This window comes from Balaenoptera musculus, chromosome 9 (genome assembly GCF_009873245.2).
Source record: "Balaenoptera musculus isolate JJ_BM4_2016_0621 chromosome 9, mBalMus1.pri.v3, whole genome shotgun sequence".
Lineage (NCBI taxonomy): Eukaryota > Metazoa > Chordata > Mammalia > Artiodactyla > Balaenopteridae > Balaenoptera > Balaenoptera musculus.
In genome coordinates, this window is record NC_045793.1 from 106,517,123 (window position 1) to 106,661,301 (window position 144,179).

A 144,179-nucleotide genomic window follows, 5' to 3' on the forward strand; every position below is an offset into this window, starting at 1 on the left:
CATTGATTTACATGCAGCTGTCCAGCTTTCTCAACACCACTTGCTGAAGAGACTGTCTTTTCTCTATTGTATTTTCTTACCTCCTTTGTCAAAAATTAATTGACCATAGGTTTGTGGGTTTATTTCTGCACTCTCTATTCCATCCCATTGATCCATATGTCTGATTTTGTGCCAATATCACACCGTTTTTTCACTGTAGCTTTGTAGTATTGTCAAGTCCAGGAGAGTTATGCCTCCTCCTTTGTTCTTTTTCCACAGGATTGCTTTGGCAATTCTGGGTCTTTTCTGTTTTTATAAATTTTAGGATTATTTATTCTAGTTCTGTGAAAAATGTCATGAGTAATTTGATAAGGACCAGATTAAATCTGTAGATTGCCTTAGGTAGTATGGCCATTTTAACTATATTCATTCTTACAATCCAAGAGTATGGTATGTCTTTCCATTTCTGTAAATCATCTTCAATTTCCTTTATCAACGTTTTATAGTTCTCAGTGTATAAGTCTTTCACCTCCTTGGTCAGGTTTATTCCTAGGTATTTTATTTTTTGGACACAATTTTAAAAGGAATTTTTTAAACTTTCACTTTCTGATATTTCATTGTTAGAATAAAGAATGCAACAGATTTCTATATGTTAATCTTCTATCCTGCTACCTTGTTGAATTTGTGTATCAGTTATAATAGTTTTTGTGTGGAATGTCTAGGGTTTTCTATCATGTCATCTACATATAATAATAGTTTTACGTCTTCCCTTTCTATTTGGATATCTTTTCTTTCTTTTTCTTGTCTGATTGCTGTGGCTAGGACTTCTAATACTATGTTGAATAGGAGAAATGAGGGTAGTCATACTTGTCTTTTTCCAGATTTTAGTGAGAATGCTTTCAGCTTTTCACCATTGAGTACTACATTGGCTGTGATTTTCTCATAAATTGTTTTTATTATGTTGAGATATGTTCCCTCTATACCCACTTTGGTGAGAGTTTTTATAAAGAATGGATGTTGTATTTTATCAAATGCTTTTTCTGCATCTATTGAGATGACCATGTAGTTTTGTCTTTTCTTTTGTTGATGTGGTGTATCGCATTGATTGATTTGCCTATGTTGAACCATCCTTGTGACCCTGGGATGAATCCAACTTGATCATTGTGTGTGATCCTTTTTATGTGTTGTTGGATTTGGTTTGCTAATATTTTGTTGAGGATTTTTGCATCTATATTTGGCAGAGATATTGGCCTGTAATCTAACTTTACACTTAAAGGTACTAGAAAAAGCAAAGACCACAGTTAGTAGAAAGAAGGAAATAATAAAGATCACAGCAGAAATAAATGAAATTTAATTGAGATTAAAGAGACAATAGAAAGATAAATGAAACTAACATCTGTTTTTTTTAAAAGATAAATGAAATTGATAAAACCTTTATCTAGATTTGCCAAGAAACAAAAACAGAATGCTCAAATAAATAAAATCGGAAATGAAAGAGAGAACAATTAAATGTCAACAAATTGGACAGCCAATTGTTAACCAATTTAACCAAAAGGATAAATTCCTAGGAATATAAAATGTTTCAAGACTGAATCATGAAGAAATAGAAAATCTTAATAGACTGATTACTAAATAGTAAGGAGATTGAATCAGTAATCAAAACATTCCAACAAACCAAAGTCCAGGACCAAACAGCTTTATTGGAGAAATCTACCAAACATTCAAAGAAGATTTAATATGTATCCTTTTCAAACTCTTCCAAAAATTTGAAGAGGAGGGAATGGTTTCAAACTCCTCTTATGAGGCCAGCATTACTTTGCTACCAAAACCAGACAAAGACATCATAAAAAAGAAAATTACAAGCCAATATTCCTAATGAACATAGATGCAAAATTCTCAACAAAATATTATCAAGCTGAATTTAACAATAGCTTAAAAGTATCATACACCATAAACAAGTGGTATTTCTTCCAGGGATGCAAGGATAGTTCAACATCCACAGGTTAATCAACATGATACATCATATTAACAAAATGAAAGATAAAAATCATATGATCACCTCAATAGATGCAGAAAAATCACTTGGCATCCATTTACAATAAAAACTCTCAACAAAATAGGAATAGAGGCAATGTACCTCAACATAATCAAGGCCTTATATGACAAACCCGCATCTAATATTATACTCAACAGTAAAATTCTGATACTTTTCCTCTAAGATCAGGAACAAGACAAGTTTGCCCACTCTCCCCACTTTTATTCAACTGAAAGTCCTATCCACAGCAGTTATGCAACAACAATAAATAAAAGACAACCAAATTGGAAAGAAAATTTAAACTGTCACTGTTAAGTACTTTTTTATTATAAAAATTTTAAATACCTTTCCCTTGGTTGAGTCTAAACAATTCGCCAACCTGTCTAGTGTGGGTGGAGAAGACATGTCCAGAACAGTGTATAGGGCAACACCCCTGGGATAAAGGGTGCCAGGTGCTTGTCTTGGGCTGTGGAAATAGCTCTGGTGGCCAAGAGATTATGCACGGGGACAATAAGTATATAAGTAAATATATCATATAATGGGAGCCGGGTTACAAAAGGCAGTTAAAAGTATAAAAATGAATAAGGCTAGGATTAACCATGGGGCAGTGGATTAGAATCCCAAGGTCAAAGTGTGATCTCAAGGTTGTTAACATTTATATAGAAGACAAATTTGGAAATATAGATAGTGTGGGTACATGAATTTTTTTCCAGCTCTGTCTCATGAGAGGAACCAGAAGCAGTACCACCCCAAGAGCCAAGAATCAATGATCCTTGACACCAGAGCAGGAACAGAAAAGTACAAGATGAACCTGGAACATTTTGCTGTGCCAGAATGTGAGGAAGTATTTTAAAAATAATGAAAATTGTCAAAAGGGCATAGGAGCTAGCTTGAAGGATTTCCTACTGGCCAAGTCTGGAAAATACTGAGCTTCAAAATAATGATAATAATGAATTGTGACATATTGAGTTAAATAGGAATCTATGAGTCCACATTGATATAAATCAATACATAAGGAAGAGAGGTGAGCTCTGTCTTACAGTAGAGTACCTACTAATAAATATAAATGGGATGACAGAAATAGAAAACCATCATTTGGTTACTATCATATGGATAATGGATTCAGACAAAGATTTGGCATCAACTGCTAAAATTAGTGGATCAACATTTGATGTGCAATAGGATATTTATATAGTGTCAAAATATCTTCTATTTAATTTTATTTAATTATTAATAAGTAAAATGTAATTATTAATTAACTTATCAATGCAGAAAAGCCCAGAATCACTGTAACAAAGTGGAAAATTGAATATCACTGGTAACAGAACAATTCAACATCATGTTCTCCTGATGCAATGAGAACAAACTGTTATTTATATGGAACTTCTGCCCAAAACTGCCATAGTTACCAAAATATCCAGGTAACGAAAAACAAAGAGTAAAAGGACTGAGGAATTATTTCAGATTGAAGAAAATTAAAGAGATATAACAGCTAAATAAAATATATGATCACACATGGGATTGTGAATCTATAAAAAAAAAAGCAGTTTGTGAAATTTAAATAATGGGGCCTGTGGATTAGATAGTAATGTTAATTTCTTAATTTTAATTTTGTACTGTAGTTATGTAGGAGAGTGTTGATTTAGGAAATAAATGTAAGCATTAAGGATGAAGTGGCAACATATTTTCATCTTACTGTCAAATTGTTCAGAAAAGAAAAATGTGTGTGTGTTTCTGTAAAGAGAGAAACAGAGAGAGGGAATTTGAAAACATACACAAAATTAGAAGGAATAATATAATAAGCCAGTGCCTTTCACCCAGATTCAATGAAAGTAATATTTTGCCACATATGTTCATTGCTTCATTGATCCATTCTATATTTCTGAATTTTTTTTACAGAAATTCTCAGGCATTTCATCATTTCATATAGGGATACACACATGCATAGAGTCTTATAAGATGAATATAGAAAAGTTCCATTACCCTAAATATCTCCCTTGAGCTATGTCTTTGCAGACACAGCCCCCTCCCCATCCCAATTCCTCTGCCTGTGCAAGACTGTCTCATTACTGTGGCTCAATAGTAAGCCTTAACATTGGGACGGATGATTCCTCCCACTTTGTTGTCCTTTTTTCAAAATTGTTTTGGCTATTCTAAGGATTTTCCTGTGCATTTAAATTTTAGAAAGAACTTGTATGTCTATAAGAAAGTTTGTTCAGATTTTTTCAGGAATTGCATTCAATTTAAGGAGCATTGGCATCTTTCCAATGTGTATCTTCAAATTCATGAACACAGTATGTCTTTCCATATATGTAGGTCTTCTTTCTTTTCTTTTTCATTTTATAATTTTTAGCATGCAGATCTCGGACATGCTTTCTTAAATTTAAACCTAAGTATTTCATTTTTGTTAAAGCAATTGTAAATGGTATTGTGTTTTTTAAATTTCTGCTGATGCTTGTTCATTGTTAGCATATAGAAATGCAATTGATTTTTGTGTTGAATGTTCATCTCATGACCTTCCTGAACTCATTTCTTAGTTCCAGGAGTTTTGTTTTGTTAATTATTTGGGATATTCTATGTAGACATTCTGACCATCACCTTCAACTAGAGACAATTTTATTTCTTCTCTTCCAGACTATATGGCATTTATTTTTCTTGGCTTATTGCAGTGGCTAGTATTTCAGTACTATATTGAATGGGGCAGAGAGAGCATATATAACTGCCTTGTTTCTGATCTTTGAATGGAGGTGTTCAGTCTTAACCAGAAAGTAGGATGTTATCTATAAGATTATTGAAATAGATTTTTTTCATGAGATTGAGGACGTTTCCCTCTATTCCTAATTGTTAATCAAACAAGAAGCCATTGGACTGATGTGGCTTGAGTACCTTGATAAGCAAACTCAAACTTATGCTACAGTCATTTCTTATAAAAGTCTCAAGATGAAGGCATTTGAATCTAAGAACAAATCACACATGGCCTACTAGGCTGTTCCAAATAAGGTAACCATTTCAGCTCTAGCTATTCAAATAGTTTCCTTATGTAGCTTATGAATCCAATGTATAAATCCTCTTCCCATCTTCCTGTAGGTGGAGTGCTCTTAACCACTTTTGGTTTGGTGCTGCCTGATTCAAATAAACTCTTGAAGAATTTAATGTGCCTCAGTTTATCTTTTAACATAGTAACAAAAAGTTTTTAACATGAATGAATGGATTTTGTTAAATGCTTTCTTTGCTTCATTTTACATAATAATGTGATTTTTCTTCTTTATGCCATTGATATGGTGTAACACAGTGATTGATTTTTGAATATAGAAACAACCCTGCATACCTGAAATAAATTCCAGTCATGTGGTATTATTCTTTTTATACATGGTTGGGTTTAGTTTGCTAAAATTGCATAGAACACTTTTGCATGTAAGTTCATGAGAGATATTGGTTTGTATTTTTTTGTATGTGGATGTACTATCCTTTTCATATCAGGGTTTGATATCAAAGTCATACTGGTCTCTTAAAATGAGTTGGGAAGTGTTACCTCCTCTTGTATTTTTTTGAAGAAATTGTGTAAAATTGTAATTCTACTCTGAGTGGTAAAATTTTCCAGTGAATTCCAGCCTGGAAATTTCTTTTTTGTATTTTTTTAAAGTTATGAATTCAGCTTCATTAATAGTTATGGGCTAAGCAAATAATCTGTTTCCTATTTCGTGAGTTGTGGTAGTTTCTGCTTTTAGAGGAATTGGTCCATTTGTTATAAAATGTATGTGTGCATGGTTGTTCATAGCCTTTCCTCGATATCATTTTGATATCTGCAGGGTTTGTAGTGTTATCCTTTGTTTCACTCCTGTTATTAGTAATTTGGGTCTCTTTTAAAATGCCAGTCTCACTACAGCCTTGATCATTTTATTGCTTAAGAACCAACTTTTTGTTTCATTGTTTTTCTTTCTCTTGTATTTGTTTTCAATTTTAATGATTTCTGCTCATCTCTTTATTATGTCCTTCCTTTTGCTCACTTTGCATTTACTTTGTGCTGCTTTTTCTAGTTTCTTAAGTGGGAGTTTATGGTACTGATTTGGGACTTTTCTTCTTTTTCAGTGTATGCATTACTGCTATAAAATTCTCCCTCTGCACTGATTTAGCTGCAGTCTACAAATTTTAGTTAAATATTGCGGGAAGGTTGAGAAAAGCTCTAGTCTTGCTTTGGGAGAAGCCGCTGCTGTTTCTGTCTTCAGTGACTGAATGAGTGAAGACAACACCAGGCTACTCCTTCACCAACTGCCAGTCATCTGAGGGAGCCTGTTGGGAGGGTGGGGGGCCCACCTGGGACAAGTAAGAACTTGTTAATGAAAGGAAAACATTAAAATGTTCGCATAGTTTAAATAAGTTTATATTAAACAAACTTCCTGGTGAGAAAACAAAGATACTTTAAAAAATGTCTGCCCAGAAATTTAATAAAACTGCTTCACTACCTATTTAATCTGATTACAATATTTCACATTTGAAATAATGCCATCTGGCATTTAGGCCATATTCAGTTACCTTCTATTAAAGGGTTTAACATTTGGTTGATCCCAGTCTTGCAAGGAAGGTTTGACTTGATTTTCCATTTTCTTTTCTTCAATGGGTTTCAGCATATATTCTTGAATATCTTTCAATGATCTGTGAGCTTAAGTCATTTTTTTATTAAAGTGAATGTGTGAAGATCCTTTATTTAAAACATGAATAAATTAATACATATTGATGATTCTTAACACAGCTTTAATAGTTTATTTGTGTTTTCTTCTCAAGCAGACACAACATTTTGTAATTCATGATAAAGAGTTTGTCGACAGCAGAAAAGGTTATTTTTGTTTTTATCTTAGCATTATGACAGGGACCTAATATGGAATGAGCAAGAATTTATCACAAAAAAACTTTTTTCAGAGACAACTGATAAAAGAGTTAATATTACTCTAATGAAATAAGCCTCCAAATGCCTATTTCCAGTGACTGGAAGTATTTCCAGTTGAAGTTCAGCTTAAATGGATACAAAGAGTAGATGGTGTTACACCTGGGCACCAAAGATGTTACCTGCCAGATGTTGAGCAGTAATGGATATTTCACTCCAAGCCTAAAAGTTTTGCTTTATTTTCACATTAGATATATACCTTCCTGTTTTCTTGCTAGAGACTGACAGGTACAAAACCGGTTGCTTTCTGAAGAGAAACCGTCTTTGCAGCAGCTGAAGGGATGTGAACGGTCATTTCCTAAAGTAGGTGCCTGGTCTGGTGGCTGCCACCCTCCTGGAACACATTACCTTTTGCTCTCAGAGAATTCAGCCCACCAGACAAAAGGGGTGGTGGCTGTGCTCCCAACAGAGAAACTGATTCTGGTGGTGGTAGCCTGAGTTACACCAGGAAAGAGCTGATTTTGAATTGGAAAAGAGAAGGTAAGCCAAGTTGCCATTAGGCTTGGAGGCGCCCTGCTCACAGGAGTGTCCTCAGGATGCTGCCTGTGGACCAAAGGCCCAGGAAGGGACCCAGAAACAAGGAGACACTAGGTGCTGGGTCCTTTCCCCAAGGGGTATGTAATTGTCACATTATAGTGCCTCTTCTGGGTTGCTTTTCAGTACTTTGAAAAACTGCACAGAACATCTAAACTTCTCTATTTTAAGCTTAGGGATGTATACACATGGCATTCACTTAAAATAAAATATCTAATATATTTAGAGAAAAATCACAAAACTCTAATGAAGAGCCTTACCTGGACTAATGGTTGTAATAAATGAGGGGAATACTTCCTCAGCAGGTCAGAGTTTCCTTAGATGTTTCTTTTGGTGTGTTTGCTCTTGTTAGCTTTTGGGGGAGTTGAGATAGTTACTGATGTTAAAGCTGGTTTATTTGAAGTTAATCATTTATTTATGGTTTTGATTTTTAATTATCTAAAAACACAATCATTATAGAGATATTACATTATACACAAAAGCAAATATAGGAAAATAGAACCGAAACCAATACCCCAGAAAAAAACCTGTGTAAAATTGCAGAAGTCTCATCATGAATGCATAAATAAATGTGTGTGTATGTGTGTAAGTTATTATAGCTATTTAACTAAAGTGAGATCTCCTGCTCTACTGCACATAATTGGAACATACTTTATAATTTGTTTTCATTTATGGAGCATTCTTCTGTTTTGAGAGACATAGATGTAGACAAAATCTATGAATGGCTACAAAATATTTTTCTTTAACTCTTATGGAAAATTTTTTTTTTAATTTTCAGGATTATAAAATAATGTAATAAGCAATCAAGAATTACATTCAACTATTGCTGGAAATTCTATTTTGGGGTCCAATGTTTAGAATTACTTAGAGAAATTCCTTAGAATTATTTATATGTATGGTAAAATTTAAATGGCTAAAATTTATATTTAAATATGCCATTTAATCTTAGCCAATCTACTGGTTGATCTAGGGTATAAAATTGTAGTTCGAATTTATAATAAATATAATTATATTGATAGTATCAATATATTGATATCAGATATAATTGAACAATGCTAGATATTTACTTAAGTTAAAAGTTAATATATTGTTATATAATACTTATATTTCAAATATAATTTTTTTTTGAATTGATTGTTCATGTCTTTTCCAGATGTCTTTCTACTGATCTGTTGTCTTCCAGATTCATGGGAATTCACCATAATCAGGATTACAGCATTCTGTTTGTCATATATTTGTTTTGTTTCTATTTGCCATTTTATCCTTTGTAAAGGTGGTTTTGTTGTTGCTTGTTGTCATGTTCTATAGAGAGGTTTAAAATATATATCTAGTCCAATCTAACAATTTTGTCAGTTTGAAGTTCAGTTTTGGTAACATGTTTCAAAAAGCTTGCTTGTGTCCAGTGGTCATGTATCTCCAACTGTAGTGAGATCAGTCAGTCTTGAGATTCACCCAGTGCTGTCTGTGCTGAACTGTGTGATGAGTTTCATTTTCCAATTGTTCCTATGGTATTTCAGAATAACACATTGTCCTCTCCTCTTTTTAGAATGTAATGATGATTATATGGGTCTTCTTCACATACACAGCTTTATGTCTTCTCCTGGAGTAACTATTTGATTTCATCCATTTGTCTGACTAGTTTGGAAGCAACACAAGTTATTTTGGTGACTGGATTTTGATCATGTCTAATACCAGTTAAAACAGGTTCTTCTTTGGAAAACGTTTACTTCTGAGGCTTCCAGGGTATCTTTCACATTTATTCATCCAGTTAAACCAAAGAATCATTTTGTTTGGTTTTATTAAACATATTTTGAAGATAGCGCTCACGTGGTTTTAGATTGAGAACCAGAATGTATTGCTCCTCTGCCGTTTGCTATCTTTAAGTAGGAACAGCAATAAGAAAGATAAGAATAATGCCTTAGAGATGCTGGATAATCAAATAATATTTATAGAAATGTTAATAAAATCTTTGACAAATGCTGGATAAATTCAATAACAAAATTACAGTAATGTGCCTTAAATTAATAGATTTTGAATCCTCTGATACAAGAAAATGACATATCTCAACACAATGGTCTTAATTCAGGTATCTGATTATGTATTGTAACCACCATGTATTTTAAAATGTAATTTTAATTAACATATATTTGTATATCTATGAAACATTGAGTCTTTTTCTCATTACACTTTTGAAGTAGTTATTTAATATAAGAAGAGTATAATATTTTATTTAAATGGGCCAAAATATTAACTCTCTTATTATTTCTGATTTTCTTTTAATTATTTCCTGGAGATTATTAGATACACTATTACATTTTCAACTGTTGATATTAAGATTTCTTCCTCATTTTTACATTTATTTTTAAAATTTTTCTGCTTAAACTCAATAACAATTTCAGAAAAATGAAATAATAATGGTATAAATCACAGAAATATGGATACAAATGAGTTATAGGATTTGGTCAACCAGAAGGAAAAATTATAGAACAATCTAATAGCTACTTTTGGTGAGCTTAGGAAAAACAGGACTGGTCATGCACAAATGATGGTAATGTAAATTTATAGAGTATTTTGGTAATAATCTGTCTTTTCTGCCAATTTTATAATGCACATTTTTTCACATTATACATTTCTGAAGTGAAGATTATCTAAGAATTGAAGACATTGTTAAAAAAAATTTTTTCCATTTATTTAAATTAAAATAAATTTCTTACTATTTCAATCAATAAGGGGTCAATTGTAACCTATAGAACTTATAAATATCTTCCTTTGTCACTGTCTGATAAGATCAGGAATAGTCCAGTCACAAAGCATCTTTGACTTGATAAAATGCAGTATACAACAATTTTCCCCATAATATGTCTATTAGGTATTTAATATTTGTATTGTATATATTTTCACGTGCATACAAATAAATATGGTATATAACTTAGCATTGCTTACAATTCAAAATAACAAAAATTCATCAGATAAACTGGTTGTGTGTGCCTGTGTGCATACATATGTGAGTAGCCTTGATAAAATGGGAATTTCTCACTCCACCATTTAGGCTCATTTCAATTCAGTATCGCATTGAATAGAGTCACAAAATTGAACTGATGTTAGGCAACTGGATATCCATTTCCAAAAGAATGATTTTGAACCCCTACCTCATACCATATACAAAAATTAACTTAAAATATATAAAGTCCTAAAATGTAAGAGCTAATACTATAAAATGACTAGAAAAAAACATAGGCATAAACCTCTGTTGCCCTGGACTAGGCGATAGATTCCAGATTCTTAGCTATGACACAAAAGCACAAGCAACTAAAGGAAACCAAATAGATAATAGGACTTCATCAACATTTAAGACTTTCGTGCATTGAAAGACACTGTAAAGAAAGTGAAAAGTCAGTCTATAGAATGGGAAGAAATATTTGCAAGTCATATATTAAAATTGTCTAGTATCCAGAATATATTATAAAATTCTTACAAATCAACAAACAACCCAATGTGAAAACAAAAGGTCAAATAATTTGAAAAGACATTTCTCCAAAGAAGATACACAAATGACCACTAAGCACAAGAAAATGTGCACAACATCTTTAGTCATTAGAGAAATGCAAATCAAAATTATGATGAAATAGCCCTTCACACACCCTGGATGACTAGAATAAAAATAATAGGAAATAACAAGTATTGCTGAGGATGTGGAAAAGTTGGACCCCTCATTCATTGCCGGTGAGTATTTAAAATGTTGTAGCATTTTTGGAAAACTTTTGACAGAACTCAAAAAGAAAAACATAGAGTTATCCAGAAATAGAACCCAGACATTTTATTCCTAGCTGTATACCCTAAATAAATGTAAACATATTCTTATATAAAGACTTGTACATTGCTGTTCGTATCAAAATTACTCATCATAGTTAAAAGGCAGAAATATTCATTCTCTGATGAAATGGATAAACAAATGTGGTATATGCAACAATGGAATATTACTCAGCCATGAAAAGGAATAAAGTACAGATAAAAACATGAAATTACCATAGGTAAGACTTGGGCTATAATGTTGTATCATGAGTGTGAGCTTTGACAAAGTGCTCTTGAATGAATTTGAATATTGACCTAAAAATGTGGCCCAATACCTGACTTACCTGAAACATTCAAGTTACTCTGTATATCTGAAATCATGACATGATTGAAAGGTGGAAATTAATAGATTGCTAAGCTAATGGTTTGGAGGTTTGGGAAAGAGATATCTAGGCTTCAAAATTCTCAAATGTCTCTGTCCTTCTGGTCTCCAGAGTAATTAGAAACCCCAATAGATTCCTCTCTTTGATTGACAGATTACATGTAAATTAGCTAGGAAACTTTCATCATTTTTTCCAGACTTGTGAGGATCCTAGTTTACAGAGGCTTTTATAATTGGGCCTCTTGGCATACCCTAGCTAAAACATATCATGTTTATGCATCTTTTTGTCTTCCATGACACTTTCAGACCTCAGAAATATTTCAAAGAGCTTATGTTTCAGTGTCTCCTGTTCGGAGGAGCCATTTGGTTTTTGTTAGTGATGGTAGTTTTGTTTGTTTGGTAAATGTTAACTTATCCCCATCCTTATCAAAGCAGTTCTGATTCTTTAAGAATGAGGATTAGTGTGGTAAGATTGTTCTGTTCCCGAATGCATATCTGAGATTCATAGTTAAGCCATTCATGAAATATACAATTGGTCAATAGATCATATTAATTTCATTCAAGAAATAATTTTAGTCTAGTCAAAGGAATGTGTTTAAATTATATGCTTCCTGTCAGATAAATCTCAAAGTTTATCTCAGGTAAGTTGTAAGGATGCTTTATGGTACTACAATAATAATATTTCCTTCTAAACTTGAGCTCTTTCAGTTCTTCAACTATAGAAGAAAATCACTGGAAACATAAATGAAATACACGAGTATGTGATTCATAACATGAATAGAACAAATTATTTCTATCAGTAATGCCCAAAGTTAACATGATAATAATGTTTTTATTGGATTGTAACATTATATGTCTCATATGCACAACATATTTCTACTTCATCTACACTATAGCGTGCTCACCACCAAAGGCTGGGTTTCTTTTTTTTTTTTTTTTTAATATTATTTATTTATTTATTTTTATTTTTGGCTGTGTTGGGTCTTCGTTTCTGTGAGAGGGCTTTCTCTAGTTGTGGCAAGCGGGGGCCACTATTCATCACGGTGCACGGGCCTCTCACTATCGTGGCCTCTCTTGTTGTGGAGCACAGGCTCCAGACGCGCAGGCTCAGTAGTTGTGGCTCACGGGCCTAGTTGCTCCGCGGCATGTGGGATCTTCCCAGACCAGGGCTTGAACCCATGTCCCCTGCATTGGCAGGCAGATTCTCAACCACTGTGCCACCAGGGAAGCTCAAAGGCTGGGTTTCTATCCATCAGTGTACAGTTGACCCCTGTACCCATTTCACCCTCCTCCATCCCCTTTCCCCTCCGGTGACCACTACTCTGTTCTCTTTATCTATGTGTTTGTTTTGGATTGGTTTGTTATTTTATTTATGTATGTTGGTATGTATGGATGTGTGTATTTATTTATTTTTTATATTCTTAACTACATGAATTTTCAAGTGAAAATGATGCCAATATTTCATTAAGAATTATCTGACATACCTAGAATATTGTTTTTAATTATGCTAACCTAACAGGCTCCTTTTGATATACCCTGTATCCTGTTAGATTCTAATAAATTATTTTCCTTTATGATACTACCTTCTCATCTTTAAAATTGACCACTAAAGCCATTTGAACTCTAAGGTTAAATCAAAAACAGAAAAAGCAAGCCCTTCCCCCAAAGAAAATCTTACTGGTATATATAAAATTATATTTGACACATGGAATACTACTTTTGCATGTGAAATGTTACTAACCATCTCCAAACACACGGTCTCCTCTTATGTTTGAAATACCTTTAGAAAAAAATTATTATTCATTATAACTATAAGGAGACCAGGAGAGGAATGCTCAGTATTTGATATATTTACAAATGAATAATAAATCTTAGATTCAGGAGATTCTCAAAGTCTATATGATCTTCTCCTTGGTCCTTTATTTTTTAACATCAGAATCTGGTTCTTCATATGATAATCTGATGTTCTTTATGGATCAAACTATGGAAGTAGATAGAATTTTCATCTCTAATTCTCTTTTACAGGTCATTTGAGATTTTTGATTTGCCCAGGCTACTCTTCCATTAACAGTTCATGTCAAGCTTCTGAATTCTTATAAACACATTTATAATACTAATTATGTTAGAGTAGGCTGGCTTTAAAAAAAAAAAAAAACACGTGCTTTTGGAAATCTGATCCTGCTTTTCTGTGCAGCTTTAAGAATGAGGACACAGGGACATTCATTCCCATTCTTCCTCCTTTTTCTCCCTCCTAGACCCAGCAACACTGAACCATCCACTTAACATCTCTATATATGATTGACATGAAGTTTACACTATGAGTTTTGGTCTACAAGATTTTTGTTCCTTTTTAAATAATGAATTACTTAAGTTTCACTTAGAGTCTGGCTTGGCTGTGGTTTCAGTCCTTACCGATGGTCCCTTCCTTTTCTTACAGACACATAAGAATCTCCCATAACAGAAGAAAGAATTCTGATCTTGAGTACATTATGGGCCTCACTAACACCCAACTCAAAATTTTGTTTGGATGTAAAGACTGATCCCACCACCCAAACATTGGGAGGGTATGAATAAGACCTTTTTCTGTTTTCCACTCTGGGAAACAAGATGACAGTTTTTTTTGTTTTTTTTTTTTGTTTTTTTTTTTCTGTAGAGCTAAGCATACTCTTACCAGATAACCCAGCTATTGCACTTTGGGGCATTTATCCCAGCAAAATGAAAAGCAATATTTTGTACACAAATGTTAACAGTAGCTTTAATCATAATAGGCAAAAACTGCAGCAACACAAATGTCTTTCAATGGGTGAGTGGTTAAACAAATTGTGGAACACCCAGGCCTTGGGATACTACTCAGCACTGAAAAGGAGCAAACCAGTGATCCATGCAGCAGCTTGGATGGATATGAAAAGGATTATTCTGAGAGAAAAGAGTCAGTCTCAAAGGCTATCTGTTGCATGATTCCATTTACATAATGCTCTTGAATGACAGGATTAGAGAGCTGGGATCTGATTAGTGGTTGCCAGGGCTTAGCAGTGGAGGTGGCAGGAAGAGCGAGTGTGGTGACTAATGAACACCTTGAGAGGGACTTGTGGTGACAGGACAGCTCTGCATGCTGACTGGCTAGACTAACCGATGCACATGATAAAACCGGATAGAACTACACACACCACACACACATACACACACACATGCACGTGGGTACATGTAAAACAAATAAAGCCTGAATAAGGTCTATGAACTGAGAATGTTATTTACTCACCTGTTGAGAATTTCTGGAGAAAGCAAGGCAGGCTTTCTAAGCAGGTCCAAGCATGATTTAAAAGAGTGGGGAAAAGGGACTGGCTTTGGGGTTTCACGGAGATGGGGATGGGACTGGGGTGAGTGATCCCGCACATGAACCAAAGCTTGAGCAGCAGGGGAAGGTACCTCTGGACTTCCCATCAGTTTGCTTAGGTGTCAAGCAGAAGGGGGAAGTGGAGTGGTGAGCGGTCAGTGGTCAACCATCAAAATTGGATTCAGAGTCTTTACTTGGATTTCAGATCCTCGTTGTCAGAAGCTGCTAAAGTGGCGTTCCACAGGACTGCTTCTCTTGGTGTCTATAATAGCAGTTCTCGTGGGTTCTTTCTGTACACGATTTCTCAGGGAAGAAGTTCACTAATTAATTCTCCTTTCACTTATGTATTTAATGAAGGGCAAGTGATCACTTGAATCACTCGGTATTTTTTCTGGGCTCTAAAGATAGAATTTAACTAAAGAAGCCAACAGGGGGAAGAATATCAAAAAGAAAAGAGAGAGAGAGAGAGAGACCAAACAAAAGAAAAAGAAAGGAAGGAGGGAAAGAAGGAAGGAAGGAAGGAAGGAAGGAAGGAAGGAAAGAAGGAGGGAGGGAGAAGCTAGCTGCTCCCTTTGCTGCAGGTAAGCACCTGTGTCTCTTCTCCACAAAGTTTACAGGCTGCTCTGAGCTCCTCAGACATCTCCTGTAGATAGCTTGACCTCCACCCTCCTGCTGGCTCTGAAAATCTATGATAAATGCATAGGAAACAGCCGCCACACTGAAAGTATTTTTAAAAATCGTTCTCCAAATAGAAAGTTTTACTTTGTTCTCCTACTTCACGCCTGTCACTTTTGAGTATGTTATTTTAAAATTGTTAATAGTGTCCACAGCTGCAAAATAATCGAGAAAAAAGCCTCCATAAATTACAGCAGTCAGAAAACACCACAAAGAGACACCTTTTTTGCTGATAGTTGAAAAATTCCCTAAGTGCTATCTAATGCATTTGAAAAGACATACCACCCTCCCTACTTCCCCACAAATATTCTGAAATCATGACCTCCAACTTTCCAGCCTGCTACTTCATATCTGTCTATTGGACCCTCTTTCACTAGATTATTGTGTTCCCCGAGAATGCTGAGAACAGTTAGCTATAAAAGGGCACAGGTAAAGAAACAAGAAACAAAAAAGAAGAAGAAAAAAAAATTAAAGAATGTAAATAAAAGAGCATAGGTAAAGAATAGAAAATGTGCTTGATTTTTGAAAATGGATCAATTTACTTTGAAAAGAAACACTCACATACAAATCCTGGCATTGACCAGACTTAGATTTAGAGAAATGTGATGTCGTTGCCAAGTTTAGAAGTAAAAACTCACATTTGTTCCTGCTTCGAGGTTAAGGAGACCCCCTCTGTGGTTAAACTCTTTAGGGGGTGAGGCATCGCACAATTCTACCAAGAGAAATACCCGACCATCCATTTTCTTTCCTAGTGTCACCTTGCCTTCATGCTGGGAATGGAATTCACACCTCTAGAAGGCTGGATAAGAAGATACCCTTCAAATATTTCAAATTGTTTCTGTTACTGAAATAGGACTTCAGCCAGAAGAGACACAATTTGATGGGTCGTTCGCTGCATGTTTACACTAGTCAAAGAATTTGAGGTTCTGAACACGATTCCTCATCACCCGTTCACAGAGAAATGCCTATTAAAATAAGGAGCAGAGCAAGCTTTTAATAGCACAACTGACAGTCAGCTGGAGGAAGGTCTACCAACCAAGACTCACTGATGCTTTTAACTAAAAAGGGAGGTCCAGTGAGTGAAGACAGAACTAGGCACTGGCATCTCCTGCAGGGTGGGGCGTTTCCCCAGCCCGGTGTGTTTGTGGACAGCCCTTCAGCACCGGCTCAGGTACTTCAGTTCCAAGAAGTGGGGGGATGGGCTGCTGAACCAGGATGAGGGGGGAGCTTTGCTGGATCCCTGGGTTAAGAGATATAAGGGAATGGCAGAGCTTGGAAAGGTAAAGTAGGTGGTGTGATTTGGAATTTGGTGTGTGTGTGTGTGTGTGTGTGTGTGTGTGTGTGTGTGTGTGTAACCCACTGTTTTTGGTAAGAGATGAAATAACTTGCATACCGCTTTAAATTATGCAGTAATAATTACCAGACAGTAAGATGGAGGGATCCTTCCTCAGGTAGATGGAATTGCACACAATAAAAGGTTGCAAAACAGCAGAAACTGAAAACAGGTACACCATCTAACTCTTCACATTAAGATCTGAGAATATAAACAAGTATTAGATAAACTACAGGATGGGATCCGCAATGCTTACCAACCATTATGAAATAGGCGCCGTCCTTCTAGAACGGGTCTCATGGCCCAGAAAACAGACAGTAACAAACGGTAATTTACTGACTGCTTGGAGGAAGGTCCTGGGTTCCCTCCGCCCCCTCATCCCCACCATCAGCCCTGAATGGACCGTCCACCTGCCTGTTTACAGTAGATTCTGAGGCTCTCAGACTCCTCCTAAGTAGTGAATAAAGAAAAAACAAAAAAAAGATCATATATGTTAAAGAAGACTGGTCTAAACTCAGAATGTGCAGAAGAACATATTCTGGAGGGTAAAATAATACTGACATGAATAAACTACTACAAGAAAGAGAAGAAAGCAAAATTCCTTGTTAGCCCAGCATTGACTAGCATAGTATGGAGCAGTTGATTTTTAGCCAAGAATAAATAGAAGGTGGGGGGGGGTGCCATTTTAGGTGGGATTAAGTTTAATTATCTTTAAAATGCCATCTAATCCAGTCATTTAAATTCAATGACTTTTCTCAGTGCTTTCACCCCAACACACAGGGAACTTCAGCACTTTTATTCTCAGCCTCTATTTTGTTCCAGAAAGTCTGGCTTTCATAACTCGTGCAGTTCTGCACTCATGGGGCTTCCCTTTTCCCACTGGTACCACCTTGCCTCTGCCCCCTATGCTGGTTTCTTCTCTTCCTTCAGTTCCAAAGTGTCAAGGCCTGGTTCACAAATCAACACTTCTATGAGGTCTTTTTTTTAATTGAGGTATAGTTGATGTACAATGTTATATAAGTTGTACAATATGCTGATTCACAATTTTTAATGGCTATACTCCATTTATAGTTATTATAATGTATTGACTGTATTCCCTGTGTTGTATAATATATCCTTTTAGCTTATTTTATAAACAACAGATTGTACCTCTTAATCCCCTACTTCTGTCTTGCCCCTCCTCCCTCCCCACTGGTAACCACTAGTTTAGTTTGTTCTCTATACCTATGAGTCTGTTTCTGTTTTGTTATATTCACTATTTTGTTGTATTTTTTATATCCCACATGTAAGTGACATGATACAGTATTTGTCTTTCTCTGTCTGACTTATTTCACTTAGCATAAAGCCCTCCAAATCCATCCATGTTGTTGAAAATGGCAAAATTTCATTATTTTTTATGACTGAATTATATTCCATTGTATACATGTACCACATCTTCTTTAGCCATTCATTGGTTGATGGACATATAAGTTTCTTCCATATCTTGGCTATTGTAAATAATGCTGCTACAAACACTGGGTGCATGTATCTTTTCCAATTAGTGTTTCTGTTTCTTTCAGATATATACTCAGGAGTGGAATTGCTGGGTCATATGGTTGTTCTATTTTTAGTTTTTTGAGAAACCTCCATACTGTTTTCCTCAGTGGCTGCACCAATTTACATTCCCTTTTCTCCACACCTTCACTAATATTTGTTATTTGTGTTCTTTTTGATGATAGCCATTCTGACAGGTATGAAGTGATGGTTTTGATTTGCATTTCCCTGATGATTAGTGACATTGAGCACCTTTTCAGGTGCTGTTGGCCATCTGTATGTCTTCTTTGGAAAAATATCTATTCATATCATTTTCCCATTTTTTAATCAGGTTGTTTGTTTTTTTGATATTGAGGTGTATGAGCTGTTTATATATTTTAGACATTAACCCCTTATCAGTCAGGTCATATCATTTGCAAATATTTTCTCCCATTCAGTCTTCATTTTGTTGATGGTTTCCTTTGTTATGCAAAAGCTTTTAAGTTTAATTAAGTCCCATTTGTTTATTTTTGCTTTTATTTCCTTTGCTCCAGTAGACGGATCCAAGAATTTCCCAGAGGAAAATATAGGCAGAACACTTTTTGACATGAAATCCTTCCTGATTTCTACAAGCAGATGACCTGACTCCACTCTGTACCATTGTTGCACTCAGTTTCTTACATTTTCCCAGAAAATAAAACATTTTGCTTTGTAATGCAGTGATTTTTGCCTTTGTTATTTCATTGACTAGAGAGTAGTCACTTAATGTCAAGAATTTTCTCATATTCAGAAATTTTTCCTCATATCCTTGAATAAGCATGATCATACATTAGTGAATATAGCAATAACATATTAGTCCTATATGTAATATATTAGGGTAAGACCTGCAAAATTGAATTAGGAAAAACTGAAAATACAGGTTCAGCATCTCAATTGCTCATGCATCATATGGTGCTCAAGTACTAATCTTTGGGGTAACTGTCTTCTCCCATTTTTTTCTTTTTTTCTTACTCTCCCCCCTGAAATCTGCATTGCATACATTTGTTTCAACAAGATGTTGCTAAATTATACAGTGTTTGCTAGATTTTCTTGTTTTCATAGTTAACTTCTTCATACTGTTGAGACTAACCACTTCTTTGAAAGCAGTACTATAAACTTAATTTAGAAGTACTTATAAACTTAATTTCTTGTCCTGTAATTATTACTTTAAAATCAGAAAGTGATATTAATTGTAATTTTTAAAAATCTTAGATCATTTGACAAAGTAAAGTAGTTTCTCTTATTGGCTACCTGTAATGATAAATGATGTATAATTTAAATATCATTGAATTTAAAATCATTTTCCCAGTTTGTGAGGATTTCTAAAATTATAAATTAGAAACATTATTAACAGTATAGATATTCATTTAATATAATATTTTATTATGACTTGTACACATTACATTTTAAATTGTTTTATCATTACAAAGAAACATGAGAAAGATTGAACTTTGCATCAATTGTTCAAGGTAAACAGCAACACATCACATGTTTTCTTTGCCAGCTAATAAGTTCTCCTGTGCAAGGGAATTAATTTTGCAGCCTGACAATTTTACATGAAACTGTCATAGTTTTGGGGAAAAAGAAATTTTATAAAAATAAAATAGAAATTTTGTAACAATTGGAACAACTAAATAATAACATTAATTTATCAATATTCAGGAAACCCAAGAAGATCCCACAAGTTTAGCAATGTTTGGATTTTACTGTACAGGAATTAAAATGTAGAATAAGACTACGTATTTGTATAATCTCAAGCACAGTTAATCTCTAAGATGTGTTTCCAGGTAGTTAAATCATTACTAACTAGTAAGTAAAGGATTGATAATGTTCCCTGTTTCTCCAAGATGCAACCTCGGGGACACTGACATTTCCTATACACCTGAGAATTGTGTTTGCATGAATGGGTGGGGAATGGGGAGGTATTCTTGATGAAACTACACCACCAACAAATTTTGTTTTCTTTTGAGGGTCTCAGCTAAAAGTAAGCCACACACACATACACACAGTTATCAATAGGCAGACATAAAATAAATATGGCTTTATAAGCAGTGTAGATGGTGCTAGATTTGGAACCCTCACTGAAGAGACAACGGCTATGTCTCTGGTTTCTTTTATCATATGGTCGCTGGGAGAAGCAGGCTGCCCTCTAGCACCAAGGAGACTCCTCACTGCCCAAGGAACATGGAAGAGAGGAAGGAACGTGATCAGGCAGCCTAGACAGACTGCAGACCAGGAGTGGCATGAGCGTTCTACACCTGGGAAAGTAGGGCCCCACGGTCTCCAGGTTCTGGGCAGTGGAGCCAGGAAGGTGGGCCTGGGAATGTGTAGCATCCCAGCAAATAGTGTCCTGCACAGGTGAAGGGGGAAGCCCCTCCTTCCAGGGAAGGACTTACTGGGCAGCCAATGAAGCTAAGGCTTCAGCCTCCTCCTTTCACTTGCTTTTTTCAAGGCCTTGGGGTGACCACAGCAATTGCACACAAGTTTGCACATACATTTGCACAAGGAAGATATTTTAACTGCAATTCCTTAAGATCACTGCCCTTACATTCCTGTAGGAGTAAAACGGTGTTAGAGTGGGTTTGGGCATTTAGAGGTCCACTAAGGGACACAAACGGGATGCATTCAGCTTAGGTTTATAGGTTCTGTGGTTCACTGTTACATTCTTGAATACGTAGGTCTTTGCCAGATGGGTTGGAAGAGGAACGAATTCCAAGAAGGTCTCCTCACCTCTCTGTGGATATCTCTGGCATTGTCGTCGGTGGGGCAGGGCCATTCATACCCAGAGCCCAGCACTGCAACTGAGTGTTAAAGGATGGGAAATAAGTTTTACAAGATACAGATATAGATTCTGATGCATAATAATTTTTTCCATGTCTTAGAGGTTGTATAAAGAAGAAACATGGGGAGACCATCAAGATGGTGGAGGAGTAACACAAGGAGATCACCATCCTCCCCACAAATACATCAGAAACACATCTACATGTCGAACAATGCCTACAGAACACCTACTGAATGCTGGCAGAAGACCTCAGACTTCCCAAAAGGCAAGAAATGCCCCAAGTACCTGCGTAGGACAAAAGAAAAAAGAAAAAACAGAGACAAAAGAATAGGGATGGGACCTGTACCACTGGGAGGGAGCTGTGAAGGAGGAAAAATTTGCACACACTAGGAAGCCCCTTCACTGGCAGAGACAGGGGATGGTGGGGGGAAGCTTCAGAGCCATGGAGGAGAGTGCATGCCGTTGTCTCTTCAGTGAGGGTTCCAAATCTAGCCATGGAGGAGAGTGCAACAGGGGTGTAGAGGGCAAAGTGGAGAGATTCCTGCACAGAGGATCGGTGCTGACCAGGACTCACCAGCCTGAGAGGCTTGTCTGCTCATCCCCTGGTACAGGTGGGGACTGGGAGCTGAGGCTCGGGCTTCTGAGGTCAGATCCCAGGAAGAGGACTGGGGTTGGCTGCATGAACACAGCCTGAAGGGAACTAGTGTGCCACAGCTAGCTGGGAGGGAGTCTGGGAAAAAGTCTGGAACTGCCTAACAGGCAAGAGACAATTGTTTTGGGGTACACAAGGAGAGGGGATTCAGAGCGCCACCTAAACAATTTCCAGAGAAGCTCACAAGCTGTGACTATCAGTACAGACCAGAGACAGGCATGAAACACTAAGGCTACTTCTGCAGCCACCAAGAAGCTGGTGTGCAAGCATAGGTCCATATCCACACCTCCCCTCCTGAGAGCCTGTGAAGCCCCCCACTTTCAGTGTCCCATGATCCATGGACAACCTCTCCGGGAGAACACACGGCATGCCTCAGACTGTTGCAACATCACGTCAGCCTGTGCCACCACAGGCTCACCCCACATTCTTTACCCCTTCCTCCCTCCCAGCCTGAGTGAGCCAGAGACCCCTAATCAGCTGCTACTTTAACCCCATCCTGTCTGAGTGAAGAACAGACACCCTCAGATGACCTACACACAGAAGCGGGGCCAAATCCAAAGCTGAACCCCAGGAGCTGTGCAAACAAAGAAGAGAAAGGGAAATCTCTCCCAGCAGCCTCAGGAGCAGTGGATTAAATCTCCACAATCAACTTGATGTACCCTGCATGTGTGGAAAATCTGAATAGACAATGAACCATCCCAAAATTGTGGCGAGGGACTTTGTGTGATTTTGTCTGTATAGCTTTGCTTTTAGCATTTGTCCTAGGGTTCTGTCTGTCCGTTTTTTTTTGTTTGTTTGTTTTTTTAGTATAGGTTTTTACTGCTTATCATTGGTGGATTTGTTTTTTTTGGTTTGTTTGCTTTCTTCTTTCTTTCTTTCTTTTTTTTATTACTTTTCAAATTTTTTAATTTTTAATAATTTTTTTATTTTAATAAATATATTCTATTTTTTTCTTTCTTTCATTTCTTCTCCCTTTTCTTCTGAGCTGTGTGGCTGACAGGGTCTTGGTGTTCCAGCCAGCTGGCAGGCCTGTGCCTCTGAGGTGGGAGAGCTGAGTTCAGGACACTGGTCTACCAGAGACCTTCTGGCTCCATGTATTATCAAAAGGTGAAAACTCTCCCAGATATCCCCATCTCAATGCTAAGACCCATCTCCACTCAATGACCAGCAACCTACAGTGCTGGACACCCTATGCCAAACAAATAGCAAGACAGGAACACAAACCCACACAGTAACAGAGAGGCTGACTAGAATCATAATAAGGTCACAGACACCCCAAAACACACCAGTGAATGCAGACCTGCCCACCTGGAGGACAAGATACAGCCTCATCCACCAGAACACAGACACCAGTCCCCTCCACCAGGAAGCTTACACAACACACTGAACCAACCTGAGCCACGGGAGGCAGACACCACAAACAACAGGAACTACAAACCTGCAGCCTGCAAAGAGTAGACCCCAAACACAGTAAGTTAATCAAACTGAGAAGACAGAGAAACACACAGCAGATGAAGGAACAACGTAAAAACCCACCAGACCAAAAAAATGAAGAGGAAATAGGCAGTCCACCTGAAAAAGAATTCAGAGTAATGATGGTAAAGATGATCCAAAATCTTGGAAATAAAATGGAGAAAATACAAGAAACGTTTAATAAGGAACTAGAAGAACGAAAGAGCAAAAAAACAATGATGAGCAACACAATAAATGAAATTAAAAATTCACTAGAAGGAATCAATAACAGAATAACTGAGACAGAAAAACGGATAAGTGACCTGGAAGATAAAATATTGGAAATAACTACTGCAGAGCAGAGTAAAGAAAAAAGAATGAAAAGAATTGATGACAGTCTCAGAGACCTCTGGGACAACATTAAACATATCAACATTTGAATTATAGGGGTCCCAGAGGAAGAAGAGAAAAAGAAGGGGACTGAGACAATATTTGAAGAGATTATAGTTGAAAACTTCCCTAATATGGGAAAGGATATAGTCAATATAGTCAATAAAGTCCAGGAAGCACAGAGAGTCCCATACAGGATAAATCCAAGGAGGAAAACGCCAAGACACATACTAATCAAACTATCAAACATTAAATACAAAGAAAAAATATTAAAGGAGCAAGAGAAAAGCAACAAATAACATACAAGGGAATCCCCATAAGGTTAACAGATGATCCTTCAGCAGAAACTCTGCAAGCCAGAAGGAAATGGCAAGATATATTTAAAGTGATGAAAGGGAAAAACCTACAACCAAGATTACTCTACCAGCAAGGATCTCATTCAGAGTCGACAGAGAAATCAAAACCTTTACAGACAAGCAAAAGCTAAGAGAATTCAGCACCGTCAAACCAGCTTTACAACAATTGCTAAAGGAACTTCTCTAGGCAGGAAACACAGAGAAGGAAAAGACCTACAACAACAAACCCAAAACAATTAAGAAAATGGTAATAGGAACATACATATTGATAACTACCTTAAATGTAAATGGATTAAATGTTCCAACCAAAAGACATAGACTGGCTGAATGTATAAAAAAATAAGACCCATATATAAGTTCTCTACAAGAGACCCACTTCAGACCTAGGGCCACATACTGACTGAAAGTGAGGGGTTGGAAAAAGATATTATATGCAAATTGAACTCAAAAGAAAGCTGAAGTAGCAATTCTCATATCAGAAAAAATAGACTTTAAAATAAAGACTATTGCAGGAGACAAAGAAGGACATTACATAATGATCAAGGGATCAATCCAAGAAGATATAACAATTGTAAATATTTATGCACCCAACATAGGAGCACCTCAATATATAAGGCAAATGCTAACAGCCATAAAAGGGGAACTTGACCTTAACACAATCATAGTAGGGAACTTTAACACCCCACTTTCACCATGGACAGATCATTCAAAATAAAAATAAACGAGGAAACACAAGCTTTAAATTATACATTAAACAAGATGGACTTAATTGACACTATAGGACATTCCATCCAAAACAACAGAATACACTTCTCAAGTGCTCAGGAAACATTCTCCCGGATAGATCATATCTTTGGTCACAAATCAAGCCTTGGTAAATTTAAGAAAATTGAAATCATTTCAAGTATTTTTTCCGACCACAATGCTATGAGATTAGATATCAATTAAAGGGGAAAAAAAACCTGGAAAAAATACAACCACAAGGAAGCTAAACAATACACATCTAAACAACGAAGAGATCAATGAAGAAATCAAAGAGGAAATAAAAAATACTTAGAAACAAATGACAATGAAAACATGACGACCACAAACCTATGGGATGCAGCAAAAGCAGTTCTAAGATGGAAGTTTATAAAAATACAATCGTACATCAAGAAATAAGAAACATCTCAAACAGACAACCTAAACTTACACCTAAAGCAATTAGAGAAAGAAGAACAAGAAAACCCCAAAAGTTAGCAGAAGGAAAGAAATCATAAAGATCAGATCAGAAAAAAAATGAAAAAGGAATGAAGGACACAGTAGCAAAGATCAATACAACTAAAAACTGGTTCTTTGAGAAGATAAACAAAATTGATAAACCATTAACCAGACTCATCAAGAAAAAAAGGGAGAAGACTCAAGTCGAAAGAATTTGAAATGAAAAAGGAGAAGTAATAAGTGACACTGCAGAAATACAAAGGATCATGAGAGGTTACTACAAGCAACTCTATGCCAATAAAATGGACAACCTGGAAGAAATGAACAAATTCTTAAAAAAGCACAACCTTCCAACACTGAACCAGGAAGAAATAGAAAATATAAACAGACCAATCACAAGCACTAAAATTGAGACTGTGATTAAACATCTTCCAACAAACAAAAACCCAGGACAAGATGGCTTCACAGGTGAATTCTATCAAATATTTAGAGAAGAGCTAACACCTATCCTTCTCAAACTATTCCAAAACATAGCAGAGGGAGGAACACTCCCAAACTCATTCTAAGAAACCACCATCACCCTGACACCAAAACCAGAAAAAGATGTCACAGAAGGAGAAAACTACAGGTCGATATCTCTGATGAACACAAATGCGAAAATCCTCAACAAAATACAAGCAAACAGAATCGAGCAGCACATTAAAAGGATCATACACCATGATCAAGTGGGGTTTATCCCAGGGATGCAAGAACTCTTCAGTATATGCAAATCAATATAATACACCATATTAACAAACTGAAGGATAAAAACCATATGATAATCTCAATAAATGCAGAAAAAGCTTTTGACAAAATTCAACACCCGTTTATAATAAAATCCTCCAGAAAGTAGGCATAGAGCAAACTTAACTCAACATAATAAAGGCCATATATGACAAACCCAAAGGCAACAGCCTTCTCAATGTTGAAACACTGAAACCATTTCACTTAAGATCAGGAACAAGATTAGGTTGTCCACTCTCACAACTATTATTCAACATAGTTTTAGAAGTTTAGCCACATCAATAAAAGAAGAAAAAGAAATAAAAAGAATCCAAATCAGAAAAGAAGTAAAGCTGTTACTGTTTGCAGATGACATGATACTATACATACAGAATCCTAAAGATTCTACCAGAAAACTAGTAGAACTAATCAATGAATTTGGAAAGGCAGCAGGATACAAATTAATGCACAGAAATCTCTTGCATTCCTATACACTAATGATGAAAAATCTGAAAGAGAAATTAAGGAAATACTCCCATTTACCACTGCAACAAAAAGAGAAAAATACCTAGTAATAAACCTACCTAAGGAGACAAAAGACCTGTACGCGGAAACCTATAAGACACTGATGAAATAAATTAAAGATGGTACAAACAAATGGAAAGATATACCATGCTCTTGGATTGGAAGAATCAACATTGTGGAAATGATTATACTACCCAGAGCAATCTACAGATTCAATGCAATCCCTGTCAAACTATCAATGACATTTATCACAGAACTAGAGCAAAAAATTTCACAATTTGTATGGAAACACAAGGACCCTGAATAGCCAAAGCAATCTTGAGAGAGAAAAATGGAGCTGGAGGTATCAGACTCTGCCACCTCAGACTATACTACAAAGCTACAGTAATCAAGACAGTATGGTACTGGCACAAAAACAGAAATATAGACCAATGGAACAGGATAGAAAGCCCAGAGATAAACCCATGCACCTTAACCCATGTCACCTTATCTTTGATAAAGGAGGCAAGAATATACAGTGGAGCAGAGACAGTCTCTTTAATAAGTGGTGCTGGGAAAACTGTACAGCTACATGTAAAAGAATGAAATTAGAACACTCCCTAATGCCATACACAAAGATAAACTCAAAATGCATTAAAGACCTAAATGGAAGGCCAGACACCATCAAACTCTTAGAGGAAAACATAGGCAGAACACTCTATGACATAAATCACAGCAAGATCCTTTTTGACCCTCCTCCTAGAGAAATGGAAATAAAAACAAAAATAAACAAATGGGACCTAATGAAACTTAAAAGCTTTTGCACAACAAAGGAAACCATAAACAAGACAAAAAGACAACCCTCAGAATGGAAGAAAATATTTGCAAATGAAGCAACTGACAAAGGATTAATCTCTAAAATATACAAGCAGCACATGCAGCTCAATATCAAAAAAACAAACAATCGAATCCAAAAATGGGCAGAAGACCTATACAGACATTTCTCCAAAGAAGATATACAGATTGCCAACAAACACATGAAATGATGCTCAACATCAGTAATCATTAGACAAATGCAAATCAAAACTACAATGAGGTATCACCTCACATCAGTCAGAATGGCCATCATCAAAAAATTTACAAACAATAAATGCTGGAGAGGGTGTGGAGAAAAGGGAACCCGCCTGCACTGTTGATGGGAATGTAAATTGATACAGCCACTATAGAGAACAGCATGGAGGTTCCCTAAAAAACTAAAAATAGAATTGCCATACGACCCAGCAGTCCCATTACTGGGCATATACCCTGAGAAAACCACAATTCAAAAAGAGCCATGTACCACAATATCCATTACAGCACTATTTATAATAGCCAGGACATGGAAGCAACCTAAGTGTCCATCGATAGTACAATGGATAAAGAAGATGTGACACATATATACAATGGAATATTACTCAGCCATAAAAGAAAAGAAATTGAGTTATTTGTAGTAAGGTGGATGGACCTAGAGTCTGTCATACAGAGTGAAGTAAGTTAGAAAGAGAAAAACAAATACCATATGCTAACACATATATATGGAGTCTTAAAAAAAAATTGTTCTTAAGAAACTAGGGGCAGGACAAGAATAAAGATGCAGACTTAGATAATGGACTTGAGGATACAGGGAGGGGGAAAGGTAAGCTGGGACGAAGTGAGAGAGTGGCATGGACCTATATACACTACCAAAAGTAAAATAGATAGCTAGTGGGAACCAGCCACATAGCACAGGGAGATCAGCTCGGTGCTTTCTGACCACCTAGAGGGGTGGGATAGGGAAGGTGGGAGGGAGATGCAAGAGGGAGGAGATATGGGGATATATGTATATGTATAGCTGATCCACTTTGTTATACAGCAGAAACTAACAAACCATTGTAAGGCAATTATACGCCAATAAAGATGTTTTAAAAAAAAGAAGAAGAAACATGATGGAGGATTTTCCTAACAATACAACACTAAAAGTTTACACGACTGAGGAAATAAAATGACCCTAAACTATCATTAATATTTTTTGATCAACCATACTTGGAGAGGACTCAATAATTTTTTATTCTGTATGAAGAGCAAACAAACAGTCTTCCAAATAACTGCATATGAAGGAAAAAAGAGTATGCAAGTAAAATAAAGAATAATTTTTAAAAATATTTCAAGGAGTTTTATTAATAAAAATATGATAATATTTTTCTGGGTTTTGTGATGTTTGTATGGTTTGTCAACTTCTTAAAATTTGTATTCCCTGTGATATCTTTTCTAATCTAACTTCATATTTATTTTCTAACCTAAGTTTTTAAAAATTTATTTATATTTTTAATTTTATTTTATTATTTTTTATACAGCATGTTCTTATTAGTTATCTATTTTATACACATCAGTGTACATGTCAATCCCAATCTCCCAATTCATCACACCACCAACCCCCCAACCCCGCTTTCCCCCCTGATGTCCATACGTTTGTTCTCTACATCTGTGTCTTTATATCTGCCTTGCAAACCAGTTCATCTGTACCATTTTTCTAGATTCTACATATATGTGTTAATATACGATATCTGTTTTTCTCTTTCTGACTTACTTCACTATGTATGACAGACTCTAGGTCCATCCACGTCTCTACTTCTGACACAATTTCGTTCCTTTTTATGGTTGAGTAATATTCCATTGTATGTATGTACCACCTCTTCCTTAACCATTTGTCTGACAGTGGGCATTTAGGTTGCTTCCATGACCTGGCTCTTGTAAATAGTGCTGCAATGCGCATTGGGGTGCATGTGTCTTTTTGAACTATGGTTTTCTCTGGGTATATGCACAGAAGTGGGGTCCTATGATAATTCTATTTTTAGTTTTTTAAGGAACCTCCATACTGTTCTCCATAATGGCTGTATTAATTTACATTCCCACCAACAGTGTAAGAGAGTTCCCTTTCTCCACACCCTCTCCAGCATTTGTTTGTAGATTTTCTGATGATGCCCATTCTAACTGGTGTGAGGTGATACCTCATTGTAGTTTTGATTTGCATTTCTCTAATAATTAGTGATGTTGAGCAGCTTTTCGTGTAACTCTTGGCCATCTTTATGTCTTCTTTTGAGAAATGTTCATTTAGATCTTTGGCCAATTTTTTGATTGAGTGGTTTGCTCTTTTTATATTGAGCTGCAGGGGCTGTTTATGTATTTTGGAGATTAATCCTTTGACTGTTGATTCATTTGCAAATGTTTTCTCCCATTCTCAGGGTTGTCTTTTCATATTGTTTATGGTTTCCATTGCTGTGCAAAAGCTTTTAAGTTTCACTAGGTCCCATTTGTTTACTTTTGTTTTTATTTCCACATCCCCAGGTTGTGGGTCAAAAAGGATCTTGCTGTGGTTTATGTCATGGAGTGTTCTTCCTATGTTTTCCTCTAAGAGATTTATAGTGTCTGGTCTTCCATTTAGGTCTTTAATTCATTTGATTTTATTTTTGTTTATGGTGTTAGGGAGTGTTCTAATATCATTCTTTTCCATGTAGCTGTCCAGTTTTCCCAGCACCAATTACTGAAGAGACTGTCTTTTGTCCATTGTATATCCTTGACTCCTATGTCATAGATTAGTTGATCATAGGCGTGTGGGTTTATCTCTGGGTTTTCTATCATGTACCATTGATCTATATTTCTGTTTTTGTACTATATTGTCTTGATTACTTGATTACTGTAGCTTTGAAGTATAATCTGAAGTCAGGGAATCTGATACTTCCAGTCCCATTTTTTTCCCTCAAGATTGCTGGGGCTATTCGGGGTCTTTTCTGTCTCCATACAAATTTTAAGATTTTTTGTTCTAGTTCTGTAAAGAATGCCATTGTTAATTTGATAGGGATTGCAGTGAATCTGTAGATTGCTTTGAATAGTATAGTCATTTTCATAGTATTGCTGCTTCCAATCCAAGAACATGGTATGTCTCTCCATCTGTTTCTGTCATCTTTGATTTTTTTCATCAGTGTCTTATATTTTTCTGCATACAGGTCTTTTACCTCCTTAGGTAGGTTTTTTCCTAGGTATTTTATTCTTTTGGTTGCAATGGTGAATGGGATTGTTTCCTTAATTTCTCTTTCTGTTTTTTCATTGTTAGCATATAAGAATGGAAGAGATTTCTGTGTATTAATTTTGTATCCTGCAACTTTACCAAATTCATTGATTAGCTCTAGTAGTTTTCTGGTGGCATCTTTAGGATTATCTATGTAGAGTATCATGTCATCTGCAAACAGTGACAGTTTTACTTCTTCTTTTCCAATTTTCATTCCTTTTATTTCTTTGTCTTCTCTGATTGCCTTGGCTAGGACTTCCAAAACTATGCTGAATAAGACTCGTGAGGGTGGACATCCTTGTCTTTTTCCTGATCTTAGAGGAAATGCTTTCAGATTTTCACCATTGAGAATGATGTTTCCTGTAGGTTTGTCATATATGGCCTTTTTATGTTGAGGTAGGTTCCCTCTATGCCCACTTTTTGGAGAGTTTTTATCATAAATATGTGTTGAATTTTGTCAAAAGCTTTTTCTGCATCTATTGAGATGATCATATGGTTTTTATTCTTCAGTTTGTTAATATAGTGTATCACGCTGATTGATTTGCATATATTGAAGAATCCTTGCATCCCTGGGATAAATCCAACTTGATTGTGGTGTATGATCCTTTTAATGTGTTTTTGGATTCTGTTTGTTAGTATTTTGTTAACAATTTTTACATCTATATTCATCAGTGATATTGGTCTGTGATTTTCTGTTTTTGTAATATCTCTGGTTTTGGTATCAGGGTGATGGTGGTCCCAAAGAATGAGTATGGGAGTGTTCCCTTTTTGCCAATTTTTTGGAAGAGTTTGAGAAGGATGGGTGTTAGCTCTTTTCTAAATGTTTGATAGAATTCACCTGTGAAACCATCTGGTCCTGGACTTTTGTTTTTTGGAAGATTTTTAATCACAGTTTCAATTTCATTACTTGTGATTGGTCTGTTCATATCTTTTATTTCTTCCTGGTTCAGTCTTGGAAGGTTATACCTTTCTAAGAATTTGTCCATTTCTTCCAGGTTGTCCTTTTTATTGGCATAGAGTTGCTTGTAGTAGTCTCTTAGGATGCTTTGTATTTCTGCGGTGTCTGTTGCAACTTCTCCTGTTTCATTTCTAATTTTATTGATTTGAGTCCTCTCCCTCTTTTTCTTGACGAGTTTGGCTAATGGTTTATCAATTTTGTTTATCTTCTCAGAGAACCAGATTGTAGTTTTATTGATCTTTGCTATTGTTTTCTTTGGTTCTATGTAATTTATTTATGCTCTGATCTTTATGATTTCTTTCCTTCTGCTAACTTGGGGTTTTGTTTGTTCTTCTTTCTCTAGTTCCTTTAGGTGAAAGGTTAGATTGTTTGTTTGAGATATTTCTTGTTTCTTGAAGTAGGATTGTATTGCTAGAAACTTTCCTCTTAGAACTGTTTTTGCTGCATCCCATAGGTTTTGGATCATCCTGTTTTCATTGTCATTTGTCTCTAGGTATTTTTTGATTTCCTCTTTGATTTCTTCAGTGATCTCTTGGTTATTAAGTAGTGCATTGTTTAGCCTCCATGTGTTTTTGTTTTTTATGGGGTTTTTTCCCCTGTAATTGGTTTCTAATCTCATAGCATTGTGGTCAGAAAAATGCTTGATATGATTCCAATTCTCTTAAATTTACCGAGGCCTGATTTGTGACCCAAGATGTGATCTATCCTGGAGAATGTTCCATGTGCCCTTGAGAAGAAAGTGTAATCTGCTTTTTTTTGGAGGGAATGTCCTATAAATATCAATTAAATCTATCTGGTTTATTGTTTCATTTAAAGCTCTTTTTTCTTATTAATTTTATGTCTGGATGACCTGTTTATTCTTAAAAGTGAGGTGCTAAAGTCCCCCACTATTATTGTGTTACTGTCAATTTCCTCTTTTATAGCTGTTAGCAGTTGCCTTATGTATTGAGGTGTTCCTATGTTGGGTGCATATATACTTATGATTGTTATATCTTCTTCTTGGATTGATCCCTTGATCATTACGTAGTGTCGTTCCTTGTCTCTTATAACATTTTTTATTTTAAAGTGTATTTTATCTGATATGAGTATTGCTACTCCAGCTTTCTTTTGATTTGTATTTGCATGGAGTATCTTTTCCCATCCCCTCACTTTCTGTCTGTATGTGTCCCTAGGTCTGAAGTCAGTCACTTGTAGACAGCATATATATGGGTCTTGTTTTTGTATCCATTCAGTGAGCCTGTGTCTTTTGGTTGGAGCATTTAATCCATACACATTTAAGGCAATTATCAATATATAGGTTCCTATTACCATTTTCTTAATTGTTTTTGGTTTGTTTTTGTCAGTCCTTTTCTTCTCTTGTGTTTCTGACTTAGAGAAGTTCCTTTAGCATTTGTTGTAGAGCTGTTTTGGTGGTACTGAATTCTCTTAGCTTTTGCATGTCTGTAAAGCTTTTGATTTCTCCATCAAATATGATTGAGTTCCTTGCTGGGTAGAGTAACCTTGGTTGTAGGTTCTTGCCTTCCATCACTTTCAATATATTGTGCCACTCCCTTATGGCTTGTAGAATTTCTACTGAGATGTCAGCTGTTAATCTTATGAGAGTTACCTTGTATGTTATTTGTTGTTTTTCCCTTGTTGCTTTTAATAATTTTTCTTTGTCTTTAATTTTTGTCAGTTTGATTACTGTGTGTTTTGGCATGTTTCTCCTTGGATTTATCCTTCCTGGCATTCTCTGTGCTTCCTGACCTTGGGTGGTTATTTCCTTTCCCATGTTAGACAATTTTTGACTATAGTCTCTTCAAATATTTTCTCGGGTCCTTTCTCTCTCTCTTCTCCTTCTGAGATCCCTATAATACAAATGTTGGTGAATTTAATGTTGTGTCATAGGTCTCTTAGGCTGTCTTCATTTCTTTTCATTCTTTTTTCTTTATTTTGTTCCACAGTAGTGAATTCCACCATTTTGTCTTCCAGGTCACCTATCCGTTCTTCTGCTTCAGTTATTCTGCTGTTGATTCCTTCTAGTGTATTTTTCATTTCAGTTATTGTATTGTTCATCTCTGTTTGTTCTTTAATTCTTCTAGGTGTTTGTTCTTTAATTGTTCTATGTCTCTGTTAAGCATTTCTTGCATCTTCTCTATCTTTGCCTCTGTTCTTTTTCTGAGTTCCTGGATCATCTTCACTATAATTTTTCTGAATTCTTTTTCTGGAAGGTTGCCTATCTTCACATCATTTAGTTCTCTTTGTGGGGTTTTACCTCTTTCCTTCATCTGGTACATAGTCCTCTGCCTTTTCAATTTGTCTGTCTTTCTGTGAATGTGGTTTTTGTTCCACAGGCTGCAGGATTATAGTTCTTCTTGTTTCTGTTGTCTTCTCTCTCGTGGATGAGGCTATATAAGAGGCTTGTGCAAGCTTCCGTATGGAGGGAGGGACTGGTGGTAGGTAGGGCTGTTTACTGCTCTGGTGGGCAGAGGTCAGTAAAGCTTTAATCCATTTGTCTGCTAATGGGTGGGGCTGAGTTCCCTCCCTGTTAGTTGTTTGACCTGAGGTGACACAGCACTGGAGACTGCAGGCTCTTCAGTGGGGCCAATGGCAGAGTCCTGGGTGGACTCACTCCAAGGGGTACTTCCCAGAACTTCTACTGCCAGTGTCTTGCCCCTGCGGTGAGCCACAGCCACTCCCCACCTCTGCAGGAGATCCTCCAAACTAGCAGGTAGGTCTGGTTCAGTCCCCTATGGGGTCACTGCTCCTCCCCCCAGGTCCTGATGCACCCACTACTTTGTCTGTGTCCTCCAAGAGTGGAATCTCTGTTTCCCACAGTCCTGTTGAAGTCCTGCAGTCAAATCCTGCTAGCCTTCAAAGTCTGATTCTCTGAGTATTCTTCCTTCTCTTGCTGGACACCCCAGGTTGGGAAGCTTGACGTGGGGCTCAGAACCTTCATTCCAGAGGGTGGACTTTTGTGGTATAACTGTTCTCCAGTTTGTGATTCACCCACCCAGCAGTTATGGGATTTGATTTTATTGTGATTGCACTCTTCCTACCATCTTATTTTAGCTTCTCCTTTATCTTTGGATGTGACGTACCTTTTTTGGTGAGCTCCAGTGTCTTCCTCTTAATGACTGTTCAACAGTCAGTTGTGATTCTGGTGCTCTCGAAAGAGGGAGTGAGCGCACATCCTTTTACTCCGCCATCTTGAGCCAATCTCATCTAAGGTTTTTGTATGTGTAATTTTGTATTCTTTTTCTTAAGGGAGTCCCCTAAACTTCATAAGTTTCAGTCCCAACAAAAACTAGATTTTCACCTTGACTTTTCAATGATTTGGAGAAAAAAATATGAGACAAATTAATCATTTGTTATTGTTTTTGTTGATGAAGATGAAGGTAAGGTCCATGATCATGCAGATAACAATGACTAGGAATGCAGAGAATTCTGGAAGTTTCTATGACCCCTTTTGAATGACAAGAGGAGTTTTGCAGGAAGTATCTCATAGACAGTAGGAACACTGTCCTCAACCATGATTGCACAAATGCACTGGGGTTGAAAATGCATATTTTTATCAGAATTGGAAATTAATCAGGGACACTGTAAGCTGGGGTGTTTTGGGAAGAATGGGTTGAGGGTGGAGTGCTGCGATTTAGAAGAAGAAATAGCAAGTGATCAGGTTTGGGGCCAGATGTAAGATAGTCTGGAACATTCTGGAAAGAGGAGGCTTTGCAATGTTAGCAACAGGACACTTTCAGACATTTTTATTGAGGGTGTGATATGATTATCTGCATCTCTGGAATAAACTGACTGTGCCCAGAAATGCAAATTATCATATCTCAAAAATATTTGCATTTACCCCTGTGGAGCACATGCATGAATCCTGTAGAAGTTATATCAGTTCAAAAAAAAAGGAAAAACAACTTTCTTTTAAAAATATGAACTTATAAGGAAATCAGATGCATTGAAGATTATTCTACAGATGTTTCCATAAAATCTAGTTTGAAAATGTTCTTAGTTGTAACTAACTAGTCTTCAGACACATTTGATCAGGGTGAATAGAGAATGAACTACTCATTAAGCCATATTTTTACATGACAGAAATTAGCATAACTTATATTTTTCCTCCCCTTTTTTCAGCTTTTGGCCCAAGCTCAATACTTAGTCTATTTCACTCCCATCTGCTTATTTCCTTTGATGTTCTCCATAATAAGTGACAGTCACTTGGGTCTCTCAGCTCTCACTTGCACAAATAAAACCTGACAGAGCTTTCATTAAAAAAAGTCAATACTATATCAAATTTCTCTCAATGTAGTCCCACACAGCTGCAGCAACTGCCAAGAACAAAAACTGCCTTCAACCATAATTTATACAGTCATAGATGGAGTGAAATATTCTCCTTTAAAACAGCCCAGATACCCTATAAACAGGATGATAAATCACCAACGAGTCCTTGTTTACTTCCTTTCCTCCTTTTGCAGTCATTGGAAGAGTTCTGTTGCCTTGTTGTTTGTTTGCTTGCCTTTTGTCCCACTCCTGGTTAGTTTGCTTTTAAATGCGATATGTATTTGTTAAGACACGCTCTTGAAAACTAAGTGACCAGACAGAAATAAATAAGCACTTGGAAAAGTCAACATTATTTGTTTTTCTGTTAATATAACAAAATATTCCATAAATATTTTATTAATATTTTATGGTTGAAAATATCTAATAACAGAATATTCAAAAAAGATTGGAGACCAAATCAGAAATTATGATACTCTGTGTTTGGGAAGGTGAAGAAGAAGGGTGTGAACCACAGTACAAAAATAGACGTTTGACCTGCAGGAAAGAGTAAGAGATGAGAATCATTCCTTTTTTCTCTATTTTTTGTTTGGAAGGAGAATCTGTGTGTCTAGTGTTACTTAACCACCAAAATAAGAAGCTCTGAACTTATCAAATTGGGTAGTTCTTTATATATATATTTTTAAATTTTTTGTCTGTACCACGTGTCATGTGGGATCTTTGTTCTCCAACCAGGTATAGAACCCTCATCCCCTGCATTGGAAGTGCAGAGTCTTAACCACTGGACCGCCAGGGAAGTCTCATAAATGGGGAGCTCTTAATAAACAAAACAGAAGCTACGTCTTCAGGATTTGGAGATCTACAACCTATAACAGGAAGGAGGAGGCAGAATATGCTCTTTGACAAAGTCAGTGCTATTGTTACCTCCACACTCAGGTGGATGTTAAGCTAGGATAGTGAGAAAGACACTAAGGAAGAAGCACTAACCCTACTACAGATGTGATGCAGTTATGGAAAAGAGATACTTGTGTGCAGGTTGACCTTAAAAAGTGAACAAGTTTCTAAGAAGAAATACGAAGGCAGGGGATATAGAGAAGTGGATGTAGAAAAGTTTAAACCTGTTTGGGAATCAGAATTTGCCATAGAATCATAGGAAAGCTCAATAAGTAGCCTAAAAATGTACTTCCTAAATAGTTTATGGAATACTATATTTTATGGAACACTAGTCTACTGCAAAAAAAATTTAGAAAACTTGGTTGGTTTAAACAAGTTAAACATGCTTTTCTTCTATAAGATTTATTAGAATCTTTAATACAGTCACATTGTGATTTTCCTTTATAGCTCTGTTTGACCACAGAGACTTTTTCATAAAGGCCTGTGAAATCTTCCAGAACTATTAGTCCAGTGTATATGATTTGGAAAATCTTCAAATATCATAGGTTCCAATTAATATTTGGCTTAGAAAGCAGTCATTAAAAAAAGGAAGCAAATTGAGCTAGAAACTGTTAAAAACAAATTTAGTAAAATCCCAGTAAGACTCCTAGGCAAAAGGCTCATTACCACTCACCTGCTAGATCTAAATTTTCTTCTCAGGGACATGATCTATTCAAAGAGCAAGAATTCTGTTAAGGAAGAATCACAAACCTTACTCTTGAGAACTAAATTAAAGACAGGAGGATTCTTATCTCCAAGGGTCCTGATAGAGTTGACCAGGGTTCTGGGTTTATTGTAGTCCTGAGGGGGAAGGCTCTTCTCCTCCTTAAATCAAGGGGAGGGCTGGGGGGAGAAGGAATTCTGTGGACAGCATACACACACCTCGGACCTCTCCCAAAGCCATCAGAGACCATGGTTTGCAGCAATGAAATGATTTTTTTTTCCGATTTGGACCACGTTGAAGATTGAGGTCTTGATTCCTGGTCAGGAGTGGCTCTTGGGCTGACTGGTGTGAGCCTCCAGGGGACAGTGAATCAGTTGTTAAGCTCTGGCCAGCTAAGGTCAAAAGAAATGGAAGAAAAAAAAAATGGCAGACTATAGCTTGAAAAGTTAAAGTTCAGGAGAAGAAGCATTTCCTAAGAGCAAAGTTCAGTGATTCCTGGTACAGCACTCCTGCCCTGCCTGGAAGTTGATCTGCCCAGCACGACTGAAACAAAGCTTTTCCTTAAGGCACAAGAGGAGTTCCAAGGTCCCCTGTGGATGCAAATTCAATACTAAGAAGCTATAGTCTTTAGAGTTCATACATGTGTACTCTTCCTTACCTATTTCATAAGGAACATTATGAACATGAAAATAATTTTTATTTTATTTTAGTTCATGTCTCTTGTTAATCCATACACAGTTACTTGTCTTCTAGTTTGTTCACAAGTCAGACCATATTTGCCGTGATAATAGCTGTCAAAGTGGCTGTAAAACTCTGACACCACATTCATCTGAAGGTCACTTCTAGCAAAAAGGACAGATTTTGCCACCCTCACCCTCCTTAGGGTATTTCTGGACAGCCAGACGAATCTTTCTGCAATGCTTATCTCCTCAGGAGTGGGAACACTTCTTCCTGTTCTTAGCGCAACCACAAGGCTCAAACCAAGATGCAGATTGGATGCCTTCGAGTGTCCTGGTCAAAGTATGGCTATCTTCCTGTTGTTTCCAGTGGAGATCAGTCTTTGCTGATGGGGGAATTCCTTTCTCATGCTGAATCTTGGATTCTACCTTTTCTGTTGTATCCAGGGTTCAATCTCAAGAGTGCTGGTCTTCCTGTAGAGTTTATATGAAAATCTGCATCTTGGCAGTGGTTCCACCCAAGGCTGAGGGAAAGGAAGTGATGGGTTAGACCTGAGGACAGAGCAGAGGATGACAGGTGGGTTGCTGGCCAAAGAGCTGGGCAGAATTTTTTATGAAAGTCTCCTTACAAATGATTAAACATTGAAGTCGGAAAGGACAATAGCATTATCTCATTGTTCCTGGAACACTAATGAATGTAAATACTTTGGCACTAATTTGTATGCTGACACACATGGGGTTTAGGATATGTCTCATTCTTTCACTTTTCTCTCATTCTGTGATTTACAATCTCTCCAGTGAACAGCCTCCCCATCCTCCTTGGCAAGACGTGTGCACTCAATCCCACTGTGTGTCCATCCATTAAGGGCCCAAATCTTCTGACAAAATGCCCTGAATGCTGTATGCCAAAGAGCTCTCTCTTTAACTGAGTCTGAAACATAAATAATAGGAGCATCTTTAATTCTGGAAAATGAGGACAATAGGAGAGAATTAATGATAGGAAAAAATAACAGGAAATGGGATTTATTAGCAGAACAATGCCGTTAGATATTTATATAAAGCCCCCTCTGTTGCTGCAGTTGGTTGTTTTGGTTTTTATTCTCAACTCATAGATCTGTCAAAGGAGAAGGATGTGAGAATACATGGGGAAGACCTCTGAAAGTCACCGGGCTCAGTGACTCATCCTGAAAAGTGCAGTTGTAACTGATGTGTGTTTATAAATATGTATGATGTACATATAAAATATTTTACTTTCCCAGGTTGTCCCATCTATATAAGTTGGCAAATTCCTTTAAGTAGAAGCACACACAAACACACGCACGCACGCACACACACAAGTCCAAAACCTTTCTCTGTTAATTCAAATATTTATTATGAATATTTCACTTGGAGAAATTATAAAGGTCAAGTGGGCAGTACTCTCAGGTTGTAGTCTTGGGAGGTTTTGAAATTAGCAACAGTTTTGCAGATAAACTGTCATTAGCCAGAGAGTAACTATACTATATATACCCTTTTACAGGAGGGTTGATAGCGTTGGGACACAGCTGCCTTTGAATATCAAAGACCTAGAACTGGCACCCACTGCATTGCCATGACTGCATCGCCAAAGCAGCAAAGTCTACACCATGAGCAGATGACAGGCCACCTCCCTCTGCTCGACAGAGCCTGGGGCCACAGACGGTACCAGCACTCAAATTCTCAGTAGCTGGAAACGCACTCAGACCCTGAATTCAGATAGGAAAATGAAATGAAAGTGGGACAATCACCAAAATGAACCAAGGAAAGGAAAAAAAAAATTGATATGCCTGTAATTTTCCTCCCAGAAAATAATTAGATGAAATGTTTACACGTCTGCTTTCTTTGATTGAATCAAACATTAAAGTCATTGGTTTACACTCATAATAATGTACCTGAGGGTGTCCCTCTACAGACTGGGGTACAGATACACACCCAGGTCGCTTCTGGAGGACCACACTTTATGGCAAAACAGGAAGTGCAGAAGCCCAATATAAGCCCCGTTCTCCAAATTGGTAAAAAAGGAGGGAAAAACATATATTAGCTGAGGAATGATAAATAACTTGTGGCATATTTATGTAAAGTAATACTGTAAAGCATGAGAATGAAAAAGATATATTTATCAACGCGGGTCAGCCTCCAAAGTGTCAAGAGAAACACAAAAGGTGAACTCTGAGATGGCTCCGTTTACGCAAAGTTCAAAAACAAGCAGAGTTAATTCTTGGGTGAGAATTCACAATCGGGGTTGCCTGAGGGGTGGAGTGCATTTCTGGGGGCCTGAAGTGGGCTTTTCTGTGGTGAGCAAGTTTGTTTCTTGGTCATGTTCGGGGGTTGGTTACATGACTATTTGCATTTATAAAACTTCATCAATACATACACTTCTGATTAATGAACCTCTGTATGTACATACCCTGATGTGTGCCTAACATGCTGGTAGAATTTTCAAAGACAGATGCTTTCCTCTTCATAGATGTTGTACTTCATTAAATTGCATTAAATTTCTTGTTAGAAATTGGATCTACCCTACCCACATACCAAAAGCATATGCCTCACTTACATGAAAATAAACTTTAATGTACATTGTACTTCCCAGAATGCATGCTTTGGAAATTGATATTCGAATGGATTTCTTAGTGTCTTAACTATCCAAATGTTTAAACAAATGATATAGTTTGAGTGTAAAACATCCTGTAAAAATAAAACAATTTTAAATACAGATGGATGGGACCTATCTCTGAGGAAAGATTAAGAGAGTGAAGATGAATATCTTCCTTTTGCTTCCTATATATATTTTTAATTGAAAGGTTTTGTATAAACTCACTCATTCAACCACAACTATTAATAATGTACAATATATGAATGATCATCCTATCATCAAGAGAGATCATTCCTTTGAGGGGAAGACAAAGGAACTGGAAATAAATTTTACGAGCAAAGATTAAGTGATCTGGGCTTTCTGAAAAATAGAAAAGTAAATGAAAGATTTAATAGCTGTCTTCAACTTTAAATGGGTGATTACATGAGCAAAAAGCTGTCAATTTTTCTCTGTTTCTAAAGAAGTGATGAGAGAATTTGATTTAATGTTGCAGCTTAAACACGACTGCAGTACAGGGAGAAACTGGCATTGTATTTGGCAATTTTGAGACAGGGGATAATATAAATAAATCCTAGGATTTCTACATGAATGTCCATCATTGGTCCAAGAGATTGGAAACACTCCTCCATGACCACCACCCCACCCACGGGGTCCACAGGCAAATTTGCATCAGAATGTCTGTAAATTTTCAACTGTTGCTTAGAACTCCATCAAATTGTGTGTCCCATTATATGATATGCCCATTTACTGTAGCATATTTTAAGTAATTAGTTTGAGAGTTTTTTCTTTAGAGATCTTTGAAAAACATAGTAATTTAAAAAAATGTACGATTCTTTTTCCTTTTGGATACCCAGACTCTAAGTTTGAGAAACACTGGCTTGAGTGATCTTCATTTCATGAAGGAAACACTTAGAAAAATAGCTTCTTACAAGGTACTATTTTGTGAACAATAATAGTAATGTAGTTGGAATTTTTTTGCATGTCAATACCAAGAACTTTGTCTCATAAATATCTATAAAAAGATGTGAATTTATAGAAAGTTTTAGGTACAGTGGTAATTAATATAAATTTCAGTTGACTCATACCTGGGTAGCTTTTCCCGGCACAGTCTTCCGGGTGGTGAAATGCTGAGGCTACCTAACCTGTTACCAGTTGTCCACACATTCCCAAATGAACAGGGGCTCAGTCAGAGAAAGCTGGCTATTCGGTGAGTGTAACTCAGTGGAATCATCCAATAGCTTTATTTGTATTTTTTTCCCCACTACTGCCTTTCATAACAGGTTTATTGGTTCTTACTTTTCTGACTCTGGATTACATAACAGACAAATCCCTAGTCCCACTGGACATTTTCAAATATCAATGTCACCTTGAGATAGCAAAAATCCCAGTCCAAGTATAATAACCTCAAACCAGTAAAGGCTCCTCTATTTTATGACTACACCTCTTCCCTTAGCTCAGGTCTCAGCTTTGAAACCTGTGATTTGCAAGAAAATACCGTTTATTCTTCTGATTCCTTAAGGTGTGAGGTGGTTATTACATAGCTCAGAAATAAGAGTTTGAGAACCACAAACTTGGAGGATAGTATGTGTGTATTAACATTCTTACCTTTGGCAATGACTCACCAAAAGTAATCATTGACATATTTGGAAAAAACAAAAAACAAAAAAACACTTGAATCAGGGGCCAATTAGGAACTACACTTACCTCCCCACAGACCTCACTAGTGTGCACCCATCACTGGGTCCTGGAAAAGAGGTCATGTGCAAAACAAGAAGCAGGACATACTTAACATGAAATGTATGTGTTAGATGCAGCAGAACATATTAGAAAATGGCTCCAGTCTATTCTGAAAAAAATAAAAGTAGCATCTATAAGACATGAATACTGTATAACTGCATAAATCTAAAGTGCAAAGTTACAACAAAACAAAGGACAATGAAAAATACAATCAAGGCCAATTGAAGATACATGTGGTAAGTTTACTTGCATGTGGGGGTCATGAAGAAAAGATGAAGACAAAATAAAAAGGCACCAAGAACAAACACTACATATCATTATAGTTAGTTAATTCTAACATATAGTCCTTAAATTGTGATAAGTAGAAGGTGAGAGGTAAAAACAAAGAGTGAAGGTTAAAAACATTAGACAAGATACAAGGTTGAAGGATATTATCCACAGAAAACACTGTCAAAATAAATTCTGTTAAAATAACAAAAATTCAAAGAGCTTGATACTGGAAAATTTTAAGTAGAAAACTTGAATTGTCTTCTTGTTTAAAATTATTTCTCTTTTGAGTTTTGGTGGCTAATCATTTAAACTCCAATTACCCTTAGATAAATAGATAAATACAATTTTACTTTCATAAGCTCCACTTGAACTGTTGTCTGTCAATCATCTGTTGTGAATCATATTTAAATATAAAATGGACTTGCCTTTAAATGGCAAAGGTTTGAAAAAAGCTCAAAGAATTGATTGGAGTCTGAATGAGGAAGCTAGTTTTCCCACTCTGTGTGTGACAGGCTGCAAGTTAATGCATTGCTTATAACCTTGATCCTCTCACCTTTAAGGAAAATACTACAAAGATCATCATAAGAAATAATGTTTATTGCATCTAGAAAGTATCCCTCATCAGACTCACATATAATAGGGAAATGACAAATGATTACTACATTGTTTATTATTATCATTATCATTATTTTTATTTGCATTTCCTCAGAAAGTAGTCCAAGATGCGGTCTTCTTAAACGATTGTATTACATTGATGTTAGCAGTTGGAGGATATATTTTATCTCCTTTAGATCAGGTAGGGCTACGTCTTACTCACTAATGTTACAAATAATTATTAGTTGATTTTGGTATCTGGCATTCTGGTAAGAAATATAATTTGCTTGGGTTTTTTGAAGATAATATTTTTACACTCTCAGTACTTAACCATGAAGAATTTTATCTTAAATGTGTAGATCAGAGATGTTTTCAGAAAACCAGGGTTACAGTCATCAACTTGAAACAGAAGCATAGAAACATCAGAAAGATTAGTTGAAAAACTAATTAAACTAATTAGAATCAGGTATTTCTTGGTGAAAAATCCATAAAGAATCATCATAAGGATATAAATGAAGAAATGTTGAATAATTTAATAGCACTGAAGCAAGCAGATAAGTAAAACACGGATCCCGCTATGTATCAAGAACTGTATCAAATACTAGGTTCCCAATTTGTATAATAGAGAGTCTCAGCTTTTGAGCATAGGAGATGTGTATTTGCCAAGCTTTGAGCAATGTGGTTCTAGTTTGAGATTATTCCTTAAGACGTTGCTCAATATTCTATCACACTAGCAACTTTTGGTTAAGTTCTTGTAACACGGATTTTTTCCTGATACTAACCTGCATAATTTCATTAGCTACCTGTAGCCTTTTTGAGCAAGTCCATCATCCAATAGAATGTTCACAGTCCAAAATCCCACGAAGCACTATTACCTTAAATTATCATTTTGATCATTAGAAACAAAGGTAGCAAGTTTTGATAGTATTACTAACTGCTCTACAACAAATATTTGAGCATTTTCTGTTTGCTGGAGATTGTGCCAATATATCACATTTCATCCTCATTGTATATATTATATTTCATTATTTACTTAAGCCATTTCCAGACTTGTTTATATCACCATGAAGAAAAATGTGGGTTCTAATTTACTTTAGTGTGATTTATCTGACACCTTGTTGATTTCAGTTAGTTATATATGAATATCAACTGTACTTTTCCCATTAAATCTCAACATCCCAGTAACAGTAGTATGGTCATGAGAAACAATTTTGATAAGAATTAATTTTACAATAAGAAAGCTTTGAAGAACAAAGAAGACATATAACCCTTTTGCAATATTAATTACAGGTGCATTGCATTTTCCACGAGTTTTCCTTTGCATTTATTGAGATTCTTTCTGTCACAGCCCTGAGGCATAAGACTGACTCTGTCTCCTTGGGAAAAAAATATGAGAAGGTGTCAAGGATATAGCAGAAATTGAAGGAGACATTTTTTCACATATATGCATGTCTCTCTGAAAAAGAAAAAATAATTCCACAAAACTATTTTAAGATTAAATTGAAGAAAAGCACTTAGAATAATATTGCAGCCATTATAAATGGCATTGTAACCTGCATTTTCAAAGGCAGGCATTTCTACTTAAAGCAGGAATCTTTTTAAAGGGGTCGAATCAGAACCACAATTTGCCATGGACATGCCATTACTAGTTCTATGGCAATCTCAAGCAAGCCCTGCTCTCCCAAGGAATAGGGAAAAGCTTTTATAGACTAAGTAGAAATACTCAGCTCCTTTTAGGGATGACTTTCCATTTGTACTGACTTTTTTTTTTTTTTTAACTGCTGTCGGGGTTTTTGTTGTTTGTATCGGCTGTTTGTTATAAACTATCTGTAAACAAATTATAAGGCCAGGAATGAAGTGTTAGAGGAGATCAAAAGACTGCAGAGAACAGGTTTTACTTACAAATGCATAGCTCTAGCTTGAAATTAAGACACACCGTTATATTGAAATTAAATTTTAAAGTAACAATTAATTTTGGAAATATTGCAGAAGACAAAATTGTTATTGCAAATTTGAAACACTCTTTTGCCTACACTATTACTTTTTCAATAAAATGATTGCTTTTTTACTGTGACTTTTGATTATTTTCAGTTTTTTAGATGTGTAAATATTGCACTATGAATTAGCGTATGGCTTTGGATGAGTGTGTGAAAATCTCAGAATATCAGTCCCTCAATCTATAAATCTGCTTCTTTGCAAAACTGTGTACTGCATGTACTAAATGAAATAGCACTTATACCACCCATCACACAGTAGGTTTTATATAACTGTTGAGTCACTTCTCTGATTATAGAAAGTATATAGTATAGAAAAAAACATTACATACTGATAACTAGGGAAAAATGTTTCTGAGTAATTAATCTACTAGAAAATTGTCCTACAGAACAAAGGTATTTTCCCCCTCTTTAAGAGAAAACATGAATCTATAATCTATGTTTTAAATTAAATTAACATTTAAAATGAATATTTGATATTCTTTTAGTTGCATATTGCTTTTACTTTGCATTTATTTACAAGTTAATTTCTGTCTAAACATATGCATTTATTGTGATGCTTCTCTCACCTGTGTGTGTGTATGTGTGTTACAAGGGAACAAATGGGACAGAAAGAGGGTGGGAAATTTTGTTTGACATTCTAATTTTCCAATATTTGGAAACATTGAAATAGCCACATACCACTCTAAAGCTGTGGTTTTAAAAAATGGTATGAGTTGTTACCAGTGGGGAGAGTGAACAGGGAAGGCAATATGGGGCTTTGGAATGAAGGGATACAAACCACCCTGTATAAAATAGATGGGAACAAGGATGTATTGTACAGCACAGGTAAATATAGCCATTGTATTATAATAACTTTAAATGAAGTATAATCCATAATAATTTTGAATCACTAGGTTGTACACCTGAAACTAATATAATAATGTAAATCAACTATACTTCAGTAAAGAAAATGGTATGTACATGTATTACAAAAAGTACCACAAAACAAAATGTAGCTCTTATCATACAGCAGACACTAAGACAATGGATTTATAAAAAAATCCCACAAGACAGCGTCCCTCTCATAGACATCCTTGCAGTCTCGATGGGGAAGTGGTAGAAATGTTTATAGCAACAGAATAGCACAGGAAAAGCACACACTGGTTCAGAAGCTTAGAAGCTCCAATTCAGATGGTTGATGATTTGTTTCTCTACAGTATGGAGACTCAACATGAATACAAGTCATGAAGAAGAGAAAACTACAAGATGAAAGGCATTCGGTTAAACATGAAAACTTCTACAAGAAACAATAACTCAACCAGTTAGGTTATAGCAGAAGCAAGTTACCTATTCAATTTTACTTTTAATAAAAGCAAAAAAAAAAAAAATCCAAATTTAAAAGTTAGCCTTCATGTTTGTTTTACAGTGCAATAAATTATAATATTCACTATTATGTCAGTAAAAGCTGAATTATGATGTGTTGTCCCCAATACTGAAACATTTCTGAGTATCTGTCAGGACTCTTCACATGCAGAGTGTCAGCAGACTTACTGCCAACATAAAATTAGTGTCACCATGAATCTTAGTGATTCTTGCTCTTTTGATCTTAATGTGAGATTAAAAACCAATTAAAAGCTTGGGGTTGGCAACATTTTCTTAGGACATGAAATGTGCTAACTCTAAAAGAAAAGTGATATGTCGGACTTCATCAAAATTAAAAACATCTGCTATCTAGAACACACCATTAAGAAAATGAGAAGTCCATGAGTTTATTTCTGGGCTTTCTATCCTGTTCCATTGACCTATATTTCTGTTTTTGTGCCAGTATCATGCAGTTTTGATGACTGTAACTTTGTAGTATAGTCTGAAGTCAGAGAGCCTGATTCCTCCAGCTCTGTTTTTCTTTCTCAATTTTGCTTTGGCTATTCAGGGTCTTTTGTGTTTCCATATAAATTAAAAGTTATTTCGTTCTAGTTCTGTGAAAAGTGCCATTGGTAATTTGATAGGGATTGCATTGAATCTGTAGATTGCCTCGGGTAGTATAGTCATTTTGACAATATTGATTCTTCCAATCCAATAACACAATATGTCTTTCCATATGTTTGTGTCATCTTCGATTTCTTTCATCAGAGTCTTATAGTTTTTGGAGATTAGGTCTTTTGCCTCCTTAGGTGGGTTTATTCCTAGGTATTTTATTCGTTTTGGTGTGATGGTAAATGGGATTGTTTCCTTAATTTCTCTTTCTGATCTTTCATTGTTAGTGTATAGAAATACAACAGATTTCTGTGTATTAATTTTGTATCCTATGACTTTCCCAAATTCATTGATGAGCTCTAGTAGTTTTCTGATGGCATCTTTAGGATTTTCTATATATTGTATCATTTTGTCTGCAAACAGTGACAGTTTTACATCTTCTTTTCTAATCTGGATTCCTTATATTTCTTTTTCTTCTCTGATTGCCGTGACTGCCAAAACTATATTGAATAAATGTGGTGAGCATGGACATCCTTGTCTTGTTCCTGAGGAACAAGAGGAAATGCTTTCAGCTTTTCACCATTAAATATGATGTTATGGTAGGTTGTCATATGTTGCCTTTATTATGTTTTAGGTAGGTTCCCTCCATGCTCTTTTTCTGGAAAAGTCCAGATACCAACTGGAAAAGAATATTTGCAAAACATAACATCTGACAAAGGACTTACATCCATAATATATAAACTTACAATGAAATAGCAAGAAGACAAATAATCTAGATAGAAAAGATGGGCAAAAATTTGCAGACACCCTTCAGAAAAGGTGATATAAAGATGGCCAATAAACACATGGAAAAATGCTCAGTATCATTGGGCATGAGATTGAATTAAACCATGTGACCTACCATTGCATACACTAAAAGGAGTAAAATTGAAAAGGCTGGTAATATCAGTTTTAATGAGGATTTGAAGCCAGGAAGACTCTTACATATTACTCTTGGTAGAATAACGTGATACCATCACATGAGGAACTGTTTAGAAATGTCTTACAAAGTTAAACATATCCTTACCAAAAGACCAAGAAATTACAGTCCTAGGTAGTTCCCCCAAATAAATGAAAATATCTGTCCACAAGAAGAATCATACATGAATTTTCATAGAAGCTTTATCCATAATTGCCCAAAACTGGAAACAACTCAAACAACTTCAAAAACTGGGTGTATATAAAAAACAGGCTAAATGGAATAAACCAGATGTGAAAAATTGCCTAATGTATGATTATTTTACATGAAGTTTTAGAACTGGCAAAGTGAGTTTGTAGTGATTGAAATTAGGTTAAAGTTTGCCTGGGACAGGCATGGAGGGGCTGACTAGGAAAAGGCCTGAGGGAAGTTCTTGGGTGATGCAATGTTCTGTAGCTTGGCTGGAGTAGTGGGGACACAAGTACAAACAGCTGTCAAAACCATTAAAATGTACATTTCTTTTTAAAATTAATTTATATTGGAGTATAGTTTATTTACAATGTTGTATTCATTTCTTCTGTACAGCAAAGTGAATCAGTTATACATATATCAACCATTTTTTTTTTAGCTTCTTTCCTTATATAGGTCATTACAGAGTATTGAGTAGAGTTCCCTGTGCTATACAATAGGTCCTTATTGGTTATCTGTTTTATATATAGTAGTGTGTCTGTCAATCTCAATCTCCCAATTTATCCCTCCCCTTTCCCCTTGGTAACCGTATGGTTTTTTGTACATCTGTGACTCTATTTCTACTTTGTAAATAAGTTCATTTGTACCCTTTTCTTACATTCCACATATAAGTGACATTTTATGATATTTGTCTTTCTCTATCTGACTTACTCACTCAGTATGACAATAAAAGTGTCCACTTCTAATGGGCTTGGGAGTTCCAGAAGGTTTGAAACACGTGCAAGGTGTGTTGTGCCAATGAACAGGTAAGTGGGGTTCCATCAACCCCGAGAGGTCATGCTTTCCATTTGAATCAGAACTTTTGAATTCAGAAAAGAGGCAATGGTGTTCAAAGAAACACAAATAACCAAGGACACTATCATATGTTCTCTTCTCACATTACTTTTCCAAGTTAGCTTACTTCCTGTACTGAACATGACGACAGAGAAGGAGAGGGGAAATAGAGCATCCCATAGTGCCTTTTACTTTCAGTCCCGTGGTAGTCATCAATAAGCCACAAATTGACAGTGTTGATAGAAGGCACATATATCAATAAGTGAAATTTTAAAGAAAGTTGAGCTACTTCCATTTAGTGTTCTATGTTTTGATAAGAATGAAATGTATGTGTATGTACAAGTTACAAGACACAAATTTAAAATTTGATGGTTCCAGGTGCATTAAATGTTCTTATATTTTCATTTAAGAGTGTCATTAGACAACATAAAGATGAATGTAGCATAAAATCTATGCTACTAACTGAAAAGTTTCCCTTTACTTATAACCTTAAGTAGCAAATTATAAAAAAAGATATAAGTCAAGTAAGAGACCATGGAAGAAAGAAAAAACTCTTGTATTTTAGTACCTTTAACGTTACTTGTCTCCTGTTTTTGAACAGGGTTCCCCATGATTTGATTTCATGCTGAGCAGTGAAAATTATGTACCCAACCTTGCTTAATAGCTAGTGTCCCTGGGTCCTCTTGTTAAGCACTGTCTGGACTCACTAGAATACACACACACACACACACACACACTCACCCAGGGATTCCTCCCTGTCTTCCCAGCATGATACTTTGTCATCTTATGAACCTCCTTGGTGCCCCCCCACCCCACCTCTCTCCTGTGCATGAGGGCCCTGGTGTGTGGTCCCTCTCCAGACTCTAAGGTGATGCCACAGTCTAGGGCATGAAGTTTCAGCCTTCTTCAGAAGCTGCTAAAGGGCTGGGATAATGCACCTCTACAGTGAGAAGTGCAAACTATGCTCAAGGTGGACTTGAATTGTTGGGAGACAGAGGAAGGGAGAGAGCAGAGGATAAATCCCATGTCCAGTCCTTTATTTCACAGACCTGGCTGAGGTGTAGTTTCTCCTCATAACCTGGACCTCTGAAGATGTCCATGGACCACGTGTATCCTCTTGCCTAGTGGCTGGCTGAGTCATTTCACAGCTCGTCAGGAAACAGAGACCAACTTAGAGATATATGAGCTTGCATTGATTCTCTCCCTTCCCTTCAAAAATTCCTTCGTTCACTGTTTATGCCTGGGATATCTTCTCTCAAGGAAACCTTTGCACATAATCCTTGTTTCAGTGCCATGTCTTAGGTGATCCATCTACTACAGGAGTAGTCTTACAAATCAGACCATCAGGAAGGGATTTGGGAGCTGGACTGCAACTGTGTCTGATAGCAGGCAGGGGCCCTTGGCACATAGTAAGTGGAGTGGTAATAACTCAGACATGCAGCAGCTTGACAATCATTCAAGTTTTAACCTGTGATTAATTGTAATTTGGTGCAAGTGGAAGGCAAGGAGTTGAGGGTTTCACAGTTGTGTTGTTTTTTGGTTAAGGTGCAATGATAAAATAAGCACTGTGAAGGAAAATAGCTGTCATAATAGTGCTGTAATTTTAGACACCTGGAATGATAGGCTCAGATCAAGTAACTAACAACCTAAGCCATGTTCTAAGCACCTAAAGGTGCCTCTGGCAGCTATAATGGGGCTCATTCCTTGCGGCTTTGCTGAAATCAGGCTAAGCATTTAGATCTTGCATGACTACAGGAGGCAAGTGGTTTTCTATCCTGAAGTAAGGGCTGTGATTAGAAATGAGCAGGGCCCTAAGTCTTGCGATGCAGATATTAGGGTGAATGACCCTAAAACTCTGGAATTCTCAAATGTCCTGGACCGCTATAGCCACCAGCAGCAGCCCCTTTCACCTTCCCAAAGAAGCACGGCCCCCCTTGCTGGGAGAGCGACCTCACCTGCAGTAGGTGCTGGTTTTCTACCTGCTGCTTCCTGGGCCATTGCCAGCATCTTGATTCAGCAGAGCTTGAACATGGGGGTAAACATTTCCCCAAGTAGCCTATATGTGCAAAGAATTGCGGGGGTTGGTTAATAGGTGCCAGCAAGAAACAGGGCATTACGTGAAGAAATAGTTCTGGACGGTATTAGATCAGAGGATTGCAAAACACTAGGCGAGATGATAGGAAAAAATTTGACATGGGGGTACTCACATCATTCTTGGCATTTAATGTTTTGAGAAAAACACTTAGAGCTGATTCTAGTCATTTTCTGGGGAGGCTATCTTGGGACTTGGACCCAAAGGTGGACTCTTCTACATGAACTTCCTGGAAACAATACTGAAAATGAGTCAGGAGGCCAGAATAGGTGAGCTGTTAGATTTGGGGGATTTTGTAGACATTACCTGAGATCCAACCAGCTGGCTGTTTCCCCTGGGAGGTTGCAGAGACATTAACAGACCAAAATATTCTTGGGTACAAGGCAGAGGGCAGCTGACTGAGGTCTTGCTCAATTGACATAATCATTAAAATTTAAGAGATAACAGCCAGAAAGACCTCAGCTGCCACAGTAAAAACATTCAGTTCCTCATGCAATTTCCAGATATAAATCAGGTTGCAATATTGATGGAAAAGGAAATTCACTGATTAGAGGGGAGCTCAGACCCTCTTCAGTAAGAGTCCAGCAACATCACCACAAAATTATGCAGTAATTATTCTTCTAATATTTCTACAAAGGGACTTATGACCATTTGTCAACTATGCACTGGGTTCACGGAAACACTCCTGAATTTTCAAAGACTGTTTATTATGAGGTTAAAGCTGAAATTTATATCAGATGTTATGAAATTCCATATTGCTTGTCTTGCTAGATTGGGCGGTAAGAGAGGCCAGTTGATAAATCACTTTTTAGCCTGAATGTGTCACATAATGGGTGCAATAGTTCGGCCTATCTACTGAGTGGTTACATCTCTAATTCATAAATGTTTAACTGAGAGAGACGTCCTTAGCGACAGAGAGAACATTTACTCTGGCCCACGATCTGGGGAGTAAGAGCTTTTGTACACATGAAGAGCAAAGTAGAATCCCTCACAAATCTACACCCACCAAGACAATAAATCAGAGACATTACTGCCTACTGGAGGGATTGCAGAGACTGTACCACCAGGGAAGTTTTTAAAGATGCTTGGTGTCTTATTCAGTTGCAGCTGCTCAAACAGAATACCACGGACTGGGTGGCTTAAACATAAACATTTATTTCTCACAGTTCTGGAGGCTAGGAAGTCCAAGGTCAAGGCAGCAGCAGATTCAGCGCCGAATGAGGGCTTCCTTCCTGCTTTGCCAACAGCAGGTATCTTACATCCTCATACGTCATCACCTCTCTCCTGTCTCTTCTTATAAAGACCCTCATCCCATTCAAGAGGCTCCACTCTCACAACCTAATTACCTCCCAAAAATCCCACTTCCTAATACTGTCGCATCAGGTTTAAGATTTCCACATGTGAATTTTGGGGGAACAAAATCTGTGCATAATCCATGGTGAAGGACCTTACTAAGTTCCCATTCAAGTCACCTGTCTGGACTCTGGGACAATTGGGCTGCCAGAAACTTAATTCGGTGGCAGCACAACTGTGTATCTGATGCCTTTAGTACAGGTGCTATTGCATCGTATGGATTTTTAACAATTTATAAATACTGTCTTGATATCAATCAGCAGGAAGCATCAACAGCAATTTGACCTTTCAAGGCCAGGAGAGAAGTTCATCTCCACAGTTTCGCTCCAGAGTTGTGAAACTCTTGTTATATAGTCAACAAAGTCTTTGCTCTTTTTTATATTTGATAGAATCTCAAATAAGTCCATATCATGATAGACTCTCACTAATTGGAAGTGATAAACAAGAAGTGAGAGATGTACTGCAGAGGGCTTGACACCCACGCCTGTCTGAGGGGGAAGCTAAACCCAAAGATGGATGTGCCTGCGGAATCAGTGAGGTTTTCAGGACCCAGCGAATCTCTCGCATATCAGGAGCCACTGTAAAGTGAAGAACAAGCTGCATTTAGAAAGACACAGTGCTCAGCAGGCCTCCAAAAGCCGTGGAAGCAGCACGACTTTGGAAATACTGAAGCAACCCATTCATTGAAGGATGCTGTCAGTTTCAAGTGGGTTCCAGAGCAAGACAGGGCTCCGCATCCAGTCTCAGCTGTAGCACAAGTTGCCCTGCCCCTCGAGCCTACTGACCAGCAGATCTGCTGATGCTGAAAGTATCTGTTGTGGATAAAGATGATGCAGGGAGTCTCTGACCAGCCTAGCACCCAGTCCTGGAGTTCTAGAGCAAGGTCATGCTCTTTTAAAACTCAGCTCCTTGTGTGTAACTGGGACACATTAGAAATTAAGTTTCTGATCAGTGGAAACCAAGGTCCTTTTACCAGAGCTGCCCATCGTAAGCTATGTGCTTTTGAACCTTCTGAGTCATAACTTTGTGCAGATGCAATAACAACTTATCATAAATAAGATACATAATCAGGGTCCAGGCTTGAGGTGGTTAAAAAGACACAAGTAAATCATATAAGCAGGTACCCCAGACTCTCCTACCTTCTACTTCTGTGGAGACACTGCTCCTTCTTTGTCCACTTCTGTGGCTTTACAGAAACTGAGGACAACAAAAAGACCCAGTACTGGTTCAGAGCTAGGTTGGTTTGATTTTTTGCATTAGTTCAAGGTAGACGACTATCACATTTCAACCTAAGTGGTGAAGTGAGATCTTCCCCAAAGGTAGAGCTAAGAATGATATACTTGGAGCCTCTCTGTCTGGAAGGATGGGGGCTTGAGGTGTGCATACATCAGTTCAGGGCTGTGATGAAATGTTTGGCTAAGTGACCAGAGGCCCAGAAGGGACAAGAGAGGAAGACTGGGGGAAAGAGGTCCAGAGAGGTGTGTGGATAGGCATGTGGCAGGAATGTGTGGCCAGTGGTGGTCTGGTCAAAGCCCCCACAGTGCACATCCAGCAGGGCAGCTGTGCAGTGACCAGGTGAATAGGATGGCCGGCCTTGGGGATATTTTCCAGTCTCTTTCCTCTGCCACTCAGGGCATTTGCAATGGACTCATGAACAGAGCAGCCACAATGACAGGGATGGGATGAGTATAGACCCATGATTTTCTAACAAATACGCCTCTCCAGAAATTTTGATTTGAGCCTAGGACATTCCAAGTCTCAACCTCTGTTAATGTTTTCTGCCTGCTTGGTACTGAAACTCAAAGTATAAGAAAAGACAGTGAAAGCGGCATGCTTTCACAGAGAACCAGGAAGGGTAAAGGGCACTGTCTCCTGTGTTCCTAATGGCTTTTGTTCTCACGTCCGGTTCATCTCTGAGTCTATAGTTAATCCTAGCCCTTGTGAACCATAAGAGTTTCTTATAGTTGTAATAATTCATGTTCTTTCACTTAAGTCAATTCAAGATAGTGTTTGCTTTACAGCAAAATCACAAAAGAGATTATAGATGTTTATCAAAACCTCCGTTCTCGGAATTGGGATGTTTTCCGCAACTGTGGGTGTAGTATTTATTATCATTTTCTGAAAAAGAGAATGGGTGTTTAGAAACAAAATGTAGTGAAACATATCAGGATCACACCTAGTAAAACAATCAGGCAGTAGGTATTAACTTAAAAATCACTTTTCTAAAGATTAAATTATAAAACTGATGTAACACATGAAATGGCATTATTTAAGCTGGAGTGTTGGGTGGGAACTTATAAGTAATTACCTTAGGGAGAGAAATATTCTAAGAAATATTCTGTTAATCGTGTCATTTCCAGTCCCAGGTATTGGCCTTTCTCTGTCCACACAGCTGTGACTTTCCTTTCATGCAGCCTCATCTCACACTGGGACCAGGGGATCCAATCAGCACAGATGCCAGGAACATGGGGTCTAACCCTGGATCAGTGTGACTAATCGCCATCTTCCCATGTCTGTGTGAAGACTTGGTCTCTGAGGGTGTGGATCTCTCTAGCATCTCATCTGTGACGTTGCTGATGCTCATTCCTTATGTGGAGAGCTCCAGCCAGCTTGGAATCCATTTGTAGCTCAACTTGTAGAATTCTGACCCCAGTTCACCAGGCGTTTCTTCTGGGTCTGACATCTCAGTCAGACTCAGTGGATATGCTTATCTCATTTGGTCTTTAAAAGTATTTGTTGAACCCTCTTCTGAGCCAGCAATGTGCTGGGAGTTAATCAAAAAGCACAGGAGTAAAGATATCATATTTTTGAAAATGTGCCTCTCCATCTCCTCCCTCCATCCAGAGATAACCACTTTCTAAAGCTTTTCATTCCCAGGCAATTTTAAAATTCTTCTACATAAGCAAATGCATGAAAAACCAATATTAATTTTGCATGTATTCTAGTGATTAAATGTACGTAACTAACTTTTCACAATCTAATTAGAACCTTACAGCCATATGGGTCCATTTATTCCCTGCTTGTGTTATAGTAGCTGTGTATATGACATTTACATACATTGAAATCTTTACGTTATGTTGTTTGCCTTCAATAGTCATATACAAGAGGAGAATAAATAGGCCAATTTTATTTACCCAGACATTTTCCATCGTTACTGCTCTTCTTTCATTCCTAAATTTCCAAATTTCCCTCTGGTATCATTTCCTTTCAGCTTGAGAACCTTCTTTAGGTATTTCCTTTACAGCAGGTCTGGTGTCAAATAATTCTTTTAGTTTCCCTTCAACTAAAAATGTCTAGCCTTGCTTTTATTCCCAAAATATATTTAACTGAGTAAACATTTTCTTTCATCATTTAAAAAGTATCTTCCACTGACTTTTGGCCTCCATGGGTTCTGATGAGAAATCTGCTGCTCCTCAAAGCATTATTTCTCTATGCTTCTCTTTTTTTTTTTTTTTTTCCGATCTTTGGTTTTCAGCAATTTTATTGTGATGTGTGTTTGTGTGTGCACATTTTTTTATTGTGTATTTCTCCAAATTTGGGAAGCTCTCAACCATTATTTCTTCAATTTTTTTTCTACACCAATCCCATTCTCCTCTCCTTTTGATGCTCCAATGTCATGAATGTTAGATCTTTTGATAAAGACCCACAGATCTCTGAGGCTCTGTTTTATTCTTCAATATTTTTCTCTCTTTTCTCAAATTTGACTCTAACTAATAATCTATTTTCAAGTTCACTAACTCATCTGTCATTTCTATTCTACAACAACCCATCCCATTTTTAAATTTTAGATACTATATTTTTTAGTTCTAAATTTCAGTGTTGTTATATTTGTCTACATTTTTATTACTTTGCTGAGAGTTTCTATTTTTCCATTCACTAAAAGACTGTTCATCTTTACTTAATGGAGCAGTGTAGCAGCTGCATTAAACTCTTTGCCTGATAACCCCAACATCCAGATGATCATGAGCTTGGAATCTGTGTGGGGGGGTTGTCTTTTCTCTTGAGAATTTAACAGATTTTCTTATTTCTTTGTGTGTCAATTAATTTTGGATTGTATCCTGCATGCACCCCTATGTTCACAACAACATTATTTACAATAGCCAAGACATGAAAACAACCTAAATGTCCATCAACAGATGAATGGATAAAGAAGATATGGTACATATATACAATGGAATATTACTCAGCTATAAAAAAGAATGAAATAATGCCATTTGCAGTAACATGGATGAACCTAGAGATGATCATGCTAAGCAAAGTAAGTCAGAACCAGAAAGACAAACACCATACAACATCACTTACATGTGGAATCTAAAATATGACACAAATGAACATATCTACAAAACAGAAAGAGATTCACAGACATAGAGAACAGACTTGTGATTGCCAAGGGGGAGGGGGGTGGGAGAGGGAAGGATTGGGAGTTTGGGATTAGCAGATGAAAACTATTATATCTAGGATGGATAAACAACAAGGTCCTACTGTATAGCACAGGAAACTATATTCAATATCCTATGATAAACTATAATGAAAAACAATATGAAAAAGAATGTATATATATATGTATATGTATAACTGAGTCACTTTGCTGTACAGCAGAAATTCACAGCACATAGTAAATCAATCAAATTCAATAAAATAAAAAAAAATTAAAAAATTTTGGATTGTATCCTGAACATTTTGAATATATATTATGAGACTCTAAATTGACTGTCCCTCAGACAGTCAACCTGGCCGCGTTCAGACTTCAAAGTCTGTCTCACCTCCTGCAGCAATGGTTCCATTGCTTGTTTAGTTTTCAAAGTCTCTGCTTTATTGGTATCTGTTCCATGCATGTGACTCTCAGTGGTTATTCTGGGACTGAGCTGTAGTTTATTTCATCACTCAGGTTCAAAGGCTTTGCTATGCTTCTGTGGATGTTTTCCTCACATGCACAGTTTGGAGGCTTATTTCTTATATTGGTTCATATAAAAAATTAGGGAATCACTTTCCTTTTCTCTCTTCTCTCTGTGCTTTTCCCAATTCTCTCCTAATCCCAGGGCCTCATATCCCCTAGTTAATTTCTACTGTTGCACTTTTCCCCACAGTCAATGCCAGTCCTGGAGGAAAGTGGTGAGAGAGAAGAAAGGGGAAAATTACAGGAATTCCCTACTCTTTGGACCACAGGGCCTCCTCCTGACTCCTCCAGCCTGACAGAATGTTCTGTTTCTTGGGGTTCAGGGTGCCTATGCCAATGTTGCTGCTGCCTTTCCTGCAGCATCAAAGCTTCTGAGGTGACACTGGCTTGAGGGCAGAGCCGCAGAACAAAAAGGAGAAATAACACAGAAGTGTGTCCACACCTGCTGGCTGGCACGAGAAGCTTTTCCAAGTCACTCTAGAAAAAGTGGGTTTCTCTAAGTGTCCTGATACCAACAACTGCTTCACACCTCCCTTCCAGGGCTCAGACTATGCTCCAATCAAAGCCAGGTGATAAAGAAGGGAAAAACCAAAACATTCAGTACGGTTATCAATGTACTGGTTTTTCCTCAAGTTCTGGCTCCCTTCATCACTCTTTCTCCTATTGTTCACTTTTCAGGGTCCTGCACTCTTCATTATCCTCAAATGGGAGTGGACCAGTGTAGGGGACTTTCTTCATCTTACCTGGCTCCAAAATCCTCCAAGGTACTTTAAATAACGTCTGTTCCTATTTTTCTAACTTTTAAGATGTAATGTTCAATGCTTTCGTTTTCGGTATTTTCTCCCCATTTCTGACAAAAGAACCTAAAGTTAAAAAAAGTGCCTTCCATTTTCACTAAAGTACACAGATTTTGAATATATCTTATTCATCATGTTTGTACATGTTTTAAAATGTCCCTTTTATCTTCTTTGATTGGTTATTTTAAAGTTTTGAAGAATGTTTGAATGAGATTTTTATAATTAATTTTCTTCCAACATAATTGCATTTGAGACATATACAGTGTTTTTGGTTTTTTTTTTTTAGGAAAAAGTAACAAACAGTTATTTTATTGGTAAGAATCACAAATATTGAATACACACATGGAAAAATGTTCCATTTCATTAGTAATTGCAGAAATGCAAATTAAGACTACAATGAGATATGAATTTATAACCACTAAATGTACAAAAATACAGGTCTGACATTGCCAAATATCAGTAAGATTTTTTTTTTGATTTTTTTTAATCAGTCATCAATTTTATACACATCAGTGTATACATGTCAATCCCAATCGCCCAATTCAGCACACCACCATCCCCACCCCACCGTGGTTTTCCCACCTTGGTGTCCATACGTTTGTTCTCTACATCTGTGTCTCAACTTCTGCCCTGCAAACTGGTTCATCTGTACCATTTTTCTAGGTTCCACATACATGCGTTAATATAAGATATTTGTTTTTCTCTTTCTGACTTACTTCACTATGTATGACAGTCTCTAGATACATCCACGTCTCAACAAATGACTCAATTTCGTTCCTTTTTATGTCTGAGTAATATTCCATTGTATATATGTACCACATTTCTTTACCAATCGTCTGTCAATGGGCATTTAGGTTGCTTCCATGACCTGGCTATTGTAAATAGTGCTGCAGTGAACATTGGGGTGCATGTGTCTTTTTGAATTACGGTTTTCTCTGGGTATATGCCCAGTAGTGGGATTGCTGGATCATATGGTAATTCTATATTTAGTTTTTTAAGGAACCTCCATATTGTTCTCCATAGTGGCTGTATCAGTTTAAATTCCCACCAACCGTGCAAGAAGGTTCCCTTTTCTCCACACCCTCTCCAGCATTTGTTGTTTGTAGATTTTCTGATGATGCCCATTCTAACTGGTGTTAGGTGATACCTCATTGTAGTTTTGATTTGCATCTCTCTAGTAATTAGTGATGTTGAGCATCTTTTCATGTGCTTCGTGGCCATCTGTATGTCTTCTTTGGAGAAATGTCTATTTAGGTCTTCTGCCCATTTTTGGATTGGGTTGTTTGTTTCTTTAATATTGAGCTGAATGAGCTGTTTATATATTTTGGAGATAAATCCTTTGTCCATTGATTCGTTTGCAAATATTTTCTCCCATTCTGAGGCTTGTCTTTTCATCTTGCTTATGGTTTCCTTAGCTGTGCAAAAGCTTTGAAGTTTCATTAGGTCCCATTTGTTTATTTTTGTTTTTATTTCCATTACTCTAGGAGGTGGATCAAAAAGATCTTGCTGTGATTTAAGTCAAAGAGTGTTCTTCCTATGTTTTCCTCTAAGAGTTTTATAGTGTCTGGTCTTACATTTAGGTCTTGAATCCATTTTGAGTTTATTTTTGTGTATGGTGTTAGGGAGTATTCTAATTTCATTCTTTTACATGTAGCTATCCAGTTTTCCCAGCACCACTTATTGAAGAGACTGTCTTTTCTCCATTGTATATCTTTTCCTCCTTTGTCATAGATTAGTTGACCATAGGTGTGTGGGTTTATCTCTGGGCTTTCTATCTTGTTCCATTCATCTATGTTTCTGTTTTTGTGCCAGTACCATATTGTTTTGATTACTGTAGCTTTGTAGGATAGTCTGAAGTCAGGGAGTCTGATTCCTCCAGCTCCGTTTTTTTCCCTCAAGACTGCTTTGGCTATTCAGGGTCTTTTGTGTTGCCATACAAATTTTAAGATGATTTGTTCTAGTTCTGTAAAAAATGCCGTTGGTAATTTGATAGGGATTGCATTGAATCCGTAGATTGCTTTGGGTAGTTTAGTCATTTTCACAATATTGATTCTTCCAGTCCAAGAACATGGTATATCTCTCCATCTGTTGGTATCATCTTTAATTTCTTTCATCTGTGTCTTATAGTTTTCTACATACAGGTCTTTTGTCTCCCTAGGTAGGTTTATTCCTAGGTATTTTATTCTTTTTGTTGCAATGGTAAATGGGAGTGTTTCCATAATTTCTCTTTCAGATTTTTTTATTGTTAGTGTATAGGAATGCAAAGATTTCTGTGCCTTCATTTTGTATCCTGCAACTTAACCAAATTCATTGATTATCTCTAATAGTTTTCTGGTGGCATTTTTAGGATTCTCTATGTATAGTATCATGTCATCTGCAAACAGTGACAGTTTTATTTCTTATTTTCCAATTTGGATTCCTTTTATTTCTTTTTCTTCTCTGATTGCCATGGCTAGGACTTTCAAAACTATGTTGAATAATAATGGTGAGAGTGGACATCCTTGTCTCTTTCCTGATCCTAGAGGAAATGCTTTCAGTTTTTCACCATTGAGAATGATGTTTACTGTGGGTTTGTCATACATGGCCTTTATTATGTTGAGGTAGGTTCCCTCTATGCCCACTTTCTGGAGAGTTTTTATCAGAAATGGTGTTGAATTTTGTCAAAAGCTTTTTCTGCATCTATTGAGATGATCATATGGTTTTTATTCTTCAATTTGTTAATATAGTGTATCACATTGATTGATTTGCATATATTGAAGAATCCTTGCATCCCTGGGATAAATCCCACTTGATCATGGTGTATGATCCGGTTAATGTGTTGTTGGATTCTGTTTGCTAGTATTTTGTTGAGGATTTTTGCATCTATATTCATCAGTCATATTGGTCTGTAATTTTCTTTTTTTGTCGTATCTTTGTCTGGTTTTGGTATCAGGGTGATGGTGGCCTCGTAGAATGAGTTTGGGAATGTTCCTTCCTCTGCTATATTTTGGAAGAGTTTGAGAAGAATGGGTGTTAGCTCTTCTCTAAATGTTTGATAGAATTCACCTGTGAAGCCGTCTGGTCCTGGACTTTTGTTTGTTGGAAGATTTTAAATCACAGTTTCAATTTCATTACTTATGATTGGTCTGTTCATATTTTCTGTTTCTTCCTGGTTCAGTCTTGGAAGGTTATACCTTTCTAAGAATTTGTCCATTTCTTCCAGGTTGTCCATTTTACTGGCACAGAGTTGCTTGTAGTAGTCTCTTAGGATGCTTTGTATTTCTGCTGTGTCTGTTGTAACTTCTCCTTTTTCGTTTCTAATTTTATTGGTTTGAGTCCTCTCCCTCTTTTTCTTGATGAGTCTGGCTAATGGTTGATCAATTTTGCTTATCTTCTCAAAGAACCAGCTTTTAGTTTTATTGATCTTTATTATCGTTTTCTTTGTTTCTACTTCATTTATTTCCACTCTGATCTTTATGATTTCTTTCCTTCTGCTAACTTTGGGTTTTGTTTGTTCTTCTTTCTCTAGCTCCTTTAGGTGTAAGGTTAGATTGTTTATTTGAGATTTTTCTTGTTTCTTGAGGTAGGCTTGTATAGCTATAAACTTCCCTCTTAGAACTGCTTTTGCTGCATCCCATAGGTTTTGGATCATCGTGTTTTCATTGTCATTTGTCTGTAGGTATTTTTTGATTTCCTCTTTGATTTCTTCAGTGATCTCTTGGTTATTTAGTAACGTATTTTTTAGCCTCCATATGTTTGCGCTTTTCACGTTTTTTCCCCTGTAATTCTTTTCTAATCTCATAGCGTTGTGGTCAGAAAAGATGCTTGATATGATTTCAATTTTCTTAAATTTACTGAGGCTTGATTTGTGACCCAAGATGTGATCTATCCTGGAAAATGTTCCGTGCGCACTTGAGAAGAAAGTGTAATCTGCTGTTTTTGGATGGAATGTCCTATAAATATCAATTAAATCTATCTGATTTGTTGTGTCATTTAAAGCTTCTGTTTCCTTATTTATTTTCATTTGGATGATCTATCCATTGGTGTAAGTGAGGTGTTAAAGTCCCCCACTATTATTGTGTTACTGTCGATTTCCTCTTTTAAAGCTGTTAGCAGTTGCCTTATGTATTGAGGTGCTCCTATGTTGGGTGCATATATATTTATAATTATTATATCTTCTTCTTGGATTGATCCCTTGATCATTAGGTAGTGTCCTTCCTTGTCTCTGGTAACATTCTTTATTTTAAAGTCTATTTTGTCAGATATGAGTATAGCTACTCCAGCTTTCTTTCGATTTCCATTTGCATGGAATATCTTTTTCCATCCCCTCACTTTCAGTCTGTATGTGTCCCTAGGTCTGAAGTGGGTCTCTTGTATACAGCATATATATGGGTCTTTTTTTTTTTGTATCCATTCAGCAAGCCTTTGTCTTTTGGTTGGAGCATTTAATCCATTCACGTTTAAGGTAATTATCAATATGTATGCTCCTATGACCATTTTCTTAATTGTTTTGGGTTTGTTTTTGTAGGTCGTTTTCTTCTCTTGTGTTTCCCACTTAGAGAAGTTCCTTTAGCATTTGTTGTAGAGCTGGTTTGGTGGTGCTGAATTCTCTTAGCTTTTGCTTGTCTGTAAAGATTTTGATTTCTCCATCATCTAAATGAGATCCTTGCCGGGTAGAGTAATCTTGGTTGTAGGTTTCCCTTTCATCACTTTAAGTATATCATGCCACTCCTTTCTGGCTTGTAGAGTTTCTGCTGAGAAATCAGCTGTTAACCTTATGGGAGTTCTCTTGTATGTTATTTGTCATTTTTCCCTTGCTGCTTTCAATTATTTTTCTTTGACTTTAATTTTTGCCAATTTGAATACTATGTGTCTCGGTGTGTTTCTCCTTGGGTTTATCCTGTATGGGACTCTCTTCACTTCCTGGACTTGAGTGGCTATTTCCTTTCCAATGTTAGGAAAGTTTTAGACTATAATCTCTTCAAATATTTCCTCTGGTCCTTTCTCTCTCTCTTCTCCTTCTGGGACCCTTATAATGTGAATGTTGTTGCGTTTAATGTTGTCCCAGAGGTCTCTTAGGCTGTCTTCATTTCTTTTCATTCTTTTTTCTTTATTCTGTTCCGCAGCAGTGAATTCCACCATTCTGTCTTCCAGGTCACTTATCCATTCTTCTGCCTCAGTTATTCTGCTATTGATTCCTTCTAGTGTAGTTTTCATTTCAGTTATTGTATTGTTCATCTCTGTTTGTTTGTTCTTTAATTCTTCTAGGTCTTTGTTAAACATTTCTTGCACCTTCTCGATCTTTGCCTCCATTTTTATTCCTAGGTCCTGTATCATCTTCACTATCATTATTCTGAATTCTTTTTCTGGAAGGTTGCCTATCTCCACTTCATTTAGTTGTTTTTCTGTGGTTTTATCTTGTTCCTTCCTCTGGTGTATAGCCCTCTGCCTTTTCATCTTGTCTATCTTTCTGTGAATGTGGTTTTTCTTGCACAGGCTGCAAGATTGTAGTTTTTCTTGCTTCTGGTGTCTGCCCTCTGGTGGTTGAGGCTATCTAAGAGGCTTGATGTGAGGCTCTGGTCTATACAGTGGTTTTTATAATTTTAAATTTTTAAAGTTTAATTCCTGTGATTTGTTTGCATACATTCTCAATCTGTGCAAATGTAGCACGTATGTTAAAGAAGAATGCATCGTTTTTTTACAATATTTAAGTGCAGGATTTTTTATTGTTCAATGAATAAAACTAGTTAATTCTGTTTTTTGAATGTTGTATATCTTAGCCATTTTTTATGCTTGACCTATCAGTAAGTGAGAGTATTTCAAAATCTCCCAGATGATACTGAACCAACAGTTTCTTCCTGTAGTTCTATTAAATTTACTCTGTTCATTTCAAGGCCACTTTAAAGATATAAATGACATACTCATGATGGTGAATTGAATCCTATATAATATGTAAGGAATCTTTATCTTACATCATGTCAAAAATCTATTCTATCTGCTTCCTACCTTCAACCACTCTTTTCCTGAAAAAAATCACCATCCCTTTACTTTCAACATTTCTATGTCTTGCGTGTTATTCCTCTATGAAGAGCACATTATATTTATTTTCAATCTGACAAGCTCTATTCTTGAATTGGCAAATTTAATTTATTTGAATATGTGGTAATATTTCTTATCTTTGGAATTTCATCATCATCCCTTCGGGCTTTGTGTTTACTCCTCTTTTTATACTCTTGTTTTCTGTCCCGTCATTTTAGAAAACATCCATTGAAATACAACGAATACACAGATAAATGCATTATCTTAAATGTACAGAATAATAAATTGCTACCAGTTCAAGAAAGAGAATTATGGCAGCCTAGTAAATCCTCTGCATGTTGTGTCCCAAATCTAAAATATCTCTCCCTTGCAAAGGTTCTTTTGTCAATATCCTGATTTTCAACAACCATGGGTAAATTTTGCTTGTTGCCTAAAGTTATATAAATATAATGTATGAAATTTTGTCTTTTGTACCTGGTTTTATTCACTCAATATTGTGTTTTAGTATGTGTCCTTTTTGGTACATGTAGCCCTAATTCATTACCTTTTATTTTATAAATACATCATAGTTTATATGCATATTTTACTGCTTATGCATGTGAGTTGTTACTAGTTTGGTCTCTATGAACAATCTGGCTGCAAACATCCTTGTACATGTTTTGGGTTTTACCAATTTATGCTCTCATGTATGTTGACTGAATCGCCTACCCAAACACTTTCAGGCAGGAGGGAAAAACACTCCTTTTCACTACATCTTATATGGAAATGTAAGTTCTCTAGACTCAAGTATGATTGGAACAGTGTTTAGGGCCAGTTTTTAAAATATATATGTGTGTATATATATATATATATATATGTATATATATATATATATATATATGTATATATAATTTTTATTGGAGTATAGTTGATTTACAGCACTGTGTTAATTTCTGCTGTACAGCAAAGTGAATCAGTTATACGTACACATATATCCCCTCTTTTTTAGATTCTTTTCTGATATAGGTCATTACAGCATACTAAGTAGCATTCCCTGTACTATATAGTTGGTCTTTATTAGTTACCTATTTTATATATAGCAGTGCATATGTGTCAGTCCCAATCTCCCAACTTATCCCTCCCTCCCTTCTCCCCCTGGTAACCATAAGTTTGTTTTCTACCTCTGTGACTCTATTTCTGTTTTGTAAATAAGTTCATTTGTACCATTTCACCCAACAATAAGTCATTACATTTCTGTGTACCCCACCTGGTGTTCCTTCAATTATGATAGTTTCTATCCAGTCTGGTTGGAATACAAACTATCTCTGGCCCTGTATGAGCTTAGGATTGTTTGCTCTAACCCCTTGGGGTGATACTTTCCCTGGTCTCAGATAGTTTTCTCCCATGAATGTTCTGAATAATCAAGGGGAATCTAGAAGATCTCAAGTGTAGAAGTCCATGACGTTTAATTTTATTTTTAAACACTTGTTGTTCATCAATAAATTACATTTATAGCCAAAATGTTTGCTGACATCTCTGATTAGATTTTATAGATTGTCTATAGAACCATTTGAATTTTCCTTCAAAAATGATGAAATGCTGGTTTATTTCTTTCACTTTTAAACAGTTTTAAAAAATATTTCTAATATACTGGGTAAGATTTCCAGAATATTACTGAATATTGCAAATAAAAATTTATTAAAGGCCATGCATCCATTTGTCTTTTGTTACTGAATTTTTTGTTTGCTGTAGATTGTTCTGTACCGATTCTATGTCAGGATAAATATATTTTTCTATTCCCAATTTGCTATTAATGTCCTTTTATTGGAATCATTACTGAAACAATTTAACACCTGTAGCATCATCCAGGATACATATGTAGATATATATATGTATTGTCCTCATAGCTGTCAGTTCATAAATTCTTTCTATAACAAAGTTTAATCTGTTGTTTGATCCAGTTATTAAATGTTTAATTCAAGCCATTATATATTTCCTTTCTGGTAGTTCTTTCTTGTTCTATTTTACTTTTGCATGTTTTACATCACAGAATATGCTTTTCCATTTGATTCCTAGTCCTTCTTATATTTCTTCGTTATTTAAGGCAGTTTTATTTTTTGGTATCTTTAATGTTATGGTCTCTTTTTAGATTGACCTATAATCTGATATTCTTTGAATGAGGATATTCCTGTTATTTTGTATCTGCTGAGTTTTTTTATGATGAACCTTTGCTTTGGCATTTTTCTCTTTTATTTTATTTACTTTCAGTGGAGGGTTTTTGGTTTGTTAGTTTGTTTTTGTAATGTGAGACCCCTTGACATGAGTGTGCAAGTTTCTTCTCAGAGAACTTTTGTTTTTGCCTCCTCCCATTACCAACATATATTCCCAAATATATTCACTTTTTCTAGGTCATTCTGGCATCAACTGAGTAGTGCAAATTTAGACTACTGAGTAGTGAAAGAGTTTTTTGGAAAAACCCAAACGAACTTTTTGGCCAACCCAATATTTTGTATAATTTGGAGATTTTAATTTCCATAATGGAAAAACCCAAACAAACTTTTTGTCCAGCCCAATATTTTTTAAAATTTGGGGATTTTAATTTCCCATGTGATTTTTTTTTCTTTTCTATTCATAATCTTGGGCAGAAACATTGTGTGTAGTCACATACCTAAACTAGTGGGAATCCCCCTTCCACTGATGGGATGGCCCCTCTAGCTCCCAACTTGTTGCTCAAGCTTTTTATTTCTCTCCATTCCTGGGGCTTCCTGCTTCATATGTTTACCAAGGTAGCTTTCAATTTCCAATACTTACTGTGGCCTTGGGAATGTCTCATTCTATATCTACTATTTCTGTATCTATATTTTCTCATGTTTTTTCTGAAGGTTAAATAAAATGATAGGAAGAAATGTTAGATCTACAATTCTGTGTTTATGTCTAAACTATACTGCTATCACCTAATGTAGCGAATTGAGAAATATTAACAATATTTTTATAATAACAATTTAGAAGGCAAAGAAATTATTGAAAATCACTGCTTTGCCCATTTTCAAAATATATGAAAAGAATTCAACACTGTATGGACAAGAGGACATAAATTTTTACAAAGCAGTCAAATGCCAGGCATCATCGATTGTATACTACTTGGTTTAATTAAGAATGGCCCTGCTAAACCATATGCCCCTAGTAAAGACTCTGAAACATAGAGAATAGCAATTCCAAGATAAGCTGTATTAGATAACTCACATTACTCTTATTTCAAGAATTCTTTAAACTTGTTCTAAGTAAATGAGGAAACTCTGACAAAAGGAAATAATGAGTGACTTATACTTGAGTTTCCCCAACACCATCATTATGCACTTGAGGACCAGGTATTCTATCATTTTAAGTTATGGAATGACACAGCTGACATACCTGCAGTAACTCACAACTCTTCGTCAAAATAAGCTGTTATGGAAAGTTTCAAAAATTCACCCTGAGAGTGTAGAAGATTTGATTAACTGAGGTTTGGTGTGGCAATAACACAGTCTCACTCATAAATAAAATACAGTTAAAATGAATTCTCTCGACAAAGAAATAAATCAACTCTTAATTACATTGATGTAGTGAATGACACCATCTCATCATTAAAGAAGAAACTCAGTGTATGCAAAAGTGTATTTTCATAATTTATAAGTACATATGTTGCTGAATTTTTTAAAGTTTGTCCTGTTTAGAACTATAAAACAAATCTTTCACTCCTCAGTCTTTAGCCACAGAAGCAAATACCTCACTGAGTCTTCTTTATATCTGGAGACCAGAGGGATCAGGAACTATGCATCAGAAATGCCTTCCCTTGTTCTATATCGATGCTGTTATTCTAGTGACATTGATTCCATGATGCAGTTGTTGAAATTCAGATAATTAGTGTGGAGCCATATGAGCAAACTAATTGTCTCAGACTTTTAAAATGATAGAGAAACATAAATTATATTTTCTCAGTAACAATGAGTAGATGACCTGGCCCCCTGTGTCAAAATGTTGGTTTAGAATTGGTGCTATAAATTATTTCTTCTTCTTTTGACTTAGCCCCTCTAAAATTTGGTCTAAAATGTCTTCCTGACTTCAATCTTCAGTTAGATTTCATTGAGGATTCACACTGGTAATTAGTCCTCTGTTCCTGCCAATAGGAGGCAATAATATGCCCAAGAGTGTAAACAAACCAAGGAAGAGTGTGGTAATCCTTCTTTTATTCTTATTAGAAGGAAACAGAGGAAACTCATTAATGAATACATGATGGCACAAGGGTGTTTATTCATCTTCTGTCACGTAATCCTGCAAATTTGAGACATGTTTTATTTCACCTTTGTTTTATTTAATGAAAAGGAAAGAGACACAGAGACATTAGATAATTAACTCAAGTTTAAACTGACATAGCTGGGGCTTAAGTTCAGTTTTGATTATAAAACCAATTATCTTCTCCTTCTAATGTTATTTCCTTGAGAAAAAATAAATAGAAAGCATGCAAATTTCTCTAAGGTAAAAATGTCCTTCTACCTGCCAAAATAAAATATGCATAAGTCACTCAATAATTTCCCGTTCAAAAATAATCATGTAAAGTGCAAAAATAGAGACAACATGTTTTTGTAATTTGCTTTTTTGGGGGGTTTTAGTTGTCACTATATGCCAGGCATTCTTCAAATTGTTTTGACCTTCTTAATTCATGTACTCTACACTACAGTCCTGTGAGTTAGATACTAATAATAAAATACTCTTTTAAAATATTTGAAAATATTAGACCATTAATAATATTTTAAAATAAATGTTTAAAAATATTATATACTTATGATATTTCAAGTACATATTAAAATATTATACCTTTTTCCAGCACCATTTACTGAAGAGACTGTCTTAAATATTTGCAAACAATGTGACCAACAAAGGATTAGTCTCCAAAATTTACAAAAAGCCCATGTGGCTCAATATCATAAAAACAAGCAACCCAATAAATAAATGAGCAGAAGACCTAAATAGACTTTTCTCCAAAGAAGACATACAGATGGCCAAGAGACACATGAAAAGATGTTCAACGTCACTAATTATTAGAGAAATGCAAATCAAAACTACAATGAGGTAACACCTGACACAAGTCAGAATGGCCATCATCAAAAAATCTACAAACAATACATGCTGTAGAGGGTGTGGAGAAAAGGGAACACTCTTGCACTCTTGGTGGGAATGTAAATTGATACAGCCACTATGGAGAACAGTATGGAGGGTCCTTAAAAAACTAAAAATAGAACTACCATACGACCCAGCAATCCCACTACTGGGAATATACCCTGAGAAAACCATAATTCAAAAAGAGTCATGTACCAAAATGTTCATTGCAGCTCTATTTACAATAGTCAGGACATGGAAGCAACCTAAGTGTCCATCAACAGATGAATGGATAAAGAAGATGTGGCACATATATACAATGGAATATTACTCAGCCATAAAAAGAAACAAAATTGAGTTATTTGTAGTGAGGTGGATGAAACTACAGTCTGTCATATAGAGTGAAGTAAGTCAGAAAGAGAAAAACAAATACTGTATGCTAACACATATATATATGGAATCTAAGAAAAATAAAAAGGTCATGAAGAACCTAGGGGCGAGATAGGAACAAAGACACAGACCTACTAGAGAATGGACTTGAGGATATAGGGAGGGGGAAGGGTAAGCTGTGACAAAGCGAGAGAGTGGCATGGATATATATACACTACCAAAGGTAAAATAGATAGCTAGTGGGAAGAAGCTGCAGAGCACAGGGAGATCAGTCCGGTGCTTTGTGACCACCTAGAGAGGTGGGATAGGGAGGGTGGGAGGGAGGGAGACGCAAGAGGGAAGAGATATGGGAACATATGCATATATATAACTGATTCACTTTGTTATAAAGCAGAAACTAACACACCATTGTAAAGCAATTATACTCCAATAAAGATGTTAAAAAAAAAAAAAAGAAAGAAAGCTACAAATCTGCTTTGAGATTTTTTCATATTACCAAAATTGTTCCAAAAACTCGGAATTAAGAAATTGTTACCTTGCTTTGGAAAAAATATGTTCCAATTTTTTGAACGAGGCAATGGATGCTTTCTAACATTTTCTTTGCCTGGAAAATGTGCTCAGTTACCCTGTCTCTTAGCACAGTGTTATAGTATGATGATTTCTTTTCCTTCCCCACTTATCAAATACACTTTTATTTTGATTCTTATTTAACTATCTCAAACTGCTTTGTAAGAAAACTGAGTATGATCAACTAGTCAGATACATCTTTTAAAATGTCTTTTCAGTATCGGAGAACCAGAGATATTTATTATCATCAACATCATCATCAACACCAACATCGTTATTATAACTACTTTAGCTCAACATAACCCCTATTTCCTTGTCCTTACTGAACTTTTATTATATCCATACCCACCTTGTCTGTATTTCAGTTCTGTATCAATGTTTTCCCAGCCCAAACTATTGTTGTATCCTCAATATCACTTTCTTATTCTAGTAGTCCTTCCCTATGACCTAATGCAGAACCTGGAATATTTATTTTAATAATATCTTCAGGAAGTTTTTATATAACTATTTCTTGTAGGTGTTTGGGGGGATATTTCAAGCACTGGGAGGATCATGAGATTACATTGTTTGTAAAGGCTTTTTTTAAACATTGACATTCTTTGATCCTTGATACATCTTTCACATGTTAAAATAAAATCTGAGTGTATGAGCCTAAATTAATTTTGTTTTAATAAGTTGTACCAGATGACTTTAAGATTTTGAATGAGTTTCAGGTCATTTGTCCCTTATATATTTATGTGTCTTTTAAGGTCTCTTCAATTTGTTTTTATTTATATGAGTTTAAGGTTTCTTCCACTTGTTCTTGTTTATGAATCACTTATGGTAATTTCAAACCCTCAGAGTGAATAGTTCTAGAATGGGCTCTGAAGTGATGAACTGAAGTAATACAACAGTTCTCTCATTCCATTAATTAGTAATCATTCAATGGGAATGCAATCAACTAGGAAGTTTACTAACTTGAAACAGTTGAGGGCATTGCCTTGGCCTCATGCGTCCTTTTAGCGTGGCAAAACACACACTTACTCTCTCACATAAACAATTATACTGACAGCTGTCTAACAAGTGTTTGTTGAATAAAACTTATTTTCTTTTCATTTCCAATTATTTTATCTTAACATGAAAGTTATTTTCATAAAATGAAATTGTGTCCTACATGACCACACTTACTACTAATAAATGTGGGACCTACTTTTTAAATTATATTAAAAAGGAGCTTAAAAGCATCTGAAATCAATTAGATGAGTCTTAACAGTTTCTGCTTAGTTATTCTAATCCAAACTGAGAAGATATGACATAAATCCCAATGAGCAAAGGAATTTTTTTGTCTTCAGACCCAGTCATGGCCTTCCATACTAGCTAATGCTTTCTAATACAGTATTACTATTATAAAAGATGCAAAGAAGTCATTACTTTTCTGTAACAATTTGTATGGATTTATTACTTAATTAGTTTCTTACCTTTATCTGACAAGGGTTATTGAGTGCAGCTTATACCTTTATAAAGCCAGAACAAAATCTAAGTAATCTTTTATAGAGTTCCATATTAAAATGTAATATAACCAGACAGTAAAATGTATTAACACACCTCAGAGAGTCTTCAATTTGTCCTATCTTTCAAGCAGTTGGGAAGACATGTATTGAAGTAGTGATTTATTTCCTGTGAGGAAGCAAAACCACTCAACAAAAAATAAAATTAATATTTCTACCCAAGTGAAGATGGCAACACCTACGCAACACCATGTTAAGTTGTACTGAAACCGAGGCACATTATGGGTAGGCAGAAAAGGACAGCAGATAATAATTATTAGAGGAAATAATATTAACCATAACACAATGAGCATTGAAAATAAGCTACAGAGACAACTAGCCCCAAATCTAATACATAGTATAGTTCAATAATGTAATTAGTGCTGTTGTGATTGTTGGTATCTTCATATTTATCTATATTGTCTAGTAATGGCTAGCAGGACAAAAAAAATGTGGGGGAATCAAAGTAGTCAATGTAGACAGAGAAACAATTGTATCTCAAGAAAACCTAGAATGCTTTAGGCAGATAAGAGCATAAATTTGAATAAGAATATTTACTTACCAAAAATGAATATTATAGATTTTACTGGCTGTCAAAAATTCCTCAGGTCCCTTGAAACTCACTCACAAAATGGAAACTGCAAAATGTTTAATAGTATTTTTAGAATGAATCTAAGTCTTAAGATTTCTAAGAGTCTCTGTTGGTGATTTTGGGGTTCTTTGCCTTTGGGAAAATAGCAATAAATGAAATGGAGGATAAAAAAAATAAAATCAGCACAAGCAAATTTAGTTCTTCAAAATGAACAAATCTTTAGCTGGTTTAACCAGAGAGAGAGAGAGAGAGAGAGAGAGAGAGAGAGAGAGACTCAAATTATGAAAAGCAGGGATGATAGATGGACCATCACAACTAGCCTTAGAGAAATAATAAGGATTATAGGGAAATACTATGAGCAGTTGTATGTCAGCAAATTATATAACTTCTATATTTGTGTCTCCCCAAAATTCACAGGCTGAAACCTAATCCTATTGGATGGCCTTTGGAGGTGGGGCCTTTGGGGGATGATTAGGTCATGAAGGTGGAACCCTCATGAATGGGATTAGTGCCCTCAAAGAAGAGACCCCAGAGAGCTCCCACACCTCCTTCCATCATATGAGGACCCAGAGAAAAAGACAGACATCTATGAACAAGGAAGTGTGTCCTCTCTAGACACTGAGTCTGCCAGCACCATAATACTGGACTTCATAGCTTCCAGAATTGTGAGAAATAAATTTCTGTTGTTTACAAGTTCCCTGGCTTATGGTATTCTGTTATAGCAGACCTGGACTAAGAAAATAACCTGGATGAAATGAACCAATTCCTAGAAAGACACAAATTGCTGAAACTGAATCCAGAAGAAAAAGAAAATCTGAATTCAATTTAAGAGATTACATTACTAATAAAAACACTTCCCACAAAGAAAAGCCCAGGCCCAGATGGCTTCATTAACAAAATTTTCAAAATTTTAAGGCAGAATTGACACCAACCTTTTACAAATTCTTCCAAAAAATAGAAGAGGAAGAATTACATCCTAACCCATTCTATGAGGCCAGCATTGCCTTGATACCAAATCTAAGATAAAAAAAATCATGAGAAAATAAAATTGCACACCAAAATCTCTTATGCATAGAGACAGAAAATCCACAATGAAATGCTAGCAAACTGCATCCCACAACATACAAAGAAGTTTACTCCTGACAACTAAGTAGCATTTATCCCAGGAATGCAAGGTTTGTATAATATGCAAACATCAATCAGTATAATAGACCATATTAATAGAATTAAGAACAAAACTATATGATCTTTTCTAAAGACTTATAGAAAGTTCTTCCCTGGGGAGTTAGCCGCTTGGACCGCACACTGGACTCCGCTCTCAGGACCTTGCGAATGTTGACTTGCTTCGGGGACAGGGTAGAGAGGGTGGATGGAGGGACGCTCCAGTGGCTGCCTTGTTTCCCACAACCGCCCTGGCCTGTGCTCCAGCCTGAGCCACACACATGCTCAAGCCCTGCTCCCTTCACCTTGTATGTAGTTCTGCACTGGGGCGAGGGACGCCATGAACGGGGAGAGAGATGACCATGGCATGCTGGTGCTTCCATGGGCGGCACATTGGGGTGGTCCTGATCTCCAACAGTGACCGGACCACTGCAGCACACACCCCATTACATGCTGACAGCCCAGGTAGGCCTGCTTGCCCTACTGCACACCTCCCCAGCAGGGTGGGGTGGTGGAGGCTGGAGTGAATGGTCTGCTGAGAGGGAAAAGGAGTGTCCGATGCAGCTAGGGCTGCCCTTGATGACGCTTGCAGAGATGGTGAATTGGAGGCAGCTCGGACCTGTGTCCAGTGCACACAGCCCATGGCCCATCCTGAGCTGAGAGCCCCGGTGGGCCCCTTTTGCCCCAGCACTGCTCCCCTCTAGGGCAAGGGCACCAGTGTGGAGAGAGGGGAGAGTTCACACTTAAAGGGAACAGAGCCATCTCGGACCAGACTCTCAGGGCTTCCGCTCCAGCAACTTGGGATCCAACCCCATCCCTGACAGAAGGTGACAGACATCGAGAGAGGAAACTCCACTAATACCTGGCAACAGCCCTAGTCCCTCCATATCCAGCCACACCTCCTACCAAGGTGACAGCTGCCAGCACATTATGAGGAAGGACATAACCTCCATTGGTGCAATATCCAGCTCTCCACCAAAGGCACGGGGCACAGGCAGATTGTGTAGGGACCCTTTCACATAAGGACACTCCTTCAAGACCACAATAAGGAACTGTTTCACCTAAATCCACAGAGAAAGTTAAGCAAAATAGAAAGAGAGGAACTGGTCTCACTGGAGAAAGCAAAAGAAAACCAATGAAAAAATAAATAATGAAACAGAAATAAACAATTTACCAGATAAAGAATTCAAAGCATTAGTGAATACCAGTGGGAGGGGTAGTTAGGGGTATGAGATTAATAGATACAACCTACTATGTATAAGGTAGGCAAGCAACAAGGATCTATTGTACAGCACAGGGAAATATAGTCATTATTTTATAATAACTTTAAATGGAATGCTATTATATAAGTATTCAATCACTATGCTGTACACAAGGAACTAATATAAAATTGTACATAACTATACTTCAATAAAAAAACATTGGTGAAGTAAATTTTTCATGGTGTTTATTGTTTTATTTCTGATTCTACAAATAATGCATCCTCATTATAGAACAATTAGAAAATAGTGTTATGAAGAAAATTAATGTGATATTAACACTGTAATATGTTTGTGTATTTCTGTCCTGTATTATTATTGTGTTAAAGTATACTTAACATAAAATTTACTTTACCATTTTTAAGTGTACATTTCAGTGGTATTAAGTGCAATCACATAGTGTATGTAACATCTTTTAAAGTGAAGAAAAATTATGTATTCAAATCCTGAGTGATAAAACTCAGAAAAACATGTGGAGGCCTTGGGAAGAAAAACAAGAATGGACAATGAAATCAGAGGAGCTTTTATTTGTATACATTTATTGTGTGATATTTGTTTAATAAAGAAACAAACAGTTTTTTTTAAGGAGTCCTACTGCTTTCAAGAAGTCCGGGCATACCTACAGATAAGAAATAAAACAGAACACTCAACCTCAGATTTCCAGGGATTTGAGATAAAATGAGACACAACAGCAAAGGCAGTTCTGCTCCCCAGGTAAGATCTTTGTGGAGACGTGTGCTCCTATGCAGCGCATCTTGGATTCAGAGCTGAGGGCTCACAGTAGTAACTGCATGTGCACATAACATCCTGGGAATAATGAACCGATTGTCCGAAATAAATCCTCCCCTTTCTGACGCATGCACATTCTGACACCATGAAGCAATTTTCTTTAGAAAATTCACATGAGACCAGAGAATTTCTATTTTATACAAAGAAATGGATAAAAGAAGGAGGCCTGAATTAATTTTATAAAACTAATATAGAATTGACTCTAGCACCAAACCAAAGAGTATAAAAAAGTAAAACCAGGACCCATCTCGTTGATTAATATGAGTAAAATTTTTAATAAAATAATTTAAAAATTCTAATCAGCAATGTATACAAATAAATCATTTGTGCATATTTATTCTCACTATCAGAAAATCAATTAATGTACAACTTTTTATTAACAGATTAAAGCATATAAATCATATGTTCAACCAAGTAGATGTAGAAAAATCATACAAGAAAACTAAAACGTATTCATAACAATAGCTATTATTAACAAAGGAATAGGAAAGAATATTTTTTGGTTGAGAAAGGTAACTATCAGAACAATGTGGCAGGTTTGTAAAATGTCTCTGAAAGATGCCCTTTGAGAAGGAAACTAGCCTTGGAATGGAGCTTTTCCTATGAAGGTTTCTGATATCCACCAAATCCACACAGTGGAAGGAAGGGGTCTATTTCCTTCAGTTTCATGGAGACAACACTTCTCCTGCCCCTGATCAATTCTGAATGAATAAGGGCTCTAGGACTTGGTTCTCTTCAACAGTGGGCTTATGGTGATGGGGTGTAGAAAATTCTTGAACAAAACTCCTACAGATGATAGCCTGTCACTGTATAATGCATGTTCTGCTTGCTTCCTACAAGTCTTCTGAGGCTGGAACCTGTAATTCTAAATTCTACTTTTGTTCATTTTCAGAGAAGCCTTCAGTTGTGAATTAGACCACAAAATCCTACTCTTCTGTATTCTGTAGACTTGGTCATCTCTTTGCCATCCAGCAAAAACATCACTCACCATTTTGTGAAGTTCATGCTTGTCTTATTGTTTTGTACATCAGGAAGGACAGAGTCCAGTGGGTGGCCAATTGGTAGTAACCTACAGAAGAATGTTTCAACACACCCCTTGTCTTAATCCTCTATCTTATGCATATTTTTCTTAATACCACTTTAAGTCATTAGTCAAAAATTTCAGTATGAAAACATAAAATATAGGTGAAACCCTATTCAATGCAATTAATGTATATCCAGAATTGAGGTTTTCCCATTTCCATGTGCATTTCTATAGATGACAGTTAGAGTGTCTAGCAGTTTCTTGTTCTTATCTGATAAACTTTTTCTGTTACATGGAAATTATTTATCATCTCTCTTTAAACCAGGGTTACTTCTTCAAGTTTCTGTTCTTTTGATAAGCTCAGATGGTGGAATCTGCCTGGATCCAGTTTACTCTGTGTTTTGAAAGAACTCTCATTTTAGAAAGACTCTCAGTTTCCAGGATTTTATATCAATTATTTTTGGTTTATTTATTTTCTACTAAAGGAGATAGCAGCATGGTGGAGTGAATAGGAAACCGGGTACAGGAAAACTGTTTCTCTACTCACCTCACTTCTGGTGCCAAGTGTCTGTGGAGGTCTCCCCACACCAACCCATTTTCCAACTCTCTGGACACCAACTGGGTGTGATTTCCCCCACCAACAACCCAGATTTACTGTGAGACACCACAGCTTAAGGGCTCAGTCCCACAAAACTGCTCTCACTTCAGATGACAGTCACAAATAATGGTCCTCAGGGCACTCACACTTCTGTCCAACTTGACCACAAACTCCCACCACAGGATTGCTAATTTTCTAGAACTGCTCAGGGAAACACTTTACTTATGCTCACTGGTTTGTTATAAAGGATTCTATAATGGATACAGATGAACAATTAGATGAAGAGGTACATAGGGCAGAAGGCCTGGAAGGGTACCGTGTTCAGGAGCTTCTGACCCTGTGGAGTTGGTTTGCACCACCCTCCTGGCACGTAGGTGCATTCACCTGCCTGAAAACTCTCCAAACTTTGCAGTTTAGGAATTTTTCTGGAGGTTCCATCACGTAAGTTTCCAGCTCCTCTCCTCCCTAGAGTTTGGAGGTAGGGCTGAAAGTTCCAAGCTTCTAATCATGGCTTGGTCTTTCTGGTGGCCAGCCCCTATCATGAAGCTATACAGGAGCCCACCAAAAGTCACCTAATTAGAACAAAACATGACCTTACCGCCCAGGAAATTCCAAGAGATTTTGGTGCTCTGCATAGCATGCTCTCACCACTCAGGAAATTACAAGGATTTTAGGAGCTCTGTGTCAGGAACCAAGGGCAGAGACAAATTATATATTTATTATTATGTCACACTGGGTGACATAGAATCTGTGCTTTCAGCATTTGCTCTCATTCCATGTTTTCTTTTAATAATATATTATTTTTTTACATGTTTCCTTAGTAAATTTACTTATCAAAGTTGATACAGTGAACTGTAATCTAAAATGAAAACATATCTATTGTGTTAGCTAAATTTAAAAAAATGTATAGTACAAAGCATTTTAGAGAATATGGAGAGATTGGAACTTTTACATACTGTCAGTAGAAGGATATCTCTTTACAGCTGCTCTGTAGGACAATTTGCTAATCTCTTTCAAAATTTTTTAAAAAATGTATAAACATATCCCAGAAATTTTGCCTTGAGGAGTTTATTTATGACTCTTCTCTCAAAATATGTGCAAGCAGAAAACTGAGATTGACTAAAATGCTCATCAAGTAGAGATTGGCTAAAAATTAAATTGTATTCATATCATGGAATAATCTATGGCCTACTTAAGGAAATTTATATATTTGATGATGTGGACAAATATATATTTTAAGACACAAAAGAAAAGTTTAGGAAGAAATATGTAGTGATCCCTTATTGTCAATAAATAAATAAATAAATAGGTGTGTGGGGGTATGGAGGAAAATAATACAGATGAATATATTACAAGAATATGAATATATTACAAATACAGTTTGCAATATGAATATGTTACAAATACAGTTTATAACATATCATTTTTATTGCTTTTTAAGAAAGGAATCAAAATAAAATTCAAACAGTAATCAACCTTGGGATAAAAGAGAAAGTGGGAGGGAGAGATTTTTCTTTTTATTTTGTACTTTTCTGTACAATTTATACTTTCTATTTTACATTTTTGCCTGGAATGTACCAACCAAATGACCTGTACTCTGGTATTATGCACTAAATGTTGTGTCTTTTTTCCTCCTTTGTATTAAAAATACTAATATGTTGCTAAACATACACACAAGTAAATATATCTCTCTGGTTATCTGATGTCATGCAGAAATGAATTCTAAAATAGCTGGTGGAGCTGATGACCTGTAAGTCCCGACAGTGAGCTAATGCCTTGAACCTTTGCTCAGCCATCCAGCCTGGGAAGGACCCTTCCTCTTGGCTTCTCTACCGTCCCTCATTGGTCAGGTGTCTCCATCTGTCCATCTCCCCTCTAGGACCTAGGGCCCCAGGACCCTGAGAGCACGACAGCTGCTTGTCACAGGTGCCAGGTTCTTCAGGACCAGCAAGTGCCGGGCACCCACGAACATTCTGTAAAGAGGCATTGGGCAGATTGGCTGAATAAATAAGTCTCCGTGCTTTTGTCATCCCTATCCCCGACACCCACCAGAGAAATCATCTCCTTGAAGATGCTGCCGCCATGAAGTCCCTGTTTTCTGGTGGAGACCCAGGCATCGGCTAGAGAAGATAGGGCGTATTTTGATGTGAACTAAATATCTATTTAAAACCGATCATGCCATTCAGATATTTAATCAGCTGCAGCTTTGGTTTCAGATGGATCACATTCCTTGTGTTCGGTCAGTACACAGGGATTCATTGGTCGGTCAGTTATCTCCAGTTTATGCTCTTACATCAGATCTCTGGGGTCCATTCAAATTACATTTGAGGACAATTCTATCCTGATTTTCACTCCAGAACTTCATAAAGAAATTACACAGGGATGGACTATGTGTTGCAGGAAGTAATTATTTAAATAATTTTTCAGACAATAACTAATTTTTCCCCAGGAGAGAAAAAAAGTAAAGCTGCATGTTTATCCCCATTTGGAGACTTTGTAGGTTCTCCTCAATAGAGAAAACAGAGGTCCACACACCTAGGGATTTCCTTTTCTTCAGGGAGGGTCGCTCCTCATGTTTTCAGATGTTTGATTACATAGCTTTGCTTTTAGAACAGTTCTAGAGTAGAAGCCTTTTCAAATAGTTAAAATATTCTCAGTATTTTTGTGACCCACTGACTCTGTGTGCTCCAAATAGAAAATCTCCCATTATGGCAACACCATTCTTCATCTTACCCTGTGCTCTGAGCCACCCATCTTATTACAGGTGTCACTATTAGGCTGACCAGATAGCATAACTGACATGTGCATGTTTTGATCTACAAAAATGGCAAAGTCACATGGCTCCATAATCTCTGCTAAAATAAGACCATATCATATCTCCCACATTCACTTTTCATCTGGTTAATTCCTGTGCACCATTTGGTTTGTAGTCTGGCCGTGGCATCGTCACAGAAGCCATTACCAAGTCTAGGGCTGTCCCTTTCTCACACACCTTCCTGGTTTCCTCCAGGTCAGCTGATGTGACTGTTTGACGCACATCTCCCTCCTGTAACAGATTGTGAAAGCTCTGACATTGGAAACTGTGTTCATTTGCTCATTCTTCTACACTCAAACCTAAAAATCAAAGTTGGCACGGTAGGTGCTATATGAAAATTTAATGCATGGTTGAAAGTTTAACCCTGTAGTGTCCATCACAGGACTTTATAACTGAAAGAGGCTTTACTGGTTATTTCATGATATCTCCTCATTTTATTGAGAAAAAAATGCTTGAAGAGCATATAGCTGACTTACAAAACTGACCTACATAAAACACTCAGTTCCTGAAATTCAAGCATACAAAATAAGAGTTTAGCACTTTTAATATTTTAACTTATTTTTTTAAATATGTTTTTAATTTTTATTTTATTTAATTTATTTATTTATTTATTTATGGCTGTGTTGGGTCTTCGTTTCTGTGCGAGGGCTTTCTCTAGTTGCGGCAAGTGGGGGCCACTTTTCATCGCGGTGCTCAGGCCTCTCACCATCGCGGCCTCTCTTGTTGCGGGGCACAGGCTCCAGACGCGCAGGCTCAGCAATTGTGGCTCACGGGCCTAGTCGCTCCGCGGCATGTGGGATCTTCCCAGACCGGGGCTCGAACCCTTGTCCCCTGCATTGGCAGGCAGATTCTCAACCACTGTGCCACAAGGGAAGACCTAACTTATTTTTTTTTAATTTCCAGCCTCACACTAAATATCCTATGCATATCAATCTCTCATTGAACTTTGAAATACTACATGGATATTCAATAACTTGCATCTATTTTGTCTGTTATAGCTTATCCTGAGGTGAACCTAAATGTCTTGGTCGTCAAGGAAAAGGACCTAAGTACCAAATATGAAATAAAGAAATCTTATGGCTCCAAAGTGAAATAAATGTAAAGAATTCAGGTAATTGTGGTGACTAAAATTCAGCTGCACAATAGGAGACTTGAAGCTCAGGATGAAAATGTCAAGTTCAGGAATTGTTACTGAAGTCCTTGCCTCGACCCAGAAGCCAGGGACAAGGAAGGGCTGCATCCTGGTACCAGATGTACCTGTGACCAAAGGGCAGGTACTGGGGGCCTTGCCTGTTTGACACTGAGTTCCCATTAGGTGACCTTGGCACAGAGGCTGAGAGGTGGAGAAATTTCCCTGGTCAATTTTTGTCACTTGACATCTGTATCATCAAGAGAGATGTTTGAATATGTAGAATATAGTGATGGCTTTTGTGAATAACAACAACAAAAGTAGTAACAGTTATTATTTATTAAGCAGTTCTTCAATGTCAGGTACCATCTTATTATTCTACCCACAACTCAAGATGATTTAACCTTGATTATCCACACTCTCTAGAGGAGTATATGATGCCTCAAATCTTCTTGATGACTTGACTGTGATATCTCAGTGAACTCAGGAACAAGGGTATTAACCAAGATCTTTGGTCACAGAAAATCTAAGCATGCAATACACTGCGAGGGAAATCATGAAATGTGGTTGGTGAAATGATTATAATGGTGGGAGTGTAAAAACGGGCCATATGCTGCCTCTAGATAAGTAAATAGTGTGGGGATCATGACCTGTTTTCCTGGTCATTATAGGCCATTTTAAAGGTGTTCTTATACCTGTACATATTCCAAACTCTACTTTATACAGAGACCTATGTGGAATTAAAATTTCCAGTCTAAAATGTTTGAGGTACAGGACTTGGAACCAAAGCATGCATGAATCTGAAGTCCAAGGAGCTAACATGACAGAATCTTGCAGATTTCTCAGCAAGCTGTCTGAGGATTTTCCAGGGATAGTTTTCAGAGGAAGAGATGTCTTTTAGGGGCTGCTGAAAAGAAAAGGCAGGTGGGAACAAAGCAGGAGATTCTAGCAATGCCCAAGACAGAAGTTAATTATTAATTAATTATAGGAACAAGGAATCAGAGGGGAGGCTTGAGCTAAAGAGTGGAGTAGAGGATTCTCTTGTCAGAGCAGGATGGATCTCATGAAGATGCTGACGACAGTGGAGAAGATAAAGACGACAGCCTAACCATATTTGAATTCAAATGTGGAAGGGAGTGTAACCTGAGGGTTAAGAACATGGGCTTGGAAGTAGTCATCTGGAACTTTCTGCCTGTGGGAACCTCAGACAATTATTTAACTTCTCCACAACTCAGTCTCCTCATACAGAAAAATGGATTTTCAGGTGGGATGTTATGACTGCTCGAATCAGCTTAATCAACAATAAAATGCTTTCTCTCACATAACACAAAGCCTGGAGGAAGTCATACCCCAAGTAGTGTAATCAGGGCTTTACTTTTCTCTTGCTCTGCCTTCCTCTGTGTTGTCTTCATCCTCAGACCCAGCATCACATCTAGGCCCCTTAGAATCCAGAGTAAGGAAATCGACAACATTGTCCTGCATCTCACAAAGAACAAGGAATCCTTTCTCAGAAGACTACAGCAGCTGCCCCCTCCCTGGGAAATGTGACTTCCCATGGGTCAGGTTTGGAGCATATGCTCTTTCCTAAATCTCTCATGAGCAAGATAATAGGGTGCCCAAGCTGGTTTAGCTAATCAGCCTCCACACCTGTAACTGACATAGGATCGCTTCCCTGAGACATGCAAAGAAGGATTGGAGCAAATCAGATTGTTTGGGGAAGGAAAGAGGGAGAAGATCTTGCTGGAGAGAAACAGCACTCACTACGTGCAGTTGTTGTGAACCTTAAACAGTGTAACACATCTCCAGGGAGACAACAGCTCTGGGTCACCTTTCCTCAGTTAGTGTAGCCATTGTCATTGTCAGGTGCCCGGCACTGAGCCAGCACTTCATACACCATCAGTAACTATCACCATCAGTCTATGAGGTTAGATTATTTTTTCCATTTTGCAAATGAAAAGAACAGAGACTCAAAGAGATGAAAGCATTACTCAGAGTCACAAATGAAGTCAGGAAAAAAGTTGGAAGTTTAATATAGAACTGAGTGCAAAACTCATGACCCACGATGCTTTTGCTCAGTGTTTCCACCAACACGACTCCATGTACTCTGTGGGCTACAACCATGATGCCCCTCCCCATGGGGTATCTGTGCTCAGACTTCCGTCTTTGAGGGAGGAGCATTCAGAGCCACAAAATCTGGGCTCTAAGGCACCCTTGATCAGTAGCACATTTCCTCCACAGATCACTTTTATGTTGTTGAAGAGTATTACAGAGGAGACTCTCATTATCCGCCTGTTTCTAATTAACAAGGCAGGAGGAAATTTGTCTATTATTCTTTCCTTTCCTAATGAAAAAAAAATATCTGTTATCTTGCATTAATCAGTGAAAGAAGATTATGCCATGATACAAACTGATTGACTAATAAAGAAATGTGAATGGTCTAGACTCATGTTAAGATACTTGCTGAAGAAGACCTGAATATCTATAATATCTATTCTCATTCTGTTAAAATTCAGATTTATAAGGTCAATTGCCTATCTGTACACTAGAGTCATTGCAATTATTTTGCAGCCTGTGAAATATTGCAAGTTTTTAAGGTTCACTCTCATTTTGATAAACTGTTATTTTACTCATTCAATAAACAGTGCAAGTAACACATCTGGTAGTACCAATGTGTAAGCTCCAGAGGGAACACACTTGCCTTCATTAAGGACTCCTAATTACAGGCAGTATTCCAATAGAGCCGATTTGTAATTGCAGAGAATTCATTTCTCCATACAAACAACATAACAACAATTGAATAACTTGAATTTTTCAACCTGAGAAGACAATTTTTTAAGGCTATGGTTTCAAATACAACCTGACCCAGTGTCATTTTGAACTATGTAGCAAGTTTTCTCAGCAGGGCAAAAATAATAATAATAATAATAAGCAAGTGGATGCAATCACTTTCAAATAGCTTGGAAAGTTAATTAAGTTGGAAAGTTTTGCATTTTGCCTTGAAATCATCAGGAAGCCAATTATGACTTTTTATGTGTTCAGAATGAGCTTTTTCCAAAGTTGTGAACTAAAAAGAATGATATATGATTCAAATTCATTCTCTCATTTCTTGAGTCCTTCAAATAAAGTGTTTATGACCAGAGCCTATTATTTAATTATGATGATATGGGTAATTATCACAAACACATTATGTATTGACTTGTGCCAGGCATTGTTCTAATCTTTTATATTGATTAACTTATTTAATCCTCACAACAATCTAATGAGGTGGTTACTAATAAGTACCCAATTTACAGATGAGGGAGTAAATGTATAGAAAGATGAGTTTTCCCAAAGTCACCAGGGAAGTAAATGTCAAAGCAGAGATAAGTATGGTGCCAGACATAGATTCTGGCTCATGGTACGTACCCAAATGTATCTGTTAACTAAATGAATGGATAAATAAAAGAATGAGGAGAAGGATGAGGGCACAATTAGAATTTGTTTTCTGCAATAATCCTTGATATTGATGTAACTCTAGAATTCAATGAGTATTTTATTTACATTAAATTGTTTAATATTTAATACAAACCTCCAGTGAGATAATAGGAATATCTTTTTATATACAGGAAAATCAATTATGAAAATTTAGGATTTTTAGCCAGTATTCTTTGCATTAAAGCTGTCAGACAATTAGTTACAACTAAGGTCTAGTACGTTGCCTGGCAAATGGTTGTACAATGAATATATCTTGGGTAATTTCTTGGGGGAAATTATCAAAATCTTACATTATAATGTGATTCTGTATTTGTCTGTGTGACCTCAGATGGCTCAAAATACCACACTACACAAACAGAATTGACAACAGACCCAAATATGAGAAAATGGAAGTTTTTAAGTAGTGAATAAGACACAGTTGTTGTTCTTGGGTTAAGTATAGATACATGTACAAATAACTAAAAGGCAAAGCAATAAAGGGTCCATTAGAGCAGCAAACAGAGGGATGTGAGAGGACAGGAAGAGGACTCAAGCGTTCTTCCAGGGAAACAAGAACTGTTGCTCTGATGAGATGGATCTGAGATGGTTTTTGAAAGAATGAACAGAGCACTAAGTCCTGGAAACAGGAAAGCCATTGTGTGAAGAGCAAGCCCTGCTCTGTGTTTGAAATCTCTCATTGTACGAGCAGTCCTGGCAACCCCATGGACTGGCCCGTCCCACAGCAATGTGCCCCAATGCTGAAGGTCTTCTCCGAGTCCATGCTGTCACCCTCATCCCCAGCACATCATCTCTGTGTGGATTCATTCTGCAGCCTGCAAATCGATTTCTTTGCTTCTTTATTTGCCCACTTGTCGCTTACTCCTCATATAATCACAGTTATTTTTTTAAACATAAAACAAAAGAATCCACTCACCTACTTAAAATGTTTCAGTGAACCCCCATCAAAATGTAACAAAATCCACATTTTTTACAATGGACTCTGATCCCTGTTAGTTTCATAATCTCCCCGCCTGACGTTGGTTCACAATGTTCCAACAAGGTTTGCCATATTTTTGTCTGTTGACCATTTCATGTTTGTTATTCATTTAGTACCTGAGCACTTCTCTCTCTTCTGCTGAAAATGTTCTCCTACTGGACCTTCTTTGATGGATTCCTCATAATAAAGAGGAATAAAGTAATAAAGATCATAATTGCTTCCTAAAAGGGCTGTCTGATGCCCATGTTGAAGTACCACCTTTATCACTCATCAGAATCACTGCCCATAAATCATCTTCCATTATTTATTACTCATATGATATTCTCTCCAAAGAATATCATTATCAACATCACTAACAGGTGAAGGAGATATGAAACAATAGAAGAAAGCTTTATACTTTTACAGAGACCTTGCTCTGAATGACGGGTTAGAGGAACGTGTATAATATGTAGGATGACACCTTCCCCAATTCCTCTCCATCCCACATCTTTACTGTGGCTCAAAATAAGTCCCGAGTAAAATGAGAAATTGAGAGCCATGTGGTCACGTCTAGACATGGATGCCATATGTCAGATGTGACCTCTGATCAGTTCTTCATTGCTGGCTGTCTGCAGCTCACCTGTAGACATGGGCATGGCCCAGACCTGGGTTAATTTTGGTTCTGGGTGGAGGATACATCTGAAGACTTCATTTCAGCATATGGTTTGAGTTGGAATTAGGATGAAGGGGGGAAACATGGTATTGTGATACCTCATATGTGGCTAAGATGCCCGTGATATTCACAAATCATTTTGTTCCTTATCCTCAGCCACTTTGGATCTACTCATAGCCTAGCCTCAGTTTCCATTTTTGGCATTAAAAGCCTCCCTTGCATTGATGCTCTGGTCCAAGACTCTGGCGCTGCTGACTCTTTCCTCCAGGCCAGGCTGACTTCTCAAGATGGCAAATGGGAACTTTCTAAAATTGACAGATTGCTCAGGTGCTTATATCACCCTTCTGCTCTTTGGCCAGTTACATAAGATAAAAATTACAAGTTTAAAATACAATAAGTTTTGACAAAGACACCAATTGATGTGACTATCCCATGTTCAGGATACAGAAGAACTTCATCACCCCAAAAAGTTTCCTCCTGACCTCTTGTATCAGTTGTTATTCTCCTCCTGTTATGCCCTGCCCCTGGTTTTATCATTTCTGCTATATTTTTTCTAGAACTTCATATAAATGGAATTGTACATCCTGTAGTGTTTTCTGTCAGGAATATAGAATAATTAGAAAGCTATCAAAAGGAGAATTATATTTCTTAAGCACTTAAAATTAATCAGTGTCTCATCACTTTCTTGATTAGCTGAAACATGACTATTATCAAGCAGAGGATGCCATAGTAGGCCAATCTAGTTTGGGGATGTTTGGGGGGATAAGAGAAAGGTACACATATCTTAAAGGTTTAAATACAAAGGCATTTAAGTAGCTAAAAGAACATGATTAAATTTTTTTTAATTCACAAAATATTTGAAATATGTGTTCCTTCCAAAAGCTCCTTGTTTCACTCTTACTGGCCTGGAATTGATTTTTCTGGGTAGCATTTGCTTTTGATTTAGTATGATCCAAAAGATCCAAAACCTTTTGGAAGATTTTCCAATGAAGAGAGATGGTGTGAGAATGTTTTCTGTACTCATTTTCAGCCAGTTTTGTCTGGGCATCTATGAGGTGCACCAGGTTACCCATGACTATGGAAACTGTTCTCGCTGAAGCAGTGTCTCTGTAATAAGATTCAGTCTAATGTGACAGAGGAAAATAAGCTTTAACACATGCATTGTTTGTGTTCAGGAATTTCAATAAGTGCAAAGCTACAGAAACCCTCTCTTAAAATAAAATAAAGCAAACTCAGATAGATACCATTAGTAAAGAAAAAATTTTATCGGGAAACTACATAGTTTCAGAGTAGTGTCATCTACATTTAGAAATACAGGTTCACCAATTTGAACTAAAATTTTTATCTTACCAAATAGTTATTTTTTCCATGAAAATCAATTACATTCTTTCTGCTTTCTATCAATCAACTAACTGGTTGGCTTTTTTTTTTTTTTTTTTTTTCTGGTTTGGCCAATTCAGATTTTTCTTCATGCTGAGATGGTGCCTTATTGCAGGTATTTGTTCTTTCCTTTTAGTTTTTAGGTGTATCAGAAGCCAGCATTATATACTCCTAGGGACTATGACCAGATGCACTAGAGTTTAATGAAAAGATTGGGGATTGAAGATGGCAGATGATTCATATCGCTTCTCTGCAAATCGTAAATTTTGCACAAAGAAAATAAGATTTGATCTTTCTGACTATTCATTACAGTCATCCTAATTGTTGTTTAGATTATGAAATAATGCACATAAATACTGTAGGAGACAGAATAATGCCTTCTCCTACAGCGTGCAGGCCCTAATGCCCAAAATCTGTGCATGTTATCTTACATGACAAAAGGGATTTTGTTTGTATGACCCAGTTGAGGACCTTGAGATGAGAGGATCATTTTGGATTCAGGTGTGTGCAGTGTGATCATGGTCTCAGTCTGTGGCTTATTCTTTCCTAGGAACTGTTGCAGTACCCCTTCCCTTCTTATTTTCCATCATACTGTTGCTAAAATCCCAGAAACCCATTTTCCATCAAAATCTTAGACAATGACCACACAGACCTGGGCTGTTATAAGTACAGATATGCATCATGGACATAATCGGTATAAACTACCATCAGCTGTTAAAAGTTGTGAGTACAGTTCCAGAAAATCTTGAGATTCCCTTTTCCTGAGTCATAATTCATTCTTAGAAGAGCCAGTATATGTGTCTACAGAAATAGGTTTCAATCGCTAAAGCTCTTAACCTGGTATTTTCACCCTAATAATATTGGGCTACTTCTGTTTTACCAAATTTACATTTATAGTTACTTTTACACTTATTCTTTCTTTCATTTATTCATTCATCATGGTTCAGCCATTATGGAAAATAGTATGGAGCTTTCTCAAAAAACTAAAAATAGAACTATCACATGATTTTGCAATATGTCTTGTGAGTATTTACCCAAAGGAAATGAAATCTTTACCTCTAAGAGATACGTGCACTCCCATGCTCACTACAGCATTAATCATAGTATCCAACATCTGGAAATGACAGATGGGTGGATGGATGGATGAATAAAGACACTGCAGTATGTATATAAAATGGAATATTATTCCATCTTAAAAAAGGAGATCCTGCCATTTGCAACAACATGAATGAAACCGGAGGACATAACACTAACTGAAAGAAGCCAGACACAGATATAAAAATGTATATGAATTATCTCATTTTTGTGTGCAATCTAAACAGAGTACATGGAAGCAGAAAGTAGAACAGTGGTTACCAGGGTTGGGGAGGTGGAAGACATGGGGAGATGTTGGTAAAAGGCTACAGAGTTGCAATTATTTAAGATGAATAATTCAGGAGATCTAATGTACAGCAATGATGACTATAATTAATAATACTGGAAATTTGCTAAGAGAGTAGACTTCACTTGCTCTTATCACCCCCCAAAAAATATGAGGAGATAGTATGTTAATTAGTTTTACTGTAGTAATCATTTTACAACTTGTATGTATATCAAATCATCATGTTGCACACCCTAAATATATAAAATTTTTACTAACAGAAATAAAATAAGTAAATCTTTGAACTCAACTCATTGGTGTATATGGAACAGTAATATACATATTTTTTCAGCAGATAGTTTGGTTATGTTACAATTTAACCACTTAGTTACTATTTTTTTCTGAACCCTTATATTTTCTGGAATTACTATTTAAGGGTAAAAATCATTCAATCTATACCCTGTCTAAACCAGAGGCAATTTTTATTTTTCAAAGGCACTTTAATCTTCTTACACTTCTGATTTAATTATACTTCTGAAGTGCTTGTCATTTATCCTGTTATCTGAAAATTTATTCTATCTGATGTTATAGTTGGATGTATATTTATATCTATATCTCCAACATATAAATATATCCAATACCATGTGAAAGTTCATCTGTATCAACCTCCCAACTAAAAACACATCTGCTTCCTCATTAATCGTGGTATCAACATTCTCATCATTAACTTCAGTCACCCCCTTCTGCTAACATTTTTCTCTCAGAAAATGTATATCATGGAAACATATGCACTGTAAATAAAATAAACACACAGACAATAAGAAAGCTTTATAAAGTGCCCATATATATTTTTTTTAACAAATTGACATTTACCCTATTTCCATTATAGTCAAGATGATTAAAGATCATTGTGCACATTTTCTATTGGCTGGGTTATCACCCTTCCACTCCATAACGTCATTAATTCATGGAAAATGTTCTTCCCAAGTGCATTTAACAAATCTTAGTTCTTAGCTTACGTTCTTAGCGTCTGCAGCATTTGAGACCCTTGATCTTTGGTCCTTCTTAAAGTTTCCCCCTCCCTGCATTCCCAGAGGCTGTTCTCTCCTAAATTTCATCCCACAGTGATTGCTTTACTCGTATGACCCTGCTCAGTCCTGAGTAAATCCCTAAGGAGGTTGCAATCTACTTCTTTCAACTGGGGAAAGTGAGGCAAGAGAGCATCCAAGGTGAGTGACTAAGGCATCCCAGGTGATGTGGCATCCAGGTGGAAGTAGGGTTTTAACACAAGCACCTCCTTCTCCATCATGTCCATCTCCTTCTTCTTGCTTCTTGAACACATTCCTCGATGTGGTTCTTACCCCAGGTTCTAGTCTGCATCCTCTCTCCTTCGCAGGCACAGCTGCGGTAACCAGCTGTGCAGTTTCCCAAACTTAGGGAACCGGTACAGACCCTGTGCCTCAGGCCATGTGTAAGCAATTATTAGACAAATTCCTGAGATATGTGACTGGCATCTCGAACCCAGCAAGTGCCAGACAGAACTCATTCTTTGTCTCAGAAACCTGCAATTCATCCTGTATTCCTGATCCAGTGTCCCACGCTTACCCAAGCCACACACCTGGAAGAAGCTGATTTACCTCTCTCTCCTCCTCTTCGCATCAGTCTTCAAGTCTGTTGTCTAAGGCTCTTTTCTCAATATCTTAAAAATGCCTCTAATTCTCTCACACTTAGCTTTAGAGACTCACTGTTTCTTACTTTTTCTATTGCAAATAGAATCAAGTCCCTCTTCCTAAGTTAACTTATTGAGTAATTATAGGCATGTTTCCTCCCCTTTGGGGACTGGCATCATCTCATATGTAAAGAGAAAAACACTGATAATTATAGTCAATATTCATAGGTCATTTTCTCTGTGCCTAAGGGCTTTATGTATGTCAACTCATTTGATTCTAAAGTGCAATGGAACATTTCCACAATCCCATTTTATGGGTGAGGAGACTGAAGCCCAATAAGGGACTGTCTTATGGTCCCACAGCTGTTAAAAGTGGCCTGGGATTCCATTCTAGGTAATATGACTTGAACCTCTCCTCTCAACATGAGTCTAGATGGCTCCTAAGGCAGAATTCTACACATTTGTATAGCTTTTTGGAAAGAGTATGAACATTGGAGCAAGACATACACTGGTTTAATTTTAGGTCTACCCCTTATAAGCTGTGTGGCCCTGATGAATAGCTTTTTTTTCTATTTTTCGGGTCCTTTTTCCCATAAAAGGAGGGTAATAATTATATTTCACAGATTTGTAGCAGAAATTACAAGTTATCCTCCAAGATCAATTTCCCCTACCTGCCTTGATAATAGAAATTCTGATTTTTAATAGGCATGAGGCCGCCAAAGTATAATTTCCTCAAAACTAGGTGTGACCGTGGGAATAAGTCTGTCCCAGGAAATTCAGAGTAAGTAGTATATGATAGTTTCTAGAAATGTTCCTTAAAAGATTTCTGATCAATATTTTTTTGGTTTGTCTGCATCTTTTTCCTTCTGAGTAGCAGAATGTGATGGCTAAAGCTGGAGCATTTGTTTTGGATGAAGCACAGTTTGAGCCTTTGAATGAAGGCCATACATGGCAGAGTCACCAGATACAAGGAGTCTGGGGTCTCAGTCATTTGCAGTGGAGCCACTCTACCAGGCTGGTTACCTGTGCATTCTTACATAAGAAAAAAATGCACTTACTTGTTAAGCTAGATTGGCTGGCCTCTCTTCTCTCAATCAGATTTAACAGACTACCCTCTCCCAGGTGGGACCATTTATTTCCAGGCCAGCCTGTGAAAACCTAGCAGTTTTCTTCTATTGGTTAACCAATATGTCTATTCCATTTTTTGTATTTTTGTGGTTGCCAAGACTCATGTCTATGTTTATTTACTAATTGATTTCTTAAAATCAATACTGTCCACATCTCTCATAACACAGCAAATACCTCATGTCTCTTGTCTGCCATCCTCCCCAAACCAGCATCCTAATGATATGAGTGAACAGGTTTGTTCTGGATACTTAGGAATACAATTTCTAGTTATACTTTTTATTTTTTCTTTTGGTTCTAAGCTTAATAATTTTTTAGACAGCCATAAATTTTATGAGATTTGATTAGTCATACTTGGAGCATATTCTGGGATTGTTTTTTCTTCTTCATTTAATAAGAATATTGTGATTATGCCATCATGTTTGAAAGATATATTCTCCAGATTTAAAACTGTAGCCTCATCTTTTTTTTCCTTCAATATTTAAAAAAAATATTACTGCATTGCCTTTTGCTATCTGGTACTGCTATTTGGAAGTTTGCCACCAGTCTAATTCCTATTAATTTTTGTGAGCTCCTCTTTCTGTCAAGAATTTAGAATTTTCATTTCTTTTTGAATGTCTTATATTTCACAATAATTCGCCATGTAATTTTTTGTATTTCTTTGGGTAGATTTTAAATGACCAATACAGCATTCTCATTTTCCTGGGAGTGAGGATGATCAAGGGGTTTAGAGCACAGGTTCTGGTTCCCAGAACTCAATTTGTTAGTTGACCATAGACACATGACCTAAAGTCTTGGTGGCACAGTTTTCTCAGCTTTAAAATGCGGATAATAATTTTGAGCTAGTTAATATCGTGGTAAACAAATGCAATAATATTTTAGAGCCTGACATAGTACTGATCCTTAGTGCTTCTTCCTTCCTCTGCAGAATTCCTTATATCTTGTTTACCATTTTCATCCTGTCATACCATTTCTTAAGCATCAATTCAGAGGGTAAGGACATTAGGGGGAAAAAAACAGGGAAGGGTATAATTGGTTTGAATTGTAAAGAAAAAGAAGGGATGTACAGGAGAAAATAGCACAATGTTGTAAATCAACTATACTTCTATTAAAAAAAAAGAAGAGAAAGGAAGGAAGGAAGGGATATTGATGGGCCTAGTTCCTTATACTGAAAGAGAAGGATTTATAACTTTTAAATAAAAATGTAAAATCTGAAAACATTTTAAAAAATAAATTCAATTTTATGTCTTTCTTGTTTTATTACCATGTACCTCTACAGTTTAATTTGTAGCTTGAGAACAGCATTTATGGGAGCAAATGTAATCATTTTTTAGTCTCTCCACGAACCAACATTCCACCTTCACATGCACAGGGGAATAAGGGAGGTGTTGGCATGCACACTCTGTCCTCAGAGCAATAACCTGTTAAATTTTCAGTATCCATTTTCTGAAGGACTTTTGTAAGGTAGTGTTTTTCATCAACACTCTGGCCCATAACACATTACGTCAGAGATGAAGTACTATTATCAGGATCACAGGTTACTCTGAAGTTTCACAACATTTGAAATGTACATAATTCAAAAGAGAAAAATAATAAGGTATGTTCCTGGCTGATGTTTTCACCATCAATCACATGACTTCATTATCGTACAGTTTATTGAAAGAAAACAAATATGGATGCAAGCCAAGTAAAAGCTAATGCAAATAGACCTGTTCAGTTCAATGGATTCATTGGTGAAGGATCACATTCTGTGGGAACAAAGGAATTTTTTTTAACAGCAATATTTGTTCTAGTAATAATGTAGTTATTGAACGTTTTCAAGTAACCATGTCCACAGTTCATTATGTCATTGTCTAATCAATCTCCTTGGCTTCAAAAGTGCAATAGCCCTCCATCATACTGTTCTGTTCACGGTACCCACTAGAACTTAACTTCTTACTATCTAGACTGATGGTTGTAAAATTTAATGTGTTTTTGAACTACCTGAAGGGCTTCTTAAAAGATAGAGTTTTGGGGCCTCATTTTGAGTTTTAGATTCAGTTGTTCTGAATTTGCATCTTAACAGATTTCCAGTTGGTGCTGGTGTTGTTAGTCCAGGCATCATACTTTTTAATGACCATCTACGACGCATCTGATAGGTTTTTAGCAAGTGTTGAGGTTTCTAACTTTTATTAATTTCACACATGAAACCACTGTGGCTAAAATAACAATGGGAGACCAAAAAAGTTACTCATGTCAGAGTCAAAACTCAGGTCAGCGATGTTGCTTTCACCTTACACTTACTCAGAGTGAACCTATTACAGCCCAGCTACACTCGAACATTTCCTAATGTCCATCTGGTATCTACTTGACTCTTGCCAGACGAATTTTCCTTAAGCCCCGAGGGGCCTTTTCCTTTTAGGTAGTGGTAGCAATCTCTGTCTACAAACTTACTAAAGGAGGTTTAACGTTCAGTTTGTCTAGAGACCACCTTAATTTTCATTTCAATCTCCCAAGCAGCTTAGCTGATAAAACTCAATGTCCTGACACCAAATGGCCACCTATGATGCATCTGAGTTCAAGGTGGCTAGCAGGGTGCCAACACACTGGGCGAGAGATTCTTCTGGATCATTTATCTACACCAGTGCTGTTGAGGTTTGTAAATTTCCACTTGATCCTCAGCTGTTCACACAAGCTGCTGCTCTGCGTGCATTATTCCTACTCCCAAAGGCCTCATTACATCCAATGTTTCTGATCATTGCCTGCAGTGTCACATTGTGGTATAAAACATTATCCCACTGCTCTTGAGCCACAGAAAATTAAGAGGTGTGTTGGGCCCATTTGCCTAAATATGTCCCCATAAAGGACATTTATATTCTGGATTTTGTTCAATCCTGGGTTTTTTTTTTTTTTTGGGTAAGAGGACCCAGCTCTCTCTGATATTGGGTTATTGTCCCATTGTCCCCCCTGGGACAGGACTGGGGCACGGGCAGGACACAGGACCATCTTTCTTAGAGATCACAAGTCTGGGAACGCACATCCAATTCAGGGTGCAGGAAGCATTGGTCGTACTCATTATGCACTATTACTACATTTTTTATGTTTCAAATTCTGCTGCATCTATAAAAGTATTTTTTTATGTTTTACTGCTCTAATATATTTTCCTTAAAGAAAAAGTTTATCTGCCTGAATTGGGGTAAAGGGAAGGAGATTAAGAAAAAGCAATACTAATATCTGAGTACATTACCTGTTAGGCTAGCCATCGAGGCTGGCAAACGTTGACCTGCTCAGACTTATGCACCAACCAAGGAGGCTTGTTAGTTCTCTTTTCAGTCATCTGTGTTTCTCAGTTCCCTCACCAAGTGAGATAGTTTGGTACATTTATTATAAATGCTAAATACAATCAGAAGAAATGTGGATATTTTGTGTTGGGGTAATTTAAGAAGCTTTTTCCAGGGGAGAAGCATATAGTGGTCCTTGTAGGAGCAAAGAGTTTCAGCCTTGGGAGGCGAGAAAGAGATGGTTGTGGTACTGGGATGATGGAACAGGTGGAACAGGCTGTGTGTTTGCACTAAAGGGGGTTGAAAATGACCCATGTCCTTCCCTTCCTGGGTGAAACAGAAGTCCAGGGAGGGGAAGTTACTTTCTCAGTGCCATGCTCCACCAGGAGAGAAGTATGGGGCTCACAATCTCAATTCCCACTGCCCCACACCGCATTTCACTAATCATTACTGAACTGAGCATGAGGTCTGGATTGGAGTAAAGGTACTCAAAGTGGGGTGAGGGCACAAATTTTGGGCTATTCAGAAAAGGAAATGAAGAAGGCAGAATAGGATGGCCTTGGGGATCAACTTGTACTGAAGGGGGAGGAATAGGAGAAACCAGACCCTGAAACTCACATTCTAGTAGATCCAACAATTCTCGAGACCCTAATCAACTCCAGACACTGCACCAGGGGTCTCCACCCCATCATTCCATCCCTTCTGCACCTGATCTCTGAGGAGTGCACTTTGACCCCCTTCACAAATTTAATAGATCCTAAAGATCAAGGTGGAGGGATACGGCAGGGCAAGGCAGGGCTTTCTGATGGTGGGCTTCATGCTCTTTTCTTTGCCCAGTTTTAAAACATAAAGTGTTTATCTTTATCCTCCAGAGGATTTTCATTTCATAAATCATGCAAGAAACCTAAGTGTCCATCGACAGATGAATGGATAAAGAAGATGTGGCACATATATACAATGGAATATTACTCAGCCATAAAACGAAACGAAATTGAGTTATTTGTAGTGAGGTGGTTGGACCTAGAGTCTGTCATACAGAGTGAAGTAAGTCAGAAAGAGAAAAACAAATAACGTATGCTAACACACATATATGGAATCTAAAAAAAAAAAAAAAAGTCATGAAGAACCTAGGGGCAGGATGGGAATAAAGACACAGACCTACTAGATAATGGACTTGAGGACATGGGGAGGGGGAAGGGTAAGCTGGGACAAAGTGAGGGAGTGGCATGGACATATATACACTACCAAATGTAAAACCGCTAGCTAGTGGGAAGAAGCCGCATAGCACAGGGAGATCAGCTCAGTGCTTTGTGACCACCTACAGGGGTGGGATAGGGAGGGTGGGAGGGAGGGAGACACAAAGAGGGAAGAGATATGGGTATCTATGTATATGTATAGTTGATTCACTTTGTTATAGAGCAGAAACTAACACACCATTGTAGAGCAATTATACTACAATAAAGATGTTAAAATACTAAAAAAAGAAAAAGAAGAACATTTTTAGATTGTTTTTTCTGTTTTAGAAAGGAAAAACAATCATCTGTTATTTCTACTTTTACAAACTGGAGATGGTTACTGCTAATATGTTGATGTACATTTTTGCAGACTTCTTCCGATGATGACCCACATTTAGGTGCAGGAATTTTACGTGTGCATGTGGTTGTCTATGTGTGCATATTGTATACAACATATGTAATATATATACAGAGAGAGATTACATATGTATATATTTTTTCCAATCCTTAGCAACTCACATTACACTTTTTATTGCCACCATCAATATATCTAAACCTCAATTTCACATTTTCACCATATTCTGCTCTCTACTGAATTATTACTAGTTTCACTAGGTACATCTTATGGTTATCTTGTTATTTTTATTATCCTTCACCTTTTTATTCTATATCATTTTATCTAGAGCATTTATAGTGTCCCTGTAACAATGCCTATCCACTGATGTTTTATAACCATGAGACCTGATGTCTCATGTTAATTTCTAGATGATCCAAATAATGTTTTATGTTTAAAATAGGAAAACAGTGTTACAGCATCGCTACCTGCCATGGCTCTCCAGGCAACGTTGGCAGCCTCGACCTGTCGCAGAGCATCCTTTTGTTCTGGGTCTCACTCAAAACCACCTGCTTTTGGGGTTACCTGGTAAATGGGCCAGAGCAACACACACAAATGATGACTATGTTGTCTCCAAAGTTCATAGCAGTTTAACTTTTAATGATCAAAAATTTGAAATAGCCCAAATATCTATCAACAGGATAATTTTTTAACTATGGTGTATGAATTCTATGAACTACTATTCAGTAACAAAAGGAAAAAAAAAAACAAAACAATATTGGATGCCAAGGCTGACCTGACTACTGTAATAAGCAGAATTCACAGTGCTTAATAGTCAAAGATATGTAGCAACATCTAATGGATCATGGAAAATGAAGGGGTGATTTAGATGTAAAATGACTACAGTCTTGCTAAATGTGCATTAAAAAGTCATAATACTGTGATCAGAAAGTGTATGTTATGTTTTGCAATAGAAAATCATAACCTCTGTTTCTGTTTTCTGATCTAAGTCAGAGCCTGAGCCCATCAAATTAAAGGATGCCCATGTTTCTTTGACAAAATATCCTACAAAATTACTGCAAGTATTTGAAGTACATATTCTGCCAGTCCTTCTATAAAGGGATGTGGCTCTTTTCCAGGCTAACAATTCCTGGGCAAAGCAGATTATTCAGACTTTTTCAGGACTTTTTCATACTCACCAAGTATGAGTCTGAGCTCACACTAATACAAGGGGACCATCACAATCACATGGCTTGGGTTGGATACCATGAAGGGAAGGTGACCAACTCATAATACCTGTGATCCCACCATACTGTTAAGCATCTTGCCCCTGAGTGTGTAATTAAGATAAATATACTTAACAATGGGAAGAACATCAAATTATGTCCCTGAGTCCTCGAGTAAGAGCAATTAAGGCAGTAGGTGTATTCGTTTTCTAGGGTTGCCCTCACAGATCACAATTAGGGTTGGATTACAACAGAGATGTATTTTCTTGCAGCTCTGGAGGCTAGAAGTTTCAAATCAAAGTGCAGCAAAGTTGGTTTCTTCTGGAGTTTCTGGGCAAAGTCTGTTCCATACTTCTCTCCTTTTCTGGTGCTGCTGGCAGCCCTTGGCATCCTTGGCTTGTGGATGCATCTCTCTGCCTCCACCCTCACCTGGCCTTCTTCTTTCTATGCATCTCTGCCTCTACCTTCTCTTCTTATAGGGACACCAGTCTTGGATTAAGGCCCACCCTAATCCACAAGACGTCACCTTAGCTTTACTAATTAAACCCGCAAAGACCTTATTTCTAAAAAGACACGTTCTGAGTTTTCTGGTGGACATAAATTTTGGAGAGACACTATTCAGCCCACTACCCAACAGTGGAAATTCTGGAACCACCCCTCTTTATCCAGAAAATAAGAAAGAATCAGTAGCAATAGTGTATCCTGGGACTGATCTCAGGATGTGACAAACTATGTTCCACTGGCCAAACTTGGTCGACTGCCTATTTTTGGAAATAACGTTTTTGAAATACAGCCATACTCGTTAGCTTATAGATTATTTATGGCTGCAGAGTTCAGTAACTGTGACAGAGACCCTTAACCTGCAAAGCCTAAATTATTTAATATCTGGTACTCTACAGAAAAAGTTTGCCAACTCCTGATTCAAGGAATTCAAGGTTGGTGATTGGCATAATATCCCATCCAATTTCTGTCTCTTGCTAAAACCAGAAGAACTGTAACAGATGAGGGAGGACTACTGTAAATGTAACCAGGTGGTACTGCTTTTTTCTAATCACAGCTGCTGTGCTGATGGGGTATTTTACGGAAGTGGATCAATACAGCTTCCAGCATTCACTGTACAACCACTGAGGAGGGAAAGTGCAGTTCTTGATCCACATCAGGACCACTGCTAAAATCAGTTTGATTTTCTATGGGAAACTCAGTAATACATGTTCACTATCTACCGCAGGGCAGTATTAACTATCCAGAACTCTGCCACAAAAGAGTCTTTCAGAATCATCTTGCTGGCCCGCCTGGTGCAGCTCTTCTGGCGGCTGAGAGAGGCAGGAAGATGCTCGTGGGCATGCACCTCCAGTAGGTCTTTTAAGGACCATTTTTTTCTCTTTCTTCTTTTCTCCCTTTTCTTCTGAGCCATGTGGTGGACAGGGTCTTGGTGCACCAGCCTGGTGTCAGGTCTGAGCTTCTGAGGTGAGAGAGCCGAGTTCAGGACATTGGACCACCAGAGACTACCTAGAGCCATATAAAATCAATCAGCAAGAGCTCTCCCAGAGATCTCCATCTCAACCCTAAGACCCAGTTCCTCTCAACAACCAGCAACCTCCAGTGCTGGATGCCCCATGCCAAACAACTAGCAAGACAGGAACACAAGCCCACCCATTAGAAGAGAGGTTGCCTAAATCATACTAAATTCACAGACACCTCAAAACAGACCACAAGACACTGTCCTGCCCACCAAAAAGACAACATCCAGCCTCATCCACCAGAACACAAGCACCAGTCCCCTCCAACAGGAAACCTACACAAGCCACTGAACCAACCTTAGCCACTGGGGGCAGACACCAAAAACAATGAGAACTATGAACCTGCAGCCTGCAAAAAGGAGAACCCAAACACAGTGAGTTAAGCAAAATGAGAAGACAGAGAAATACACAGCAGATGATGGAACAAGGTAAAAACCCACCAGACCAAACAAATGAGGAGGAAATAGGCAGTCTACCTGAAAAAGAATTCAGAGTAATGATAGTAAAGATGATCCAAAATCTTGGAAACAGAATAGAGAAAATACAAGAAACGTTTAACAAGGACCTAGAAGAACTAAAAAGCAAACAAACAATGATGAACAACACAATAAATGAAATAAAAAATTCTCTAGAAGGAATCAATAACAGAATAACTGAGGCAGAAGAACGGATAAGTGACCTGGAAGAGAAAATAGTGGAAATAACTACCACAGAGCAGAATAAAGAAAAAAGAATGAAAAGAACTGAGGACAGTCTCAGAGACTTCTGGGACAATGTTAAATGCACCTACATTCGAATTATAGGGTTCCCAGGAGAAGAAGAGTAAAAGAAAGGGTCTGAGAATATATTTGAAGAGATTATAGTTGCAAACTTCCCTAACATGGGAAGGAAATAATCAATCAAGTCCAGGAAGCACAGAAAGTCCCATATAGGATAAATCCAAGGAGAAACACGCCAAGACATACATTAGTCAAACTATCAAAAAAAAAAAAAATACAAAGAAAAAATATTAAAAGCAGCAAGGGAAAAGCAACAAAAAACATACAAGGGAATCCCCATAAGGTTAACAGCTGATCTTTCAGCAGAAACTCTGTAAGCCAGAAGGGAGTGGCATGATATATTTAAAGTAATGAAAGGGAAGAACCTACAACTAAGATTACTCAGCAAGGATCTCATTCAGATTGGACAGAGGAATCAAAAGCTTTACAGACAAGCAAAAACTAAGAGAATTCAGCACCACCAAACCAGCTTTACAACAAATGCTAAAGGAACTTCTCTAGGCAGGAAATATAAGAGAAGAGAAAGACCTACAAAAACAAGCCCAAAACAATTAAGAGAATGGTAATAGGAACATACATATCGATAATTACCTTAAATGTAAATGGATTAAATGCTCTAACCAAAAGGCATAGACTGGCTGAATGGATACAAAATCAAGACCTGTATATATGCTGTCTACAAGAGACCCACTTCAGACCTAGGGACACATACAGACTGAAAGTGAAGGGATGGAAAAAGATATTCCATGCAAATGGAAATCAAAAGAAAGCTGGAGTAGCAATTCTCATATCAGACAAAATAGACTTTAAAATAAAGACTATTACAAGAGACAAAGAGAGACACTACATAAAGATCAAGGGATGAATCCAAGAAGAAGATGTAACAATTGTAAATATTTATTTACCCAACATAGGAGCACCTCAATACATAAGGCAAATACTAACAGCCATAAAAGAGGAAACAGACTGTAACACAATCATAGTAGGGGACTTTAACACCCCACTTTCACCCATTGACATATCATCCCAAATGAAAATAAATAAGGAAACACAAGTTTTAAATGATACATTAAACAAGATGAACTTAATTAATATTTATAAGAGATTCCATCGAAAAACAACAGATTACACTTTCTTCTCAAGTGCTCATGGAACATTCTCCAGGATAGATCATATCTTGGATCACAAATCAAACCTCTGTAAATTTAATAAAATTGAAATCATATCAAGTATCTTTTCTGACCACAACTCTATGAGATTAGATATCAATTACAGGAAAAAAATACTGTAAAAAATACAAGCACATGGAGGCTAAACAATATGCTACTAAATAACCAAGAGATCACTGAAGAAATCAAAGAGGAAACTGAAAATTACCCAGAAACAAATGACAATGGAAACACAATGACCCAAAACCTATGGGATGCAGCAAAATCAGTTCTAAGAAGGAAGTTTATAACAATAAAATCCTACCTCAAGAAACAAGGAAAATCTCAAATAAACAACCTAACTTTAAACCTAAAGCAATTAGAGAAAAAAGAACAAAAAAAACCCAAAGTTAGCAGAGGGAAAGAAATCATAAAGATCAGATCAGAAATAAATGAAAAAGAAATGAAGGAAACAATTGTAAGATCAATAAAACTAAAGGCTGGTTCTTTGAGAAGATAAACAAAATTGATCACCCACTAGCCAGGCTCATCAAGAAAAAAACGGAGAAGACTCAAAGCAACAGAATTAGATATGAAAAAGGAGAAGTAAAACTGACACTGCAGAAATACAAAGAATCATGAGAGATTACTACAAGCACCTATATGCCAATAAAATGGACAACGTGGAAGAAACTGACAAATTCTTAGTAAAGCATAACCTTCCAAGACTAAACCAGGAAAAAGGAGAAAAAATAAACAGAACAATTACAAGCTCTGAAATTGAAACTGTGGTTAAAAGTCTTCCAACAAACAAAAACCTGGGACCAGATGGCTTCACAGGCGAATTCTATCAAACATTTAGAGAAGAGGTAACACCTATCCTTCTCAAACTCTTCCAAAATATAGCAGAGGGAAGAACATTCCCAAACTCATTCTCTGAGGCCACAATCACCCTGATACCAAAACCAGACAAAGATGTCAAAGAAAAGAAAATTACAGACCAATATCACTAATGAAAATATATGCAAAAATCATCAACAAAATACTAGCAAACAGAATCCACCAGTGCATTAAAAGGATCAAACATCACGATCATGTGGGGTTTATCCCAGGAATGCAAGGATTCTTCAATATATGCAAATCAATCAATGTGGTAAACCATATTAACAAATTGAAGGAGAAAAACCATATGATCATCTCAAAAGATGCAGAAAAAGCTTTTGACAAAATTCAACACCCATTTATGGTAAAAAACTCTCCAGAAAGTAGGCATAGAGGGAACTTACCTCAACATAATAAAGGCCATGTATGGCAAACCCACAGCCAACATCATTCTCAATGGTGAAAAACTGAAACCATTTCCTCTGAAATCAGGAACAAGGCAAGGATGCCCACTTTCACCACTATTATTCAACATAAATTGGAAGTTTTAGCCACAGCAATCAGAGAAGGAAAAGAAATAAAAAGAATGCAAATTGGAAAAGAAGAAGTAAAACTGTCACTGTTTGCAGATGATATGATACTATACATAGAGAATCCTAAATATGCTACCAGAAAACTACTAGAGTTAATCAATGAACTTGGTAAAGTAGCAGAATACAAAATTAATGCACAGAAATCTCTTGCATTCTTATACACTAATGATGAAAAATCTGAAAGAGAAATTAAGAGACACTCCCATTTACCATTGCTGCAAAATCAATAAAATACCTAGGAATAAACCTACCTAAGGAGGTAAAAGACCTGTATGCAGAAAACTATGACACTGGTGGAAGAAATTAAAGATGATACAAACAGATGGAAAGATATACCATGTTCTTGGATTAGACAAATCAACATTGTGAAAATGACTATACTACCCAAAGCAATCTACAGATTCAATGCAATCCCTATCAAACTACCAATGTCATTTTTCACAGAACTAGAACAAAAACTTTCACAATTTGTATGGAAACACAAAAGACCCTGAATAGCCAAAACAATCTTGAGAGAGAAAAACGGAGCTGGAGGTATCAGGCTCCCTGACTTCAGACTATACTTACAAAGCTACAGTAATCAAGACAGTATTGTACTAGCACAAAAACTGAAATCTAGATCAATGGAACAAGATAGAAAGCCCAGAGATAAACCCATGCATATATGGTCACCTTATCTTTGATAAAGGAGGCAAGAATATACAATGGAGAAAAGACATCTTCTTCAATAAATGGTGTTGGGAAAATTGGACAGCTACATATAAAAGAATGAAATTAGAACACTCCCTAACACCATACACAAAAATAAACTCAAAATGGATTAAAGACCTAAATGTAAGGCCAGACACTATAAAACTCTTAAAGGAAACATAGGAAGAAAACTCTTTGACATAAATCACAGCAAGATCCTTTTTGACCCACCTCCTAGAGAAATGGAAATAAAAACAAAAATAATCAACTGGTACCTAATGAAACTTAAAAACTTTTTCACAGCAAAGGAAACCATAAACAAGATGAAAAGACAACCCTCACATGAGAGAAAATATTTGCAAATGAAACAACTGACAAAGGATTAATCTCCAAAATATACAAGCAGCCCATGCAGCTCAATATGAAGAAAACAAACAACCCAATCCAAAAATGGGCAGAAGACCTAAATAGACATTTCTCCAAAGAAGATATACAGATTGCCAACAAACACATGAAAGGATGCTCAATATCACTAATCATTAGAGAAATGCAAATCAAAACTACAGTGAAGTATCACCTCACTCCGGTCAGAATGGCCATGATCAAAAAATCTACAAACAATAAATGCTGAAGAGGGTGTGGAGAAAAGGCAACCCTCTTGCACTGTTGGTGGGAATGTAAACTGATACAGTCACTATGGAGAACAGTCTGGAGGTTCCTTAAAAAACTAAAAATAAAACTACCATATGACCCAGCAATCCCACTCCTGGGCATATACCCTGAGAAAACCATTATTCAAAAAGAGTCATGTACCACAATGTTCATTGCAGCACTATTTACAATAGCCAGGACATGGAAACAACCTAATGCCAATTGACAGATAAATGGTTAAAGAAGATGTGGCACATATATACAATGGAATATTACTCAGCCATAAAAAGAAACGAAATTGTGTTATTTGTAGTGAGGTGGATGGACATAGGGTCTGTCATACAGAGTGAAGCAAGTCAGAAAGAGAAAAACAAATACAATATGCTAACACATACGTATGGAATTTTTAAAACATGGTTCTGATGAACCTAGGGGCAGGACAGGAATAAAGATGCAGACATAGATAATGGACTTGAGGACATGGGGAGGGGGAAGGGGAAGCTGGGATGAAGAGAGAGAGTGTCATGGACATATATACACTACCAAACATAAAAAAGATAGCTAGTGGGAATCAGCTGCATAGCACAGGGAGATCAGCTTAGTGCTTTGTGACCACCTAGAGGGGTGGGATAGGGAGGACAGGAGGGAGACGCAAGAGGGAGGGGATATGGGGTTATATGTATGCACGTGGTTGATTCACTTCGTTATACAGCAGAAACTAACACACCATTGTAAAGCAATTATACTCCAAAAAATACGTTAAAAAGAAAAAAAGAATCACCTTGTTTCTTGATCTTGTAAAGCTCCACGTGACTGCACTATAGTAATGACATCACAGTTATCATACATGGTGTGTAAATAGTGGTAAGTACCATTAACAACCTAGTATGACACATGCATCCCAAAGGGTGGGGAAACACCAAAGGATTCACTGATCTGACATATTGGTAAAGTTTTGTGGGTTGCAATGGTCTGAGGCATGCCAGAGTACCCCTCTGTGGAAAAAAAGGAAAGGAAAAAGACAATAAAAAGAGAAAAGAAAAGTTACACCTCATGTAGCAGAGAGAATGTCAATGCAGATCCCTAGATTTCTGAAGAAATGCCATGGCTTCCAGAGCAACAATAAATAACTCTCTGTATAATTAAACCATTACTGCTCTCCTGCTGGGTCCTAGTAGAGAATGAACACTTGACCATGAGATACTGTGTTTATGTTGCTAGAGTTGCTGGATATATTCAAATCCACCCAATCACATATTTAAATATCCTTAAACATAAGCAATACAAAGGATCTATATTCATGTTTAAGCACCAGTGATCCAAACCATGTAATGAAATGATATATTTGCAACTCGGCCTTTGGGTCCACAGAAAACGGAACTGGGTGCCCAGACTCTTGTATCCCCCTATTTATATTTAACCAACAACTCTTTCTTGGGAGTAAGGTCCCTAACACCAACGGACAAAGGAGAAAATAATTAGGATCAGGTCCACAGATGAGTTGACATGACCTTTTAGAGTTAGCACAGAATGGGTTTATTGCCACATTTAGGGGTGTGGAGTACTCAGCAGTACAGTGGTAAAGAAAAGTCCTCCCAGCCTCGAAACGTAGCTGACACATGGTGCTGTATTCCTAGTAGCTGGAAGACACACATAAGCACACACACACATACACACACACCAAGAGAGGAATAGCTATACAGATAACAGAATAGAAATATATGATCTCAGATTTTATATTAAACTATTATGTTTTCTTCCCAAAGAGGATAGACTGGTTTATGAGAAAATTAACAAAATTTTAAACATTTCTCTGTAGTTAGAATACTTGGGAAAAAAATGAATACCTCTCTTGGTAAACTAGAATAAAGAAAAAAAATGTGGTTTAGATTTCTAAGGACAAAAGCAAACTATCATTTAAACTCATGTTAATAAATATTTAAATGCATGAATTGAAATACCCTTAACTCAAAGAGAAGATGATGAGAGAAATTCTTTTTCTTTTTCTTGGGAAATGAGCTAAAATTGTATATTTATTCTTTAATGTTTGCCTCATGATAACCCTGTGGCATAAGTATCACAAATCCCTTTTACAGATAATGAGATTGTAAATGATAAAGGTGAGCTAACTTGGCCAGTCCTGTCCCCAAACGGCAGAGTCAAGCTTTAGATCCAACTGTTTCTGATGCTAAGTCCATGTCCTTATACCCTGGAGCTCATCAGGTCTAACTCAAGGGTGAAATTTCTAGGCCTTGGGTTATGAAAATGGTTCAATCAAATGACTATATGAACTGGCATGAAAAGCCCCATAACCTGAGAGTAAATGTGGGAACTGGGAGATCCTGGTTTAGTCCTCAGGCTTTTCTTAATGAGTTTTGTAACCGTGAGCAATACATACACCAACAAGTCGTGGGTTTCCTCACCTGTGAAGTTAGGTGTTCGACCTAGATTTTCTCTGAGTTGAAAATCTTGTGGCTCTAAAATTATATGATTTTGTGGATAAGAAGCAACACCATCATACAGCTTCTAAATGATATGTGTGCAACAGTTGCAAAAAAAATCACATCGGAATTCATCAGAGGTGTTTCAGATGTGTCTAACGAATCATTTTCTATATTGATAAGGAAAGAAAGTTGAGTCATGCATGTAAGCATGCATAAAGAAATCAGAAAAACACTGAAAATGAAGTACAGTTAAATTGAATGGTGAAATAAGGAGAAAAGTTCTTCTGAGCTTTAGCCAAAATTAAGGGAGATGTGGAAAGAAGAGAGACCTCAGACAAGATAAACTGCTTTGGGCATGTTTCACCACGTAGATTTGATTGTTTCTCTTCCTTAACAACCTTGAACTATTTTTTGCCCTCGCCTACACCTGAAATATGAAACAGAATAAAAATGTTTCTTCAAAATCCCAAGGGAACAGATTAATTTTTTTTTCTTCCCTCTGCCTTTGTACTTTTATGCGATGAGAACTGTTCTTTGATTCTTCCTCAAGCAGCAGCCCTCAGTGGGCGGTATATGTAAATAAACTAGAGAATGGGAGAGTTACAAATACTTTCCAGTGATGACCTAAGGCCAGACTAGAGGCCAGCCTGGCTCCCGTGTGACTGTCTTTGCCACGTTTTACTCTTTGTGTGATTTCCAAGACTTTCATTCCTCGGCATATGTGAGCCTATGAGCCTGCTCCGGAGACTCCAAACTTCAATACAATTTCATGTCTCTTCCCAAGAGTTACTGTGCACATATTTTAAAGAAGGTAGTAAACCTTTGAATAATCATCTTTTTGAAGATGAATTAAGATGATACATTTAATTAATATTGATTTATGTTGCACCATAATAATGACAAAATAAGCACTGATTAATTAATTCAACAGACATGTTGGAATCTACTGTGTGCTAGGGACTGTAAAATTTAACACAGAGAAGAAAAAGCAATTTTCTCATCATCAATCTCTCCTCATTCAAGCAAGAAGAACATACACACAAGGATTAACCACCACAAAATATAATGAGATGCACCTAAAGGGAGGTGTTAATAAGGCACAAAGCTCTATCTAACTGTTTTCAACTTGATGTGATGGAGTTAAATTCTCCAGTATGTTCTATATACACTAACAATGAAAGATCAGAAAGAGAAATTAAGGAAACAATCCCATTTACCATTCCACCAAAGAGAATAAAATACCTAGGAATAAACCTACCTAAGGAGGCAAAAGACCAGTACTCTGCAAACTGTAAGATTTTGATGAAATAAATCAAAAGTGACACAGCAGATGGAAAGATGTACCCTGTTCTTGGATTGGAAGAATCAATATGGTCAAAATAACTATACTACCCAAGAAAATCTACAGATTCAATGTAATTCCTATCAAATTACCAACAACATTCTTCACAGAACTAGAATCAAAAAAATTTTAATTTGTATGGAAACACAAAAGACCCGAAATAGCCAAAGCAATCTTGAGAAAGGAAAATGGAGCTGGAGGAATCAGGCTCCCTGACTTCCAACTATACTACAAAGCTACAGTAATCAAGACAGTATGGTACTGGCACAAAAAGAGACACATAGAACAATGGAACAGGATAGAAAGCCCAGAAATAAACCCACATACCTATGGTCAGTTAATCTATGACAAAGGAGGCAAGAATACACAATGGATAAAAGACAGTCTCTTTAATAAGTGGTCCTGGGAAAACTGGACAGCTACATGTAAAAGAATGAAATTGAACTTTTTGTAAAACCATGCACCAAAATAAACTCAAAACGGATTAAAGACCTAAATGTAAGACCAGATACTATAAAACTCTTAAAGGAAAATACAGGCAGGACACTCTTTGACATAAATCACAGCACAATCTTTTTGGATCCATCTCTTAGAGTAATGAAAATAAAAACAAAAATAAACAAATGGGAACTTATTAATCTCCCACATGCCCTAGAGCAGAAAAGTGTCCCAAGCCACTTGCAAAACACTGTTATGCAAATATTGTTTGCAGAACAGTAAGCAGAACACAGGAAACTGGAGAAGGGGTGGCTTTGGTGTCAAGAGGTCAAGGCTGTCTGGAAAACTGAGCCCTGATTGTCCAAAGGTCTCATTTGTCAAATCAAAGAGTATGGTCTTTTCATCAGAGCTATGGAGCCATTTGAGTTTTCAAGTGGGTGAATAGTTGTAATTTAACATGCCCTTGAAGACGACTTTGCAAACAATGTCAAGGAAGCCTACTATACTTAAAAAAACAAACAAACAGTGGCTTTGGAAACTAGAAAAAAATATTACTCAGCCATAAAAAAGAATGAAATAATGCCATTTGCAGCAACATGGATGGACCTAGAGATTATCATACTAAGTGAATTAAGTCAGATAGAGAAAGACAAGTATCATACAGTATCTCTTATATGTGGAATTTTTAAAAAGGATACAAATGTACTTAGTTACAAAACAGAAATAGACTCACAGACACAGAAAACAAACTTATGGTTATCAAAGAGGAAAGGAATTTGGGATTAACAGATACACACTACTGTATATAAAATAAAGAACAAGGGACCTAATATATAGCACAGAGAACTATATTCAATATCTTGTAATAACCTAAAATGTAAAAAAAATCTGAAAAGGAATATATATATATATATATATATATATATATATATATATATATATATATATATATATATATATATATATATATATATATGAATCACTTTGCTGTAACCTGAAACTAACACAGCATTGTAAATCAACTACACTTCAATTAAAAAACAAAGCAAAACCTGTGTTCAAATTTTGATTCCTGAAATTTCCGGTGGGATTCTAAGCACATAACTCAACCTGTCTGCAAATTAACTTAATAAATCAGTGCCTTAATTTCCCATCTGTAAAAAAGCATAGTATTTTTTTGGTCTGTTGCAATGTGTGTGCATTTTTTAGAGTAAATTATAAAAAGCACAGTGATGTAATGTGCCTTCCCGTGGAACATATTAGATGCTTGGTAAATTGGGTGTGGGTGTGTTTTCTTCTGAAGAAGGTCCAGGGTGGCTCTGGTAGTAGAGAACAGCAAATCGGTCAAAAAAAGTTGCTTCATGAACAGAGCCCTGTCAATAGCCTCTGGCCAGCCCACAGTGGCCATGTGCAATCTTCCTGCTCTACCAGGAACCCAAGCGCTGGGCCCACCTCTGTCCTTGCAACCAGGCTCCCGGCCAGGCACACCAGAGCTGCGAGCCTGCTCCTCTCCTTGAGTGGCTGAGCATGCATCCAGGAGAGGGTGATTGCCCCCTATGGCTCTGCCGCTTCTCATCTCATCACGTTATATAACCTTCTGTGGTCATAAACACTGTCAGGGTCTGGTGTGTGCTTTCCTCTCTCCCAGGCTTCTCTGCCATCCACCAGATGCCTGTAGCCATTATTTAAAGTCTTGTCACTCACTTTCTGATACAGGAAAATATGCTCCCTGGCTTTCAGTTTGCCTGCATGTGGTTAGGAAGTGGTAAAAAGTCCAGCATTTATGAGTGCTGATTGCCAATCAAACTGAGATCAACAAAGGTTATAAGAGACAGAAACACAAGTAGATCATTGAAAAGGGGGACCAGATAGAATTACTGATACAAGAAACAGCATATGTACATTAAGTATTGGCAGTCCCGAGGAGACATATTATTTCTACACTTGAGCCAGACAACGATGGCAAAGTGACGGAAGTGTACCTGTCGGTGAAGGTAGAGTGGAGGCAGGGCGGAGCAAAGACAAAGACTGACACTGAAAAACAAGAGAAAAATGAGAAGCAAGGAATTTGATCTTCCCTGGACTGTGTGCTTAAGACGGCTGGTGCAGGAGTGTGGTTTGGGAGACTGATGCCCACTTGCACAGTAGTTCGCAGCTAAAAAGCGCTAGACCAAGTTTTTTGACTCTCAAGTGCTGTTTCCAGTAACAATATTCAAGCTACTCTACATTGAGTCCCTCCTATGTTTTACTGTTTTACATGTAAATCTCATGAAATCCTAATGGAAACATTATCTGGTGTTGCTGTTGGAGAACCTGAGGAGGAGAGGGTTGGGTGATTTGTCAAAGGTCATAGAGACTGACTTGGCATCAAAAGCAAGGTTGGCTCTGCTTACCTGATAAGGTGTTAGCTCCATTCACCTGAACAAGTCTGGGCTCTCTCCATAGCTGTGGTGCAATGTCCTTCCCATCCCAGCCAGCTGTCCTCTACCTTCGGGAGTTATCCTGAAAAGCTGGATTCTGACAGCAAGGAGCATAATCTCAGTGCACTCAGGCTTATCCCAGGACAAACAACAGAAGGAAGATTAAAACATACTTGGTCCACACCCCTCGAAAAGAATCCTAAGACTTACCTTAATGAACATATCAGGAAAGTTAAGAAAAAAAGAAAAGAAAAAAAAAATCCGAAGTGTTTTAGGAATAAAGCTCTAAACAAGGCAACAGAGTTGATTTACAAGCCAATAAAAATGCTTAATGATGACCTAATGTATATAATTAAGTACTAAGTATTTCCAGTGATCTACTGCTTGAAAGAGTCACATCTCTAGTAACACAAATAAAAGTCTAATCATAAACAATACTTGCCTGTCATGTCTTATATATGAAATCAAGATCAGAACTGTACTTTCTGTGGACGGAGCTTTGGCCTTCGTCTACAGGGTGGAAATGGAGCCCTACTGGCCTGCTAGATATTTATGCCAAAAAGCCTTTATATCTAGCAAAAAAAGTACATAGTACCTTAAATACTTTGACGTTTACTGAGGGGGAGTGATATTACTTGATGGTTAATAAAAAGAATAGATTGAAGACTAGAACAGAAGTAAAGCACTCTCAGGTCTCATTTTTTGGATAAGATTGTGTGTTAGACTCTAGTGATCAATCTGTCTGCTGGAGAAATTAACAAATTTTATTTAGTTGTGGACTTGAAGGCGCAACTTGGAGATTGAATCTTAGTTGTACCACCACTTACTAGTGGTCACTATTTAACAAGTCAATTAAATTTGATTTTGTCATGGAAAAAAAATCTAGATCATAACCATGACCTATAGTGAGAAGTAACTGAGCTATCTGAATTTCCGAAATATGCTACTGGCTCATCCAAGAAGAGGGAAGAGCATATTTATTGAGCATGGTTGAGTCACATACAAATTGCACTTAACTTTATCTATACATCAGAGCAGTACCATAAAACATCTTTATTCTGGTTACCAATCTGTCAACACACAAAGATATTATATTATTATTGGCTATATTCCCCACACTGTACATTTCATCATTTCTTTTGTAGCTGGAAGTTTGTAACTCTTACTGTCCCTCACCTATTTCTCTCCTCTCTCCACTCCCTCCCCTCTGGCAACCATTTGTTCTCTGTATCTATGATTCTGTTTCTCTTTTGTTATGCTTGTCCATTGTTCTGATTTTTAGATTGCACATAAAATTGCACATAAAATATAAATTTCAAGTAAAATCATACAGTGTTTGTCTTTCTCTGTCTGACTTATTTCACTTAATATGATACCCTCTAGGTCCATCCATATTGTCACAAATAGCAATATTTCATTTTTTTTATAGCTAATAGTCCATTGTGTGTATATGTATACATGATGTGTGCATATATATATATATATATATATACACACATATACATATATATATCACATTTCTTTATCCATTCATCTGTTGATGGACATTTAGGTTGCTTCCATATCTTGGCTATTGTAAATAATGCTGCAAAGAACATAGGGATGCATGTTTCTCTTCAAATTAGTGTTTTTGTTATCTTCAGATCAGAGGACAAAAGAGAAATGCTTACAGGGTCCAGTGTCAAGGGTCCCAAAGCAGGGCAAAGAAGGGTAAGTTTACTACGAACCCCAAAACAGGGCAAAGGGTAAGTTTACTACTGACGACTAGATATCCTAAATATTACCTCAGTAAAGTAGTCCTGCTTTTAATTTAATTTGACTTACTTGCTGAATTGTCTGTCACTTCACTATGATATAAGGCCTTTGAGAACAAAACCAATGTTATCTTTTTGTAAATATGCAAACTTGTAACCACAGTGTACTGTATATAGTGAACAATCAATAAATATTTGTAAGTGTGAAATATAATGGAAAACTGATGGTGTTTAATGCATGCTCTTTAATGAGTTTTTAATGTTTTTGTCCTTACCATATAAACCCAAGAAAGTATATACTAATGCAAATGTAATTTCTGGAATGAATTTGTTTTGGAAGATCTTTTTAAATGGTTCAATTTCATCCATTTCAAGCAAAAACTTTAAAACCATTTTTTTGTCTCTCTTACTGTTTTCAAGAATTTTAATGAACCAGAACTTAAGGAGATATTGCCAACACTCCCGCTGAAACAAAGGCACTGAAAATTTGAGTCAAACACTACACTAAAGGTAAAAGTTTATGGTGATCTATGATTTTGCACAACTCCTTGCTCACTTGCCAGAGCCCTAACCCTGCAGCAATGGCTTGATGTCCTCCTTCTGCCCGTCACTCCTTCCTGCTTCCTCCTGAGTGTGCTGGTGGGAGTCTCAGAGGCGGTGCTGCCCCTCTGTGTCCTGCTGTTGTTCTGGGGGTTCACTGCCCTCTCAGGAGACCCCAGTGACTCTATCCATCACTCCATAGATCACTGTCAGTGCTTTATGCACTCAGTGTACTCATGTCTCCTTTCCCTTCTCAACATGTGTTCTCTTGGATGGCAAGGTAACTGGGTTGGATATCACAGAGCTAGAATATGATTTATAAAGTTTATTATAAGTGCAATAGAATAGCAATTCTTCATTAAGAGGCTTAGAGAAATGTGATAGGTGTTCTCTGTAATGATTAATCACAGCATCCTTGATGAATTTTTTGGGCGGCCTCATGAAGGAACGAGATGAACACTGTGTTTTAAGAACCAAACCTGAGTCCATCTGAGGCTCAAATTCTTCGTTTCAAATTGAGAACAAGGTTCATTTCTGCCAACTCCATCAAGGATGTGTGAATATCTGTCTAAGGAGCATGAAGTTTCACTGGTGATACAGGCTGAAAATACAAGAATTTTTAAAAATAATAACATTTTGTACAACTAAGATCATGTTAGCTCTAGAGCACTCGTTTTGTGAGTAGAGGGAAACTTAATCAGGTCAAATCCAGTTCACTTTGATTCTTCATTCAAATTCAAGTATCACTATCTCAATCACTGTCAAATTCAAATTCTACTTCTCCCTGATTTCTTCCTCTTCTCAAGCATTTCCTCCTTCTCCTCTTCCTATAGTTGTGCTTCTACATTATAGGTTTTCTGGGTCTTGCAAGGAGGAACGTGATTGCCCACAAAATTGGCTCCAGAGCAGCTAGGCATGGTGCATCATTGGCCCATATGGCTGCTGCCATAGTTACCAGCTATTCTGACGTTTTTGGTTGGGCAGCCCTTTGTAAGGTTAACAAAAACTGTCAAAGATTCTGTCAAGCAGACTAGACTTTGTCTTATTGAAGTCACTATATATAACTAGGATTTTATTGCAATGTAAGGGGCCTTTCTGATGCCAGTAAAAACCTGTAAACTACTGAACTGTCAGAAAATAACTGAGATAAGGCATTAAGCTGCCTTCAAAATGATTTCTAATCCTTGTTAACCTAAATATGGTAATGATTTTTTTTTAACATCTTTATTGTAGTATAATTGCTTTACAATGTTGTGTTACTTTCTGCTGTATAACAAAGTGAATCAGCTATACCTATACATATATCCCCATATCCCCTCCCTCTTGCGTCTCCCTCCCACCCTCCCTATCCCACCCATCTAGGTGTTCACAAAGCAACGAGCTGATCTCTCTGTGCTATGCAGCTGCTTCCCACTAGCTATCTATTTTACATTTGATAGTGTATATATGTCAATGCTCATTTCTTTTAATAATTTAATTGCATTCCATTCAATTAAGTTTATTTTTTAAACTTAGCATTTACTCTGTGCCATGAATAATGCTAAATGACAATTCTAACATAATAGGTAAATCATTTCTCTTTTCTAATTTTGAATTGTTTTCTATATTTTTATTACTATTATAAATAGCAACTCAGTTAACCTATGCATGCCCAAAACATTTTTCTTTCTTATTTTTAATCATTTTTCTTACAGGATCTTCTTGAAAATTAATGGAGTTTAAAAGTTGTTTTACTATATTCTGATTAATGATTTCACAGTTTTGCTGGTGGTACACTAATCAAACCAGGGTAGGATATTATTATTAAACTTATAACATCTTTTGGAAGAAGTTAACATTTTTCACCCAAAGTTAGATGTCTCAACAACATAAAGCATTGCAATCTCTAAACTTCTTCATAATAGCTGATCAGAGGAGGGTAAAGTTTACTTATGGCCAGAGGAGAGAAGTTCTTCAATGCTGTAAGCTTCTGATCCACGCTAGGAAAAAGTATAATTGAGTATAATGAATGCTTCTGCTTATTGATAGAAAAATGAATTTTTCCTTTATTTGTTAATAAAATTCACTATAATAATTGATTAAATAAAGAAATCATGGATAAGTAGAAGAAAAAGGATGAAGTACGATGAGAGACAAGACAGAGAAACTGACAGGAAAAGCAATAGAAAAGATAAGACAGTAGGAAAAAGGGAGTCATTTTCTGTGATTAAGCAAATGGCGGGGAAGACGGGATGACAAAGAGCAGGGAAAGAAGGAAAACATTACAATTCCCTTACCCCTTACCCAGTGCCCTGGTAGTCATGGTCTGTGTTTAGATCCTGTAAGTCTTTTTTTCTTTTAATTAATTAATAATTAATTTTTTAACATCTTTATTGGAATATAATTGCTTTACAATGGTGTGTTAGTTTCTGCTTTATAACAAAGTGAATCAGCTATACATATACATATATCTCCGTATCTGCTCCCTCTTGTATCTCCCTCCCACCCTCCCTTTCCCACCCCTCTAGTTGGTCACAAAGCACCAAGCTGATCTCCCTGTGCTGGGCGGCTTCTTCCCACTAGCTGTCTATACATTTGGTAGTGTATACATGTCCATGCCACTCTCTCACTTCATCCCAGCTTACCCTTCCTCTTCCCTGTACCCTCAAGTCCATTATCTAAGTTTGCATCTTTATTCCTGTACTGCCCGTAGTTTCTTAAGAACAATTTTTTTTTTTTTTTAGATTCCATATATATGTGTTAACATACGGTATTTGTTCTTCTCTTTCTGACTTACTTCACTCTGTATGACAGACTCTATGTCTGTCCATCTCACTACAAATAACTCAATTTCATTCCTTTTTATGGCTGAGTAATATTCCATTGTATATATGTGCCACATCTTTTTTATCCATTCATCTGCTGATGGACACTTAGGTTGCTTCCATATCCTGGCTATTATAAATAGAGCTGCAATGAACATTATGGTACATGACTCTTTTTGAATTATAGTTTTCTCAGGGTATATGCCCAGGAGTGGGATTGGTGGGTCGTATGGTAGTTCTATTTTTAGTTTTTTAAGGAACCTCCATACTGTTCTCCATAGGGGCTCTATTAATTTACATTCCCACCAACAGTGCAAGAGGGGTCCCTTTTCTCCACACCCTCTCCAACATTTATTGTTTCTAGATTTTTTTATGATGGCCATTCTGACCGGTATGGGGTGATACCTCATTGTAGTTCTGATTTGCATTTCTCTAATGATTAATGATGTTGAGCATTCTTTCATGTGTTTGTTGGCAATCTATATATATTCTTTGGAGAAATGTCTATTTAAGTCTTCTGCTCATTTTTGGATTGAGTTGTTTTTATTTTGTGATATTGAGCTGCACGAGCTGCTTTTATATTTTGGAGATTCATCCTTTGTCAGTTGCTTCATTTGCAAATATTTTCTCCCATTCTGAGGGTTGTCTTTTGGTATTGTTTATGGTTTCCTTTGCTGTGCAAAAGCTTTTAAGTTTCATTAGGTCCCATTTGTTTATTTGTGTTCTTATTTCCATTTCTCTAGGAGGTGAGTCAAAAAGGATTTTGCTGTGATTTATGTCATAGAGTGTTCTGCCTATGTTTTCCTCTAAGAGTTTGATGGTGTCTGGCCTTCCATTTAGGTCTTTAATCCATTTTGAGCTTATTTGTGTGTATGGTGTTAGAGAGTGTTCTAATTTCATTCTTTTACATGTAGCTGTCCAGTTTTCCCAGCACCATTATTAAAGAGGATGTCTCTTCTCCACTGTATATTCTTGCATCCTTTATCAAAGATAAGGTGACCATATGTGCGTGGGTTTACCTCTGGGCTTTCAATCCTGTTCCATTGATCTATATTTCTGTTTTTGAGCTAATACCATACTGTCTTGATTACTGTAGCTTTGTAGTATAGTCTGAAGTCAGGGAACCTGATTCAACCAGCTTCGTTTTTCTTTCTCAAGATTGCTTTGGCGATTCGGGGTCTTTTGTGTTTCCATACAAATTGTGAAATGTTTTGTTCCAGTTCTGTGAAAAATGCCATTGGTAGTTTGATAGGGAATGCATTGTATCTGTAGATGGCTTTGGGTAGTAGAGTCATTTTCACAATGTTGATTCCTCCAATCCAAGAACATGGTATATCTCTCCATCTATTTGTAACATCTTTAATTTCTTTCATCAGTGTCTTATAATTTTCTGCATACAGGTCTTTTGTCTCCTTAGGTAGGTTTATTCCTAGATATTTTATTCTTTTTGTTGCAGTGGTAAATGGGAGTGTTCTCTTAATTTCACATTCAGATTATTCATCATTAGTGTATCAGAATGCAAGACTTTTCTGTGCATTAATTTTGTATCCTGCTACTTGCCCAAATTCATTGATTAGCTCTAGTAGTTTCCTGGTAGCATCTTTAGGATTCTCTATGTATAGTATCATGTCATCTGCAAACAGTGACAGCTTTACTTCCTCTTTTCCAATTTGGATTCTTTTTATTTCTTTTTCTTCTCGGATTGTTGTGGCTAAAACTTCCAGAACTATGTTGGATAATAATGGTGAGAGTGGGCAACCTTGTCTTGTTCCTGATCTTAGTGGAAATGGTTTCAGTTTTTCAACATTGAGGATGATGTTGGCTGTGGGTTTGTCATATATGACCTTTATTATGTTGAAGAAAGTTCCCTCTATGCCTACTTTCTGGACCGTTTTTATCATAGATGGGTGTTGAATTTTGTTGAAAGCTTTGTCTGCATCTATTGAGATTATTGTATGGTTTTTCTCCTTCAATTGTTAATATGGTGTATAACGTTGATTGATTTGAGTCTATTGAAGAATCCATGCATTCCTGGGATATACCCCACTTGATCATAGTGTATGATCCTTTTAATGTGCTGTTGGATTCTGTTTGCTAGTTTTTTGTTGAGGATTTTTGCATCTATGTTCATCAGTGATATCGGCCTGTAATTTTCTTTCTTTGTGACATCTTTGTCTGGTTTTGGTATCAGAGTGATGGTGGCCTCATAGAATGAGTTTGGGAGTGTTCCTCCCTCTGCTATATTTTGGAAGAGTTTGAAAAGGATGGGTGTTAGCTCTTCTCTAAATGTTTGATACAATTCTTCTGTGAAACCATCTGGTCCTGGGTTTTTGTTTGTTGGAAGATTTTTAATCACAGTTTCAATTTCAGTGCTTGTGATTGGTCTGTTCATACTTTCTGTTTCTTCCTTGTTCAGTCTCAGAAAGTTGTGCATTTCTAAAAATTTGTCCACTTCTTCCAGGTTGTCCATTTCATTGGCATATAGTTGCTTGTAGTAATCTCTCATGATCTTTTGTATTTCTGCAGTGTCAGTTGTTACTTCTCCTTTTTCATTTCTAATTCTATTGATTTGAGTCTTCTCCCTTTTTTTCTTGATGAGTCTGCCTAATGGTTTATCAATTTTGTTTATCTTCTCAAAGAACCAGCTTTTAGTTTTATTGACCTTTGTTATTGTTCCCTTTGTTTCTATTTCATTCATTTCTGCTCTGATCTTTATGATTTCTTTCCTTCTACTAACTTCGGATTTCGTTTGTTCTTCTTTCTCTAGTTCCTTTAGGTGTAAGGTTAGATTGTTTATTTGAGATTTTTCTTGTTTCTTGAGGTAAGATTGTATTGCTATAAACTTCCCTCTTAGAATTGCTTCTGCTACATCCCTTAGGTTTTGGATCATTGTGTTTTCATTGTCATTTGTTTCTAGGTATTTTTTGATTTCCCCTTTGATTTCTTCAGTGATCTCTTGGTTATTAAGTAGTGCATTGTTTAGCCTCCATGTGTTTGTGTTTTTAACAGCTCTTTTCATGTCATTGATATCCAGTCTCATAGAGTTGTGGTCAGGAAAGATACTTGATACAATTTCAATTTTCTTAAATTTACCAAGGATTGATTTGTGACCCAAGATATGATCTATCCTGGAGAATGTTCCATGAGCACTTGAGAAAAATGTGTATTCTGTTGTTTATGGATGGAATGTCCTATAAATATCAATTAAGTCCATCTTGTTTAATGTATCATTTAAAGCTTGTGTTTCCTTATTTATTTTCATTTTGGATTATCTGTCCATTGGTGAAAGTGGGGTGTTAAAGTCCCCTACTATGATTGTGTTACTGTCAATTTCCCCTTTTATGGCTGTTAGTATTTTCCTTATGTATTGAGGTGCTCCTATGTTGGGTACATAAATATTTACAGTTGTTATATATTCTTCTTGGATTGATCCCTTGACCATTATGTAGTGTCCTTCTTTGTCTCTTTTAATAGTCTTTGTTTTAAAGTCTATTTTGTCTGATATGAGAATTGCTACTCCAGCTTTCTTTTGGTTTCCATTTGCATGGAATATCGTTTTCCATCCCCTCACCTTCAGTCTGTATGTGTCCCTAGATCTGAAGTGGGTCTCTTGTAGACAGCATATATAAGGGTCTTGTTTTCGTATCCATTCAACCAGTCTATTTCTTTTGGTTGGAGCATTCAATCCATTTACAATTAAGGTAATTATCGACATGTATGTTCCTATTACCATTCTCTTAATTGTTTTTGGTTTATTATTGTAGGACTTTTCCTTCTCTTGTGATTTTGCCTAGAGAAGTTCCTTTAGCATTTGTTGTAAGGCTGGTTTGATGGTGCTGAATTCTCTTAGCTTTTGCTTGTCTCTAAAGCTTTTAATTTCTCCATCAAATTTGAATGAGATCCTTGCTGGGTAGAGTAATCTTTGTTGTAAATTTTTCTCCTTCATCACTTTAAATATGTCCTGCCACTCCCTTCTGGCTTGCAGAGTTTCTGCTGAAAGATCAGCTGTTAACCTTATGGGTATTCCCTTGTATATTTTTTGTTGCTTTTCCCTTGCTGCTTTTAATATTTGTTCTTTTTATTTAATTTTTGATAGTTTGATTAATATGTGTCTTGGCGTGTTTTTACTTTGATTTATCCTGTATGGGACTCGCTGTGCTTCCTGGACTTGATTGACTATTTCCTTTCCCATATTAGGGAAATTTTCAACTATAATCTCTTCAAATATTTTCTCTGTCCCTTTTGTTTTTCTTCTCTTCTTCTTCTGGGACCCCTATAATTCGAATTTTGTTGTGTTTAATGTTGTTCCAGAGGTCTCTGAGACTGTCCTCAATTCTTTCCATTCTTCTTTCTTTATTCTGCTCTGCAGTAGTTATTTCCACTATTTTATCTTCCAGGTCACTTATCCGTTCTTCTGCCTCAGTTATTCTGCTCTTGAAACATTCTAGAGAATTTTTAATTTCATTTATTGTGTTGTTTATCACTGTTTGTTTGCTCTTTTTTTTTGTTTTTTAAACATCTTTATTGAAGTATAATTGCTTCACAATGGTGTGTTAGTTTCTGCTTTATAACAAAGTGAATCAGCTACACATATACACACGTTCCCATATCTCCTCCCTCCCACATCTCCCTCCCTCCAACCCTCCCCATCCCACCCCCCCAGGTGGTCACAAAGCACCGAGCTGATCTCCTTGTGTTATGTGGCTGCTTCCCACTAGCTATCTATTTTACATTTGGTAGTGTATATATTTCCATGACACTCTTTCACAATGTCACGTCTCACCCCTCCCCCTCCCCATATCCTCAAGTCCATTCTTTAGTAGGTCTGTGTCTTTATTCCCATCTTGCCACTAGGTTCTTCATAACCTTTTTTTTTTTCCTTAGATTCCATATATATGTGTTAGCATACTGTATTTGTTTTTCTCTTTCTGACTTACTTCACTCTGTATGACAGACTCTAACTCCATCCACCTCATTACAAATACCTCCATTTCATTTCTTTTTATGGCTGAGTAATATTCCATTGTATATATGTGCCACATCTTCTTTATCCATTCATCCAATGATGGACACTTAGGTTGCTTCCATGTCCTGGCTATTGCAAATAGAGCTGCAATGAACATTTTGGTACATGACTCTTTTTGAACTATGGTTTTCTCAGGGTATATGCCCAGTAGTGGACTTGCTGGGTCGTATGGTAGTTCTATTTTTAGTTTTTTAAGGAACCTCCATACTGTTCTCCATAGTGGCTGTATCAATTTACATTCCCACCAACAGTGCAAGAGTGTTCCCTTTTCTCCACACCCTCTCCAGCATTTATTGTTTGTAGATTTTTTGATGATGGCCATTCTGACCGGTGTGAGATGATATCTCATTGTAGTTTTGATTTGCATCTCTCTAATGATTAATGATGTTGAGCATTCTTTCATGAGTCTGTTGGCCATCTGTATATCTTCTTTGGAGAAATGTCTATTTAGGTCTTCTGCCCATTTTTGGATTGGGTTGTTTGTTTTTTTGTTATTGAGCTGCATGAGCTGCTTGTAAATCTTGGAGATTAATCCTTTGTCAGTTGCTTCATTTGCAAATATTTTCTCCCATTCTGAGGGTTGTCTTTTGGTCTTGTTAATGGTTTCCTTTGCTGTGCAACAGCTTTTAAGTTTCATTAGGTCCCATTTGTTTATTTTTGTTTTTATTTCCATTTCTCTAGGAGGTGAGTCAAAAAGGATCTTGCTGTGATATATGTCATAGGGTGTTCTGCCTATGTTTTCCTCTAAGAGATTGATAGTGTCTGGCTTTACACTTAGGTCTTTAATCCATTTTGAGTTTATTTTTGTGTATGGTGTCAGGGAGTGTTCTAATTTCATACTTTTACATGTACCTGTCCAATTTTCCCAGCACCACTTATTGAAGAGGCTGTCTTTTCTCCACTGTATATTCTTGCCTCCTTTATCAAAGATAAGGTGACCATATGTGTGTGGGTTTATCTCGGCTTTCTATCCTGTTCCATTGATCTATACTTCTGTTTTTGTGCCAGTAGAATACTGTCCTGATTACTGTAGCTTTGTAGTATAATTTGAAGTCAGGGAGACTGATTCCCCCAGCTCCATTTTTCGTTCTCAAGATTGTTTTGGCTATTCGGGGTCTTTTGTGTCTCCATACAAATTTTGAAATTTTTTTTCTAGTTCTGTGAAAAATGTCAGTGGTAATTTGATAGGGATTGCACTGAATCTTTAGATTGCTTTGGGTAGTAGAGTCATTTTCACAATGTTGATTCTTCCACTACAAGAACATGGTATATCTCTCCATCTATTTGTATCATCTTTAATTTCTTTCATCAGTGTCCTATAATTTTCTGCATACAGGTCTTTTGTCTCCTTAGGTAGGTTTATTCCTAGATATTTTATTTTTTTTGTTGCAATGGTAAATGGGAGGGTTTTCTTAATTTCACTTTCGGATTTTTCATCATTAGTATATAGGAATGCAAGAGATTTCTGTGCATTAATTTTGCATCCTGCTACTTTACCAAATTCATTGATTAGCTCTAGGAGTTTTCTGGTAGCATCTTTAGGATTCTCTATGTATAGTATCATGTCATCTGCAAACAGTGACAGCTTTACTTCTTCTTTTCCGATTTGGATTCCTTTTATTTCTTTGTCTTCTCTGATTGCTGTGGCTAACACTTCCAAAACTATGTTGAATAATAGTGGTGAGAGTGGGCAACCTTGTCTTGTTGCTGATCTTAGTGGAAATGGTTTCAGTTTTTCACCATTGAGGACCATGTTGGCTGTGGGTTTGTCATATATGGCCTTTATTATGTTGAGGAAAGTTCCCTCTATGCCTCCTTTCTGCAGGGCTTTTATCATAAATGGGTGTTGAATTTTGTCGAAAGCTTTCTCTGCATCTATTGAGATGATCATATGGTTTTTCTCCTTCAATTTGTTAATACGATGTATCATGTTGATTGATTTGCGTATATTGAAGAATCCTTGCATTCCTGGGATAAACCCCACTTGATCATGGTGTATGATCCTTTTAATGTGCTGTTCGATTCTGTTTGCTAGTATTTTGTTGAGGATTTTTGCATCTATGTTCATCAGTGATATTGGCCTGTAGTTTTCTTTCTTTGTGACATCTTTGTCTGGTTTTGGTATCAGGGTGATGGTGGCCTTGTAGAATGAGTTGGGGAGTGTTCCTCCCTCTGCAATATTTTGGAAGAGTTTGAGAAGGATAGGTGTTAGCTCTTCTCTAAATGTTTGATAGAATTCGCCTGTGAAGCCATCTGGTCCTGGGCTTTTATTTGTTGGAAGATTTTTAATCACAGTTTTAATTTCAGTGCTTGTGATTGGTCTGTTCATATTTTCTATTTCTTCCTGGTTCAGTCTTGGTAGATTGTGCATTTCTAAGAATCTGTCCATTTCTTCCAGGTTGTCCATTTTATTGGCATAGAGTTGCTTGTAGTAATCTCTCATGATCTTTTGTATTTCTGCAGTGTCAGTGGTTACTTCTCCTTTTTCATTTCTAACTCTATTGATTTGAGTCTTCTCCCTTTTTCTCTTGATGAGTCTGGCTAATGGTTTATCAATTTTGTTTATCTTCTCGAAGAACCAGCTTTTAGTTTCATTGATTTTTGCTATTGTTTCCTTCATTTCTTTTTCATTTATTTCTGATCTGATCTTTATGATTTCTTTCCTTCTGCTAGCCTTTGGGTTTTTTTGTTCTTCTTTCTCTAATTGCTTTAGGTGCAAGGTTAGGTTGTTTATTCGAGATGTTTCCTGTTTCTTGAGGTAGGCTTGTATTGCTATAAACTTCCCTCTTAGCACTGCTTTTGCTGCGTCCCATAGGTTTTGGGTCGTCATATCTCCATTGTCATTTGTTTCTAGGTATTTTTTGATTTCCCCTTTGATTTCTTCAGTGATCACTTCGTTATTAAGTAGTGTATTGTGTAGCCTCCATGTGTTTGTATTTTTTACAGATCTTTTCCTGTAATTGATATCTAGTCTCATAGCGTTGTGGTCGGAAAAGATACTTGATACGATTTCAATTTTCTTAAATTTACCAAGGCTTGATTTGTGACCCAAGATATGATCTATCCTGGAGAATGTTCCATGAGCACTTGAGAAAAATGTGTATTTTGTTGTTTTTGGGTGGAATGTCCTATAAATATCAATTAAGTCCATCTTGTTTAATGTATCATTTAAAGCTTGTGTTTCCTTATTTATTTTCATTTTGCATGATCTGTCCATTGGTGAAAGTGGGGTGTTAAAGTCCCCTACTATGATTGTGTTGCTGTCGATTTCCCCTTTTATGGCTGTTAGTATTTGCCTTATGTATTGAGGTGCTCCTATGTTGGGTGCATAAATATTTACAATTGTTATACCTTCCTCTTGGATCGATCCCTTGATCATTATATAGTGTCCTTCTTTGTCTCTTGTAATAGTCTTTATTTTAAAGTCTATTGTGTCTGATATGAGAATTGCTACTCCAGCTTTCTTTTGATTTCCATTTGCATGGAATATCTTTTTCCATCCCCTCACTTTCAGTCTGTATGTGTCTCTAGGTCTGAAGTGGGTCTCTTGTAGACAGCATATATATGGGTCTTGTTTTTGTATCCATTCAGCCAGCCTGTGTCTTTTGGTGGGAGCATTTAATCCATTTACATTCAAGGTAATTATCGATATGTATGTTCCTATTCCCATTTTCTTAAATGTTTTGGGTTTGTTATTGTAGGTGTTTTCCTTCTCTTGTGTTTCTTGCCTAGAGAAGTTCCTTTAGCATTTGTTGTAAAGCTGGTTTGGTGGTGCTGAACTCTGTCAGCTTTTGCTTGTCTGTAAAGCTTTTAATTTCTCCATCACATCTGAATGAGATCCTTGCTGGGTAGAGTAATCTTGGTTGTAGGTTTTTCTCCTTCATCACTTTAAGTATATCCTGCCACTCCCTTCTGGCTTGCAGAGTTTCTGCTGAAAGATCAGATATTAACCTTATGGGGATTCCCTTGTGTGTTATTTGTTGTTTTTCCCTTGCTGCCTTTAATATGTTTTCCTTATATTTAATTTTTGACAGTTTGATTAATATGTGTCTTGGCGTGTTTCTCCTTGGGTTTATCCTGTATGGGACTCTCTGTGCTTCCTGGACTTGATTAACTATTTCCTTTCCCATATTAGAGAAGTTTTCAACTATAATCTCTTCAAATATTTTCTCAGTTCCTTTCTTTTTCTCTTCTTCTTCTGGGACCCCTATAATTCGAATGTTGGTGCGTTTAATGTTGTCCCAGAGGTCTCTGAGACTGTCCTCAGTTCTTTTCATTCTTTTTTCTTTATCCTGCTCTGCAGTAGTTATTTCCACCATTTTATCTTCCAGGTCACTTATCCTTTCTTCTGCCTCAGTTATTCTGCTATTGATCCCATCTAGAGTATTTTTAATTTCATTTATTGTGTTTTTCATCATTGCTTGGTTCCTCTTTAGTTCTTCTACGTCCTTGTTAAATGTTTCTTGCATTTTGTCTATTCTATTTCCCAGATTTTGGATCATCCTTACTATCATTATTCTGAATTCTTTTTCAGGTAGACTACCTGTTTCCTCTTCATTTGTTAAGTCTCCTGTGTTTTGACCCTGCTCCTTCATCTGCTGTGTGTTTTTCTGTCGTCTCATTTTGCTTATCTTACTGTGTTTGGGGTCTCCTTTTCACAGGCTGCAGGTTCGTAGTTCCCATTGTTTTTGGTATCTGTCCCCAGTGGCTAAGGTTGGTTCAGTGGGTTGTGTAGGCTTCCTGGTGGAGGGGACTAGTGCCTGTGTTCTGGTGGATGAGGTTGGATCTTGTCTTTCTGGTGGGCACATCCACGTCTCGTGCTGTGTTTTGGGGTGTCTGTGGCCTTATTATGTTTTTAGGCAGCCTCTCTGCTAATGGATGGGGCTGTGTTCCTGTCTTGCTAGTTGTTTGGCATAGGGTGTCCAGCTCTGTAGCTTGCTGGTCGTTGAGTGAAGCTGGGTCTTGATGTTGTGATGGAGATCTCTGAGAGATTTTCGCTGTTTGGTATTATGTGGAGCTGGTAGGTCTCTTGTGGACCAGTGTCCTGAAGTTGGCTCTCCCACCTCAGAGGCACAGCCCTGATGCCTGGCTGGAGCACCAAGAGTCTTTCATCCACACGGCTCAGAATAAAAGGGAGAAAAAAATAGAAAGAAAGAAAGAAAGAGGATAAAATAAAATAAAATAAAGCTATTATAATAAAAAATAAGAAAAAAATTTTTCAGAATAAATGTATTCAGAAAAATTTTTTTTTAATTTTTAAAAATAGATTTATTAATTTTTTATAGTAAAAAATAAGAAAAAAATTAAGAAAATATTTATTAAGGAAAAAAAATTAATTTTTTAAAATAAAAAATATGAAAAACTTATTAAAATTTTTTTTAATTTCTAAAAATAGAAAATAAGGAAAAATTATTAAGAAAACATTTATTAGGAAAAAAAATTTTTTAAGTAAAAAAAAAAAAAAAAAACACGGGCGGACCTAACCCTAGGACTAATGGTGAAAGCAAAGCTATACAGACAAAATCTCACCCAGAAGCATACACATATACACTCACAAAAAAAGGAAAAGGGGAAAAATTAATATATCCTGCTCCCAAAGTCCACCTCTTGAATTTGGGATGATTCTTTTTCTATTCAGCTATTCAACAGATGCAGGCACATCAAGTTGTTTGTGGAGCTTTAATCTGCTGCTTCTGAGGCTGTTGGGCGAGATTTCCCTTTCTCTTCTTAGTTCCTACAGCTCCTGGCGTTCAGCTTTGGATTTGGACCCACCTCTGCATGTAGGTCGCCTGAGGGTGTCTGTTCCCCCGCCCAGACAGACCGGGGCTAAAGGAGCAGCTGCTTCAGGGGCTCTGGCTCACTCAGGATGGGGGGAGGGAGGGGTATGGAGGAGGCGGGGCGAGCCTGTGGCGGCAGAGGCTGGCGTGACGTTGCAGCAGCCTGAGGCGCGCAGTGCATTCTGCCGGGGAAATTGTCCTTGGATCATGGGACCCTGGCAGTGGCGAGCTGCTCAGGCTCCCGGGAGGGGTGGTGTGGAGAGTGACCTGTGCTCGCACATAGGGTTCTTGGTGGTGGCAGCAGCAGCCTTAGTGTCTCCTCCCCGCCTCTGGGTTCCGCGCTGATAGCCGCGGCTCGCGCCCGTCTCTGGAGTTCGTTTAGGCAGCGCTCTGAATCCCCTCTCCTTGCGCACTGCGAAACAGAGAGGCAAGAAAAAGTCTCTTGCCTCTTCGGCAGCTGCAGACTTTTTCCCGGACTCCCTCCTGGCTAGCACTGAATCCCGAGCCTCAGCTCCCAGCCCCCGCTCGCCCCGGCGGGTGAGCAAACAAGCCTCTCGGGCTGGTGAGTGCTGCTCGGCGCTACTCCTCTGTGGGGGAATCTCTCCACTTTGCCCTCTGCACCCCTGTTGCTGCGCTCTCCTCTGTGGCTCCGAAGCTTCCCCCCTCTGCCACCCTCAGTCTCTCCCCATGAAGGGGCTTCCTAGTGTGTGGAAACCTTTCCTCCTTCACAGCTCCCTCCCACTGGTGCAGGTCCCGTCCCTATTCTTTTGTCTCTGTTATTTCTTTTATCTTTTGCCCTACCCAAGTACGTGGGGAGTTTCTTGCCTTTTGGGAGGTCTGACGTCTTCTGCCAGCGTTCAGTGGGTGTTCTGTAGGAGCAGTTCCATGTGTAGATGTATTTCTACTGTATCTGTGGGAAGGAAGGTGATCTCCGCGTCTTACTCGTCCACCATCTTGCCCCTCCTCCCTGTTTGCTCTTTATTTCTTCTAGGTGCTTGTTAAACCTTTCTTGTATTTTCTCCATTCTATTTCCAATATTTTGGATCATCTTTACTATCATTACTCTGAATTCTTTTTCAGGTAGACTGCCTATTTCCTCTTCATTTGTTAGGTCTGGTGGGTTTTTGCCTTGCTCATTCATCTGCTGTGTGTTTCTCTGTCTTCTCATTTTGCTTAACTTACTGTGTTTGGGGTCTCCTTTTTGCAGGCTGCAGGTTCGTAGTTTCCTTTGTTTTTGGTGTCTGTCCCCAGTGGCTAAGGTTGGTTCAGTGGGTTGTGTAGGCTTCCTGGTGGAGGTGACTAGTACCTTTGTTCTGGTGGATGAAGCCGGATCTTGTCTTTCTGGTGGTCAGGTCCATGTCCAGTGGTGTGTATTGGGGTGTCTGTGGCCTTAGTATGATTTTAGGCAGCCTCTGTGCTAATGGATGGGGTTGTGTTCCTGTTTTGCTAGTTGTTTGGCATAGGTTGTCCTGCAGTGTAGCTTGCTGGTCATTAAGTGGAGCTGGGTCTTGGCATTGAGATGGAGATCTCTGGGAGGTTTTCACCATTTGATATTACATGGAGCTGGAAGGTCTCTTGTGGACCAGTGTCCTGAACTTGGCTCTCCCACCTCAGTGGCATATCCCTGATGCCTGGCTGGAGCACCAAGAGCCTGTCCTCCACATGGCTCAGAATAAAAGGGAGAAATGAATGAAAGAAAGAAAGAAAGAAAGAAGATTAAATAAAATAAAGTTATTAAAATAAAAAATAATTATTAAGAAAAAAAATTCTTTAAGTAATTAAAAAAAAAAAAGGACAGACAGAACCCTAGGACAAATGGTAAAAGCAAAGATATACAGACAAAATCACACACAGAAGTATACACATACACACTCACAAAAAGAGAAAAAGGGATAAATATATATACATCGTTGCTCTCAAAGTCCACCTCCTCAATTTGGGATGATTCGTTGTCTATTCAGGTATTCCACAGATGCAGGGTACATCAAGTTGATTGTGGATATTTAATCCACTACTCCTGAGGCTGCTGGGAGAAATTTCCCTTTCTCTTCTTTTTCACACAGCTCCTGGGGTCCAGCTTTGGATTTGGACCCGCCTCTGCGTGTAGATGGCCTGAGGGCATCTGTTCTTTGCTCAGACAGAACAGGGTTAAAGGAGCAGCTGATTCGGGGGCTCTGGCTTACTCAGGCTGGGGGGACGGAGGGGTACAGATGTGGGGCAAGCCTGTGGCGGCAGAGGCCAGCATGACCTTGCAACAGCCTGAGGCATGCCATGCGTTCTCCCGGGTAAGTTGTCCCTGGATCATGGGACCCTGGCAGTGGCGGGCTGCACAGGCTCCTGGGAGGGGAAGTGTGGATAGTGACCTGTGCTCGCACACAGACTTCTTGGTCACAGCAGCAGCAGCCTTAGTGTCTCATGCCGTTGTCTGGGGTCTGCGCTGATAGCTGCGGCTCGCGCCTGTCTCTGGAGCTCATTTAAGCAGCGCTCTGAATACCCTCTCCTCGTGCACCAGGAAACAAAGAGGCAAGAAAAAGTCTCTTGCCTCTTCGGCAGTTCCAGACATTTTCCCGGACTCCCTCCCAGCTAGCCGTGGTGCACTAGCCCCTTCAGACTGTGTTCAAGCCGCGAATCCCAGTCCTCTCCCTGCGATCCAACTTCAGAAGCCCGAGCCTCAGCTCCCAGACCCCGCCCGCCCCGGCGGGTGAGCAGACAAGCCTCTCGGGCTGGTGAGTGCTGGTCGGCACCAGTCCTCTGTGCGGGAGTCTCTCCGCTTTGCCCTCCGCACCCCTGTTGCTGCGGTCTCCTCCACGACTCCGAAGCTTCCCCCCTCCACCACCCACAGTCTCCGCCTGCGAAGGGGCTTCCTAGTGTGTGGAAACCTTTGCTCCTTCACGGCTCCCTCCCACTGGTGCAGGTCCCGTCCCTATTCTTTTGTCTCTGTTTTCTTTTTTCTTTTGCCCTACCCAGGTACGTCAGGGAGTTTCTTGCCTTTTGGGAGTTCTGAGGTCTTTTGCCAGCGTTCAGTAGGTGTTCTGTAGGAGTTGTTCCACATGTAGATGTATTTCTGATGTATTTGTGGGGAGAAAGGTGATCTCCACGTCTTACTCTTTCGCCATCTTCTGAGGTTTGTCTTTTCATCTTGTTTATGGTTTCCTTTGCTGTGCAAAAGCTTTTAAGTTTCATTAAGTCCCATTTGTTTATTTTTATTTTTATTTCCATTTCTCTAAGAGGTGTAGACCCTGTAAGTCTTAATTGAGCACCTGGAAGAAGTAGGAGGGTTTCCAGTGAAGTCTTGCCATGCTGTCAGGTGTACTGATGTCCTCCACAGGTGAAAGCAGAAAGATAGTGACTCTCCTGGTTAGAGGCACATGGAAAAGGCAGAGCAAAGCTCCACTACAGCAAAGCTCCTGGAAGAGGAGGCAAGATGGTACTTGGGTTAGGAACTATAGGGGAGCAGGGATAACAATCTTGTTGATGGCCTTGAGTTCTTAAGTAAATCTCTTTCCTTGTCCATTTGGTTCTTTACTGGTAGGACAGGAGTGTAACAAGAGCTAGTGCAAGACATGAGAATCCTTTGGATGTAAGGCTTTCAACTATTTTTGTCCCCTTCCTTTGCTTCTGACTTTACGAGATATTGGGGAAGTTTAGGTAACAGTTTGGTAGAATTTGTATGGACTTTGATGGATTCTACTCCAATTATTTTTCCAACATCTGTGGAATTTTTAGCCCCAAGTCAGATACAATGTCAAGAATCCTTATCCGAGTATGCATGAAATATAACAGAGGAGGGAAATGTACATCCAAGGCATATACTGCTTGAATATGAATAGTTGAATCTTCTGGGACATCAGGAAAGAGTCACTGTGGTGAGCATTTAATATTGCAATTCCATTTGCAGAGTATGTCTCTCCCTATTAAATTCTCAAAGGTAGTATCACAGAGCAGGAAGGAATATTTTTCAGTCAAGGGCTCACAGGTTACAGTTAAGGGCTGGGAGATAGGAGAACATCTGTAGGTTATTTGAAATACATTCCACCTGTGCAGTAAGTTTACTCCAGGGCAAAAGGTTGAGTAAAGTTTTCAGAGCTTAATGTAGGAGGAGTAGCACCTGCATCTATCAGGAATTGATGAGGATGACAATCCATAATTTATAAGTATTTCATTTTGATAGATTAAGTATATGGTAGAATACTAGGCACTTTTTCCTTCCTCAGAGCACCCTCATTGATTTGAATCAAGCCATTTCTCTTTGTCTTTGTTTTGCTTTCATTAAATAAGACTTCTTTTTTAGTGTCCTTTTGGTTTATAATTTCTTCAAGTGGTTGGCTGGGGGGTGGGCCACCTAGCTGTTTGATCTGCAGAGCCACAAATTTACTTTAGGTTTTTTCTCAATTTTATTCTAAACCCCTTTTATAATGTTCTTCCCTGTGTTGTAGTTCCGATGAAGGCGCTCTTTCTCATTCTAATTTTTTTCAAATTAAGTCTCCAAGTTCAGGTTTAATTCCATTGAGGCAATGAAAAGAGAGGGCTGCTGTTACATAAGTCCCTCCTTACACTCTCAAGTGTTGTCAGTAGGTATTTTCTAATCTACCCTGAAAATCTCCTCTAGTTTCATTATTTTTGTTGCTTGCATAATTAAAGTTTGGTCCAATCCATTTTTATTGGAAATGTTTCAGGTATGACTTTTAAGAGATGTAGATCTACTTTTCTGGCCTTTTTGTTTTGTTTTGTTTTTGTTTTCATTTATGACCCTGAAATTTATTGTGAAGAGAAATTTATCTATAGTATCTCTTTCCAGGTCAATCCAATCAGCTTTATCATACAGAAGCAACCTGTATGGTTCTGACCAACATATGTACAAGTTGATATATGTTAGGTAACCCTGGGTTATATGTACCCAAAGAATTCTAAATTGTTCTATGAATATGTGCTGGTTTTGTTTGGATTTAGCAAAATCTTTAATTGTAACTCTTAAATTCAGCTTGGACCGAAGGCTTAAATTCTACAGTGGTCAGCAAACAATTCATGAGCATGGCTTATGGGCAGGATGGGTCCTTAGAGGCAGCTGGCATTTGGGGCTTTTAGGAGGGTTATTAGGGAAAGGTAGAGGGTCTGGACAAGAAAAGGAGAGAAGTGTCAATCTGAAACCATTGGGCTGCCAGGTATTTCTCCAGCAAAATGGGTTTATTCGGGATTAGCAGAGAATTGCAATTCAGGGTCTGCAACCATAGCGAGTCACATGCACTTTCCTGCACAGCAAGGGAAGGAGAAAGATTTTATAGAGGAAAAGGAAGGTGGGAGGGCTCAGTAAACAGCATCCATGGCTGGTCATTGGCTGAGTCCCTGCTGAGAAAGAGGAAAGGTCTGTCTTCTTCCTGTCGGCTCAGCTACTGTCTCGGGGGGTGAGGATTTCCCCTCTGGTCTCCTGACTCTACATAATTGAGGTTTCTGTCTATTATTTTTTAGAGAAAAGATGCAAAAGAGAGAGATCAGTATAGGAGGGAAGTGGGAGAGATGCATGCAGGGAGGGGACTGGAGGGAGGATTTGAGGAAAATGAGTCTAATTTTTTCTTGCTTAAGATTGTCAAATTGCTCATTTCCTTTGGCCACAGACTCTTTTAGTGATGCAATTTTTAATTCAGAATTTCATTTGGAGGCCTCTGCATAACAATCAAGCAATGCTTTCCATTGGGCTTGCAAAATCTGATTCCCTTCCTTTTCAAGATACCTCACAAATGAAAACGTGGCTCAAATCAAATGCCCCCGAGAATGGACACCAAACACCTGGGTTAGCCTTGGTGACATTATGCTGTTTAGAAAGGCAGGCACATGAGTTAGGACTGTACAGAGAGGACAGGTGAGAAGCAGGGTTCACCCAAGCAGAGGAGAAGAATTGACTTACAGGACCCCTTGCCGTGGCAGCTGGCAGTAGGAACGTGATGCTTGAGCACTTCCTGTCTCAGGCCCACCCTGATGGTGGGCCTCGTCCAAATGCAGACCCGGCAGGTGGAAAACCAGAAAGGACGCTGTCTTGGAGTTACGGCCAAGCTCTCAGGACACACAATCAAAACAGAAGGGGAATCTCATCCAGTTTTATTGGTGACCCGCAGCAAAGTTAGTCCAAGTGAGCGGTGGTCTCACAAGAAGTGAAAACCCACTGGACCATGAGCCAGCCTAAAACAACAGGCTTGTAGAACCCGTGGCTGTGTCCTACCCCAGGACTCATGACAAACAGCAATTTTAGACCGCCCAGTACAAAAACAGGAACACAAAAGGCAGCACAATGGAAGGAAGAGGAATGGCCTAATTCCAACAAGGATGCAAAACAGAAAGGAAACTAATAACAAAACGTGGTACCAAACTAAGATTAAATAGCTAAGGAACACAAAGCAAAGAGCAGAGTTCACCCCCAGTGCTGTCTTTCCACATCTTCCTGGACTTGGCAAGCAGTGAGCAGCAGGGAACAAGGGGCCTCTGTGGGGACCACGTTTGGTTGAACACTAGAGCCTACAGTGATGGGAAGTGCAGACCAGACCTCATTGGAGCCCTCATGATTAACCTTGGAAATAAATGAAGACCAACCAAATGCAATTAAGTGGTGGCTATTTATTCAGAGCTTGTTATAACAAGAGGGTCAACCGCCATCACTTGTGTTTTGGTAGAGACCAGAAAATAGGCAGAGAAGTGCAAAATTTTATAGTGAAAAAAGGGAGGGCTCGGGGGTGCCCTGATGGAGGCTGTGGGCCTGGGGAAGCTGGGGCAGCTACTAGAAGTGAGGGGTCCCCTGTGATTGGGTAGGGGTGCTCTGTTGGTTCTAAGTTGGAACTGGGTCCAAAAATTAGAGAAGCTGTCAGTTATTGATCACACCCTGGCCATCTGGGGACAGTTGTTAGAGAAGTTATTGTTCAGCATCCTGGCTTCCTGAAAGTCTGACTTTTAGCAGGCTGCTTCCTGGATTACTTATTGTAAATAAGGGGGTTGGTTTTCAGGGCAGGTTGCTACAGGTTGTGGGTCATATTTTTATATACAGTCTGGCCCTTTTCTGTTTGTATATTCAGTCTCTCATGGGGTGGAATAAATCGGTTTCAGCAGCTACCTTTGTCCTTAATCCTGATAAAGCTGATCTCACCTTAAATATTCAAAGTAAGTCATTACCAGATTCCTTACCATTCCATGCAAACCTCAAAACATTGAAAATCTAAGTTCTTATTTCTGACACATGGCAAGGCAGCCATTGCCCACTTTTCTAAGAGAAAGCCTTGCCTGGAGACCATGGGAGCTGGCAGGAGTTATAGAGACAAGCTTGTATAAAAAAGTCTTTTAATTCATTAGCTGGGAATGAAAGAACAGAGAAATTCATCCTGCAAATGGAAGGTCATTCAAAATCACCTTACTTTAACTTCTATGGAGGACAAAGAGAAAGATTTCCCTCCCCATTCTTTTCTTATTTATTCATGTTTTTCCTTTTTGAATGTCAAGTGCAAATTCAAGTTTTTGTACTTCACATACTGTCAAATGTCAGCATCATTGATCTACAGAAGCCCCCACCCTCTTTTCTTATGGTGAGTGTCATCTTGTCTTATTTGGTCAGTACCTTTCCCAAGAGGGTTTAACATATTTTGAATATCATTCTGTGTGCAGCTGTTATGTTTGTGTTTTTAATAAAATGCATATTTTTGGTATTAAGCATTTTAATTTTATGTAAATGGCATTATGCATACAAACAACTTTGCTTCTTATTTTTTTCTTAGCACAATATTTTTGAGACCCATCCATGTTCCTAAGTGAACACCTAATACATTTCTTCTATAGGGTAGCAGATGCTGTTTTGTCCCCTTGCTGGCTACTTTCACCTGGGACAAGGTACCCACCTGGTTACTTAGTGATGTTGGCTGCTAGGTCCTCACACCTGTATTCTTCTCCAAAGCCATGCCCTTGACTAAGGTGAGCCATGTTGTTCTGAGGATATGAGATTATACATCCTCTTCTTATAACCAGGGGCAGCCTCTGACCAACCCGTGTGAAGGTGTTATTGCCTCTGTTAGGACAAATTGAACTCTGGCACAATGTATACTCCAGAGCTCCCCATGGATATGGTTGATGTGACACCTCTCCAGAAACATGTATTTGTCGTTTCCTCCCCTGCCCTCTTCTGCTTCCTCACTTTTCTGCAGGTTTCTCCTGAGAGCTCTCAGTCAATAAATCATTGCATGAGAATCAACATCTCAAGCTCTGCTTCCAGAGAGCCCCACCTAAGACAGGGAGTGCTCTGAACTGTGCATCTGTTACACTTTGTCTGTTTACCCAGGTAGCCCCCAACTCTCTGTCACCATAACCATCTTTCTAATGAATATACCTGTAAACCTGTTTGATATTTCCTTTTCTGTATACACTTTCAGGAGTGGAATTGCTGGGTCGTGGTGTGTGCTACACTTTATATAACTAAGTACTTCCAGCTTGCTCTACTGGAATAGTTCCATATGTCTCTACATTCCCACTCTGGGAAGTTTAAAATCCCTTCAATTAATGCTGAAAAATCTGTTTTAATATTGGTTCCCCTCTGCTATTAAGATTAATACAAAACAAAAACAAAAATTTCATGCCTTGACGTTGTTTATCCAATCAGCAAATTTATTGGCTCTTATTTAAATCACAGTATGTGTACATGGTATGTGGGTCTGAGTAATAGCATGTTTTTGTTGAATTACGCCAGCATGGCGCCACCCCATGTAAATTCCTCCAGCCCTTATTTTCCTTCAACATCTTGATCCTTAACTCCCCAAATGATCAGGGAACTATATCAGTGATGCTCAGATTTTTAATTCATTCAGATGACATTTTTATTGAAGACTTCGATTCCATCAACATTTATTTTTCACATACTATATGGCAGGTACTGTTGGGCTCTGGGGATATGAAATTTTAATTCATATATTTTACCTCATTTGAGTATTGATTCAGTATTTAAATTGGAAGTAAATCCAATCATTCTGTTCAATTTAACAAGCAGTGTGGTTAATTGCGTGGACAGTGAACCAGTTGATGGGGGAGGCTGCAGCCTTACAGCCCACAACACAGAACAAAGCCAGAACATGGCTTACTTGTCCAGATTCCTCTTCTGTTCCTATGGCCAGAACTGGATTAAAGTTTTAGGGAGAAAAATGAACATCCTGCAGTGACAAAGCTTTTGGGATTCTCTGTGTTTAGTTCCCTGGTCCTAATTAGTCCAATCTAGTGTAATGCTTAATATTGATACATTCTAACTATTCAGTGAGAGCATCATGGAGGCTAGTGATTCAAAACCACAACAGTCAAAATAACTCAGGCGCTCACTAAACATTTCACGATTACTCAGTGTTTTCCAGGCAACCACACCAATCACTTTTTTCCCTGTTAGCTCATTTCACGCTTCCAGCCCAAGATTGGGTAGAGCTCCTTCCGTTTTCAATCCAGGTTCTGCCTGAGTCACAGTCATTTATCTGCACCCTTTTCCTTTAGCTTCGGGTGTTGTTATGATTATTGCTACTGTATCCACAGTGTGTGTTACCCTTTTCTAGTAGGTCAGCTCTTACCTCTGCCTCTAGACTCTAGGTCAGCACTTCCCAAATTGGGAGTTATGTCATAGTCATCTTTGGAACTCTGAAAAAGTAAAGATTTCCTGATACTTCCCCTAGAGATTCTGACTCAGTGGGTCATGTAGAGCTTGAGTACCTGTGTACTTTGAAAATGATTTCTACCTTATTTACAAACTTACTCACCAGCCTGCAAGTTTGCACTTGCCCTATGTCTTGAGCCTAATAGAGTTAACAAGTACATATCCATATAAATTTTCCCCAGCTCCACCCTGGCTCCAGCCAATCCCTAATTCCAAGACTGACATAAAATAATTTTCTTCTGCAAATACTCTACTCTACAAAAGAACAATGCTTTTGGGTCCCAGGAGTGAGCACTGGTCTCAGATGGAAACCCAGACTAAGCACTTCCTCCTTGCTCACAATTAATCCATCTTTATGAGAAAGGCTCAGGCCAGCCAGAGGCTTAGACAATGTGTAGGACACCATTATTCACCCCCTTAAACAATAGTGAATCCTTTATATTTTTAGCACTTGTTATTTACTATTTCCCTTCCTGCAGAAGAGATTCTGGATTTCCAAATGTGAACTTATAAGAACCTAGTTCCAAGGCATTAAACAAGCATCTGGATATCCTTACTACCGAGTTGACTGGATAACCTACAACTAATTTGCCCTAGAAACAAATCCGAGACTACCAGATACCTAAATATGGTCTCAGAGGCTGTCATTACCCATATAGGAATGAAAATATGTAACTATTCTAATTTTATAAAATCCTGGTCCTACTCAGCCTGGGATCCTTCTGCCTCTCTCATCTGTGGCCCCTGCTGAAGTTCAGGTCTGGGGTGCACACATGATCCTGTTCTTTTAAATGTTCATAACGTTTGACCCAGTATTCCCACCTCTGATTCTATAACATAAGAGCATAATCCAAGATTAAGACAAAGAATTATCCAATAATTATATCTATTGCAAAATTGTTTATAAAACAAATGAAATCAAACCAGTAGTTAATAGTAGGATAATAGTTGAGTAAATGATAATATATTTTCAAATTGGCATATCATGTGACCATTAAACATGACTTGAGGAAGTACTAATGATATAGTGATTTGAAAAGAGCAAGACACGTTATATATACAATGTGGTCTCAAATATTTAAAAGTCTATAAATATTGTGATTTTTAAAAATTTTTATTTTATTTTTGGCTGTGTTGGGTCTTTGTTGCTGTGCACGGGTTTTCTCTAGTCATGACAAGCCAGAGTTACTCTTTGTTGTGGTGCATGGGCTTCTCATTGTGCTGGCTTCTCTTGTTGCAGAGCACGGGCTCGAGGCACGTGGGCTTCAGCACTTGTGGTACGTCGGCTCAGTAGTGGTTCATGGGCTCTAGAGTGCAGGCTCAGCAGTTGTGGTGCATGGGCTTAGTTGCTCCGCGGCATGTGGGATCTTTCCAAACCAGGGATTGAAGCCGTGTCCCCTGCATTGGCAGGCGTATTCTCAACCACTGCACCACCAGGGAAGTCCCTAAAACTTGTGATCGTTTTTAAACTTTTTATTCTGAACTAATTTTTATCTTAAAGAAATTTGCAAAAGTAGCACACAGTTCTCTCACTCTTCTCACCAGACTCCCCCTAATTCAACATCTTACACAACCACAGTGCAATTATCAAGAACAAGAAACTGTGTGCTCTGGATGCTGTGATTATTGGTATTTTTCTAGCTCTTTGGTATCTTAAAAATCCATAGAATTAGTATGTACTGATACAATAATCAAAAATATTTTAAATGTCATGAGGGGAAAATCAGCTCTGGTCCAGAGAAATGTAAACCACAAATGTAGAATTATGATGAATTATAAAACTAGCCACATCCTGCAGATCTTCTGATTAGTGACTGGACTTTGGTTTTGGATGAGTCTTTTCTTTGCATCAAAGATGAAACCAACATTTCTCAAAATGTCCAGTACACAGCCTGTACATTACTTGTTATAATTCTATCAAATTCCTTATCAAATTTACCCCAGTATCTAGCTAAGTTACAAAGTCAGTTCTTCCCTTTGGTGAAGTCAGCCCTGTATATCTACATTCTCTCTTTATGGATTGTATAAAAGCTCTCATGTACCTTAGAAGACAAACGTTCCCATCATGGACTCTATAAACACATTTCACCTGAAAGTATTGCTCTGTGAAAGGAGATTGATAATTCCCTTTATGTTCTGTATGTAATAATACTTCCACTACTTTTTATTGTAATCTAAACTACTTTACATGACAAAGGAAATATTATTGTTCAACTTCAAGGCCATTTTAAAACTAATTGTTTTTTAAGTTCATCTTCAATTAGAACTTACAAGAGGTTATTAGGAAATGTGTAAGCGTAACCTACAGATTATATAGCAATTTATGTTTGGACCTTTGGGACCCATAGTGTCGCTGAAGAAAAACCCTAATTAGAATGCTAACACTAAATAAACAAAAAATGCTAATTTGCGGTAAAGAAAAGCATAACATTAGCATTGAGACTCTTGAATAAGAAGAGGGAAATGGCAGATCAGTTTCTGCACCATTCAGCTTGGTTATAAAAGTGGTCCAGAGTAAACCAGAGTCCTGCAGAAGGGTGGACCTCAAGGTGAAAGGAACCTGACCCTTTAAGGGAGGCTGCAGAAGGCTGTCTACTGGGGCCGTGTTGAAGGCTAGCGTGAGATTGTTACCTGAGCAAGAAATAAACTTCCATTGTCTGACACTCCACGGCCAGCCATGTAACAACTGTGGGCCCCTGATGAAAATGTAGAATACCTTGTTCTAATACCGTAATAAAACAGTTTTTCTTTCTTTCACAGTCTCTCAATCTGTTGTAGGATTTTAAAATTTGCTGTTTAATGCTGCACTCCTTTAAGCACCAGGACACCTACAGGATAAACAATTAAGACACAGCTGACCCTTAACGTAATATGCACGATGATTATAAAGACAAAGATGTTGACGGTAAGAGGATGGGTCTTTGGGTTGAGAACACAGAAGAGATGTCTTGGTAACAGATAATAGTTATATGTAGACTAAATGCTTCGCTAGCCCTGCGTAACAAACCTTAAAAAGCAAGACACAAAGAAAAAAAATCCTTCACATAACTTATCTGTATCCCAGGATAAAGCTGAAGAATATTTATAGAAAAAAAAAATGGAGCCATCAACAAAGGGAAAAATTCACAATGTCTTGTATCCAAACAGGATAATTTGCAATGTCTGGAGGACCAGACATTTAAAGAAGCAGAAACATTTGAATCAAATGAAGAGAAAAAGATATCAAGAAAACTGACTCAGAACTGGCACAGATGTTAGAATTAGGACAAGAAAAACAGTTGTTATATATTTATGTTCAAAAAGTTAAGGAGACACAAATATGAAATAAAAAAGACCCAAATCACAATCTTAGAGGTGAAAATTACAAAAACTGTTATAAAAATATCATTGATGAAAATAACACTAAATTCAACATTGCAGAATAAACGAGTGAAGAAGAACATAGAAATTGAAACCACTCAAAGTAAAAGAGAAATGAATTTTTTTAAAAAAGATATCAAGTGTTTAGGGAAAACTTCAAGCAGTTTAGTATACATGTAATTAGAGTCCCAAAAGGAAAGAAGTAGAGGAAAGTGAAAAAAATATTTTAAATAATAATGGGTGAAAAAGTTAAAAATCTAATGGAAACTATAAACTCACAGTTTGAAAAATCTTAACAAAACTCAAGCACAAGAAATATGAAAATACATTAGAGCATTATTGTACTCAAGTTGCTCAAAACTAGTGAAAGAGAAGAATCTACAACCAGATAAAAATGGCACATTATGAACAGAGGAACAAAGATGGGGACACAACAGGTTGGATTCCTCAAAGGGCACAATGCAGGTGGGAGGGAAGCAGAGCAAACTTTTTAAGTTCTGGAAGGAAAAAATAAAGGTTGCCAACTTAGAACTCTCTACTCAGTGAAAAAAATGTTTCAAAAACAAAAGCAAATAAAGAAGTTTTATGTACAAAATCTGAAAGAATTGATCAACCGCAGATTTTCAGACAGAAAGAAATGACATTATGTGGAAATATGTATGTATACAAATGAATAAAGACACATAAAATAGTAAACACATTAGTAACTATATGAGATTATTTTTTTCTTATTTAAATATTTTTAATATTAAATAAGAATATCTAAACAAAAAAATTAATAAAAATGTATTGTTCAGTTTATAACAGATGTATAAAAGTAAAAAGTATAACAAAAATGGCATAAAATTCACTAAAGAAGAAATTATAAGGTACTTATTCTATAATAGGTGGTATAACATCATTTAAAAGCAGGTAGTGATATAATAAAGATGTACAATATAAATTCTAAAAAAAAAAACCCACTATTTTTTTAAAAACTGGTATAGCTAGTAAGCCAAAGAAGGGAATGAAATCAAATTATAAAATGTACTCAAGTTACACAAACTAAGACATAAAAAGATGGAAAAGGGGAAACACAAAATACATGAGACAAATAAAAAAAAATTTGTAACATGATAGACTTAAAGCTAACTATGCCTATAATCACATAAATGTAAACTAAATATTTCAATTACAACAAAGAGCTTGATTGTCGTATTGTTTACAAAATCAAGACTCAACTTCATACTGCTTACAAGAAATTTACATTAAATAAAATGCATTAAAATGTTAAAAGTAAAAAAATTTGAAAAAGATATACAGTGCTATCCTCAGTAAAAATTGTGCTAAAATGATTAGATCAATAACAAAGTAGATTTCAAGCGATAAATATCACCAGGAATAAAGAAGGTCATTTGATAATGATAAATGAGCCAGCTGATCAAGAGGACATAAAAAACCCTAAACATTTCTGCACCTAATAGCAATTGTTCAAAAACATGAAACAAAAACTGATAGAAATACAAGGAGAAATAGACAAACCCACAACCACACTTGGAGATTTCAATACTCTTCCCTCAGTAAATGATAGGAAAAATAGACACAAAATCCATGAAGATATGGAAGATTTGAACAACACTATTGACTAATGAGACTTAATGGACATTTATGGAATATTCTACTCAACTTTAGAAGACTGAAGACTACTTTTAAATTCACACAGAGCATCTAACAAGATAGATCATATTCAGGACCATAAAACAAGTATAAGTGAATTGAAAAGTATTCAAATAGAATTAAGTTAAAAATCAGCAATAAAAGATACTGGGGAAATCATCAGCTATTTGAATACAAATCAAACTTCTAAATAACACATGAGTCAAAAAAAGAAACCAAAAGGGAAATAAAGTATTTTGAACTAAAGGAATAAGAACACGACAAGCTAGTATTTGCTGGATGCCACTAAACAGTATTGGGAGTTTCCCTCCACAGTATATTTTCTGTTTATTTTTATATTAGGAGAAAAACACAAGTCTCAAGTCAATAGCCTCCAATTTCACTTTCAAAAAGTAGAAAAAGAAGACCAAATGAAACACAAAGTAAGTAGAAGAAAGAAAATAATAAAGATCAGAGGGGAAATCAATAAAATAAAAAAGAGAAAAATAATAGAGAAAGCCAATGAAACCAAAAACCAGTCAGTTCAGGAAACAAATCTCAAGCTGCCAATATTCAGAATGAAAGAGGAACTATCATTACAGGTACCACAGTTATTAAACTGATAATTAGGGAATATTATGAACAGCTATATGCCACTACTGGGTAATTTAGATGAAACTGAAAATTCCTTGGAAGACACATGCTCACTCAAGTATAATAGGGAAACTGATAACTATATATCTATTGGAGAAATTTTATTTGTAGGTAAATCCCTTCCACAAAGAAATCTTTAGGTCCAGACACATTCACTGAAGATGCATTAAGGAAGAAATAAACCAGTTCTATCAGAAACACTTCCATAAATTAAAGATGTGGGAAATGATTTTCAACTCATTCTATGAGGCCAGCATTACACTGATATCCAACTAAGGCCAAGATATTATGAGAAAAGAATGCTACAGACTAATATTCCTCATAAATATCGAACCAAAAACTCTAAATATAAATTTTACAAGTAAAATCCAATATATAGAAAAGGATAATACATCACGACCAAGTGGATATTGATTATTTCTTACAACTGCATATGAATCAACAATTCTTTCAAGGTGAAAGTTGAATATAAAAAAAATCCCAGGGGATGAAAAAATATATTCCATGCAAATGGAAATCAAAGGAAACCTGGAATAGCAATACTCATATCACATAAAGTAGACTTTAAAATAAAGAATGTTACAAGAGACAAGGAAGGACACTACATAATGATCAAGGGATCAATCCAAGAAGAAGATATAACAATTATAAATATATATGCACCCAACATAGGAGCACCTCAATACATAAGGTAACTGCTAACAGCTATAAAAGAGGAAATTAACAGTAACACAATAATAGTGAGGGACTTTAACACCTCACTTATACCAAGGGACAGATCATCCAGACAGAAAATTAATATGAAAACACAAGCTTTAAATGACACAATAGATCAGATATACTTAATTGATATTTATAGGACATTCCATCTGAAAACAGCAGATTACACTTTCTTCTCAAATGCACACGGAACATTCTCCAGTACAGATCACATCTTGGGTCACAAATCAAGCCTCAGTAAATCTAAGAAAATTGAAATCATATCAAGCATCTTTTCCGACCACAACGTTATGAGATTAGAAATAAATTACAGGGAAAAAAAGGTAAAAAACACAAACACATGTACTAAACAATACATTACTAAATAACCAAGAGATCACTGAAGAAATCAAAGAGGAAATCAAAAAATACCTAGAGACAAATGACAATGAAAACACAATGATCCAAAACCTATGGGATGCAGCAGAAGCAGTTCTAAGAGGGAAGTTTATAGCAATACAACCCTACCTCAAGAAACAAGAAAAATCTCAAATAAACAATCTAACCTTACACCTAAAGGAACTAGAGAAAGAAGAACAACGAAATCCAAAGTTAGTAGAAGGAAAGAAATCATAAAGATCAGAGCAGAAATGAATGAAATAGAAACAAAGGGAACAATAACAAAGGTCAATAAAACTAAAAGCCGGTTCTTTGAGAAGATAAACAAAATTGATATACCTTTAGCCAGACTCAGCAAGAAAAAGAGGGAGAGGACACAAATCAATAAAATGAGAAATGAAAAAGGAGAAGTTACAATGGACACTGCAGAAATACAAAGCATCATAAGAGACTACTACAAGCAACACTTTGCCAATAAAATGGACAACCTGGAAGAAATGGACAAATTCCTAGAAAGGTATAAGTTCCCAAGACTGAACCAGGAAGAAATAGAAAATATGACCAGATCAATCTCAAATAATGAAATTGAAACTGTGATTAAAAATCTTCCAACAAACAAAAGTCCAGGACCAGATGGCTTCACAGGTGAATTCTAGCAAAAATTTAAAGAGCTAACACGCATCCTTCTCAAACTCTTCCAAAAAATTGCAGAGGAAGGAACACTCCCAAACTCATTCTATGAGGCCACCATCACCCTGAACCAAAACCAGAAAAAGATA